The sequence below is a fragment of the Balaenoptera acutorostrata genome, chromosome 3, assembly GCF_949987535.1.
Source record: "Balaenoptera acutorostrata chromosome 3, mBalAcu1.1, whole genome shotgun sequence".
In the NCBI taxonomy this organism is placed as follows: Eukaryota; Metazoa; Chordata; class Mammalia; order Artiodactyla; family Balaenopteridae; genus Balaenoptera; species Balaenoptera acutorostrata.
The window spans coordinates 174,024,897-174,146,792 of NC_080066.1; the positions used below are offsets into that span (position 1 = coordinate 174,024,897).

The 121,896-nt window shown below is 43.1% G+C and overlaps 1 protein-coding gene across 7 annotated transcripts; it reads right to left on the reverse strand.

Annotated features, from left to right (window-relative positions):
• Nucleotides 1-53,043: 53,043 nt before the first annotated feature.
• DICER1 (dicer 1, ribonuclease III) lies at nt 53,044-121,335 on the reverse strand. Of its 7 annotated transcripts, none has more exons than XM_057542594.1 (29): nt 120,753-121,335; nt 102,383-102,446; nt 101,302-101,402; nt 97,213-97,401; nt 96,406-96,568; nt 95,290-95,420; nt 94,218-94,352; nt 93,577-93,737; nt 91,544-91,712; nt 89,775-90,247; nt 83,922-84,054; nt 82,444-82,686; nt 81,712-81,866; nt 78,970-79,102; nt 77,917-77,992; nt 76,790-76,929; nt 74,898-75,077; nt 74,457-74,670; nt 74,103-74,256; nt 72,936-73,118; nt 72,552-72,657; nt 71,939-72,114; nt 70,165-70,945; nt 67,203-67,358; nt 62,970-63,861; nt 60,754-61,022; nt 58,103-58,265; nt 57,936-58,011; nt 53,044-57,579 (listed from the first exon to the last, which is right to left on the reverse strand). In XM_057542594.1, the coding sequence occupies exons 4-29, from the start codon at nt 97,354-97,356 to the stop codon at nt 57,414-57,416; spliced, it is 5,772 nt and encodes a 1,923-aa protein (XP_057398577.1). In that variant the 5' UTR covers nt 97,357-97,401; nt 101,302-101,402; nt 102,383-102,446; nt 120,753-121,335; the 3' UTR covers nt 53,044-57,413. The 7 variants fall into 7 exon arrangements, with proteins under 7 accessions (XP_057398577.1, XP_057398575.1, XP_057398579.1 ...); XM_057542592.1 differs by having other exon boundaries at nt 120,592-121,335; XM_057542596.1 differs by lacking the exon at nt 97,213-97,401 and having other exon boundaries at nt 120,592-121,335.
• Nucleotides 121,336-121,896: the final 561 nt, after the last annotated feature.

Sequence of the window (121,896 nt, forward strand, 5' to 3'; positions counted from 1 at the left end):
CCAAATTCAGCACTGGATTTTATACTCCTTTTAGGTAGTTTGATAGGTGTGACAGTTAATTTTACACATCAGCTTGTCTAAGCTATGGTGCCCAACTGTTTATTCAAACATCAGTTTTGATGTTGTTGTGAAGGTACTTTTTAGATGTGATTAATCCTTAAACAAGTAGACTTTGGGTAAAGATTAACTTTTAAATCAGTAGACTTTGAGTATAGCAGATTACCCTCCATAATATTGGTGGGCATCATCCAATCAGTTGAAGACATTAAGTACAAAGACAGGTTTCCTGAGGAGGAGGAATTCTGCCTCTAGACTGCCTTTGGACTTGAGAATGGTAATATTAACTCCTGCTGAAATTTCCAGCTTGCTGGCCTGACTTGCAGATTTCAGACTATCAATCCCCACAATCACATGAGCCAATTTCTTAAAATAAATCTCTCAATAGAGAGATAGAAATACACACACATATATACATATATACACACATACATCTTATTGGTCTGTTTCTCTGGAGAACTCAGACTAATATGATAAGAGTCGGTCCTACTTTAGGAGAAGGACTGAGATTCCTCAAAGGCAGGAACAATAACATACCACACTTTCCATTTCTCCATGTCTCCCCAGCACCCAGAGTGACACCAAGCATACAAGAGCTCCTCCATGAGGCCTTGATGACTTGACTAATAAATCAACAAATATCTCTGGGTCTTCTTGCATATGGACCCTTCACAGCTGTGCAAGAAAGGGAAAAAGAAAACCTATCTGTGCCCCAGGTTTCCAATCTGTTTCCTTTAAAACCAATGAAGTTTATATTATACGGGAGCCTCTTAAAGACAGCAGGCTTTAGCCCATTGAAATTGAGTCTGTAAATGCAAAACATTAAAAAAATAACGAATTGGTATTTGATATTCCTATATTTCAATATTCCTTTGATATTCCAATATGAAATTGAAACTGCTGGGGTTTTATGCATTCTTTGTCTTTCCTTTGATTTGGCAAACTCATTGCTTTGAATATGTTTGCTTTAATCACTGGACCATGGAGAAGGAGGGATGTGCATCTTGTTTGGGTAGGGGCTGGACCGGGGGGTGGTGCAGCCATCTGGGCCCAGAAAATGACTGCCTTCTGCGATTCACTGCATCTTCCTGCTGGAACGCGGCTGGTGGGGATTGCCAGGCCCATGGGGAGGGGCGGACTTCCCTGGCCTTGCTCCAAGGGGGACACTTGAACCTCTACCTTACAGTTCAAAGGCAGAAAAGCAGAAAGAGCAGCTGCGGCAGGGTCCCTGGCAGGTGTCAGGACTGGGGACAAGCTCCTGGGACATCTGATTGGCCACGAGTGTGCCAAGTGCACGCTGCCAAGGTTCTGTGCAGGGGAGTCGGGGGTGGGGGGGGTGTGGAAATATGGGGGAATCTCTCCTCATTAATCAGGCAGGCTTCTCCTAAAGAGAAGACCTGACTTTGATGATCACGGGGTGGTGATGGTAACAGTGTTGATGATGTAACAGGGGAATGATATAGCTACAACGGCTCACGCTTATTAAGCCTTAACTACATGCCAGGGATGGTGCTAAGCTCTTGAGAGGGACTGCCTCATTTTACCCTCAAAATAACGGTTTCCATTTGCATTCCCTAAAAGCAGACCCTGAGACCAGGACTTGGGTGCGGTTGTTTATTTGGAGGCTGTCCCAGGAAGAGTAAGTAAGGGATGCAGGAGCCCAGCAGGGCAGGAAGTGTGTGCTAATGCATTGGTCGCCTCTAAAGGCACTGGGGCTCCACCTGGATGGGGACCCTCTTGGGAATTATGGAATGCACCTCAGAATTGTCCCATTGGAGGACGTGGAGGCTGGTGCATTTATCCACGGACCCCCCCCCCGCCCCCCAACTCCCATTGGTGGAGGGTTTTTCCGAGGGCAAGAACTTCCCTGCAATTCTGGAGTTGCAGTAGCCAGCTGGGGACAACCCTCATGATGACCTGGAGCCAGACAACGCCCGCAGGCAGGGCAGCAGAGCGACCCAGCCTCTTGAGAAGGCTGGACCCAATCCTCCGCCAGAAACAGTCCACCACAACTAAGCTGAACTTGGAGACAGGCCGAGGAGATACAGGACCTGGCATCAACAGAATCTGCTATAGCACTTTCTGCATAAGTATTTTTATTAACCCCATTTGCCACAGATGAAACTGAGGTTTAGAGAGGAGACCAGCCCTTGCCCAGGTTTGTCTGGCTACAAAAAGTACATAAACCTCAGCAAATATTTACTCACCACCTACTGTGTGTCTGACAGGGTCTGAAGGCTGGGAAACAGATATGAAGACAGTCCATGTCCCCAAGGATGTCGTGCAGGACATAAGCAAGCAAACCCCCAGTCCTGAGTGACACATGCCACCTGAAGTTAAGTACAGAAGTAACATGGGGGAAGGGGGGCTCCTACTCGGCAGGTGGGAGCTGGAAAAGCCCCCTGGAAGAGGTGACAGCTGTTATGGGGGTGGATTTTGCTGTATATAGTTTATTTATATGTCAAACCATCCCGTTTGTTAAAGAACAATTGAGAAATATCTATAAGCAAAACAAAGCTGGGAGACTGGTGCCTGGGCCTGGCTGAGGTCCCAGCACCCTCCCAGCCCTGGGCCTTGGTAACCCTACCCGCCTTCTGCCAAGAGGAGCCGAGGATGGCCGGGGCCCTCACCCCCCTGACAGCCAGGCTGCCCCCTTTCTAAGCACTGGTTACTCTTCAGAGGGACCCCAAGCAGCCTGACGGGCTGGCATGGAGTTGCCCTGAAGGGGGACAAACGAAGGAAGAGTAAGGACTCCGAGAGCAGAGCCCTGATTTCCAGGGCTGGTTCCACCATGTGCCAGCCACGTGACCCAACTTTCTTCGCACCGAGCCTGACCGCCCAGAGGATCCACTCTGCAAGAAAGAGCCCCAAGGCCGGGTGCCGTCTAAGTCCCCATCGTACACTTGGGATGCCCTTGGGTGCAAACGATAGAACCCAACCCAAACTGATCTGGGCCAAAAGAGGGTTGATGGGTACCTGTAGGGGAGTTCAAGGGTGGCTCCGGTACCGGGCACAGGCTCCCTGGGAGCCCCAGGGTGTCAGAGGAACACGGCCCTCGGGCTGGACCCTGCATCCCCCGTGTGGGTTCACCCCACGCAGCTCTGGATCCTCAGCCCACCAGCGCAGCCAAGGGGACGTCCTCCTTCCAGAAGGTTCCAGCCAAGGGCTCCCATTGGCCGAGCTGGGTCATGTGCCAGAAGGAGGCTGGCCTCTGCTTTGCCTGACCTGGCTCACTGTCTGGGGTCCACGGTGGGCCCAGCCCCAGCTGAACCCTGTGTACTGAGACCGGAGAGAGGCAGGTCCCCAAAGAAACAGGCTGCTGATGCCAGGAGGACCGACATGTGCGGGGTAGAGGAGGGAAGTGGGCTCACAGGCAAAATGATGATGCTTCCGGAAGGGGACACCCACCCTCACTCTCCCGTGGGGAGGAAAAGAGTGAGAGGTGTCCTTGTGGAGGGGTGTGTGTGTGTGTGTGTGTGTGTGTGTGTGTGTGTGTGTGTGTGAAAGGACATGTGTGGGCATAGTATGGGATGGGGGTGAGCACCGGGGCGTGGGGGCGGGGGACGGGGGAGGGGGAGGGGTCTGAGGGTGGCTGCAGGTGCCCATGGTGGGAGGAGTCTGGCCAGCCAGGAGGCCACGCAGCGGGGTCCTGCCACTCCCCCGCCTTTCCCTGAGGCTTCCAGATGGCCCCGAGGATGCAGAGCCGCAAGTGGACACAACAGGACACCTACGTGCCTCCCCGCTAGCCAGACAAGATGGGCCACGCTGGCCAAGGCTACATCTACGAAAGGTCGGCACCATGGCCGGGCAAGGGGTTTGAAGACAGAGTTGCAGTCCTGTTCGGCCCTGGGCCACCCTGTGGCCCTGTGTCCTCACGCCCGGGAGGGGACTGGGCCATCACACATCCCGTCCCAGAAGAGGGGCCCCGAGAGCAGGCGGCCCAGTGCTAGATCTCAGGCTCCCAGCCCAGGTCCAGCCCAGGACCCCTGGTCAGTCAGCTCCGCCACTTTCCTATGCCCAGACCCCTCACTTTTTCCACTGAGGGTTTCAGCCTCTGCTGGAAAGACCAGCTCCAGCCTAAATCCACCCCTGAGCTGGAGACTTACCCTTTGCTTCTCTTTAAACAGTACCAATCATGCCCTCGGGCTCTCCAGGTGTTTACAGGACAGAAGAAAAACCAAACAAACATTCTAGAAAAGGAATGTGGCCCAGGCTTGAGCAGGGGTCCCCAAGCCTTTGGTCTCCCAGATAGTTTGGGCAAGGGTAGGTGGAGCGTTTGTGCTCCCGGGAGGGGTGCTGTGTGCCTGTGTGCATGTCAGGATATGTGGCAGTACGTGGAGGGGTGGGGAATGCCGGGTCGGTGGTCCCGGGACCATCCCACACCCTCTCGCCTCCTGACTTACCACTCATAGCCCTGGACCTTGACCCTAAGGATGAGAGTGACACAGAGAGCATAGAAGCAAACACTGTTAGTCAATTTATCGTACCTGGCTCAACACCAAACAGGATTTGGAGCAGCATGAAAAGATGCATAACGTGTAATATAAAAATGCTGTGAAGAAATCAGCCAAAGGGAACCAGAACAGGAGGAACAAGACGAAGCCCAGAGTCAGATCAGGAAATAAAGATGAAACTGAGGTCCCGAGCACTTGGGCCGTGGTGGCCTGCAGGTTGGACTTGCACCTGCCAAAGAGCAAAGTTCTCTACAAGTCCTGTCTCTGGGAGCCACAGTATTTAAAACAGATGGAAGTGGGTCTGCTCTGAGTGGGGGAGGGGAGCACTCAGGAGCCCAAGCTCCACCCCTTCCACTCCCACTGCCCTCACAGCTGCCCTGAGCCACCCCTCAGACCCCCAGGCTCCAGGTCCCACCATCTGGAAACCTCTACACTGGTTGGCTCTGTCTCCTGTGCGCTCACAGCAAACCCCTGGGGCTGGAGCAACCCAAGCTCTGCCTGGGACTAAAGGAAGAGAGAAATGTCCCCCTTGGGTCCTCATGGGACATGCTGCCATGAGCCGATCATAACATCCTGACAAGGTAGAAGTGGGTTCTAGGTCTACTTCCCTGTCCTGTGAGGCCCTTGCCATGCCAGGCACCTCCCCATCCCTTGAGATGGGCCCTGTCCTCCCCCCATCAGAGAGGAGCACATGAAGAGTGACAGCCCGGGACTCAGACCCATGCCTGGCACTGCCCCCTCTCTGAGGGTTGTCCTTGGGAAAAAAGAGAGGCTGGTCCAGTGGGTCCTCAAACCCCAGAACTGAGACCAGGAGGGCCAGCCTCACGGCCAGCCATGTTCACAGTCAGGACCACCCACAGCCGGGTGTCCAACACCACTGACCTAGAGCAGCACAGGGGACCAGAGGCCACAGGGTCAGGGGCTCCCACTCACCCCAAAGCCCTGTGCACCCAGAGCCCAGAGGTTTTCTCCCTCCATCATCCCTTCACCTCCCCTTCTACCCCACACATCTCGACACCCAAACAGGAGCTTGTGCCCTTGTTGACCTGGATGCTGACCTCTCTCGGAGGTCATCTGGACCCCGCCCTGTTCATTAAAGCACAGCCATGACTCTCCACCACCAGGGGACAGGGTGCAAGGGAGTTAGTTTCCTCTGACTGGTCGCCTGGCAACGGGCATCTCTTTTATGCCCTCTCTGCGGTGCACATGTCATTGACGGGAATTCCTCTCCTTTAACAGTTTGCGTTGTCAGAGGGCAAAATCTGATGAGTAGCAAATGTCTCTGAGTTCATCAGTAATAACCCCCAGGAGATCACGCTGAGGAAGTTATCTGCTACCAAATAATAAAATATCTCCATCTACTTTCAGAAGCTTTGGACGGCAAAGAGAGACCGCCAGGGGACTCCGAAAACCTTCAGACAGGATCTGTCTGGCTCGTCCAGCCTAATTCACAGTGACTTAATACATCATGGGGAAGCGGTGGCGGGGCCAGGAAGCCTAGCACAGCCAGATTTCCTCGATATAAAATACCATCAACTGAAAGATTTGACAACCGTTCAGCGAGGGGCTGGGGGGGTGAGTAGCCACACAGATGCAAGATGTACCCTGACTTCAAAAACGCTGCAAAGTAGGAGGAAAGAGAAAGATCATCCATTTCAAATGAAGGAAATATGGTAGATTGCTGCCCCTTTAGACCTGCAAAGTCTTTGTTTCCGGCCCCTTTCCCTGGGTCATGCTTTTTAGAGGTCCCGTAGCCAACGAGTAGTATGAATCACACACTCTAAAAATTAAAGAGAGAATGTTCCAGGCCCAACACATCAAAGGGTCCCAGGCAGTCCAATCCATCCCCTCAGCCCCCTGTACTGCCACCCCCATGCCTCACAGCCACCCAGCACTGTCCATGTGTCCCCGGACAAGGAGAATCTCAAGGAAATTTAAGGAAAGGGAAGAAATTAACAAGCCTTTATGGAGCACCTGCCCCGGGTCAGGCACTTGCTGGATGCTGGCGTGACCAGGCTAAATGAGACCCAATTCCTGCCCTCAAAGAGAGGAGATGAGAAGATGATGAGAACCCACTGAGTGCCTGCTGCGTCAGCCACTGTGCTTGGTACCACGCACAGCATCCCATTTGGTCCTTGCAACAGCTCCTGTAGGTAATGATTATACCCATTTTACTGCTGAGAAAATAAAGGCTGGGTGAAGCTAAGTCACTTCAAGCACAGGTCGCCAATAGAAGGTGTAGCCAGAATCTGGACTGAGCCACTGTCTCCAGAGCTTGTCTGCGTTCTTTCTACCACCCCAAGTAGCCTTTTCTCCATAGCCTCAAGCCCAGAGCGGTATCGCTTAGCCCAAGATAGTGTCAGGCCCTGAGGTACCTCCACACACGGATCACATCTCTTCCACCTCCTGACTATCAGCCTCTCCAAGCTGTCCACCTGTCTTAACTTCCACTGCCAAAGACTTAGACCAGACCCCCATGGTCATGGTCCCAGGAGGCCACCATTACCTCCCAAAGAGTCCCCTGGCTTCCCTTCTCACCGCTGTGGTCCAATATCCACACCCCAGCAAGCACGGTGTTTGTAAGACACAAACCATACAACATGTCTCCTCTGCTTAAATGCTCTGAAGCCTTCCCCTTGCCCTGGAGATAAAATGCTCCACCTACGAGGACTCACATGATCCAGCCCAACCTGACCTCCACCCCCTGGATCATGCTTCAGCACTTCTGTGTTCCTTCTACTCTTCCAAAATGTGCACTTCTTTCCAGCCTTTGAGCCTTCGCACATGCTGTTCCCGGGCCTGGAATGCCATTCCCCTCCATGAACCGACACCTCTTCATCTTGCTGGGAAAAGACTGAGGCATCCACGCTACCTGAAGTTATCTTCTCTCCCAGATCCTGGCTCTTTTCCTTAAAGGCCTTATCACAAGGTATAACTATCTATTTTCCTGTTTATTTATTAAGTATCGTCTCCTTCACTGAGCCATAAGTTCACTGGCCTCTGGAATTGGGTCCCTTCTTCACCGTTGAGTTGCTCACAATGCACAGAGTCGGTGCCAAATAAATGCGCTGATTGAATGTGCGAATTAGTGAATAGGAAGAGTGTTGCCAATCACCATGGTATGTCCTCTGCTGACCGGCACGCAGCTTGGCCATTCCTTGTCACCGTTTCTCAGGCAGCTACCACCAACTGGGCAGACTCGACAATTTTGATGGGATTCGGATGAAACAAACCATGGTACGTCCACCCCATGGACTATGCCTCGGTCATAAAAAAAGAACCAGCTTGAATGGATCTCAAGGGCATTGTGCTAAGTGAAAAAAGCCAGTCTCGAAAGGTTACATACCATATGGCTCCCTGATATGACATCCTCGAGGTGACCAAATCATAGAGATGCAGAAAAGATAAGAGGTACTGGGGGGTCCGGCATGGGGAAGGTGGGTGTCACTCTCCCAGGGAAGCAGGAGAGAGTTCCTTGAGGCACACGGTCTAGATCTTGATCTTGGTGGTGGTTACACGAATGTACAAATGGGATAAAATGCCATAGAATGATACACAAAGACACACAAAAAATAAAACCACGTGAACACATGTAAAAACCGGGGAAATCCAAGCAAAGCTTCGAGTCCTGGTCCCTGCAATGTGCCAAACGGTGTGCTGGGTTTGATAACGCACATGAGTTGTCACCACTGGCAGAAGCTGGGAGAAGGGTACACAGGACCTCTTGGGACTATTTTTGCAACTTCTTGTGGGTCTGTAATTATTTCAAATAGAGAGTAAAGAAAAATTAAAATTAAAAAAGATAGGGGCTTCCCTGGTGGCGCAGTGGTTGAGAATCTGCCTGCTGATGCAGGGGACACGGGTTCGAGCCCTGGTCTGGGAAGATCCCACATGCCACGGAGCAGCTGGGCCCATGAGCCACAACTGCTGAGCCTGCGCGTCTGGAGCCTGTGCTCCGCAACAGGAGAGGCCGCGACAGTGAGAGGCCCACGCACCACGATGAAGAGTGGCCCCCGCTCGCCGCAACTAGAGAAAGCCCTCGCACAGCAACGAAGACCCAACACAGCCAAAAATAAATAAATAAATAATAATAATTTTTTTTAAAAAGGAAGACTTTGAGCTGTCATTTAAAAAAAGAAAAAGATAGATTGACGTGTGACCCCAGACTCAGACTCTCCATACCCACGTTTCTCCCCCTTCCTTCCTTGGGACACCAGGTGACACCTGCCCCAGGTGGTTGCCTCCCAGCCAGGAACTTGCAGACAACCCAGGGCCGTGGACCAGGCTCCCACAGGAGGAAGGGACTGGACCCCTCAGGCCCACCCCCCAGTGTGGTTGGACAACATGTAAGTAAGTCGGGCACCCTACACAGTGTCTCATTTTTTTTTTAAGTATTTGTTTATTTATTTATTTATGGCTGTGTTGAGTCTTCGTTTCTGCGCGAGGGCTTCCTCTAGTTGTGGCAAGCAGGGACCACTCTTCATCGTGGTGTGCGGGCCTCTCACTATCACGGCCTCTCTTGTTGCAGAGCACAGGCTCCAGACGCACAGGCTCAGTAATTGTGGCTCACGGGCCTAGTTGCTCCGCGGCATGTGGGATCCTCCCAGACCAGGGCTCGAACCTGTGTCCCCTGCATCAACAGGCAGACTCTCAACCACTGCGCCACCAGGGAAGCCCCAGTGTCTCATTTTTGCACCAGATTCTGAGGGAGGATCCCATATGTTTCTGGTGTGATCTGAGGTCCAGTAAGAAAAAATGCTCCTCTGATTATTTGTTGCTCACACCCGAAGCCCTGCCTCTACGTCTCAGAAACAGCATTTGGGAAAATGGCCACATGCAAACCCCACACTGGAAACCTTCCCTGTAGACCCCTCCCCGACAATCTAGGAATGAGGAGTCTTTAACTGAACCGCTTTGTCCCAAAGAGGCCAAAGCTTTTATCTATCAACTGTGTCACAGGCCACAGGCAGAAAAGCTGCTGGTTTTTGTTGAGGGTGAACCCTTGCCTGTGCTGGCTGCGTTAGACCATAAGAGAGATGCACACGAAGGCCTGCTTGAGTTTGTGGCTCAGAGATGGTGGGTCTGGTTTGAGTTTGGTCCAGGTTCTAGTGGGGAAAACTGAAAAAGTAAAAGTAAGTTCCCGGCTTGTGGCCACACAGAGAGCAGGGGCTGCGTCTACACTGACACAGGGCTGTGAGCACAGTGTTGCCTTAACCCTTGGCTAGACTGAGCACTGATGTCTACACAGGCAAAGTGCGGGCAGAGACGGGGGTCTCCGGGGTGAAGCGAGTGACTGAGCTGGCCTGGAGTAGGAGAATGCGCACCGGATAAGGACTCCATGGGGTCCTAGCCCCGGCTCTGCCCCTGATTCACCATGTTACCCATCATAAGCCCCTTCCCCACCCTGGGCCTCAGTTTCCCCGTCTTCAAAGTGCCCTGACTTCTGAGGTCCTCTTCAGAGCTAAACATCTACCTGCCCAAGGGTTTCTCAATCTTCACACTAAGGACAGTTTGAGCCAGAACATTCTTTGTTGGGGGGTGGGGGGAGAAATAGTGAGCCCTGAAGGATGTTTAACAGCATCCCTGGCTTCTGCCCACTAGATGCCAGGAAATATGCCCCTCTCCCCCTACAGTGTGATGACCAAAAATGTCTCCAGACATTGTCAAATGTCCCCTGGGGGTAAAATCGTCCCTGGTAGAGAACCACTGCCCTAGACTCACGGACACTCAAATCAAGGAGGATTGGAGAGTCCAGACCTGCCTGAGGGTGGAGCCTGTATACCTCCTCCATCGGACCATCTTCCTTCCATCTCGGCTCCAACATCCTCTGCTCTGGGAATTCTGGAGCAAAGTCCTTCCCTCCAGGACAACATTCCCCAGTGAAAAGGGCTCTTTGAATTGAACTGTAGTGTCCATCACTGTTTAGGACCATCCAGAAGTGGTCTGTGCAATCCCTTGTGTTCCAGGCCACTGTCTATTTGAAGAGAACCATAATTTCCCTTCTCTTGTCCAATGCCACACTTGGGAGAGGGCAGGCACATGCTGGTGGGAGGACGGATGTAGAGGGGAAGAGGTGACCCCCACTGGGCTCCGGGAAGGTGAGCCCGCCCCACTGCTCCAGAGCCTGACAACCAGAAACGGCACCCGCCTAATGTGAAGGATCTGCTGCCTCACTGCTAGGTTAACAACCGACCTTGGAGGGTCACTAACAGCCTCCCTAGGTACAGTGTCCTTACCTGCCCTGCCCTCTACATGGGTCGATGTGAAGCCCTAGAAACGAGTATAAACCAAAAACACTGTAGGAATGGGTATGATTCTTTCAGGGCTTTCCTCTTTCCCCCACAGACTTTTTATTGCATCTAAAATGCCCTGATCTGGGACAAGAAATAGTCACAAACTACCCAGGACGGATGACCCAAGAAATCCTTTATGTCAGCAGGAACAAAGCCTTATTAGAGGGGCTCTGCTTGAACACTCCCAGCCTGAACTCTATCCTAAATTCTGTCCTCTCGCCCTGCTCCATCTTTCTCCTGGGCACTCACTGTCCCCTGGCAGGGAGTACACATCACATTTCTGTATCTCATTCCCCCTTCAATGTCAGCTCCATGAGGCGGGGTCTTTGTCTTGTTCACGGCCGTCTCCCCAGTACCTCAAGTAGATGTGCAATACACTCTTGTTTTTCGGTATTTATTTTCTTTATTCCCACCATGAGAATTAGTTTGTGTTTCCCTTGGTGAATTTTATTTTATTTTTTAAAAATTTTTATTGGATTATAGTTGATTTACAATGTTGTGTTAGTTTCTGCTGTACAGCAAAATGGATCAGTTATACATATACATGTACCCACTCTTTTTTAGATTCTTTTCCCATATAGGTCATTACAGAGTATTGAGTAGAATTCCCTGTGCTCTACAGTAGGTCCTTATTAGTTATCTATTTTATATATAGTAGTGTGTATATGTCAATCCCAGTCTCCCAATTTATCCCTCCTCCCACTTCCCCCCATAAGTTTGTTTTCTATGTCTGTGACTGTATTTTTGTTTTGTAAATAAGTTCATTTGTACTGGTTTTTTTAGAGTCCACATATAAGCGGTATCGTATGATATTTGTCTTTCTCTGACTTACTTCACTCAGTATGACAATCTCTAGGTCCATCCATGTTGCTGCAAATGTCATTATTTCATTCTTTTTTATGGCTGAGTAGTATTTCATTGTATATATGTACCATTCTTGTTACATGAATGCAGAGACACTGAGTGAGTTTTCACTGGGGAAATGGCCAGTGGAAGGTGGCCAAGTGAAGATGAAGGAACCAGCCTGAAGCTGCCAATGAGCTGGGGTGGTGAGGATTGGGGTGAATAGGGTGACATTTAGAACATTGGTGCTTGGGGCTTGAGACACACAGGGACAGAAGAAGAAAACATAGAATGCTAGGGTTGGCAGCAAACTTAGAGGCTCCAGCAGCCACCGTTATGCACACGGGATTATATATGTGTCAACTACTATGGCAACATACATTAGTACATGAATCAATATATAAATACAACTTTGAAAAGCATTTAATTTATTTTAATATATGTGTGTGTATGTACACAAACCAGATGATATTAATTATAGTAGAAATGGCTCAACAAATCATTCTAACAATTACTCAATGGACGGTTGATTCTTTTTAATTTTTTTAATTGAACTATAGTTGATTTACAATGTTAATTTCTGCTGCACAACGAAGTGACTCAGTTATACATATATATACATTCTTTTTTAAATATTCTTTTCCATTATGGTTTATTAGGAATGGACGGTTGATTTTTAACAATTATTGAGCGATCCTTTGACCTGGCTGTTACTAACTAAATGACAGCCCTGTCCAAGCCATGGTTTGACATGGGGAACCCCTGTCAAACTAAGGCCCTGACTAGGGCCTTAGTCAGCCCTGGCTGCAATCATGAAATACCAATACCCCTGACTGGGTGGCTTAAACGACAGATAATTATTTCACACAGCTCTGGAGGCTGCAAGTCCAAGGTGCTGGTAGATTTGGTTCCTGGTGAGGCCTCTCTTCCTGGCTTGGGTGTCCATGTACATTGTGCGCTCGCAGGACCTCTCTGTGTGTGAGCAGAGAGCGAGCTCTGGTGACTCTTCTTAAAAGGGCACTAATCCCATCATGCAGGCTCCACCCTCATGAGCACATCTAAACCTAATCACCCCACAAAGGCCCACCTCTTATCACCATCACATTGGGAATTAGGGCTTCAATATACCAATTTGGTGGGGGGGACACAAACAGTCAGTTTATAACACCCCCAAACTCTCCCAGGGGCCTGCCATCAAGAGACCTTAGGACCCTGGTGCCAAGCAGGTGGGCAGTAGCGCCATCTGTGTGACCGGACCACACACCCACCTGGACACCTGGCCCCACGTGACCCCACCATGTCCCTGACCTCGTGCCCATCATTGTCCCCTCACCCCACCCCTGCCTGCACTGTCCCTTGACCTTTGCCTCCGCTGCTTCCCCTGCCTGGGGTCCTCTTCTCCCAAGTACATACATGTACTCTTACGTGGAAAACTAGGTGGGTTTTCACTCCAAGGTTAACTTCCCAGTTAAACCTGCCTTGGCCACCCTTCCTGACGCTTTAGCATCCCCACTGCTGACAGCCCCTCTGCCTCGTTTTCTCCCTGCATGGGGCCCCAGCTGGCCTTGATTGCTTTGTGAGTTGGGAAGGAAGGAACAGAGGGTGAGGCCCTCCTTTGGGGAGCCAAGTGAACGCCATAAAGTGGCCTATGGCCGCCACAAGAAGACTGCTCCCCAAGGACTACCAGGTCCTCCGTAACGAAAATAGAACAGGATTTTAAAGGAAAGGGGAGGCCAAAGGAAAGGAACGCTCCCGAGGGCCCAGCGCCTTCTGTCTATTATCTCTTTCATTCCCCCCAAGAACCTATGGGACAGGTGTTTTCACTCCCACGTTCCAGAGGTGAAATCCCAGGCTCAGAGGGTTGAAGCTCAAGGTCACAGAGTCATTAAGCAGAGTCAGGACCAACCCCAGGTCAGCCCAGCTCTGAAGCCCGGGTCCCCTCTCTGCACAGCCTCTGCATCTGTGAAGCAACGAACACACAAGACAGAAACCAAACCCTTTCGGCAAGGAAGCTTTCCTCTATTCATGTCCAACCCGGGGATCCAAACGGCCTGGATCTCAGAGTCTTCAGAGGGATGTTGGCGGCAAAGACCTGACACATTGGAGCCACGAGCTTGCGTCCTCCCACCGAAAGGAACCCAGACCCTGTGCCCTGCTCTGTGTTCCTGCCCGTCAAAGCTGTCTGCTCCCATCAGGACAGGGCCCCTGACGTACAAAACCCAGGCCCTGTCTCGGGCTGGTTTCAGGTTTCTACAACACAGTAAATCGGCATGTTTTTATTTCTCCATCTGTAAACATCTCTCCATCTAATACAGTAACTGCTGTTTATACAGAGCTATAAAAACAGAGGTCAGAGCACAATAAGATTATAGTCTTACTTCAATACATCCAGCCCATAATAAAATAAAATCTTACAAACCATCCAGAGGACCCGTCGAGGCATTCTTTAAGAATTAATGTCTGTCGTATGTAAGGATTCTAGTTGGGCATAATATTTTCCACAGCTGTCAGGACCTATTTAAAAGGCAATATCCTTTTGCTGGCATTTGATTTAGACTCTGTTTATACCATGTGGAGGATTGTTAATTCTGCGACATCTGACTCGGGTGTTTGATTACACTGAGGCCACCGCCAAGGGGACGACGCATGATGTGGTGTGAGGTCGCGCCGCAGGACCGCGGCCCCGCTCTCGCCAGGCTCCCCCTTGCTGATGAGGTGCACCTGGGGGGATGGGACCCAGCAGCGGGGAAATGAGACAGTCTGCTTTCCAGGCAGCGTGGGCGGGTGGCTAGAGGAGATTTGGAGCGGGATGGGCAGGATGCAATCCAGTCACATGCCGGTGACAAGCCTTGGGCGAGGTCATTTGCCACTTGGAGAGTCAGTTTCCCAGTTAGTAAGTGGGGAACAAGCCTGTACCTTACAAAGGGTTATGGGCTGAATTGTGTCCACCCCAAATTCATATATGGAAGTCCCAACCCCCAGTGCTTCCAAATGTGACTGTGCTTAGAGATAGGGCCTTTAAAGAGGTGGTTGAGTTAAAATGAGGCCATATGGGTGGGCCCTAAGCCAGGCTGACAGGTGTCTTATAAGAAGAGGACATAGATACACATGGAGGAAAGACCAGGTGAGGACACAGGAAGAAGACAGCCATCTACAAGCCAACAAGAGAGGCCTCAGAGGAAACTAATTTATGCATGTGTTTCCTACTGCTGCTGTAATAACAAATGAGCACAAAAATAGTGATTTAAAACAATACACATTTATTCTCTTACAGTTCTGGAAGTCAGAAGTCCAAGATGGGTCTTACAGGGTTCAAAGCGAGGTGTAAGCAGGCCTGGTTCGTGCTGGAGACTGTAGAGAGAATCCATTGTCTTGCCTTTTCCAGCTTCTAGGGGCCACCCACATTCCTTGGCTTGTGTCCCCTTCCTCCATCTTCAAAGCCGAGAGTGGGGCAAGTTCTAATCTCGCCCTCCCTCTGACTCTGCTTCCTTAGGCCAGCGCCTGGCTTTCCACTGACTCTGCTTCCATTTTTGCCCCTCACAGTCTCTCCCACTAAGCAGCCCAATGACCCTTATAATATGCATTTGGATCCTGACACTCCACTCTCCAGGGGTTCAACTCCTGGGAACTGAGATGGTCTGGGGTGGCCTAACAGCCTCTCAGCCTCCAGCTCCCGATGCCTCTGGCCTCCTCTCCTGCCAGCCACCCCTTGCTAATGCTGTTCTCCTCACGCTGGCCTCCTGGTTCTTTCTGGATCATGCCAAGCAAGTTCCACCTCAGGGCCTGTGCCCTCTGCATATTTCACCCAGAGACCCTCACTGCCTGCGGGAGTTTGTGGAAATGCCCCTTTATCAGAGAGCTCCTCCCTGACCCTACTACCTAAATAACAACCCAATCCCCCCAGCTCCCATCCCCCCACAAATCTCTCCATCCTCCTCCCTGACTGCATGTTTCTGCATAGGATCTATCATTGTCTGTCGCACATGTATTTGCTGATTGTCTTCCCCACGAGGGTGTAAGCTCCGTGGGAACAGGATGTAGTCTGCCTGCATCCCCACAGCTGGCCAGCACAGGAGGCCAGGTACACACAGTCAGGGTTGAATAGACATCTTTGAGTGATCTGTGGTTGACGTTGAAACATGAGGAAAATCATTAAGTGGTTCTTGAACCAGCGAATGTCTGAGCTGGAACGCCGTTCAGGATCGCCCTGTCCTGCCTTGCCCCGCTTTGCCCACCCAGAAACCCCCTCAGCACTGTGTACAGCAGGTGGTCCACCTGGCCTCAGGTTGAAGAGCTGAATTTCCCCGGCTCTCCTAGGATTCCCTCAGTGACAAGGACAGCATGGTCATCTTTTGAATGTCAGGATTCCAATAAAGAGCTTGATATAGATTGGGCTCTCGTGTATGTTTGAAGGATAGATAGATGGATAGTTGGGTAGATGGAAGGGTAGATGAATGGAAGAAAGATAGTTTGGTGAATGGATAGATGGATGTGTTAGATGGTTGCATGGATAGATGGGTGAGATGGGTGTGATGCAGAAGATAGATGGGACCCAGGCTGAGCAGCAGAAATTTGTCCCCTGTGGACAGATCCTCCAAGATGAAGAGGAGGAGAAGCCGAGCCCTGCCTGGATAAAAGATAGAGACCACGTATTTCTCATTCTCGAGGTCAAGGAGACCTTCCTGACTATATGTGAACAGAAAGGCTCCTTGGACGTCAAAAACGGAGTGATGTCAACCTACCCGTAGACATCTTCGCTGGAATCCAGCTTGGCTAAGAGATGCGTGCGCACACATGGACAGACCCTGAGATAAACCAAATACAGACTCAGAACCAGGCAAAGCAAGATGATTGGCCAAAGGAAACCTGGAAGAAATGTCCCACATAAGTGATTCAAACTACCACGAGGGCGCGACTCTCTCTCTGAGCCCACCAGTGTGTCTATCCACACGTACTCTTTTTCACCCTAATAAGCACTTTATTTGTTTCACTACTTCCGTTTCTTTGTGGAAATTCATTTTCTACAAAGCTGACAGGCCAAGGGTCTTGTCACTGGCCACCGGTCTAGTGGCTAGGATTCAGCACTCTCCCTGCCGCAGCCTGACTTCAATCTCTGGCTGGAGAACCGAAATCCTGCTTCAAGCCGCTGCAGGCCAAGGCCACCTGGGATCAGGTGGATGGATAAATGGTTGGTTAGATGGATGAATGGATAGATGGATGGCTGGATGATTGGATGGATGGATGGATGGATGGATGGATGGAAGGATAGGTGGGTAGATACATGGATGCATGGACGGAAAGATGGATTGATGCATGGATAGGTAGGTGGGTAGATAGATGGAAGGATGAATGGATGGATGGATTGATGCATGGATACATGGAGGGATACGTGGGTTGATGGATGGATGGATGGATAGAAAGATGGATGCTTGGATAGATGGATGCGTGGATGGATAGGTGGGTGGATAGATGGAAGGATGGATGGATGGGTGGTTGGATGGATGGATAGATGGGTAGAATGATGGCTGCTTGGATGGACTGATGAATGCATGGATGGAGAGGTGGGTGGATGGATGGCAGGTTAGAGGGTAACAGGCATGGTTGGATAAATGAATGAAAATCAGGGACATAGAGCTCATCATCTCCGAGGCAGCCCTTGTCCATTGGAGAGAAGTGATGGACACAAAGCCCTTCCCTGAGTTGCACTGGAGCCCATTTCCCTGTGTTGCACTGGAGCCCATTTCCCTGTGTGCCACACTGCTGTTGTTCCAAGAGCTGTCTTCTTTTCATTTTCAATGGATTCTGGGGCAGAAAAAGAGAGTGGCAAGGTTTGTTATCCCTCCTCTGCTCCCAGCTAACACCTCTGGCAGAGGACCACCTACTGGGCCGTGGCCCGTTAGGTGCATTTCCTCCATGCACCATGGGCTCTCAAGGTCCAGCACAAAACTCAGGACATCATGCTGCAGTCACGTAGGACAGCAAGATCCCACCCCATACCTGCCCTGCTCGTTCACCCTGTGGTGACTCCATTCTGAAGGAAGTGTCCCCGCAGGGCCATAGGGAGCCAAGGGAAGATGGAGCTTGTGAGCCTATAAAAGGAAGGCAAGATCAGATACTTCACGTCTGCCCATTCCAGGAGATCAGCAAGAATCACTGGTGTGTTTTTTTTACAAATGCATAGTAAATACCAGGCCCACGTTCTCACCCACTTAACCTTCAGAACAAACTAGTGAGGCGGCGTCACTGCCCCATCCTGTAGACTGGGGAAATGGATGCTGAGTTTAAACTGCTCTGCCCAAGGCCACACAGCTAGTACAAGGTGGAGCAGGACCTGAACCCGGCTCTCCTGGCAACCCTGTCTCCACAGCTCCGCACCATGGGGAGGGAGGGGCGGGCCACTAGCCGGGGCCTGTAGAAGGAACTGCAGGCAGGACAATGTGGGCCTTCGTGGGGTCCTGATTTCTGCTCTGTTCCTTTGGAGATCTTTGAATATTCCAGACAGGGAGATTCCCAAAGGCCACCTGGTACACAGGGAGACCAGCACAGATGGGGAAACTGAGGCATATAGCAGGAAAATGCCTTGGCCGTGGTCACAGAGCAAGAACGTGGCAGAGGTGGGCCTAATCTCGGGCGTTTTGCCCTCTCCCTGCCCAGACACCACCCGTTTTCCTGCTCTGTTCCTACTTGCTCTGGAACCTATTTCACCCCTCACAGCTCCCTGGCTTGACCCCCTTCCTGGGCCATGCAGGATGCCAAGAAGCCTCCATTTGAGTCCATTTCAGGGTGCCCAATCCTAGGCTCTTACTCCTATTGTGACTTCCACTCCCGAGAAGATGTCTTAGTCAGGGTTTTTCAGATAAACAGAACCAATAAGATATCGATATATACATATGTATATATATGTGAATTAACTTGCACAGTTATGGAGACTGGCAAGTCCAACGTCTGCAGGGTGGGCTGGCAGGATGGAGAATGCCGATGTGCAGCGCAAGTTCAATGGCAGTCTGCTGCAGAATTCCCTCTTGCTGGGGGAGGTCAGTCTTTTGTTCTAGGCAGGCCTTCAACTGATTGGATGAGGTCAGTCTTTTGCTCTAGGCAGGCCTCCACATTAGGGAGGGCAATCTGCTTTACTCAAAGTTCACCAATTCAAACGTTAATCTCATCCCAAAACACCCTCACAGAAACATCTAGAATAACGTTTGGTCACATATCTGGACACCGTGGCCCAGCCCAGCTGACACACAGATTAACCATCACAGAAGGTGCAATCATCCCTGCAACAAGCAGCTGACCCTCACACAACAAGCAGCTCGAGCTAAGAGTCCACCGGCAGCGCCACTCCTTGCCAGATGTGGGACCTTGAAGAAGTCATCTTGTGTGTCCACTGAAGATGGGCATAAGAGTCCTGTACCTTGAGGCCGGGGCGGATTGAATGTGACGTTGTTGGTAAGAGCTCGGCGGGTGGCCAGCACACAGGGACGTCCAGGAGGCACTGTTTCTCTGCAGCAGCCACATGGCCCCCTTGGCTACTGTGCCGAGGGCCTGTCCTCCACCCTCCACGCCCCTACTCCTCGTCTGCTGGCCCTCTTTGCGTCTCACACCTGACCTTTGCTGAGCCTTTAGCGTGACCCCCTGCCCTCCTCCTTGGGGGCTGATCCGTCACTGCTGACCTTCTCCACTCAGTTCTGGGTGCTTCAGCCACTAGCTTCTGATTCAGCCAAGCCCTTTGGACCCCTCCCTGGCATCTGTCCATGTGGCCACGAACACAGCCCACCCTGGAGCTGATCCCCATTCCCCCATCACACACGTACACAGCCAACACATACACACATAGGACACGTACATAGAGGCACCTAAACACACACATGGGCACATGACCCAACACACACACACACACACACACACACACACACACACATAAGCACACACAGTCCAGAACTGGGCAGCTCTCCTCTCCTGATTTCTAAAAGAAAGCGTTTGGTGTGTGAAATCCCCTTTTATCTCCAGGTTGACATGCGAGCCAGTCACATCCAGCCCTCTTAGAGGGCTGTCATCCTGGACTAAATGGTTCTAAATATTATACAGTTTCGTTCAAAAGTTGTTTACAGAGGCCTCCTGTGTGCCCGGGCCAGCGCGGCATTCTGGGTGTATAGACCCAAAAGTGAGAATGCGGGACATAATCTTCTCAGCGTCATGATGTTACTTTCAGGGATGATGTGCGAGGAGCAGACGGACGCTTAGCAGAGAAAAGGGGCCAATGGCCAAGGCACTTTCCTTCATCCCGCGGTGACTGAGCCCCTACCCACGTCCTGGGGGCTTGACTGACCCCTCTGAAATTTCCCACCTGAGGATGTCATGGTCCCAGCCATGAGCTGCCCCCTGGACAGGGCCCATGGGCTGTCCTGCCCCCAGCGTTGCAGGAGCCCCAGCTCCAGGCATGGTGCGTGACAGCCTCCCTCCTCTGCCCTGGGAATGCTTCTCTGCAGAGCCATCGCTCAGAGACCAGCAGGACCCTAACCCCACGTCATCTATGACCAAGCATCATGAGTGGCAAATCTGTACCAGGCCCAGGGACACTGAGATGCATCACCGTGGCCCTGTCCCCAGGGAGGAGGATGGTAAAGAAATCCCCTTGGATTATAGGAGGTGATCTTCAAGGCCACTCTGGCTCTATTAGTCCTATACACAGGGAATGTTCTACATTCCTTCTAGACTGGCAGCAAGCTGTAGCTTATGAAACTTTTACAGGTAACTTCATCCTAGAAAACTGCTAGAAACCATAGTGACACAAAAAATGTTGACAGAAGAACCCAGGGTTTGTCCCAGGCATGAATTAGGGCCTCAGATGGGCACCACAGTGTGTAAGAACCCAGCCTCTGAAGTCAGACAGACCTGGCTTCTAATCCTGGCTCTGTTCCTAGCAGGCTGTGTGACCTTAGGGAAGTCACTTGACCTCTCTGGGCCTCATTTCCTTCATCTGCAAAATGAAACTGATGACAATCACACTGACCACAGAAAGAGAGGTGAGGGCGAAAACATCACACAAGGACTTACTGGCAAACTGCCAGACAAATAATAAGTGCTTCCTACATGTTTGTTGTTGTTATTATTATTGAAATGTGTTCCTGGACATATTTCACATACGAAACCCCATCCACTGCAGCCAGCCAGCCACAGGGCCAAGCAGCACACGGCAGCATTTTGCCTATAAAAACATTTTGGTGCAATTTTCTGACCCGCAAAAATATTTTTACAGTGAAAACGCACGTCTGGCTTGGACTGCTTAGTCTCACTGGCTTGCGTAGCTTCTCAGGAAAATAAACAAAAGTGAATTTGCGGACACCAGGGGATGGACTCAAGTCAAACAAACGTGGCCCTGGACAGCCCCCAGCGTGGCCCCTGCCTGACCCGGCTGAGCAGAGGAATCTCAGAGCAGGTCGCCCGACCCAGTCTCCTGAGAGGCCACGGGACGCAGAACCTCACAGCCTGATGGCGGCTGGGACCCCAGGGCAGAGCCCACCTCTGGCTTCTCAGAGGAGGTGACAAAGCCCAGAGCAGGAAGGGGACCTGCCCAAGATCACACAACAAGATTGAGTCTGCTCTTTTCTTCATTTGTTTGGAGATTTGATATTACTTATTGAAGACACAATGATTTTTTAAATTAATTAATCAATTAATTTTAATTGAAGTATAGTTGATTTATAATGCTTCAAGTGTACAGCAAAGTGATTCAGTTATACATATATATATATTCTTTTTCAGATTTTTTTCCATTAAAGGTTATTACAAGATATCGAATATAGTTCCCTGCGCTATACAGTAGGTCCTTTTTGTTTATCTATTTTATATATAATCATGTGTATCTGTTAATCCCCTACTCCCAATTTATCGCTCCCCGCCCTTTTCCCCTTTGGTAACCATAAGTTTGTTTTCTATGTCTGTGAGTCTGTTTCTGTTTTGTAAATAAGTTCATTTGTGTCATATTTTAGATTCCACATATAAGTGGTATCATATGGTATTTGTCTTTCTCTGTCTGACTTACTTCACTTAGTATGATCATCTCGACGTCCATCCATGTTGCTGCAAATGGCATTATTTCATTCTCTTTTTATGGCTGAGTAATATTCCATTGTATATATGTACCACATCTTCTTTATCCATTCATCTGTTGATGGACATTTAGGTTGCTTCCATGCCTTGGCTATTGTGAATAATGCCGCTATGAACACAGAGGTGCATGTATCTTTTCGAATAAGGTTTTCCGCACACCAATTTTTTAAGGAGGCCGTTCAGATCACTGTAGGGAAGGAAATGCATTTTGGGGAGATGGCCTGATGTCCCCAAGGTCATCATGTCCAGGGTCCAAGCTTCCTTCCTTCTCTCTGCATTTGGGAAGCCTCTGCTTTGCCCTGGATGACTGTTTCCCAATCAACCTACTTTGTCCAGAAAGACAGTGGGAAGGTGAGGAATAAGCACAAGTTAGGACAGAAAACAGTTTCCAGCAACACAGTTTATTAAATGTGTGGCCACAGACGTGCTAGTAAATGCCTCTGCGTTCCACCTTTGTCCTTTGTAAGATGCCAGGGACAGACAAACAAGCAGTGACAGCTCTGTACAGTGGAATACTACACAGCAACGAAAAAGAACAAACAGCCCCCCCACAACACACACACACCCCCGACGTGCTGAACCTCCCAGACGTGGGTGGAGTGAAGGAGGCCAGGCAGAGAAGCCTGCTCTGTTTTGTGAAACTCAAGAACAGACAGAACTCTGGGGGTGATAGGGGCCAGAACAGTGGTTGCCTCTGGGTTGGGGTAGGGGCTGAGAGGACGCCCACAGGGGGTGGGCCTGAAATACCCCACATCTGGGTCTGGGTGCTGGTTCCCTGGCTGTTACATGTGTAACAATGCGCCCAGCTCTGCCCTGAAGTTTCCTGCACTTTAGTATTTGTAAACCGGGCCTCGACACAAACAATTAAAACAAAATGACAACGACAGAAGCGGCTGCTGTGGAGAGGTCACTGGCACTGCTGACACGCTGTGGGGTATTTCATTTATTGTCTTGATCACTACCTCGAAATCACACATTTTTCTCCTGCGTAGATTCCTTCGTGACTCAATTGCTCATTCAGCCACTCAGTGGCCCTTGGGCTCCGCGAGGGAATTTGGTGCAAGGCACAGCGCGATGGGGCTGGACCTCAGCCAGACCACTCTGGCGCCAGTGGAGAGGGGTTGCTGGAGGGGCCAGAGGGGAGGCTGTATTGCCGACGGTGCCGGGCAGGGGATGCAGGAGACAGGCACACCTGGCCTCTGCCCTCCTGGCATACGCCAGTCCCCAGCAGGTGCACACGGCACTGCAATCAGCACCGTGACAAGCGCTGCCGGGGAAAAGCAGGGACGCAGGACGCGAAGGTCAGGAAGGCCTGGTCTTGTCTGGGGTGCAGGAAGGCCTCCCGGAGGAGGTGGCATCTCAAGGATGAGATAGCAATTGACCAGAGGAAAAGGGGGATGGGGGAAGGTGCGCCAGGTGGAGGAAACTGCATGGACAAAGGGCCTGCACGGGGAAGGGGTGCGCAGGGAGCACTGACGGATGAGAGGGGTGTGGTGCCTGCCAGCGGGGAGTGTGGGCAGAGCAGCACGAGATGAGGCAGGGCCAGCTCAGGCCTGGCCTCCAGGCCCCGGCAAGGATTTGGGTCCTTCTTTGAAGATGGGCCAAGGGGCTGGGGCTCTGAGAATTAAGCAGGAGCCTGACTCGGTGGGAACTAGAGTTTTTAGCATCATTCTGCCCACCAGGTGGAGAGTGGCTTAGAGGAGGTAGGTCTACACAGGACAGGAGAACTTTAGGGCCTATAAGAGTCGTCCAGGCAAGAAGGAGAGGCTGACCATGGAGATGGAGAGAGAACAGACCTCCTTTACAATCCCCAGGGCTTGGTGACCAGGCTGGGTGGAGGGTCAAGAGAAGGAAGGATTCCGGGTGACGCCCAGGTTTCTGCTTGGAGCACCTGGGTGGAAGCAGCGGAGGAAGACAAGTTTGGGGCCCATGAAGACCAGAATATTCTCCTCCCGACATCAGCCCTTGCAGACCCCGGTTTGGATTGGTCACCCCAATTCCTGTGGAAAACCCAACTGAGCTAGAGGCACTGGAGAAGCAAGTCCATCCATCCTGCTACCCTCCCCGTCCCAGGCCCGGAGCTTCTGCAACACCACATGCCTGCAAGTCACCGGACATCTTGGTAAAATGCAGGTTCTTGTTAGGTAGGTCTGGGCTGAGCCCGAGAACCTGAGGTCAAACAGCCGCTGCTCTCGGTCGGCGACCTCACCCAGTAGCGAGGTGTTTGCAAACTCCGCCTGGGCTGAGCGGCAGGCTGGCCGGCCCCCGCCAGGAGCACAGTTACCACCAAACAGTTTTCCTCTTGCCTGTCCCCACCCTCAGAGACAGGCCTTCCTCTTCTCTCTCCCACCGCCCTCCTTGGCTGTCCCCGGGAGTCCCAGTAGGTTGGCAGTGACATGCTCAGGACCACGCCCTCTTGGCCACTGGGTGTCTGCTAATGTCCTGCTCACCTGCTCCAGGAGCCCGGGGCCACCACAGGAGCACGACCGGGTCCTGCTGCAGGGAAGCTGAGCTGCGGGGCCCGGGGATCACCCAGGTAGACACGGCCAAGTGGTACTAAGGTAGGTGTGCGTGGCGGGTGTGAGCCGTGAAGGGACCCTAGTGCAGGCCTGGAGGTGGATGTGTGCGTCAGTGTCCTAGGGCGGCCGTAACAAAGAACCCACACGCTGGGAGGCTTAAAACAGCAGAAGCGTATTCTCTCTCAGTTCTGGAGGCAGGAAGTTCAACATCAGTGTCATGCTTTCTCTGAGGGCTCTTGGGAAGAATCCTTCCTCGCTTCCTCCATCTTCTGGCGGCTCCTGGCAATCCGCGGTAGTTCTCGGCTTGTGACAGCCCAACTCTAATCCTCGTCCCTGTCTTCACATGGTCTTCTCCTCTCTGTGTCTCTGTGTCTTGGCCTGGCCTTCTCATCAGAACACCAGTCATGGGACTTAGGGCCCATCCTACTCCGGCGTGACCTTGTTCTAACTCAGTTACATTTGCATAGATCCTACTTCCAAATAGGGTCACATTATCGCGTATCTGATGTTAGGACTTCAACACATTTTTGAAGGGACACATTCAGCCCACATCAGTGGGAGGACCCCAGAGAGTGTGTCAAGCCGGGCAGGAGCCAGGGGCCTCCCGGAGATGCCCAGCCAGGCGGCCCCAGCGGCAAGCGCGTCCCTAAAGTGTGCGGGCCGGCTAGAAATCTGCTCTCTCCGCAGCCCCTCAGGGCCACCGGGCAGTGAAGTCCTGGCCTGTCAACTCTGCTCCGTTGGCTGTAAACTGTTTGTAAGGTTTTAAATAAACAGCCACAGTCCCGACGCCACTCATCAGGGCTCTGGCAGTTGTCAGCAAACTCCACAGTCCCAGAGCCTGAAAACTAACCAACGGGCAGAGCCACCCACAGAGGCCAGTGAGGGGTGCCCGCGGCGGCCGCCCAAACCGGGCACCTCCCACGGCCCTGCCGGGGCCAAACCAGCAGTGGGGATGCCACCAAGGAGACCGGGGACGGAGGGTTCCTCTCTGGTTCAGACGCTGCCTGCAAGGTGGCAACTCGGCACCTCCTTGCCCCGCCGGCCTCAGTTTCCCGGGCTGCACAGGGAGGTCCTGTTCAGCCCACATGGGGGTACCAACAAAAGGCTCCATCCCTCGGGCGGCTGGTCCAGGAACGGGTCCCTCCCTTCTCCGTGACGGAAGTCGGGGGGCCTCGGAAACAGAGATGCCCGTTTACCCTTGTAGCCCTGGGGCTGGTGGCATGTCTCAGCCAGGGTCACCCACTGGTGGGCCCTGGGCAAAATTCAGCCCCCAGATGGGGTTATTTGGGCTACTAAATGGTGGATTGTAAGCATTTTTAGATAGTGGCCAATATTTTAAAGTGAGGAAATTTCATATGGAAATCTGGATTTCAAGCTTTTCATAAAATATCCCATCTGGCCGAGTGGAGCCAGCATCACCTCCCAAAAGGCCACAAGCATCCGCCCTTGTGCTGGGGTTTCCTTCCAGCAAGCTGAGAAGACGGTGGGATGGTTCTTGTGCCCTGTGCCTGTATCAAGTGGGAAAGGAAGACATCAGTTAGAAAGGCAATGTTTCCTCCTGGGTGTATATCCGGAAAAGAGGAAAGCTCTAATTAGAAAAGATACATGCACGCCAATGTTCATAGCAGCACTATTTACAATAGCCAAGACATGGAAGCAGCCTAAGTGTCCATCAACAGACGAATGGATAAAGAAGATGTGGTACATATATGCAATGGAATATTACTCAGCCATACAAAAATGAATGAAATAATGCCATGTGCAGCAACATGGATGGACCTGGAGATCATCATATGTGAAATAAGTCAGACAAAGAAAGACAAATATCATATGATATCGCTTATATGTGGAATCGAAAAAAAATGATACAAATGAACGTATTTACAAAACAGAAACAGACTCACAGACATCGAAAACAAACTTATAGTTACCAAAGGGGAAAGGGTGGGGGGGTAGGGATAAATTGGGAGTATGGGATTAACAGATACGCACTACTATATATAAAGTAAACAACAAGGACCTACTGTATAGTACAGGGAACTATATTCAATATCGTGTAATAACATATAACAGAAAAGAATCAAAAAAAAGGATATAGGTATATACATATATATGTATAACCGAATCACTTTGCTGTACACCTGAAACTAACACAATATTGTAAATCAACTATACTTCAATTAAAAAAAAAAAAGAAAGGCAGTGTTTCAAAAAGAGTAGTGGGATGGGAGGGACGGCCTACAGATTTTCTGGGCTCGTAGGACTCCTTTTCAACAGCCGCAGGTGTGCCCCGCATCCACGTGGAGACTTCCTGGATTACAGCCCACCAGCGCTTGCCCCGGCAATGCGCTTTCCAGACGGTTCCACCAAGGGCACCAGTCAAAGTGGCTGTTTGCCTAGAGGTTGCAACGTGGGCTCTGACTCTGTAGGAGCTGGAATACCAGCTCCACTCTCACGGGCTGTGAGGCCTCGGGCAAGCGTGTGACCTAAACCTCCCTCAGCATCTTCATCTGTAAATAGCACCTACTGCAGGCAAACGAGAGTAAGTGAAGACGATGCATGGAAAACGGGGAGCGGGCTAATTGGCAGCTATTTTTATTGTTGTTACGGTGTTTTTCTTGCTGTTGCTGTTGGTAGGCATCCCAGGTCTCAGTTTCATTCTCCCAGAAGCAGACTCTGAGATCAGGAGGCAGATGGTTGGTGGGAAGGAAGGATCCCAAGACACACCATGAAGGGGTGGTAAGAGGAGACAGGGAGGCCAAGGCAGCCAAGAAGGGGTGCATGATTAAGCCCTGTATCATTGTGGGCAACTGCCCCCCAATCTTGCTGGGGGCTCCGGGACCAATGCAGCCCACAGAGCTCACAGTGTCCACCCTTCTCCCCACCACCCACGTGAGCCTGGGAGCTGTGGTATTGACACACCCATGCCTGTTGCTCATAGGTTGAGCCTACCCCCAGAGATTGCTCATCTCCTGGCCTGCATGGGGGTGGGTGGGGTGGGCTTCTGCAGCCAGAGAAATGCAGGTGTCAACATTTGGGAGTTGAGTGGTCAGACCCAAAGGACTAAAGGTGAGGAGATCTGGGCAGGACACCAACCGCATCTGCTAGAGCTCGTGTTACTCTTTTACGTGGATGCAAGATTTGTATTCAATTCCGTAATAGGTCCGTGTTTATTTTAATATAAAAATGTTTGGAAAAATGTATATATTGGGCCCCAAGAATTGAGCAAAACTGGCATTATTAAAGAGTGCTTCATTTTACCCTGCAACTCTTTGGACTCCCTGGCACACAGATAAACACACACCCCCCCCCCAAGATATCCATGACCCAGTTTGTGAAAATAGGACCAACCTCATCTCGTGTGAACCTCACACCAATCTTGTGCATTAGGCATATTTTATCCCCACAGATGAAGAAATGGAGACCGAGGGTTTGGGGTGACTGACTTGCTTAGACCTCAGCTAGAAAGTAGGTGAAATCCTCTGGAAGGTGGCCCTGCAGCTGCAAGACTGTCTGTCACACAGGCTACAGAGGGGGGCTGCCAAGACAGGTGACCCAGCTAGGCTCAGATAGAGGACCAACACCAAGAGCTCTAACAAAGAATTGGCAGGACCGGGGCTCACCGGGTGGAGGGGAGGGGAGGAGGAGGGAGGGAAGGAGAGGAGGAGGGGGGAGGGGGGAGGAGGGAGGGAAGGGGAGGAGGGGGGAGGAGGAGGGAGGGAAAGAGAGGAGGCGGGGGGAGGGGGGAGGAGAGAGGGAAGGAGCATGCCTCCCAGGTTTCCAATTTGGAGTACCGGCTGGACAGAGGTGCCCTTAGTTACGACAGGAAGCCCAGGAGGAGCGGCTTTGGAGGGCCTGAGAAGACGATGGTGCTTCATGAGCTGACGCTGAGGGCCATCCGAGGGGAGAGTTCAGGAGATGGACGGATAGATGGGTCTGGAAGTGGGAAGACTGGTGGGACTGGGGACTCAGACCTGGGAAGCCCTTGCCACTGAGAGTAATTATGACCGTGAGGGTAGAAGACATCACCCAGGGAGAAGGAGGAGAGGGCAGGGGAGACCAGACCCCGGGGCAGAGGAGCTCCCACATTCAAGGCCAGGCAGAGGATGAGCCAGTATGATGACTAAGGGTGGTCACAGTGGCCAAGGGACAACCTGGATCAAAAAGGACAAGGTGGCCGAGGGCAGAATGTTAGGGTCCCCAGAGCCTCCCAGGGCTGTCACACAGTCTTGCTCTAAGATGACTTTTTTTTTTATTGAATGAAAAATTCTTTAAATTCTGTAGTGCTTCACAATTTTCAAGAGTTTCGCACACATGGTTTCATATAATCCCATAATTACCCTTTTCTCCCCCTACCCCTGTCTTGCCCCTCCCCTTTCCCTCTCCCCACTGACAACCACTAGTTTGTTCTCTGTATCTGCGAGTCTGCTTCTTTTTTGTTTTATTCACTAGTTTGTTGTATTTTTTAGATTCCCCATATAAGTGATATCATACAGTATTTGTCTTTCTCTGTAAGACGACTTTTTTGATTGAAAATGTGCGCGAATGAATTGCATTTCCTTAGTGCTTTGCAGCTTACAAAGTTCCGCGGTAGCTCTGGGCCCATTTGACCCTTGGAGGGGGCAAGCAAGACTGACCCCAGGGCTCCAAAAACTTTCTGTTGGTGGCGAACTGAACTTATAGGTGTTTCATGGGGTAATTTCTCCTGCCTTCAGCCGGGCCAGACACTTGGGCCCTTCCCTGGCTCCCCAAGGCTCTGTCTGGCCCTGAGGGCAACTAATCGGTGCCCTGGGCTTAAGCGCTTTCCCAGAGCCCCCGTCTGCCCCCCTCTCACGCCCCTAAACCCCAGGCTGGTTACTTGCATGGAGCGGAGCAGAGCGGGGCTATTTGGTGTGTGAGAGCTGATTGGTTTTTGACAAATCCAGCCTGGCCTCTTTTTAGCACCTACTCATCCCCCAGGGGCGGGAAACCTGATATTTTAATGATTTACTCCAGACCCTTTGGGGCGTGGGGCGGTGATTGTGTGAAGCCAAATTCCCTGCGGAGGCAGGCCTGGGAGATGTAATTAGCAGGTGAGGACTCTCTGGGTTGGAAAATCAGGTGCTGTCAGCGCACAGTGGGCTGTGCCGTTGTTAACCCACTTCCATTCCAGCCTGAGCAACTCTTCATCTCCCAGAAGCACAGGGACAGCCTTCCCAGTCCCGGAAGGAGAGAGGCTTTCAGGAGAGGGGGCTCTTTTGTGTCATGACTGCACAAACGTTTCCTCTCTGTTTCTGTTTGTTTGGCCCCCACTTGCCTGTTTTCCCCCAACCCTTTTTCTTTCTTCCCTAAAAGATTTTCCTACATTTTGCTGATCCTTTCTTTGGATAACAGAATCTCAGAGGAAAAAAGAGGCAGAAGTTCAACCTCTCTGTTTTTTTTTTGTTTTTTTTTTTTTTAAACATCTTTATTGAAGTATAATTGCCTTACAATAGTGTGTTAGCTTCTGCTTTATAACAAAGTGAATCAGTTATACATATACAATATGTTCCCATTTCTCTTCCCTCTTGCATCTCCCTCCCTCCCACCCTCCCCATCCCACCCCTCTAGGTGGTCACAAAGCACCGAGCTGATCTCCCTGTGCTGTGCGGCTGCTTCCCACTAGTTATCTATTTTACATTTGGTAGTGTATATATGTCCATGACACTCTCTTACCCTGTCACATCTCACCCCACCCCCTCCCCATATCCTCAAGTCCATTCTCTAGTAGGTCTGTGTCTTTATTCCCGTCTTGCCACTAGGTTCTTCATGGCCTTTTTTTTTTTTTTTTTCCCTTAGATTCCGTATATATGTGTTAGCATACTGTATTTGTTTTTCTCTTTCTGACTTACTTCACTCTGTATGACAGACTCTAACTCCATCCACCTCATTACAAATACCTCCATTTCATTTCTTTTCATGGCTGAGTAATATTCCATTGTATATATGTGCCACATCTTCTTTATCCATTCATCTGTCGATGGACACTTAGGTTGCTTCCATGTCCTGGCTATTGTAAATAGAGCTGCAATGAACATTTTGGTACATGACTCTTTTTGAATTATGGTTTTCTCAGGGTATATGCCCAGTAGTGGGATTGCTGGGTCGTATGGTAGTTCTTTTTTTTTTTTTTTTTTTTTTTTTTTTTTTTTTATAGCTACTTTATTTATTTATTTATTTTTGGCTGTGTTGGGTCTTTGGTTCGTGCGAGGGCTTTCTCTAGTTGCGGCAAGCGGGGGCCACTCTTCATCGCGGTGCGGGGACCGCTCTTCATCGCGGTGCGCGGGCCCCTCACTATCGCGGCCCCTCCCGTTGCGGGGCACAGGCTCCAGACGCGCAGGCTCAGTAGTTGTGGCTCACGGGCCCAGCTGCTCCGCGGCATGTGGGATCTTCCCAGACCAGGGCTCGAACCCGTGTCCCCTGCACCAGCAGGCAGATTCTCAACCACTGCGCCACCAGGGAAGCCCGTATGGTAGTTCTATTTGTAGTTTTTTAAGGAACCTCCATACTGTTCTCCATAGTGGCTGTATCAATTTACATTCCCACCAACAGTGCAAGAGTGTTCCCTTTCCTCCACACCCTCTCCAGCATTTATTGTTTCTAGATTTTTTGATGATGGCCATTCTGACCGGTGTGAGATGATATCTCATTGTAGTTTTGATTTGCATTTCTCTAATGATTAATGATGTTGAGCATTCTTTCATGTGTCTGTAGGCCATCTGTATATCTTCTTTGGAGAAATGTCTATTTAGATCTTCTGCCCATTTTTGGATTGGGTTGTTCGTTTTTTTGTCATTGAGCTGCATGAGCTGCTTGTAAATCTTGGAGATTAATCCTTTGTCAGTTGCTTCATTTGCAAATATTTTCTCCCATTCTGAGGGTTGTCTTTTGGTCTTGTTTATGGTTTCCTTTGCTGTGCAAAAGCTTTTAAGTTTCATTAGGTCCCATTTGTTTATTTGTGTTCTTATTTCCATTTCTCTGGGAGCTGGGTCAAAAACAATCTTGCTGTGATGTATGTCATAGAGTGTTCTGCCTATGTTTTCCTCTAAGAGTTTGATAGTGTCTGCCCTTACACTTAGGTCTTTAATCCATTTTGAGTTTATTTTTGAGCATGGTGTCAGGGAGTGTTCTAATTTCATACTTTTACATGTACCTGTCCAATTTTCCCAGCACCACTTATTGAAGAGGCTGTCTTTTCTCCACTGTATGTGCTTGCCTCCTTTATCAAAGATAAGTTGACCATATGTGTGTGGGTTTATCTCTGGGCTTTCTATCCTGTTCCATTGATCTATATTTCTGTTTTTCTGCCAGTACCAAACTGTCTTGATTACTGAAGCTTTGTAATATAGTCTGAAGTCAGGGAGCCTGATTCCCCCAGCTCCATTTTTCGTTCTCAAGATGGCTTTGGCTATTCGGGGTCTTTTGTGTTTCCATACAAATTGTGAAATTTTTTGTTTTAGTTCTGTGAAAAATGCCAGTGGTAGTTTGATAGGGATTGCATTGAATCTGTAGATTGCTTTGGGAAGTAGAGTCATTTTCACAATGTTGATTCTTCCAATCCAGGAACATGGTATATCTCTCCATCTATTTGTATCATCTTTAATTTCTTTCATCAGTGTCTTATAATTTTCTGCATACAGTTCTTTTGTCTCCTTAGGTAGGTTTATTCCTAGATATTTTATTCTTTTTGTTGCAATGGTAAATGGGAGTGTTTTCTTAATTTCACTTTCAGATTTTTCGTCATTAGTGTATAGAAATGCAAGAGATTTCTGTGCATTAATTTTGTATCCTGCTACTTTACCAAATTCATTGATTAGCTCTAGGAGTTTTCTGGTAGCATCTTTAGGATTCTCTATGTATAGTATCATGTCATCTGCAAATAGTGACAGCTTTACTTCTTCTTTTCCGATTTGGATTCCTTTTATTTCTTTGTCTTCTCTGATTGCTGTGGCTAGGACTTCCAGAACTATGTTGAATAATAGTGGTGAGAGTGGGCAACCTTGTCTTGTTCCTGATCTTAGTGGAAATGGTTTCAGTTTTTCACCATTGAGGACAATGTTGGCTGTGGGTTTGTCATATATGGCCTTTATTATGTTGAGGAAAGTTCCCTCTATGCCTACTTTCTGCAGGGCTTTTATCATAAATGGGTGTTGAATTTTGTCAAAAGCTTTCTCTGCATCTATTGAGATGATCATATGGTTTTTCTCCTTCAATTTGTTAATATGGTGTATCACATTGATTGATTTGCGTATATTGAAGAATCCTTGCATTCCTGGGATAAACCCCACTTGATCATGGTGTATGATCCTTTTAATGTGCTGTTGGATTCTGTTTGCTAGTATTTTGTTGAGGATTTTTGCATCTATGTTCATCAGTGATATTGGCCTGTAGTTTTCTTTCTTTGTGACATCTTTGTCTGGTTTTGGTATCAGGGTGATGGTGGCCTCGTAGAATGAGTTTGGGAGTGTTCCTCCCTCTGCAATATTTTGGAAGAGTTTGAGAAGGATAGGTGTTAGCTCTTCTCTAAATGTTTGATAGAATTCACCTGTGAAGCCATCTGGTCCTGGGCTTTTGTTTGTTGGAAGGTTTTTAATCACAGTTTCAATTTCAGTGCTTGTGATTGGTCTGTTCATATTTTCTATTTCTTCCTGCTTCAGTCTTGGCAGTTTGTGCATTTCTAAGAATCTGTCCATTTCTTCCAGGTTGTCCATTTTATTGGCATAGAGTTGCTTGTAGTAATCTCTCATGATCTTTTGTATTTCTGCAGTGTCAGTGGTTACTTCTCCTTTTTCATTTCTAATTCTATTGATCTGGGTCTTCTCCCTTTTTTTCTTGATGAGTCTGGCTAATGGTTTATCAATTTTGTTTATCTTTTCAAAGAACCAGCTTTTAGTTTCATTGATTTTTGCTATTGTTTCCTTCATTTCTTTTTCATTTATTTCTGACCTGATCTTTATAATTTCTTTCCTTCTGCTGGCTTTGGGGTTTTTTTGTTCTTCTTTCTCTAATTGCTTTAGGTGCAAGGTTAGGTTGTTTATTCGAGATGTTTCCTGTTTCTTGAGGTAGGCTTGTATTGCTATAAACTTCCCTCTTAGCACTGCTTTTGCTGCGTCCCATAGGTTTTGGGTCGTCGTGTCTCTGTTGTCATTTGTTTCTAGGTATTTTTTGATTTCCCCTTTGATTTCTTCAGTAATCACTTCGTTATTAAGTAATGTATTGTGTAGCCTCCATGTGTTTGTATTTTTTACAGATCTTTTCCTGTAATTGATATCTAGTCTCATAGCGTTGTGGTCGGAAAAGATACTTGATACGATTTCAATTTTCTTAAATTTACCAAGGCTTGATTTGTGACCCAAGATATGATCTATCCTGGAGAATGTTCCATGAGCACTTGAGAAAAATGTGTATTCTGTTGTTTTTGGGTGGAATGTCCTATAAATATCAATTAAGTCCATCTTGTTTAATGTATCATTTAAAGCTTGTGTTTCCTTATTTATTTTCATTTTGGATGATCTGTCCATTGGTGAAAGTGGGGTGTTAAAGTCCCCTACTATGATTGTGTTGCTGTCAATTTCCCCTTTTATGGCTGTTAGTATTTGCCTTATGTATTGAGGTGCTCCTATGTTGGGTGCATAAATATTTACAATTGTTATACCTTCCTCTTGGATCGATCCCTTGATCATTATATAGTGTCCTTCTTTGTCTCTTGTAATAGTCTTTATTTTAAAGTCTATTTTGTCTGATATGAGAATTGCTACTCCAGCTTTCTTTTGATTTCCATTTGCATGGAATATCTTTTTCCATCCCCTCACTTTCAATCTGTATGTGTCTCTAGGTCTGAAGTGGGTCTCTTGTAGACAGCATATATATGGGTCTTGTTTTTGTATCCATTCAGCCAGCCTGTGTCTTTTGGTGGGAGCATTTAATCCATTTACATTCAAGGTAATTATCGATATGTATGTTCCTATTCCCATTTTCTTAAATGTATTGGGTTTGTTATTGTAGGTGTTTTCCTTCTCTTGTGTTTCTTGCCTAGAGAAGTTCCTTTAGCATTTGTTGTAAAGCTGGTTTGGTGGTGCTGAACTCTCTCAGCTTTTGCTTGTCTGTAAAGGTTTTAATTTCTCCATCAAATCTGAATGAGATCCTTGCTGGGTAGAGTAATCTTGGTTGTAGGTTTTTCTCCTTCATCACTTTAAGTATATCCTGCCACTCCCTTCTGGCTTGCAGAGTTTCTGCTGATAGATCAGATGTTAACCTTATGGGGATTCCCTTGTGTGTTATTTGTTTTTTTTCCCTTGCTGCCTTTAATATGTTTTCCTTATATTTAATTTTTGACAGTTTGATTAATATGTGTCTTGGCGTGTTCCTCCTTGGGTTTATCCTGTATGGGACTCTCTGTGCTTCCAGGACTTGATTAACTATTTCCTTTCCCATATTAGGGAAGTTTTCAACTATAATCTCTTCAAAAATTTTCTCAGTCCCTTTCATTTTCTCTTCTTCTTCTGGTACCCCTATAATTCAAATGTTGGAGCGTTTAATGTTGTCCCAGAGGTCCCTGAGACTGTCCTCAGTTCTTTTCATTCTTTTTTCTTTATCCTGCTCTGTAGTAGTTATTTCCACCATTTTATCTTCCAGGTCACTTATCCTTTCTTCTGCCTCAGTTATTCTACTATTGATCCCATCTAGAGTATTTTTAATTTCATTTATTGTGTTCTTCATCATTGCTTGGTTCCTCTTTAGTTCTTCTACATCCTTGTTAAATGTTTCTTGCATTTTGTCTATTCTATTTCCAAGATTTTGGATCATCCTTACTATCATTATTCTGAATTCTTTTTCAGGTAGACTACCTATTTCCTCTTCATTTGTTAAGTCCAGTGTGTTTTGAGCCTGCTCCTTCATCTGCTGTGTGTTTTTCTGTCGTCTCATTTTGCCTATCTTACTGTGTTTGGGGTCTCCTTTTCACAGGCTGCAGGTTCGTAGTTCCCGTTGTTTTTGGTATCTGTCCCCAGTGGCTAAGGTTGGTTCAGTGGGTTGTGTAGGCTTCCTGGTGGAGGGAACTAGTGCCTGAGTTCTGGTGGATGAGGCTAGATCTTGTCTTTCTGGTGGGCACGTCCACGTCTGGTGGTGTATTTTGGTGTGTCTGTGGCCTTATTATGATTTTAGGCAGCCTCTCTGCTAATGGATGGGGTTGTGTTCCTGTCTAGCTAGTTGTTTGGCATAGGGTGTCCAGCACTGTAGCTTGCTGGTCGTTGGGTGAAGCTGGGTCTTGATGTTGAGATGGAGATCTCTGGGAGATTTTTGCCGTTTGGTATTACGTGGAGCTGGGAGGTCTCTTGTGGACCAGTGTTCTGAAGTTGGCTCTCCCACCTCAGAGGCACGGCCCTGATGCCTGGCTGGAGCACCAAGAGCCTTTCGTCCACACAGCAGTAATGAGTCTAGTTTGTGTCCTTCAAGAGAAGATACATCCTCTTTTCAAATACCTTCCAGGCTCCAGCCAAGCTGAATTGCTTTTAGCTCCTCGGATCCAACTTCCAGGCCATCACCCATGCTGCTTCCACTACCTCACCTCAAGTTTTAATTGAATCTCTTCTATAGAAAGTCCTCTGCAAGATTCTGTGATGTGAAAGGATTAAAAAGTCAGTCACTTGCCTCAGGACGTTATCTAGAGAAGACAAAAGGAACAAATCTGATAGGAATTCTGAAGCTCAGATGCTCTCCTCAGAAAGTTCAAGATCCAGATTCCAACTACGTCACGGACAGCAGCCAACGGCAAGATCAACCTCTTTGTTTTATACATGGAGAAACTGAGGCCCAGTGAGGATAAAAAACTTACCCAAGGTCCTACAGTGAGTTAATACGATCATTATCATCGCCACCACCATCATCACCATCATCCATACCATCGGCCTCACCATCATCATCATCAACATCACCACCATCATCACCACCACCAACAACAACACCATCATCATCACCATCATCAACAAGATCACCACCACCACCATCATCATCACCTCTACCACCACCACCACCATCATTATCACCATCATCAACAAGATCACCACCACCACCATCATCATCATCACCACCATCATCATCACCTCTACCACCACCACCACCACCACCACCACCACCATCATCATCATCATCACTACCATCATCATCATCACCACCGCCACCACCACCACCACCACCATCATCATCACCATCATCATCAGAATCACTACCATCATTATCACTACCTCCACCACTGCCACAGTCATCATCAGCATCAACACCACCATCATCACCACCACCACCACCACCACCACCATCAGCAGCAGCATCATCACCATCATCAACAAGATCACCACCACCATCATTATCATCATCACCACCATCATCATCACCTCTACCACCACCACCACCACCATCATCATCACCATCATCATCATCAAAATCACTGTCATCATTATCACTACCTCCACCACTGCCATGGTCATCATCATCATCACCACCACCATCATCAACATCACCACCACCATCATCACCACCACCACCACCAACACCATCATCATCATCATCACCACCACTATCAGCAGCAGCATCATCACCATCATCAACAAGATCACCACCACCATCATCATCATCATCACCATCATCATCATCAAAATCACTGCCATCATTATCACTACCTCCACCACTGCCATGGTCATCATCACCATCATCACTACCATCATCATCATCACCACCACCACCAACACCACCACCATCATCATCACCATCACTATCACTATCACCATCACCATCATTTATTTGTTTATACCCAACATTATTTCAAAAAGGATTTAGGGCACCTTAGCCACCATGATCTTGGGTCTACAGACTCCTTCCTTGGGGGTCCTCCTTCCCCCATCTTATCCCCCTCTCTCTTTCTGCAGGTCTTACACTGCCTCTTCCTCCCCATCCTCCCTTCCCCACACCAGGAGATGACTTCTGTCTGTCATCTAGGAACTTCCCTCCAGTTCTCCTACCCCCTTTCCAGTTATTTCACATGTATGACCCTCTTTTCAAATCCCCTCTGTCTCTACTTCTTCCTTTTGCTTCGGGGATGCCGAAATAGAAGGATCCTGGAGAAGAAACATATAAAACACAGAGGATGGGGGCTGGAGTGGAAATGAAGAAAGTAGCACGTGGTGTAAAGTGAAAGGGTCCCAGGCAAGCTGCTTCTTCAGCTCCACAGCCAGGTAGGTGGGGACGCGGACGAGCCACTTCCCATCTCTGCGCCTCAGTCTCCTCGTTCAGAAAATGGTCGGAGGAGAAGGAAGGAAGGACTTTGCTGGAAGATCTGCAAGCCCCATGCAGTTTTCACATTGCACGACTCCAACAGCATGAGAAGGAGGGAGGAGAGAGGGGGCCCCTAGTCTGGGCGTTCCTTGAAGAGGGCAGGGGAAACTGTCATCACAGCCCCCAGCCTCTAAAATCTGGGCTGCATCTCCACACCCCACTGGGGGATTAGGGTTTCAGCTCCCAGCTCTCCTGACAGGCCATTCCTTTCTCTGGACGCCTCTCACTGGAGCCTCCTTATGCGGGGCCCCGCGGGCCCACTTGTGAAGGCATCAGTGCCCTGATCTGTGCAGGAACAGCCACCCTGGCAGGGTCACCCTCTAGGCTGTGCCCTTCTGGGCCAGCTCCTGAGTGCAGAAATCTCCAGCCTGTATTCTTCCTGCCTCCACCCTCTCCACGTCCTCTTCCCTACACTCCACCCTCCCAGCCTTGCTCTTTGCAGCCTGACACTTCAAAATGCAGGGTCCAACTTCAGCTGGATTTGGCCAGAAAATATGCATCCATCACAGCTGCGTCTTTGGAAGGAGAATGAAATTCACAAACTGTCCTCCAGGAGCCTCCCAGCCGGGAGGAAGGCAGCTCCACTCTCCTCCCCAGAGTGATGAGCGAAGGGACAGATGACTTCAATCTGCCTGGGGGGCCCCCTTGAGCCCAGGGCAAGGGGCCCAGCCAAGGCCTGAGTTATGCCGGGCAGAGCAAGTCTGACAGGCCGGCCAGGCCGCCTTTCCCGAGGCGGCCTAATGAGGCGCTTCCAGTGAACGGCTGCAAGGAGAGGAGGCCAAAGCGCTGAGGATACCGGGGGACCAACTCAGTCCTGGAACAACTGACCTGGCCATGCCTCGTTCCAGCAATCCATCCCCAGCTCAGCCTGGCAGCTCCAGTCTGCTTGGACGTTCATGGCTCCCAAGGGCTGCGCCCTTTCGGAAAGAAGAATGCAAGGTGGCCCCAAAATAAATGGAGGTGCAGGCAAGAGCAGAGCCCTTCCTCTCACTTGGGGATGATGGAAAGGGATGCATAGTCGTCTTCCAGACACAGATGAGACTTCAGTAAGGATAGGCACATTTACTGCACACGCACTGTACCAGGCCCTGTGCTGGGCACTAGAACTCCTGCTATGGTGCGGTCATGGTCACTTTCGTGTGGTGAGGTCAGACAGCTGCTAAGCAGAACAATCTGGGTTCGAACCCAGCCCCGCCTGAGTCCAAAGCTATGCTTCTCCCTGTTATGTCATGTCGACTCCATCTCCGACCATTCGCTCCAAACAACCCACTCATCACAGTGATGCAAAAACCGAAGTCGGGGGTAAGTGGCTTCCACAGATCACACAGCAAATGGATGGGGCCTAGTCCCGTGTGGCCCACGTGAAGGCGGGTGGATGGAGAGGAGGTGAAGGAGGAAGGCTGCAGCCAGGCAACGGCGGTGATGGGCCAGCTGAGGAGTGAGCCAGGAGGCCAGGGGGCCGGGTAGGTGGGGTCGGCGCAGGAAGAAGAGAGAGCAGGCGGAAGACGTTTGAGGAGGGCTGGACGTGATCTGAGCTGTTTCTGTCCAGAAATTTTGCCAGCTGCACGGGACAGGGATGGCCGCAGAGGAAGACTGAAGATGGGGCTGCGGCTTAGGAGCCATGAGGAGGGCCCAGGTGGGCCCGAGGGGAGGGCAGAGCCCGGAATGGTCATGGAGGGAGGGCGAGGATAGGCATTTCGAGGGAGAGGTGAGGACAGGAGCAGGGCAAGGTGGCCTGATGTTTCTGGAGATGGAGAAAAGCAGGTCCATCAACCCAGCAAAGAAAAGCAGAGGAAAAATGGGTCACCCGGGCACAGGCTGGGTTTGGGGAAAGCTGGGGAGGCGTTGCGAAAATCAACCTGGGGCTTAAAGTCAGGGTGGGAATGTGGATTTAGGAGCCACTCTGCACATTCAACATTCACTCCTTCATTCATTAAATATGCATTGAAAAACCTCCTGTTTCAGGCTCTGGACTAGACAGTGAGGGAGACAAAGATGACTTTGTAATGGTCCTTGCACTGCAGGAGCTCAGGAGTCCCCATCCCCGCAGCAGGGATGACAGCTCAGAGTCCTCACCTTCTCCTTCCTCTGAGACAAGACCCAGGACGTCCTCATCTCAACACCCCCCAGCTCGGTCCATCCCCCTCTCCATCACCCCATAGCCATAACCCCCATATCCATTATCCCATCTCCATCATTGCCTTCTCCATCACTCCCATCTCCACCTATCCCCGTCTCTATTCACCCTCCATCTCCATCACCCTCACCTTCACCTACCCCCCAACCTCCATCACCCCTTCTCCATCCATCCCCATCTCCATCACCCCCATCTCTCACCACCCTCATCTCCATCCATCTCCCATCTAGACTCCCCCATCTCCATCTACCCCTTTCCCCATCCATCCTCTTCTCCATTCACCTCCATCTCTCTCATCCTCATCTCCCTCATCCCCATCTCCATCCATCCTCCATCTCTACCCATTCCCATCTCCATCCACCTCCATCTGCCCCCATCACCCTGTCTCCACCTATCTCCCATCTCCACCACCCCTGTCTCTATTCCTCCCCCATCTCCATCCACTTCCATCTCCATCACCTTCATCTCCCTGGTCCGGGTATGGGTTTCGTTTCACTGCATCACCCTCTGGTTGCCTCTGTGCATCACCTCCCCAACTGGACTGGCGTCATCTCTGTGGCAGAAGCCACACCCCCCCCCACACACACACAGGGCCCATCGCACAGTAGAAGTGCAGCAACCAAATAAGATAACCTTGATTACTATGCTTCTTCGTTCCCTAATAAAGATCCCCACTGACAAATAATCATTGAACTGTTCCAAGTTTTGTTTTTTTTTAAAGCAATGTAACTTCCCAAATTTGTGGCTGAAGATAGCTCTTTGGGATCAGCTCCCCCATTTTGTTTTCACATTCATTCAGCAACAGACGTGGCCACCCTGAGTACAGATACAGAAATGAATCTGCCCCCAAGTGGCTGCCAGGGGGATCCAGGAATGCAAAGAGTAAGACTGATAACATGTGATAGGTGTGTGTGGCAGGCATACACAAGGAATGGTTCTGCCAAGAGGAGGAATCCAGGAAGGCTTCCTGGTGGTGGTGGTGTGTGTGTTGGGGGGGGGGGTTCCTTGAGAGCTGGGTAGGGCCAGCCAGGTGGAGAGAGAAAGTTGTTCTGCAGAGCAGAAGCCAGGAAGTTGAGGCTGTGACTGTGGCATGTGTGGGGAGGCTGAAGAGTATGGATTTGCTTGTTTGGGGGGTGGGTTGGGGCATCTGCCAATCTGTTCATAACATATGGACCAAGCTAGGCTATTAGCCTTATTGGATTCTGGAGTTTCCTAATCACATGGTCATTCCAAATCAGTTCTTCTGGGCAACATTCCCAGCCCTTAAACCGTCTGGCACGGATGCCCAATTGACTTCCGGAGTCTGAGCTTCCTGGAAAGCCCGCTCCTACCACTGCCCCAAGGTCCTGCCAGCATCCACCTCCCTTCCCAGGTGCCCCCGATTCTGCCTCCACCTACCTTCCCCACAATCCATCACTCCCTTCTAACTCTGGGACTCCTTTGGTACCTCCCTTGGGGTGCAAACTGTGTTCTGGTTGGTTAGTCGGATGTTCAAATATTTCCTTACCCCTTTGTAGGAGGCAGCACAGCATAGTGGACGAGAGTGCAGGCTCTGGAGTCAGAACGCTCCAGTGGGAGGGCAAGGGAGGAGTTGGAAAGCTTCCTGGAGGAGGTGACCAAACTATGTCTTGAAGGGTGAATAGGAGTTTGCAAGATGAAGAAGGAGGGAGGAGGGAAGAAAATTCAGGCAGAGAAAGTTCCAAAAGCAAAGGGTAGAGGTATGAGACTATTTGGCATATTCAGATCCTGGTAAGAAGTTGGGTGAGGCGAAGTATAAGATGTTTGGCTGACTAGGACACGGAGTTCCTAGGGGCTGGATCAGATGAACTGCCCATAGAGTATCTAAGAAGGCAACCACATCCGAGGCCCCCAGCAGATGCTGGCCGTGCAGCCACCTGGATGACACGATACCTTTAAATGTCTCGACCCTCCAAAAAACCAAGGCATCTCCTAAAGAGTTTTCTAACTGACCCTACCAGTGAGGAGCGTTCTGGATGGACCCCGCCTAGCCCTCCTTCTCCCCTCCTTTCCCAGCGCTCCAAGTCTGCAATCCTATCTGTCATCTTTTTTTTTTTTCATTCATTCACTCAGTGATCATTATCCTCCACCCTTCCGACACTTCAGACAGGCCGTCCATTTAATTTTGTAAAACTAAACAGCATGCTGAGTTCTTTCAGGACGCATTCGGAGTGTGATATGTTCTGGGGAATGTTTTTCCGAGCAGTGAAAAATTTAATTTTTTCCCCCAGCATCAAGATGTGTCAAACATAATTTATGCCTGGACATAATTCATCCCTAAAGATAAATATTGAAACCCAAGAGAGGAGAGACGGCTGCAGAATTTCCAGGGGCAGGGGGTAGGAAAGGGGGTCTCCCTTCCTGATCCCACCACTGAAGGGGTGAAAAAGTGTAAACTAAACGCAAGCAAGTAGCTAACTCCAGGTCTGGTCCCAGTCTCCTTCTACAACTGCTGCAGACTTTTTTTTTTTTTTTTTTTTTTACAAGCCTCTTTTGTGTCTGTTGAACTGTTGCTCTGTCTTGCATAAAATCTCTTGCCATAGAAGTCTTCAATTAAAGTCACCTGCTGGTCTTTGTCAGCTGAGCTTGATGCTGTCAAATCAGGCAGAGCTCCTTAAGCCAATACAAGTCATTAAGGAGGAGGTGAATTAGAGATCCGACATGGCGGACAGGAGCCATCCATAATCAATTGATATCTTCCTCTGCTGGAGGCGGGGTCTCGGCGAGCCCCCTCCCCATTCGCCTCATCCACCGGGGCCTCTACCCCTGGATCTAATTAGGCTGAGGCTCAGCAGGTCCGAGGCTGTGCTGAAAGGCCATCAGTAGGCGAGCCCATTAATAACTCGCCGGTGCCCTGCGTATTGTAATTGTCAGGCTGCAATTTACAGTAATCCTCCGATGCAAAAGCCTACATCGCCGCAGCTGATTGGAAATTCATACACCCATTTGAAAGAGAAAAACGCAAGATGCATGGGTTAAAAGGCCAAAGCATGCAAGTGTGTGTGTTGAGTGACAGACATTTTAGTACTAGCCTGGGACCATATTTTAAAAGGTCACTGAAAACTCTTGGCTTGGGCCCTCTGACAAACAATGAACGTTCCATATATTTATTTGCCATCTCTTTGTTTTTACAGCAAGCAGAATAAATGAGTTAAATGACGTTGTGCGGGCCTGCATATTGTCAGCACAGGTTATAAGTCATTATTAAACTCCATCAAATCAAACCAAACCCGGTCAAGGCAATGAGACTAAAAGTTATTTGCATTCCTTCTGTCATAAAAAATCATATCCCCTTACTCAAGACTTTCGTTTCTTTATTAAATGCAGCCACAAGAGTATTTCAGGTCTGGCAATATAAGCTCAGGGAAACCTTCTCGGTATAACTCAGTGTAACTGCTTAGACCCGATTCCACTAAAAAGTCCCAGTTGAGTGTATCTGGGCACTCAATCAAGACATACATATTACTTTTAAATAAGATTAGCCTTTATATTTTGCTGCTTAAGTTAAAACTTTTCATGTCATTCTCTACTTTTATGTAAACTCCAACATAATTCTGTTTTAGCAAAATACTTCAAACAAATTAAAAACCTCAAGTCGAGCGTGTCCTTAACAAAAACTTTCTTAATGGCATCACAGTGTGTTTGCTGACACTAAAACACTTTTAAATAAGATGGATTTTCCCTCCATTTCCCTGCATTTGTAATTACTGCCGTGCAGAGCCAGGTTGCAATGGCAAAAGCAGTTATCTGTACTGCAAGTATTATTTGACCAATAACTTAACCAGTGACCTGCAGCAACTGTGTAAAAATTCGTCTGTCCCTTTCTGTCTCCAATTGGGTTCTACATTAGCTGTGAAATGGAAAGTGATGGACAGGGACCATTTTGGGGAGGGGTACCAGGAAGCCAGAGGGTAGGTAGGTGGGGAGGAGGGGAAAATGCGTCCCACTGAATGGCCCTCATGTGGCAAATCTCAGGGTTGTTGATCATGGTGTCTTTCTGAACCTGGTGAATGGCTGGGAGGAGATTAGGGGGTCAAAGTAAACGACTGGACACTGCAACCATTCCCAATCCAGAAAAGATGTCAGTGGTCATTATTAAGACTGTGAGGATTTGGAAAAGCAACTCTTTTGAAAAGTGAACTATAAGCAACTTCAGTGCCCATTCAGGTCACTGATCAAATGAAAGGGAACTGAAGATGTGTCCATGGTGTCTTCATTTTTACATCCACTCAGTGTATTCAGTGGTACCTGCAGCCCAAAGCAGGTAATACTCCGCACATCTTATACTTCCACTCAGGCACCTCTGCCTGCCCGTGGCATGCAGCACACTGCCTGGGCACCGCACCAGGGGCTGCCCAGTTTACCCCCTGATTTCCTACACATTATCTCATTGAGACTGCCAACGTCCCTCCAAGACAGGTAGGAGTTACCATCCCCATTTGACAGTACATCAAAAGGAAAGCTAAAGAGGCGAGGAGACTTGTGTAGGGTCACATCTGTGGTGTGGCAGGCAGAATTCTAAGGTGCCCCCGGGATTCCCACCCCTTGGTATACACACCTTCTGTAATGCCCTCGTCTTGAGCGTGGGCGAGACCTGGGAATACGATGGGACGTCGCTGTCATGGTCAGGTTATGTCACATGGCAAAGGTGCAAGGATTTTGCAGATGTAATTGAGGTCCTTAATCAGTTGACTCTGAGTCAGTTGATGTTATCCTAGGTGGGTCCAAGCCTTCCCCGAAAAGAAGGACTGACGTGGGAGAGAAGTTCTCCTGCTGGCCTTGAAGCTGCAAGCTGCCAGGAGCTCTGCATCTGCAAGAAAATGAATTGTGCCAACAACCATGTGAGCCTGGAAGCACCCCGAGCCCAGATAAGACCTTAGCCCAACCAGCACCTTGATTGCAGCCTCACGAGACCTGAGCGGAGGACCCAGCTAAGCTGGTGCCCAGACTCCTGACCCACAGAACCTGATAATGAATGCATGTTTTTTAAAAACAATTAATTAATTAATTAGGTTGTGCTGGGTCTTGGTTGCTGCGGGCAGGCTCCTTAGTTGTGGCTCGTGGGCTCCTCAGTTGAGGCATGTGTGTGGGATCTAGTTCCCTGACCAGAGATCAAACCTGGGCCCCCTGCATGGGGAGCGTGGAGTCTTAGCCACTGCGCCACCAGGGAAGTCCCGAATGCATGTTGTTTTGACCCATCAAATGCATAATTATTTGTAGCAGTAGAAAACAAACATGCATGACTAGTAATGAACTCAGGGCCTCCCGCCCACCAACCTGGTAGACTTGCCCCAACATCTAGGCTGTGGCCATATTTCCACCCCAGATGTGTACTCCTTCCTCATATTTACAGTCTACACATCAAATATAAACTTACTTTTAAGTTGCTCTTATTCAGCCATTTTCTTATCCTAAAATATACTCTGAAGTACACTAAAATCCACTTCTTGATTTGGCTATTACTGTGAATATTACTGAAGAGCTTTCTTATAATTCAAAAAAAAAAAAAAACTACAATACCTTGTCTTTTTTCATTTCAAAGACCCGCAAACAGCAGCCTTCTTGACACCAATATGAAATTTGCTTGTTAAGCCCATAAAAATTAGTACCTTATGAGTAAAATCATACCTTTAAAAACACCTGACTAAATATTTCATAAATGCAACACACACCAAATTCCTACAGTAGATTCACTGGATTTACAACCATCAAACTATATGAAACTTACAATATCAAGATTTATCACCTATTAAATGGGGCCTCATTTTAGTAATATCTCACATTTGATCCCAAAGGATTTCAAATACCTTTGACCCTTCACCAGGGCTCTGTGCTGTAATTCACAACGAGGTAATCAAAACTCTCATTGTAATGCAGCCGCTGCCACATTTGGGAATTAGCTCACCTATCAAGGCAAGGTAGCCAGATCTGGGAGAGAAGGCAGCTGCTCTACAGAGCGCAGAAATGGTACCAAGATCCAGCCCTCGGGGGAAAATCCCCCAGAGAACCACAGATGTAGAGTCAGAGGGTCCGAGCAGGCTTCTGGGCCAATGGTGTTCAAACATGAGTTTTGGCAGTAGGGCCCTTTCTTTCCACACAATGTTCTAAGAAAGCTCAGTGAATAGAGCAGAGCCAACTGGAATGGCTCTGGCCGAGGAAAGAAGCAGGGTCCTCACCAGCGTTCCGCAGCACACCGGGGAGACCCTGCTTCCGCTTCCGTGGCCCCTCACCTTGGCTACACATTAAGATCATCTGGGCAACTTTCTTTTAAATGCAGATGCCCGGGCCTCACCCCAGACATTCTGATTTCGGTGTGATACTCAGAATCACTGGTTTGGCTGAACGCCTCACCACCCCACCCCACCCCCCGCCCTTACCTCTGAGGAACCTGAGACCGTGAGATTTGCTGAAAGAAGTACAGGTTTAAAGCTCCCACCCAGAAAAATATAGCCTGCTCTCAGAACGTCTGCAGGGATGTCATTAGCCACATCGACATTATAAATCTGGGTTAAAATATGTGAGTTAATTTTGAAGACTTACAGTGATCACTCCCTTTAAATAATTCCTCAGAAACATTCAGGGCTTTATGAAATGGCCATATAACGTGACCCACGTCTCAGGAGCCCCCCTGGATCCATCATGCCAAAGAATTACGTGGCCTATTAAAGAGCCTGCAAATATCCACGGTGCCACGGACCAACAGCTCCCACAGGGAGACATTCTGTGAGAACTTCTACTCATCCCTCAAAACCCAGCTCAAGTATCGCCCCTTCCTTCCGTAAAGGTTCCATTCATCCTCCAGCTTTTTTCAACTTTGCCCTGGTCAGTGCTTCATCGGAGAGGACACGGGATTGAAGTTATTTGGTTACACACAATTGTCCCCACCATAAGCCGAGCCCTGAATGCAGCGTCTTGTGGTTTACTCATTTTCAAGGACGTCAGCAGCATCTCTGCATATCTTTACTCATCTGTAAACTGGTGGTCGAACCTCCTCTTGTATGAACCACAGGGACAGTGCTTAGACCAGTAAGCACTCAATAAATGTTATCTATCTTGTAACCTAACCTTGGCCACACCACTCCACATGCCACTCGCTTCCACTACCTCGTTTCACTGTCTTCCAGGCAATTATTCTCCAAAACTATCAGATTTCTTTCACATCTGTCTTTCCTCCCACCCCCACCCGACTGGAATATGAGAGACCTAACTGACTGAATCCCATTGACTTCGGGCACCCGGACAGGGCTTGACCGTAGTGGATGGTGAAGCGACATTCGCGGATGATTGCACAGCTGATGAGTCGAGCGAAAGAACAAGAACATGGCCTGGGCTTCTAGGAATTCATGATCTTGACCAGCCATGACTCAGATATCTATTACTTCTGCATTTACAAGTTCAAGTTTTGTGGCTTTATCAGCTGTTGGATCCTTTACCGTATAGAGAGGAGCCAGAGGCCTTGGGAGGCCAATGACTTGCCCACAGTGCAGGCTTCCGAGCACCAGCTGACTGGCTCCTTTCAGCATCCTCGGTACAGGAGGGTTAAAGCTGGATCACCCTGGGGGCGTGTCTGGGACTCAGGAATCCCCGATGCCTAGAAATGCTCAGACCACTAGCTGACAATACCTCCCCTTTGTCAACAGAATTGGTTTTAGTGAGCTTTAGTTCTGGAAAGCCTCGATTTTCTATGTATAAACACAGCCTCAAGCTGGAATTCTGGCTTGTTAAGAGGACTGATTCAGCCCTTTATTCCAAAATAGGTAAATGTAAGTAAAAATAACTAACCACCAAACAAAACCCAAAGTGGCCTTACGGCTCTTAAGAGAACTTAAAGCTCAAACACACTTTCCCATAAAATCAACTTGTGTCCCACTGTGTCTGCCCACATTTGAGCCTGGGCTCGGGAGCCGGGGGAACACCGAGAGCACGACGCCCCCTGTCGTGGGAGAACACGGCTGGCCGTCGCCTTGCTTGTCTTCACAAAACAGCGTGTGGGCTGCGGCTGTACCCATTTAACAGGCCGGCCCACTGGGACGTCACAGCAAAACCAGAACAAAGTTCAAAGCTGTGACTCTACTGGGCTACCAGCCTTCTCAAGAACTACCTTAACTCATTTAGGTCAGCTTCATGCCAAATACTTAGTAGCTGCTTAATGCATATCCTGGACCAAGGTGTATCGATATGCTTGTTACAGCCCATCTTATCCCCAAGATCTGTGGCAACGACTGAAGAGATGCTGTAACAGGATAGGATGGAGACTTAGGGGGATGAGGGCAAAGGGAAATGAGAAACTAATACAAACACAGGGTTTTATTCCCAGAAAGCAACTACCCGTTGGTTTGGCCATGGAATGTGACAGCCTGTGATGAGGACGAGGCCTTCGTGCCCCTCACAGCTCTGTCCTCAGTACCTGGAAGAGTGCTGCACACAGACCGTGCCCACAAATGTTTCAGTGAACGGGTGACCCATAGGCCTGCTGCAAATCTGGCTCTGAGTTGCCGAGTAGTCAAAGCAAAAAGAGAAAAAAGATCAGTTACAAGATCAGTGTCCATTCAAACCAGATCTTCAGGAAAAGCACAGGTTCTTCCAGACATTTCTCAACTGGGTTTTCAGCTCTGCATGAACCAACTGTGTCCGATGGACCAGAAGGCCCACTCTTCACCCCAGACTAAGACACAATAGTCAGGAGGACCCAGGTCCCATTCCCCTCGGTGAAGACATTGTGCAAAGCAGGGATTCTCCCCACTCTCTTCTCTGCTGCCTCCACCCTCACCCCTCTCCTGACCCTGCCCTTCCTCCGTCTCTTGAAGAATCATTAACACCTGCAGATAGAAGGCACACAGCACTGGGCTGAGATCAGCACATACTGAGGTTCTCCTGTGGTCCAGTGGCATCTGGGACCCAGAACACATGGTGGTGGTGGTTAGGACACGGTCCTTTCATTCCAGAGGCTCGCAGGCGTGTGGAGAGGGGGGGCAGTGGTGTGAGATGTGCTGTGAGAAGGGTAGGGGGCTGTGGTGGGGACCTGGGCTGAGGGTGGGCTGGGTATGGGAAGATGTCCCAGGGGGCCAGGGGACCGGCTCTGTCTGCAAGGAAGGGTCGCACTGGATGAATAAAAAAGGTGGGGAGAGGGCCAGGAGAGCTTTAGGCAGAGTCAACAGCACATAGAAAGGCCTCCCTGAAAGCTGCAGACTTGGGACGATAGGGAAGACAACATCCATCATCCTGAGATGGCCAAGGTGCAGCCCTCAGCAGGAGGCAAATGTCCTGAAGTGTGTCCTGCTCTAGGACTGTCAGGGACCAACCCCTGCACGAGCAAAACTCCCTTTAACAGAAAACACATCCAACAGGAGCGTGACTTCGTGACCGCCACCTGCAAGTCACGTGTAGCCAGGACAACAGGACTTGGACTCACCTATGCCTGGGGAGCCAAAGTGACGCAGTGAATAAACCCTTAGGGTCCCGCACGGGCTGCCTGTCACCTTCATGTGACGCTGGCTGACCGACCACAGGCTGCTGGGTTCCTGGGCACTGTCAGAGACACGGTTCACCAAACGCCCACATGCTTGGCAGGGCAAGTCTTCAAGTGTGTTGCTCAGGATGCTGGTACCTAAGATCTACTGTGAAGGTGTCTGTGGTCTAATTAAGTTTGGGAAATGCAGCCCTCTCTCAGGCCCAAGGCACTTCAGCATAATAAAGGACCTGAGAAGCCCTGCAAAGAATCCTGTTCAACTATGTTGAACCCATAAATGCCCAAGCTTAGCGAACCATGGAACTTTTTTTTGCCATATCACATCTACGAACATCCCTGGGATCTACTCAAGTCTCCATTGCAAAGGCAGATTCAGGCACTGATAGGAAAGTGGGGGTGGGTAGGGAGTGTTACGAATGAAAGGCAATGTTCAGAACAAAAAACCCAGCAACACTCAGCACTAGTAAGCGGCTCATCAAAAATTATTCCCTAAAAAAGTTAGAAAAAAATTTCAAGACACAAATAGCACTCTAATACTGCTTCATCACCTGATCACTTCCTAGTTATAGATTCGAGGTTGTGCACACATCAGCCACCACACTCGGCCCCCCAACCACAGAAAACTGGGAGGAGGTCACCAAGATCAGGGAACACCCCCTTCACTTTGCACGGCATAAACGCCGTCATGGGCCACACTTCTGTTGCAAGGGTGTGTGTGTGTGTGTGTGTGTGTGTGTGTGCGTGCGCGCGCGCACGCAAAGAACACACCCTTTGGACTGCAGTTCAACTTCACTCACTCATTCTGGTCCTGTTTTAATGGCACCTTACAGCATAACGGGAGTGGCTTTTACTGAGGTAAAAGGGCTTTCCTTTCTTTTCAAAATACAGCGAATGCAAAAAGCAGGAGGGAAAAAAGCAAAGAGGTTAAAATAAACGCTCATTTCTTGTTGGACCAGGAAGAGTGTTATTTAAAACGGGGAACCAATGGCTTCTCTTACCAAGACTACTGGCCTCATGCACAGCCCTTCAACAGCCACTGGGCACATTGCTAGTTTTTCAGACTAATGTGAGTTGGGTAACAGAGTAATGGTAGGGTTTAACTCGGGCTCTCTAACAAAGACCATGAATTTCTCCTCAGGAGCTACTAGGGTTACATACAAAACAAAGAAAGAAATCCCACAACTGCCGCCCATGTTCATTATGAGTCACCGTCTGGTTTTCTTCTCAACGTGAAAAATCCATGACACACATACACACACATTCACGTATTTTAATTTCACCTTTATCTTAAAGGAGACACATAAATTAGGGAATTGTTGAATGATGGTTAAACACGCCTTTTGATTTAGGTAGATGGGTGGTGTTCAAGGGCCAGCCCTGACTTGCTGTGACCTCAGGCAAGTTACTTCCCTTCTCTATGCCTCGTTTTTCCCATCTGTAAAATGGGGATTATAGTAACAAGGAGCGTTCATTACGGGCTTAGGATGTGTGGGGCCCTGAGCCCAGCGTTTTACACCAACCCTCACTGAAGCCAAATGACTCTCCCTCATTGTAAAGGCAAGGACGTGGGGCTAAGGGTGGCTTAACAACTTGCCTGAAGTTGCACAGTGCCGGAAGCCAGACACCGTGACCCCAGTTCTCAGTGCGATGCACTATGCTCTACTTCCCTCCAAAGGCTGCCATTTCTGTAATCGTGGTGAGGAGTAAATGGCATAAAATGTGTAAAACATTTAGGACAGATCAGGCACCTCGTACGTGTTCAATAAATCTTAGTTATTATAGGTCCGAGAGCCCTTATAACCCTTGAGGCCAACGTATCTTGCAATTCAGAATTTTTCAAGACAGAATTTTCAAGGGAGTAAAAAGGCAACCCACAGAATGGAAAAATGTATTTGATAAAGGTTTAATACCCAAAATATATAAAGAACTCCTTACAACTCAACAACAAAAAACAACCCAATTCAAAAATGGGCAAAGGACTTGAAGAGATATTTCTACAAAGATATACACATGGCCAATAAGCACAAAACTACAATAAGATACCACCTCACATCCACTGGGATAGCTATGATCAAAAATAAAAATAAAGAGTTGGTGAGGATGTGAAGAAATTGGGATCCTTGCGCACTGGTGGCGAGAATGTAAAATGGTGCAACGCTGTGAAAACAGTATGGAAGCTTCTCAAAAAATCAAACAGAGAACTTACCGTGTGATCTAGCAATTCCATTCCTGGATACATACGCTGAAGAACTGAAAGCAGGGATTCAAACAGGTAAATGTACACCAATGTTCACGGCAGCAATATTCACAACAGCCAAAAAGTGGACGCGTGAAAGCAACCCAATGCCCATCGGCAAATGAATGGATAAACAAAATGTGGTCTATATATTACACATACAACAAAATGTTACTCAGTCCTAAAGAGGAAGGTAATTCTGACACATGCTACAACATGGCTGGACCCTAACAAACAAGCCAGACGCCAAAGGACAAATCCTGTCTGATTCCACTTATCTGTAAGTACCTAAAACAGTCAAATTCAGAGACAGAAAGCAGAATGGTGGACACCAGGACTGGGGGACGGAGCAGATGGGAGTTGGTGTTTAACGGGGACAGCGTTTCAGTTTGGGATGAAGAAAAGTCCTGGAACTCGATGGTGGTGATGGTTGCAGAACAATGTGAATGTACTTAATGCCATTAAATGCTATAATTAAAAATGGCTCTGTGGTGAGTTTTCTGTATAATTTACCACAAAAAGAAAAAAGAGAAATAAAAAAGATCTACGAGCTGTCCCCACATTGCCTCGCACACGGGTCGGGAACGCCCCTGGCCGCGCGTCTACCGCGAGGGCACTCCCTTGCCCCTGGTGTCTCCGCGGGGACCACCGCTCAGACCACGGCAAAGCGGGCTGCTACCAGCACCCACCGTTCCATCCAGTACCTACATGATACACTTACGGATCCGCAAAAAGAAAAAAGTTCACTTCCGTCTGGATCCTTTTCACGCACATCACAACCTGCAAGCTGATCCGCCTGGCCTTGCCTGCCTGTGTTCCCTGTTCCAGCCACAGGAAAGGGAGGGTGAGGCGGCGGGAAAGGGCTGTGGCTCTCAGGCTTGGCCTGAACCACGCAGTGAATTCTGGGCAGTAACACCAACGAACGCAAGCACGTAGAACTCAACCAGATTCCTCGGGATTAAAATACGTATACTTTTTCCTCCTTCAGTTTAGAGAAGTCAGAGTGAGGGGAAAGGAAGAGATTAATTTAAACTCTTATAAAGGAAAACTGAATTTTTTTTCTCATTCTAAGAAACTTATACTCACCATCTTGTTCCTACAGCAAAGGCATTCCTTTCGGTGCTTGGTTTACTGAGTTACAAAAAGATTAGGTCAAAGGTTGAAATAATGGAATTCTTTCTTAACCAATACTATATTGGAAGTGTGTCCTAAAAACCTGGAAGCCGAACATTCTGTCCACTTGACTTCAGAATAACCAAATTCACTTAAGGAATGTGTCAAATGTGTCATAGATAATCCAGGACCTGGAAAACATCAGTCAATGTGGCAGAATTTCAGGCAAACACACTGGTATTATTTAAATCAGAAAAGAACAAGGCAATTGTTAGTAGATAACTCCACCAGTAGATGCGAAGCATAACTTGGTAAACAACATTTTATCATATTAAAGTATGCATTTTCAGACGACCATGGAATTAAACCATTTTAAAGACATTTCTGCTACAACTATTTAAACTTGACCTGAATCAAAACAAGAAACGAAAAAGACAAAAGGACACAAAGTGAACTGACCATAACTTTATTGGAGATTTACTTGGCTACAATTATTACAAAAAAAAAACGACTAAAGGTAACTGTGACCCATAAGGTGCAGACTGCAAATTTCTGCAGCATGATTACTGCATGAATGAATTACATCATGTTCCTTAAAAACAGCTGCAGCATGTGATGGTAAATATTTTTTTGTCAATCAAATTATATATGTGTTAGTTTTACTTGCTTTTAGTCATTCTCCTTCACTCTATTTACAGCAGAAAAGCCAGAAATTTCACTTCCTGTTCACCTTTGCATTTTTGCTATGTAACCTGCTGCTGCAGTGAATTCTGAGTGCATCTATAAAATTTAAATTGTGGGTGATGTCCAAATAAAAATGGACTAGAGAAAAAAAAACAATTAACGATTAAAATATATTTACAAGTTAGCTTCAAAAGATCATTTTCACTGCTAGTGGAAAATACAATAGTCTCAATGCAAATTCCCTAGATATTGCTACTGGCGAATCCAACAACTTTTAAAATCATTTCAATATTCTTGGTCTTAAACATATCTTAAAAACTTCTCATGTACAATATAAAATAAAGAAATTTATTTGGAAATAATTAGGTTCCTGAAAAGTAATCAGTGGTTGAAAAAATATACCTATTTAAATGTAATTAAAATAACCATATAGGTAATAAACAAGACATGAGTTTCAGTTCCGCAGCTAACACAAACTGGTTCGGGGCACTAAAAGAACTTCAGATGCAGTTGAAACGAAGACATCAAGGTCTCCGTTTGGTGGCTTAAATTTTGTGTAAAAGGATTAGACACCCTAACAGAGGAAGACAGAAAGTTTTAAATCAACTGGGCCTTAAGACTGAACTGTGGTAGGTCTGGGTCTCGATTAGTCTCTGCACTCTGCAGTTACACAGGCTGATGTCAGGTAATGACTAAAAGAGCCGACTGCTGGGTGAATAATTGTATTTATGAACTGAACCAACAGAACCAAAGTAGCCTTCAGTCTCTTGCTATTTAGGCAGGGCAATTTGAATCTTTCTGAGGGCAAGCTATTATTAAGAGAGGAAAAATATTAGTATTTTAAAAGATAATTACAGGAGTGTTAGAGGTCATTCTAAATTTAATCACTTCACATAATGTAAAAGAGAAAAGAAAAAAAAAGTAACAAACATCTTTAAAACATAATTAAGAGTTCAGTTAACAAATCTTCGTCATACTTTCACAAACAGTAAAAATGCCACAGACAAAAATGACCTATTTAAGTTGTGCAAGTATATGACACATTGCAGGCATTATAATTATCTTTTTCAAATTCGGTAAATCAAAACAGCAGCGAGGCCAAACCACATTTTTTTCCTCTCAGTTAAGCATATTTTCCTTGAAATGAGGTAAAGCATGGTACCAAGTGCAATGCTTATCTGTGCTACATGAACAGAACAGAGGGGAAAAAAGCTATTACAAAACGCAGCATAGTCAGGACTGCTGAAAGTGTATTATAAAAAAAAAAAAAATCAAAAAACATTTACAATGAAGGTTCATGCCAACTAACCTCCACACAATCATCGTAAGGAATTTCTGCAGTTGCTTTTCAAAACGCGCCTGCCCAGTCCTTCCCGCATGTGCTGGCCGCACAACCACACCAGGGGGGTTTCCAAATCACACTCAGTCTCACATGGCAATCACAGGAACAGAAGGATGACAGACAAGGTGGTAAAGTGGAGCGACAAGAGTGATTTTTTTCCTTAATTAATGCATGGGAAACATTGCAATAAACGAAACTAGGGGAAAGTTTACAGCATTAAAAATCAGCAGCACAAAAGCGTTCATAACCATTTCATATGTCTAACTCATAGTTTTTATTTTTTAACTTAGTAACCAGGGGATCACAGATTGCTTCAAAGCGTGAGTCACAAATTAAAATCAGCTATTGTCCTCCAACCAAAAAATATTTAAAAAGCAATAGCTAAAGTCTGCCGTTGATAAAACATTTTGAATGGTAGCAGGAAATCTGAACCCCTGAGACTGTGTGACCTAATCTCATCCAAGTCTGAACTTTTTAGTATTAACAAAAAATACTCGTCTTAAGGTTACAAAATATATTGAGGCATTTTTCTCCCCACGGGAATTGTAACTGTGAAACAATCTGATTTTGGTGCCAGGAGGCCAGTGAATCCCTTTAACACTGGGATTAGTGCATTAGACACAATGCAAGGCCCTAAGCTCCTGGCATCAGGTAGTTTATAAATTATCAAGAGATTTGTGATACAACTTTATCACAAATCACCCTCACAAGTGAAATTCACATCCAGCCTTACTTGTTAATTGTATACATTTACAGTTACATAATCCAACAATTGCTTGGTTTTAAATTGCCAGGAGATCTTACATGGAGGTTTCTTAAAAAAACCAAATAGAAATCTAAGGTTCCAAATCAGAATTAAATATTTTAAAAACATGTCCACCCAAACTGATTTGCTCTCAAGCGCATTTAATAATTTCGATCTCAACTGAAGTTTAAGATTGGAGACAACAAATCACGCTGGAGAAGCTTAATGCCCCCTTCACTCAGGTCTCCTTGGAAAGCAGAGCTGACGGTTTTCTGCGTGCACTCGCGCAGAGGTGCTTCTCTGGGGGTGGGTGGTGCAGATAAAGCAAGAAGTACAGTATTCAACTGCAATTTCAAACATAAATGCAGCATTACATGAGGCATCACGTTCAGAATGATGTGCTGGAAATTACTCAGACACCTCTGCTCAGCTTCTTGAATTTCAAGCATAATTAATGGGGCAAACTGCAGCAAAACTCTACTGGTATGTTGGTGGGAGTGCAAGACTGACCCACAGCTTTTAAAAAGGTAAATTAAGAGGTATTATAGTTACAGTGCAAAAAAAAAAAAAAAAAAAAAATTAAAATTTCAAGCATAATACATAAACATAGCACCAAACAGGGGAAAAAATGCATGCAAAAGAAAAGAACTGAGGTATTTAAATGAAGAGTGCCTACAAGTCTAATTAAAGAAACTTAGGCAAATGCCTAAAAATGCCTTTTTTTCTTCCTCTTCCAAAGATGGAAACAATGAGCTAGTTTATCTAAATTAATGGCCTAAATCACAGATGTATCAAAATTACGGCAGTTTATCGCAAACGTTAAACTTTCATGGCACTGACAGCACAGCTTTGGTAGGTGAAATACGCATGCAACACTCTGAAAAGTACAGTAAGAAATGTATGTGAGAAGACTAAGGGTAAGGTGCTCTGTTTTGCTTCTTTAAATAAGTAACCAATCCATTATAAAATCTGCAGCATATTTTAGGTGTGATATGTCTAAAGTTTATTTTGTTAGAGCAACAGCCTACAGGGCAAAATTATTTGCCACAAACAATTTCCATCAGCGGAACTACCTAGCAGGAGGTTTTCAGTAAAATTGGGTATTTAGCCAACGACTATTTTTATGATGGTATTTTAAAAACTCCATAGACGACCTATTCCGGTTTTGAAAACGTCTTCAGTACACATATGACAGAAATTCTCATCTAATCCCGTCTTAAGTTAGGTTCCAACTATACTAGCGGGTTTTAAGTATCACGCTCTCTCAAGGTCTAATGCATAATAACACCATGAAGGGAATGTAAAACAGTTTGTTCCAAAAAGATCAGAAATGAAAGAATATCCATGAGGGTTTTACTCTTAAGGCAAGAACCTCTTTTATGCAAGACAACATGGCATGAGAAAACTAAAATGTGATTTGCCAACATGCCAGCCAATGTTAATTAAAAATCTGTCCCTTACTGTTAAGGGCAACAGCGACCAGGAAACAGCGTCTCACGCGCTACAATGTGGAAAGACAACACTGGCACACTTCTCTCGCACACTGCATCGCTCTACTCAGCTCGTCAACTATGCAGGACTGGCACTTCCACACACACCGTCGGGTGTCAAGAGCTCTCAACAGAATAGCCTGGGGGCTATTCCAGGTTTAAGCTCCTTGGCCTCCGAACACTAAGCAAAGCTGACAGAATTAAACTAAAACAAAACAAGACACAAAACAAAAACTCTCAATAATTTCTTTGAACACTTGCTAAATGTCATCAGTAAAGCACTCTTGTGATTTAAACAAAGCAGAAGTGAGGAAAGAAGACAAGATTGTGTTTGCGCAAAAAACTAAAACTACAGTTAGTTCCAAAACTTTTATACATATGTTAAATGTTTTATTCTGTAACCTATCTTGTTATCAAACTTTAAATTCTGCCTTCAATTCATTCCACTCACTATCAGTTTTAAATCATCCTTTCCAACTTAAATATTTTCCACCTTAATTCTGCTTTTTTTTGTTGTTGTTTTTTTTTTTTTTTTTTTTTTTGATTTTAAAAAGGGGTTTCAGCTGTTGGGAACCTGAGGTTGATTAGCTTTGAGGCTTCGTAGGGCTCTTCTTGCTGCTGCAGATTTGGCAATCCTGTAACTTCGGCCAACACCTTTGAATTTCCCCTTTCCTACTACTTCCACGGTGACTCTGACCTTGCCATCGTAGGTTCTCTCAGCCGGGCTGTAACAAAGCCAAACAGCTTGAGTTAGAAGTCAGAAGTATTTATTATTATAGTCAGTCAGCACCAAGTATGTACTCTCAGGCTGAGAGTCCCCGATACAAGCTGACACGGCACGAAGGAAACACGCGTTATGACTGCTGCACGCTACCAACAGGCACGGTCTGCCGCTCCTTCTCTGACTCAGCGTTACTTTAACAAAACAAAAAGAGAAGTCAAGCAGGCTACAAACAGCAACTGCGTAAGAGCATGTCCCAGGGTAAGTATTTTTCAAAATCATTAGTTGACGGCATCTTTGAGAACTCTTCCCCCTTGTTTTTCAGTAAGTTAACTGCTTTCCCTGCGTATTTTTGCTTACCTAAATTTGGCGGTTTCTGGTTCCATTTCAAGCAATTCTCGCACAGGGGAACGGGGCACATTTGCAGAAAATTTTTCTGTAATCAAAATGAACGAACGACGTGATTAATACCCCGGCGGTTGTTTCTCATCGTGACTCTGCCTCTTCCGAAGGGGCGCCAACTGTACCTATCAGCGGCCGCATCATAGGATCGTACACCTGCCACACCGTCTCCAGCGACATCCCGCTATCCATGTAAATGGCACCAGCAAGCGACTCAAAAATATCCCCCATGGCCTTCGGAACTTCAATATCCTCTTCCTTCTCTTCATCCTCCTCAGATCTCCTAAGCTATTACAGGGAGAAAAGTGACTGGTAAGCAAAAAGGCCACTTTGAAAGGCAGTCTACAGAGACATGTTGCTCTTCTTGGATACGACTCTTACTGTATCTTTAACAAGGGTAACAACATCAAACATTGATGACATGCCAATTATACTGTAATAGGTTCTTCACAAACATTATCTTACCTTAAAAAAAAAAAAGAAAAAGAAAAAAAGCCCTTCCCTATTTCGTATTCTATATTCAACAAAGGAAAAAAGATTACTTCCAAATAAAAACAAAAACAACCCTAACACAAACTGGAAATAGTCAATAAATTGATGAAAAAATTTTCAAATTTCACTCATAATCATAGAACTGCACACTGAAACAGGTCTACCCCCTGGAGGCTTGGCAAGGAGCAGGCAGAATACTCAGTGCAGTGCAAGCAAGGGTGTACACTGCTTTGGGGAGTGTAAACTGCCACTTTTTTCACAGGGAAATTCTATTTGGAAGATATTTTCCTCCAAGCTCCCCTTTTACTAAACCACTTACTAAACCATGTTCACTATGACAGAGATCCTGACACAGAGTAGGTATTCAAATTAATAGAATAAAAACTCACATATGTATCAAACGCCTTTTAAAAGTTCATAATTCTTTGATGTGGCAACTCCACCTCTAGGAATTCATCTTAAGGAGGTAACTGGATATTTAAGTATATTTACCGCATCCATGTTTATTACAAACCCTAACAAAAAATACCTTAACCGTCCAGTTGCAAAGGATTGTTTAAACACATTACATTATAGCCATGTACTCACTAGCGTGCAGCTACTGAAAGCTGTAATCCCAATTATTAATGATCGGGAAAAGTCATCCACAATATATTAAGTGAAAAGAATAGGGTATGGTACACTATGCATGCTATAATTTCATTTTATATTGTACATAACTTTATGTCTATGTACATTTGCAATAAAACATCACAAAATGTTAATTTCGGTTATTTGTATTTTCTAAAATACACACACATTTCTTGTGAAAGAGAAATAAAAAGGAGGGGGGATAGTAATTTCTAAATGGATGGTTTAGCCACACAAAGTTCTATATAATAGATGCTGACTACTGGAAAAAATCAGATACTTACTGTTGTAGATGGGAATTTTTAAACTTATCAAGTTTAATTCTCTCCTTTTACAAATGAGGAAACCGGGACCCAGAGAGGTGGAGAGACTTTCTTAAAATCAAACAGTAAGTTAGAGAAGCCAGACCATGACATTCCCAATCAGTTTTTATAACTTCTATACATATGCTTATATAAACAAAGGGAAGGAAAAGAATGAACAAGAACTAACAAAGCCAGTATGTCCAACTGTCATCAAAAGAGAACTTCAGGTTTAGCTAATTCCTCAACTTCTAAGCTTAAATATTTCTACAGAATGAGACTGGAAATAACACTGACTATATCTGAGACGGTTCTGATTCCTGGTCTCACTGCTCGCTGTGCTCCAACTCAGACCACTAATCTTGGGAGAGTGTGCAAGGGTGAAAGGGGAGAGGAAGGGCACTGCCTACTGATTCCCCTTCAGCACATCCTCCATCCCGTGCAACGTGTTCGACCCTTCTGCCCTGTGGCTACACCTCAAAACCCAGGCTCTTCATTTCTCTCACAGGAAGCCAAGGAAATGCACTACTCTCTAACGACGGTGTGTGCGATTAAAAAACAGGAAGGTACAAATTAAAGAAAGAATAATTAAAATGGCTACCAGAGTTATGAATGAATTCCATGACTTATAAGAAATCTACAGAAAGAAGAACAAAGGAATCAGAATGAGGAGAAGAAGAAATGAAAGTGCTCTCCTGGGTACCCAGGTATGTGGATGGATGTTAGTGAAGGATTAGAGGAGATTAGAAAGATCTCAGCAAAATCCTTTCCTACAAAATTTCAAAATAGTTCACAAACACATTAGAATTAGCTCCATCACCAAAGAACCTTTGGCTGAACTTACAGTAGAAACCTCTCAAATTCCAGTCCTTAAAAATCTAGAAGTTTTGTTTTTAAATGAGATTTTCCCATTTCAAGTAGAAGCAGAATATACATTTGCGATGCTTATCTGAGATATTAGCAAATACTTCTGACCTATTTTAGACAGAAAGGAAGACAGAACCAACCAGGCCGAGCTTGCACTGAGGTTAAAGCTTCTCTGGGGGCGGGGGGAGGGCTGCACCTCTCCGGCGCGCCTAAATGCCAGGGGCCCGAATCAAGGACCGGGGGTGGTGAAGCAGCTGAAAGCCCTTGGCTCCCTGCCCCCGCCAGAACGACCACAGCGCGAGCGCTCAAGTTGAAAAGGCCCCCCTGAAGACTGCGACCCGTTCAGTTTTCCCTGGAAAATGCAGAGCGTGCTGGGGACCACGACCCTGGCCTTCGGCTGGCTCTCTAGACAGCTATGTCGAGAACCCTAGTCGGAAAGGCTTATTTTAAACACTGAATTCAACATAGCTAAAAATGGCGCTAACCTCAGAATCCATCCCTTGCATTTCATTCTTCTCGAGCTGAAACTGCACAAAATCATCGATGACGTGGAAGAGCTCAGGAGAAACTGCTTTAAAGTACTTGTGGTAGTCATACTTCACAGCCAACGATGCAAAGATGGTGTTGTTGACCAGAGCCGAGCGCAGGTCAGTCAGGACCCCTGGGGAGTGCTGCCGTGGGTCTTCATAAAGGTGCTTGGTTATGAGGTAGTCCAAAATTGCATCTCCCAGGAATTCTAAGCGCTGGTAACAATCTGAGGGAAGATCCAAAGTGAAGCCCTGAGCTCCGGCAAAAACATTTACACAATTTTCAAATAATAACTCAGATAAATAACTGATTCCCCCAGACCCACTGAAAAGATTTTTATTGGGATTCACTTTCATATATATTCTTCAGTGACAAAATTATTTGACATCATATGGAAGCCTCTGGAAATTAAATTCTAATGACAAATTAAGCATATTTCTTACATAGAAATTGGGGTCATAAAATCTTTAAGTGGCCAAAAGACTAATGCTCGTTAAGAAAAAAGCATTTCCCAAGTGACATCATCACTGAACCCTCTTCCTTCGGCACTGTGCTGGCCAGGCAGGTGCTGGGGCACCATTCTAAAGGCTCCATCACACATCGTCACCTAGCAACGAACGCCACACCCTGCACACAGCCCTTCCCCACGCTCTGCTGTCACCCCTGCACACTGTCCACTCACACTCTGGAAAGTGTGGGAGTGATGCCATGCCTCGCCACTCCTGGGTTACATTTGCTACACGAGATGACAGTTAGTACAAGACAGTTTTCTTCTCAACTTGAATGAAAAATGTTGAATTTGACACAAACCAAGAGGCTGAAAAAGGAGAGTCATGGAGGCGAGCAAAGACCTTTAGCAAAAATGATCGATGTCAAAATGTGAGAAGTTATCGACGCTGATCAACACCTCTATCTTCTCACAGTGATTAAAAAGAAGCTGTTCAGGTGGGATGAACTGGGAGATTGGGACTGACACATATACACTATTGATACTGCTATAAATATAGATAACTAGTGAGAACACACTGCATAGCACAGGGAACTCTACTTAATGCACTGTGGTGACCTAAATGGGAAGGAAATCCAAAAAAGAGGGGAGATACATACATATATATATGTGTGTGTGTATGTATAGCTGATTCATTTTGCTGTACAGTAGAAAGTAATACAGCATCGTAAAGCAATAAAAATTAAAAAAAGAAGCCGTTCAACTGTGGAAACTGAGGCGGGAACAGAGATAGTGAACTGCCCCCGCACAGCCGATGAGCTCAGAAGCAGGGGCCAAGGCAGACTAGAACCCAGGGCCCCTGCCAGCAGAGCGTGGTAGAAAAGGAGGCCTCATTTCTTCTCCACAAAGAAAAACAGGTTTTAGTTTCACCAGTCTTTCTAGTCCAGAGTCAGATAGTTTTTCACTTCTGGTTTTACATTTTTCTGATCATCTTAACCTACACTGTTTTTCTTATACAAACTTTATACTCGGCTTTGGTTTTCTGAATTCAAGCGCTTATTACTCTGACACAGAAAAAAAATACAGACTTTAGCTGTTTCGAAACCTGAAGCCGATTTTGGTTTTAGGCGCCTATTCTCCCTTCTAATCGAATGGATTGGGAGCCTATTAAATAAAGGAGGGAAAAAACACGGAGCACGGCACAAAGCAGGAGGTGACAGCAGAGTCAGAGCGATGAAACCTTCCTGTGAAAGAGTTTCTTTTAATCGGTTCATCTTTAGATTTTAAAAGACCTTAAAGGGAGGGGCCTTTTTGTTCAGGAAGAACAATAAAAAGATGTGGAAAGACATCCAGAATATACGAATAAATTATTCAAGAACCAAAAGCAGCAGTGACCGGGTATCAGAAGGACAAGGGGGTAGCAAAAAATGGCAAAAACACAGCAAAATACTAAGGCCCGAATCTGCCTCATTGTGCTGCATGTAAAATGCCAGAGACACGAGTAGCGAAGATAGCTCTGCTCCCAACTGTCAAAGTTAAGGAACAGTGCCTGCTCCCAAAAAGAAAGGCTTCTTTCACTTTCTTGTGCTTCCTCCCCGCACCATGCGTACTAAGCTCTAAGGCTGTACATGCATAGATTATTCTTTTTACATCATTCTACAGAACAATCCAATTAACACAAGGTCTCATTTTCAGAGCAGTGAGCTTCGGTCTGGGGCTCCTTACCAGTGATAGTGTTGTAGTGGTAGGAGGCGTGTGTAAAAGCCTGTAGTAGGTAAGCCTTATTCTTGAATCTGTAGTTGATTTTCTTTTCGAAATTTTCAAAACCCGAGATAAGGTGACTCAGTGTCCTATCTGCATCTGGGTGATCAAACATACATCTCGGTGGGATCTCCAAACAGCCATACTCCAAGTCTTTCAACACAGAGGAGCGGGAGCCAGCTCCAGAGGCGGCAGCGCGGCTCCCTGAAAGGCTCTTTTGTTGGCTGGTGAAATTCTCCCTGGTCGGGCACATGGCCTTTTCCCGATCAGTCCTCTTAATTACCGGGAGCACCTTCAGCCCCAGCGAACAGAGGAAAAGCTGAGCAGCCCTCTCGCCACAGCTGGTTAAATAGCAGCCCAGCAGGGCTTCCACACAGTCGGCTATGCTTTTGTCAGCAATGCACTGCTCGGTGTGCAGGTCGTAAGAAATGGACTGTTTCCCTGTGTCAACACCACAGTTTTCTTCTGATGGATTCCAGAACCCCACCACAAAGTCATCCTCTTCAACAGCTTTGCTAGGATCCAGATAGCACATTGCATCCCAAGAGCTATAGTCAAAATCCTCAAAATCTGATGAAAATGGTATACTACCTAAGGAGGACTTTTTGGGCATTTTCCATTCATAGGCAGAATCAGTGGCTGAGAAAGCAGAAAGCGAGATCTTCTTTACAAAGGCTCCTGACCCCATCAGCATGTTGTCTATGAACTGGATGTGCTCCTGATCGTACTCCAGGAAGTCATCTTCGTCATCCGCGTCCTCCTTTGGAGCCCTCCACATCAGGTCCTCCTCCTCCTCCTCCTCCTCCTCCTCCAAGTCCGCGTCCAGTTTACCATTAGCCAACATGCAGTCTTTTGTCTGAAAGAGGGAGAATGGGGAAGGAGGGGAGACATAGCTGCTGTTTTTAAAAGGGCTTGAGACTCAATAAAAGCAAGGGTTATGGATAATTTCAAATGACAACCACAAATACTAAAAGGCAACTTTCAAATCATGGCCATTTGTTTTCAATTAACATAAAATAAGTTATTTAATCATATAAACAAAGTAAAACACGTTCTCTGAATGTTCATTTTCTAAGTTATAAAATGACCTTTATCCAGTATGAAGCTTTAAGTCAAGGATTTTATACATGGATATAAAGTTTAAAATTAACCTCCACAAGGCAAAACTTCAGCTAAGAATTCTAACTGTAGCAGGAGACACAAGGAAAGCTCTCATATGCTGATCACAGAGAGCTTCAAGTTGGCTGACAAAGTTCTAAAATGTTTTTTAAAAGGTTTTCAAATTAATAAAATTAAATTCCAGATGTAGAAAAAGCATTATCTTTGCAATTAAATAAGAGAATAATATGTAAACAGATAAAATTATTTTCTTTATAACATTAAAAATGGACAGTGGGGTTTCATAATAAAGTTTTGGTCCCTATTTCCACTTCAAAGCTCATTCGCTACAATGTAAAACTAAACTACTTTGCTTGGAAACTAAAAGTGATCACTATGAACTAAGCTATGAATTTGAGAAATTATGCTTTTCCCTTCCGGTGAGCTAGAGTAATCAGGGGAACAGATTATAGCATAACTGACAAAAACAGAAGACAATTTAGACTAACATGAAACACAACAATCCAATTTCTGTCAGAAGATCTTTGCTAATCCCAATTTCTTTGGCAAAAGCTTATTTGTGAATGACAACCTTAATAATGGGCCAGGATTCAGTAATGATGTAACTTTTTTGCAATGCTAGAAAGATACCAAATTTCTGTTGTGCAATAAAAAAATAAATAAACAAGACTTTACTTGGGGGGGAAAGGCGGGAGGGAGTGCTTCAATGAGGGTGTGGTTCAATTTCGATAGTGACAACTTTGCAGAGTATTCTGATAAAAAGGTTTTCAAACTTTGTCAACCATTTTTTTAAATACTGCAAATATTCTCATTTTAAGCCAGACTCAAAAGAGATACAAACAGTGCATTTGTCTGAAAAGAAATAAGTGGAATGAGCCAAGCCATCCATATATCTACAACTATCTGTCTGTATATTTTAATTAAAAAGTTTACAGGGGCTTCCCTGGTGGCGCAGTGGTTGAGAATCTGTCTGCCAATGCAGGGGACACGGGTTCGAGCCCTGGTCTGGGAGGATCCCACATGCCTTGGAGCAACTGGGCCCGTGAGCCACAACTACTGAGCCTGCGCATCTGGAGCCTGTGCTCTGCAGCAAGAGAGGCCGCGACAGTGAGAGGCCCGCGCACCGCGATGAAGAGTGGCCCCCGCTCGCCGCAACTAGAGAAAGCCCTCGCACAGAAACGAAGACCCAACACAGCCAAAAATTAATTAATTAATTTAAAAAAAAAAATTTCTGGGGTGAACTTTAAAAAAAAAAAAAAAAAAGTTTACAAATTTTTTTCAAGAATAAGGAAGAAAACCAAAAGAAAAATCTAAAATGGTGGACACCTCTAGGAACTATTACGTAATAAAAATTACATTTTCCCAAGGTAACGTGAGATGTTTTTGACTATCTGGTCCTTAAGAAAAAAAGGCCAGATTTCAATTAAAAAAAAAAAAAAAAGACTAAATAATCTTTTTAATTTTAAAAAATCCTTATCTATCTTTAGTAAGATGCTACCATAACCAGACACTGGCAAAACACACAGCAAGGGCTGGGTTTTATCAACAAATAAGCTGTGTGATTTTGGGCAAAGTTCATTAATGCCTTTGGGTTTCGGGGTTTTTTTATCTGCAAAATAGTGGGATTCTACCTCACTAAATGGTTTCCAAGAGCACTTCAACCTCTCCAAAAAACAAACAAACAAAAAAAAAACCCAAGAAAAACAAACACAAACAAACAAAAAAACAAAACCACCAGCATGAAACTCCTTTTACAGTTCAAGTTCACTTTCCACCTGAGTTATTCCCACCTTCAGCGTTTGTATGCAAAGTTTTCACTTAAACCTATTTGCTGAGGAGCGAGGCAGGTAGAATAGGAATGGATCCAGCACATGCTTTCCAATATCATATAATGGTCCATTTCAAGAAGTAGAAATTATTAAATGAAAATATAAACAGTATTTAATGTATTCTAAGAACCAAAGTGCCAGGTCATTTGAAATGTTAAGGAAAATAAGAACTTTGTATCTTAAAATTAAAAAAATTTTTTAAATTAAAAGGACACGCTAACATCACCTTTATGCTAAATTTTTTTTTTAAAGCAGCAATGATATAATATTATGAAACAGGACTTATAAGGCAGGATATGTGTTACTGGAATTTTTTCATAGAAATGCAGTATTTTCTCTAAAGTCCTCAAAATCTTACACATCTTCCTCTAAGGTTCTATCTACTTCTAAATTAATAACATAATTTTTCTAACCCAACTTGCATTAAAATATTCTAATGATTTTCCAGATAAGTTCAATTTCTGTAGTAAGTCGAATACTGCATGAGTTAAAAATATACTCAATGAATAAGTAAAAATCAAAATAGAGTCACAGAGCATGCTACCTGGAAATGAAGTAACAACAAGCCAGTTTATCATTAATGCAAAATAAATGTCTGAAAAATGAAACTGCCTGCGAGATGGCCTCCCAGCCAACCACACTGGACAGACTGCTTCCACAGCTCTCCGGCTCGCAAGGCCCTCCAAGGTGCCCTCTGGTGGCCTCTGAGACAGGACAAAATGAAGCAGCTGCAGCTAACGTTTGGAGACTTAAAGTCATGGGCAAGATTTAAACTATTTCCAGAAAACTACAACTTTTATGTTTTTTTTTTTTTTAAGGTCACAAGAGGAGAAATAGTCCTGAGAAAGCCCTGAGCTGCAAAAGCAAGATTTTACTGAAATTATTTCACATACAGATTGGAGATCATAGATCACTGAAAAGTCATTTCACTGAACAGAGCTAAGGATCTACAATAAATCGTAATATGTAATATTAAAGTGAAATGTTACAGAGCTTTGCTTTTTTTTTTTTTTGAGTCACAGCATCAGATACCCTTTTGCCTTTGGAAAAGGAAGATCACAGAAATTGTTCTCTATCAAAATTACAACACTTCTAAATTCAATGAAAAGACGTCTGTTTAAAGGAATTAATTCAATATATTGAATTTCTACTCTATTATAAACACACCAGGGAAAAGAAACAAAAAATTAATAGAACAAGACTCTGCCCTTCACCAAAAAATGAATCCATCCAGTTACCAAAAACTTACTATTTCATCTTTTTCCCATTTCTCTGTGTGACTTTTGTCTTGATTTACTACATAACCAGGAGGAAGCCAATTCACAGGGGGATCAAATATTGACACCACCATGCGGCTGGGCAGCCCCTTCTTTTTTCCAAGCCGATACAGATTACAGTTGCTGACCTTTAGCAGAAAAAATTTATAAGACACTTATCCATCAACAGTCACTGCTGAAATTCACGTAAGGCATTAACATAATTTTTAGCTAAATAGTCTTCATATTCCATAACTGGTCATCAATTATTCAGACTGTATAGTTTCTCTACCTCTTCATGATAGGAAATGTTAAATTCTCATGTAATCTGATGATATAAAATTCAAATTGTTAATTGGGACTATCAAAATAGAAAAGAATACAAATTCACATAAGTCCAAGATGTCAAAATATTTTCAATGAAATAAAAGGAGGACATACCATAAACTCTAGCTATAAAGTGAAAACTGGCACTGAACTGAGCTAAAATAATTTTATGTTCCTAGGGCCTAAGCTATAAATATGATTTCGACTGCAATGCTTTCTCAAATATTATTCCTTAGTTTTGGATGGCATTTCAAGATATTTTGTTCAACCATTTTAAAATAGAGCAAAAGGCAATAAAGAAAAACTCCGTGTTTACTATCATCAATAAAACAGCTTTACTGTCTACCCTCTAGTCTGTTTTTCCTAAGGCCTCCATCTCCTCCTTAATTTACTCAAATCCATATTTCTATCTCATTTTTACTTGGAAACCAAGGTCTAGAACAGTCAATCTCATTTTCATTTTCTAAAAACTGGGTTCCTTTTTATTTAAGTACTTCATGAGCCTTTTTTCCACGTAACTCAATACCCCTGAACAAGCACCCATGTCGGAGAGGCGCTGCTGGGCAGCGAGACAGAGGAGCGGTCCCTGGAGCCCGCAGGCTGGGCCGGGAGCCCCCCATGACGCTCACTCTGGGCCGAAGCCCTTTCCCACGCCGCCTGCACGGCTTAAGTACACGCTGGCTTCCCTTTCCACACCACGGGAACACAGCATCACAGATGCCAACCAGAGGGTAAAGTGCGACAGGGACGTGAAAGGGACAGAAATCACATTCGAAGTCGGCAGAAATGGTCCGCCGGATGGAAAAGGAAGAAAGAGCTCAGCAAGGGCCCATGTGAGGCACAGGGGTGGGGCAGGCCGAGCTCAGCCCGCAGAAACGGGGCGAGCAGCGGGGAAGGGGTAACAGCAGGTGTGTGCGCGGGTCCCGGGAAGGACAGCCAGGGGCGCCAGCCCCGCCGGGACACTTGGGGGCGGGGGGCACCCTGAAAGGGCCTTCACCACCGTGCTGCGGGAATGACAGCGATTTCTGCAGCACGTAAGGAGTCAGAGCTTTCTGAGCAGACAATGGATGAGCTTTCAAAAAGGAAAAATAATTTCTTTCTCACCTAAGAGTATGCTGTTACTTTATGCTCATTCTCAGGCTCTGATACTTTCTTCCTGCAACCACCCCTGGGAAATCTCATTCGTTCTCAATTATCACTCTTACGAAGACCGTTTGCCCAGACTGCATCTAAGTCCTAAATTCTTAATTACCTGAACATTCCACTTCCTAGTCCATGAGGTCTAAAAACGCTAACCCCAACTCTCACTCCTGTACTTCTGTCTTCCTCAGCACCAGCCCCATCATCGCCCCAGCTGCTATGGCCGTTAGTACTGCATCACCCTCTCTACCAGGAGGCAGCAGAGAAGAGTGGGCAAGGCTATGCGCTCCGGCCTCAGCCATGCTCCTGACCATCCCAGACCAGCTGGATGACCTGCACGAGCCAATGAAACTCCCTAGGCAAGAGTTTTCTCAACTGCAAAATGGGGACATGTCATCTACCGCTAAGGGGCACGTAGAGAAGACTGGAGAGAGCAGGTGTGTAGAACACTCAGTGCAGTGCCTAGTGTCACAGAGAACTTCAGAGGGAGGTCAGTGTAATGGTCAAGAGTGAGGTCTCTAAAGCCAGACTGTCTAGGCCGTGCCACGTACTTGCCATGTTAACCTGAACCAGGTAATCTCTCCTGCCTCAGTATCCTCAGCTATAAAATGGGGATGATTAAAGTATACACAATTACAAAAAAAATAAAATAAATAGAAGTATACAGAATTAAATTAGGTAATTAATATATGTAAGGTGACAAGGGTAGTGTCTGGCTAGAGTAAGCACTTGTAAGCGTCGGCTAAAATGCTTATTGCCTCTGAATCTCACTCCCCTCAGTGCTCTCCTTGCTGCCAGACTCTACATCTGTCTCATTTTCTGCTTAAGCTTAGACTTCTTCAAAGGCCCAAATGATCACTCAGCTTGGTTTGGTTTTGCTTTTCAACTCATGCCGCATTCTGCTTCCAGCCTGACCATTTAAAACTACCGCTTTATTAATATTAATAGTCCCTTACACAAGAAGTACCCTCAACATGCACCTCGTTCAAAACAGTGCCGACTCTTTAGCCTGGCACTGAAGATCCTCCATAATACAGCTTCAGCCCACCCGCCTCTTTAAGTCTTTTCTCGGATCTTTCCACAGTTTATTCACCGAGTCCTGACATGCTCTGCCATATGTTCCCTGTTTACACACTACAAACGCACCTCTTCTGTTCATGCCTCCTCTGATCACAAGTGATATTCCTTCCTTCTGAGCGCTTAGCAGTTTTGTGTGTTACCTGTCAAGCAGGTGCATGGCGCCTTGTGACACCTCTTTTATCATCATTTAAATATTTATCTTCGTTACCTTTCTTCCCTCAATCTTACTTCCACACTAAATTTACTGTCACTCCCACGCGGGTACACAGGAGGCTCCAGCTGCCCTGTCGGGTGTGGCAATCCCTGCGGCAACACTTTCCTCCGCCTCTGAAATTTATCCGATGCTTGAAACCACTTTTATGCACGCTGAATAATATAACTGCTCAAAATCAAAGGACGCTTTCTTACCTTTTTGCTTCTCATATAGGAAAGGCGGCCCTCGTGAGCATCGGGATAAGTGCAAAAGAGATACGTGGTGATGGCATGCTTTAGAAAGGAGTCGCCAAGCATTTCGAGCCGCTCCAGGTTAAATCCATCACTAGCATTTGAAAGGGTCAAAGCCTGAAGAATAAGTCCAGGGTTTGGGCCAAGCGTTCTCGAGGAGTACCCGGGAGAAGGGCTCTGCTCAGAAGCCGTCCTGTCCGTGAGCGCCGTACCAGTCTCCGTAGTACCAGGCACGGCGGCCGTCGCGGGACTTCCATCTGAGGTAGATTTGTTAGCATTTCCATCAAGGTATTTATTACTCAGTAGAGTACATTCATCGCTGGGCTTGGGCTGGTTCTCATAATTGTATAAATTCTGAATGGGATATGAGGTAGTTGGTTGTACAGGTATTTCCTGCTTGTAGTAATTCAGATGGTTTCCTTGGCAAAAGTCTCTGTTAGCTAAATCGTAACTGCCATTGGCAAGATTTTTATTGTAAGAAAGACCATTAATTGCTGTAAGATCTGCTGAAACTTCAATTTGGAGCTTACCAGGTGACTCGAACAACGTTCTGCAGTTCACAGACATTTGGTCATGATTTTCTAGACAGGAGGTTCTGTTAGCACCTTGATGTGCAGCATTTTCAGGGACGACAATTGTGCTGTGCTTACAGTAATTCTCATTTTCAGCTGAAGAGGAGTTAGCAACTGAGATGAAAGATTTGCTATCAATAGATTTTTTCCACCCGAAGTCTAAGTTGGGGTATCTGAAAGACATTTTGATAACTTTTCATCAGATCCTTCAAAAAGGCTAGGCTTAGAGCAAGAGCAATTTGAGTAAAAGTTAAATAAATGAAGATCCCTATAAATATATTCCTACCTTAGAAGATAAATAAGTTTCCAAGGCAGAAATCAACACAATTGGAACTCTGCACAGTGTAACCATCAAGTGGGACATGGGTCTCTGCACAGCGTGGGGCTTAGCTCATGAAGCCTGGGGCCAGCCTACGGGACCTAGAGCCACCGACTGCGAGGGCTGGGACCCCAGGCCAGCCAGGTAACTAGCTGGGTAACCTGGGACAACTTACTTCACGTCTCTGTACCTCAGCTTCCACACCTGGAAGAGGAACTAACACCTCTTACGCCACAGGATCCTAACAATGAAATCATCTGACGTGAGCTACAGCATTTAAGCCAGTGTCTGACGCTGTAGTACGTACTCAATAAATGTAGGTGTGATCATTGCTATTATTAAGTTCCTCATTTCCTGAACCATCTTGGTCTTGCCAACTGGATAACCAAAATAAATTTGAGTGATTAAACCAATAATTTCTTTAGAATGCAGAGACCTGACAGGTGAGAAGAAAATAATGAAGACAAAGACCACACAGAGGCAACTGCTCTTTCACGTACATTTGATTTCATAAAAAAGGAAGCGTCTTAAAATGTCAGCAGTGGCCAACAACTGTTCTCATTTTCACTTTAACTGCCATCTCTGAAGGGGGAATGACTGTTTTTGACCTCAGGCTCTCCTCTCCAGCTGTAACTTCCCAAGAACGTTAGACTCATTGACCCAATGTATAGATTTTCACTTATGAGTCAAACGATGCATTTATTTTACATATTAGATAGGCATCCACGTTTTCTTTCTAATCTTTTAAAAATTATTCTACATACAATTAAAATGTGACCTTAATTCCACTCCTCTGCCAGCAGGACCTCAGGAGCCGAGCTCTTCCTGGCCCACAGCACAGGCGTACCTAAAATCCGCGGGCAGTGACCTCACTCCCACACCAGCGTCGCCGGCTGTCTGCGCTCTTAGCTCCTCTGCGGTCAAAAGGCAGTGAAGGCGATAAAGTATGCTGGGGAGACAAACCGCTTTTCTCCACAGTGATGCTGGAATTGGATGTATAGCACAAAGTTCTGGAACCAGTATCTTTGAGTAAGCAAAAATGTGGATAAATATAAATTGTGGATAGACAAATAGAAAGCAAACACACAAGAGAAGAAAAAATAAAACTTAAGACCAATTTCACTAATGAAGAAAGACAAAAATCATAAACAGTAGCAAAAAATCTAAAAAATATTTTTTAAAATAATCCTTTAAGGAAAATGGGATTTATCCTAGGATTTACATGGATAATTTCATGATGTAATTGCTATCAGTGGATCAAGTATAAAAGCCAAACCTCTCACACTTACCAAAAAGACATTCAAATGGAAGTCAGTACATCACGTTAATTAAAGCCAAACAAAATGTAAGGGCTGGGCAACTTCCAAAAACCTCACGAATCACTCAATTCACTTGATAAAATAAAATTCAAACTTATCTTTCAAAACATTAAGTTATGCTAGTAGCGATTAACTCACTACCTGTTTATTCTGCAGACTTTCCCACTTGGCTTTCCTCTTTTCAGCACTGCTCAGAGGAAGAGCTTTCCCCTTCTGATTCAAATGGCGAGGTGTCAAAAGATTCAGTCTATAAAAATTTCAAAATAATTTTATCAAACAGACAAAAACAAGTACACTCTCACAGTGGTTCTAAAACTTCAGTGTGCCTACAAGTCACCTGAAGAGCTCATTTCAACTGCAGACCGCTGGGCCACACTCTGGGCAACTCTGTGTGCAAAGGACCTCCTGAGTTCACAGCCCACATACAGGTGGGCTGCGCGGACTGTGAACCTCCACACCTGCCTACTGACCTCTGGAAATAATGCCACAAGCAAAATCAAAATGTCATTTCTACAGCTCCTTTACCTTGAAGATGTGTGGTCCACATCCAGCAGCGGCTGGTTGAGATTGGTCAGGTCAAGGTTATACTTTGTTTTATAATATTCTGCAAAAGTTTCATATTCAGGGGAAGGAAATTTACTCAGGGGGGTAAGATCAGTGTACACATCAGCTACATAAAATCGATGAGGCTGATCAAAATTGCGATATCTAAAAAAGAAAAACAATCAGTGACTTTCTGGCTTAAATCAACTATTCTCAAAACACAACTGCTTTTAATATGGAAATGCAAATTATTTGATTTTAAAGAGTTCAAAAAGGTTAAAAATAGGTAACATTAATGAAACTTCAATTCTAAATAATACATTTCAAGTGGATTTAAGACGAGAAGAACTATATTTATATCAAGTAAAAACTGACTCCCCATTTTCCCCTATTTTACTACTGCCCTTGTGCTAAATATCTATACTTTGATAACACATGAAAGCTAAATGGCACCTTTAAATATCTCTTAATTTCATCAGTATAAATAGTATAGAAAACTTTCAATATCCCAACAACCAAGTAAATACTTTGTATATTACTAACGCGAAACATGAAAGACACTTGCCACATAAACTGTATTACTGCGCCGTTTATGACATTGATAGGTTGGTGTTAGCTAACATTTAAAACATGGCTTTGAAGTACACAAAGAAAAAAGAAAACAAAAACAAAAACCAAAGACTGAATTGCAGCCAGTACTTTAATTCTTTAAAAAGTGCAATGTTTAATTTTATTGCTCAAAAACTCCATCCCCTAAATTTTTACAAAATAAGAAACAAAGCATAGTAATTTACTGTTTTCACTGCACTTAATAACGCTTGCCTTTTAACAATTCTAATAAACTATTATTTACACCCAAATTCTTTAAGACTTTGGGGATTAAAAGGATGGAGGTTTTAAGAAGAAAGCCTATCAACATCATTCAGATGATCTGACCTTCACGAAGTAAAAACCCTTCATCAACAGTGTTTTAGGTTTTGTTTTTTAAGTAAGTAAACTGGAGAGAACAGGTCCACCATGAAGAGATACCTATATTTTCTATTACTAACATCAGTGCCAAGTCACAGGTCACTTACGTTCCCCATATGAACAAGGGAATCTTCTGAAACGAAGTATCACCACCACTTAGCCTTCCACTTAAAATCTTACCTTGGAATGATAACTGCATCTTGGTAATCTTCTAATTTAAAAACAAAGGGAGTTTCTTTTGAATACTTTGTACTGGGAATGCCTATGCGAGCTTCAGATTTCTCGATATCTTCCATGAATTTAAAGTCAATGTCCAAAGTGCTGGAGTCATTAACTTAGGGAAGAAAAAGACCCTTTAGCTTGTTAAAATACAACAATACAGGTAAGATCTTTACTCAAGCTATATATTCATTATATGTGTCTAATTCAGAGTTATCAAAGATATTTCTGTAGTATATACAATAAGCTCATTGTTAAGCAACAGTTTCATTTTTTAGCTAGTATACAGAAACACTTTAGAGTCTGGGTCCTTACCAACATTAAGAGGTAGAACACAGTATGCTGAGTCAGCGTCTGTGGGTTTAAATTCTAGTGCAGGTTTTTCAAGCCGAAGAATATGTGAGAATATATACTGGTGAAGTCTTGTAATCAACTCAAGCATTTGTAGAGATAACGTGAAACCAGACTTCTTCAACTCAATAGATATGGTAACCTCTCCAGAGCGTGTGTACACAGGAAAGTGCGGAATCTTAACAAAAGAAAAATAATGCACCCCCAAGGTTAGCAAATGTTTCAGTCCATTACAAACATTTAACTTCAGAAAAGGAATAGTGCTTTGTATCAGGGGAACAGAAGAGATACCTTAATTTTAAAATATTAAACATTCTGAGGTAACAAAAGATAGTTAAAGTAGCTTTTCCTTTTTTAAAAAAGAACAAGACAGTTCAACATAAACAGTCATTATGAAATGTCTACCTGAGGTATGGGTTTGGCTGTCAGTATTCCAAAGCATCTTGTAGTATCCTCAGGGGGATAAAGCTTCCGCCTTCTAAAGTTGAGTTCATCAGGTAAAGGTGTCGTTAGAACCATTCCTATCACATACAGGTAACAAGGCTGATCGGGCTTGGGGTAGCTATCCCTCAAACATTCTGGAATCTGGGATTGGAAAGAAAAATTAAGCATCAAGTTCAAGTGTATTAACCTCTTTTCCAGATGTTGGCAAGATAACAAATTTATTCCTGGCTTTACTAAAAGCTGATGAGAGAAAACTGAGAAAATATCCAAGGCAGGAGACCTCCTAATTTCTTAACCTCACTGGAAAGTCAGCACTTCTGGGTCTGCAAAAGTATATAAAACCATCAAACACTGTAGGGCCTTTCAACACAATACTGTGCATTTGATCTGTTTCTTTTGACTAGAGAACAAACTCTTTTCTTTCTTGGGTTTCTTAGTCTTTACTAGCTTGTAGAATACCAGAAAATAAAGGTAGCCAAATTTTTTAAATCCCATGTAATCCTGAAACTCAAAAATAACCTTTATTAACACCGTGATATACTGTATCATCTTCCAGACTTTTTCTGGAATAAATGTATACATTCCAGAATAAATGTATATAAACATATACACATATGTATTTTTCATTACAAATGGAATCACAAAACAGACTGTATCATAACCGGATTTTTATCTCCCGTTACTACAATAAGAACATCTTTCAGGGTCAATACAAATCAGTATCATTTTTAATGGCCATCTCATTGAAGGAGTAAACCATGACTTAAACTAAGATTGCTTCTAAACTTTCAATATTCATACAACCTCACCCAATAGTCTTGCAGTTTCTGAGGCTCAATAACATAAATAATTATGTCCACAGTTAAAAGGTACAGAAATGCTGGCTATGGGATAGTTATAGTTAATAGAATATCAGATAATACAGAATGCACCTATTAATTAAACAGGATACAAAGCAGTACTATGCTTCTCAAAACACTTATCAGTGATAACATTTGTCATATGAAACTTGTCCAGTAATCTCTAGAATAAATGTTAGAGCAGGAAAATTGGATATGAGGAAATAAGCATTTCAGAAAATCGGATAACTTAATTCATGATTTTTGAAAAACTGACATGATTTTGAATCTTGAAAACGCTTAGCTGGGTGCAAACTTTTTAAAAAAGTAATAACTCAATAAAACTGCAAAAATAAAACAAAAAAATCGTACATTTAGGCCAAGATGAAAGTACACAGCAAATTTTTGCTTCTGTTTGGGGTTTTTATAAGGTAAAAATATTGACAAATAGTTTTTAAGTAAGTACTTCAGCCCAGCATGGTTACAGCTAGAACTACGCCACAACAGATCCCGCTAGACACGATACGTTGAAAAAACTAATTTTAACTTCAGTCAAGCCACATCCTAACTCCCGACAAGTAACTGTGCTTGCACCTGCTGGTGTGCCCCTCATCTGGATGGGCACTTGCCTGTTTTATCATACACACCCTCTATGTTTTAGCTCCAAACATAAGGTAAAGCAAGAACCTTGACACGAAAGTGAATGAAACAAAGAACGTCTCTTTAAATGAAATTAATGCACTCTGGATAGAATCTGATAGATGAGTCCAGGAATCCTTTTGAGAAGAAAAACAAAAGCAATGTCTGAAATGAGAAAGAGTACACAGTGTACACATCACAGCGAAGGGGCTGATCTGAGAGAAGCTGTGAACGAGGGAGGGAAACAAGCTGAGATCCACAGAGTGGGCTAAATTCCAAGGGTTTTGGGAAGCCAAGCAAAGGAATCTGGACTTGATATAGCAAGAAATAAAGTCAGAAAGGCTAGATTTTTACTCGGTTCTAACCAATACTAACTGCTTTTGGGTAGCACTGTCTTCGTTTTGTGGAGCCTGGTCTTCCTGGAACACTTGTCTCTTCTTCATCATGTAAATCAAGCTCTTCTTCATATTTAACAGTCTCTTTCCCAACTGGCATCAAATGGTCATCCAGTTCGCCTAAGAAATTTAAAGAGAATTAACAAACAATCCTGATTTTGCCTCTCTAACTCATCAGTCAGAATAATCCAGAACAGCACTATGTTAGGAAGCAACTGGAAAAGTCATGAAAACTAAAGCATCTGTGCTTTTAAAAATACAAGGGCTTCCCTGGTGGCGCAGTGGCTGAGAGTCTGCCTGCCAATGCAGGGGACACGGGTTCGAGCCCTGGTCTGGGAAGATCCCACATGCCGCGGAGCAACTAGGCCCGTGAGCCACAACTACTGAGCCTGCGCGTCTGGAGCCTGTGCTCCGCAACAAGAGAGGCCGCGATAGTGAGAGGTCCGTGCACGGCGATGAAGAGTGGCCCCCACTTGCCGCAACTAGAGAAAGCCCTCGCGCAGAAACGAAGACCCAACACAGCCAGAAATAAATAAATAAATAAATAATTTTAAAATGTTCAAAAAAAAATACAAAAGTAATCAGATGTGATACTTAAAGCCAAGTCTATTTTGACATTTGTATATTCAATATGATCAGGATTATAAATTCTGTTCTAAGATTAAAAAATAAAAACATGAACAGGAAAATAGCACATGTCATCCCTTTACAAACGCCACTGGAAAACAAGTCTTCCCATTAAAAAAAAAGTTTTAATTTGTACACTAACATAGACTAATTTGAGAGACCGATACATTAAAACACAAAACACAAATGTTCATGATTCAACAGTTACTAGAAGACCTTTATGTATTTACATATTTAAAAGAGGTCAGGAAATGGGAGCAAATAAATTGTAGCTGTTAAGCTGTGGGAAACAGAGCTCCTCCATCTTACACAAGATCTTCAGTTACATCATACTTACATCTATCTTCACCAAAGCACACCAAGAGCAACAAGTTCACAGCCCGCAAAATCCTTAGGCACCTATAAAGCCCTTGATGTGCTTTTGTTTTACAGTGTTTTTAACTTTATTTTTATTTACATGTGCTTTTCAAACACTCTTACCAATTTTGTGCAGTTTTTCACAGCAAATGAGAGCTACGACTCTTTCAGCCAATCGTATACAGCTCATTGGGGGACCCTGAAAGTAACAAAAAATGTGCCCATTATATATGCATGAAGCTGTATTATCATTAGTGCGTAAAACATATATGAAACCTCTACCGCCAAATCTTTAAAGTTGAAATTTACCAGAACAAAGTTTCATTTTGAAAAACGTCAGCAAGTTTTAAAAAATCCTAATCTCCATATTTGAAGAGCCATCTTTAAAAATCCAGCCCAGGGCTTCCCAGTGGCGCAGTGGTTAAGAATCCGCCTGCCAATGCAGGGGCCACGGGTTTGAGCCCTGGGCCAGGAAGATCCCACATGCCACGGAGCAACTAAGCCCGTGCACCACAACTATTGAGCCTGTGCTCTACAGCCTGCGAGCCACAACTTCTGAGCCTGTGTGCCACAACTACTGAAGCCCATGCGCCTAGAGCCCGTGCCCCGCAACAAGAGAAGCCCCCGCTTGCCGCAACTAGAGAAAGCCCGTGCGCAGCAACGAAGACCCAACACAGCCAAAAATAAATAGTTAAAAAAAAAAAAAAGCCTGCCCAGTAAAACCTACATACTTACAACTAAGATTTTACAATTTTGATGAATTTAAATTTTAGTAAGAATTTCATATATCCGTATTGAGACTAAGGATAGCAGTTACACAAAGGCTGATTTTCAAGTCAACAACGAAATAACTAGAGCAACCCAACTCCATTTAATGAATTATGTGTCACTGTAAGTATCTAAGCCACAGCTGAATGATTCTGCCAAAAATGTTTACAGTAGTAAGATCTTACAGGAAACTTCAGAGGTCATCTACTCTAATTCTGGGAGTCTACGAATTATACAGTCTATTGAAGATTTGAACATATAGTTGACTACAAAAGAGATTTACAAATTTACTTTTTAAAGTAGATTTAAAGCCAAATTTACCTGTAACTTGCATAGCCTTAGAGAAGCTGAAAACAAATCCATTAATGACATATTTTAAGGCACAATCATTTCTTTTTCTAAACTTACAACAATGGAGGCTCGAAGAGGTGAGTTAATTGGCAGATAAAGAGTTGAATAAAATGTACCATCAGGCAACTCTCGGGTTCTACATTTAGGAGCCAGGTGAGTAAACGGATCACTTGGTAATCTAGCACAGTATCTGTGAAGAAAAAGAAATTCTGATGCTGAGTCTACAACTGAGAAACAGAGGAAAGAATTTTTACTGATATTCACATTCTAAAGTTTTGATTTTTTTATGCCCCTCTTTCCCTCTACTGGATTGGTATTTATATGTGGAGTCTGAGCTTCACTGCTTCAAACTTTCAATAAGATGGAACAGTACATTTACATACATAATGGAACGTTCCTGCAATGATGTTCTTTCTGTATCTGTGCTGTCTGACAGGGAGGCCACTGAGCACGTGCAATGTGGCAAGGGCAGCTAAGGAACTAAATCTTTTACTTTATTTAATTTTCATTAAAATTGAAATTTGAATATAAATAGCCATATACGTCTAGTGCTATGACTGGACTGTGCAGAAAGTATTGTTCAGAATCCGTGTTCTGAACACGGGGAATAAATTGCCAGTGTTTGTTCCTTAATGATCTTACATTTGCCAACAACTACTGGGCTCTATGCAAGGAAGGCATCAGAAGCGGGCCCAGTGTTCACACAAAGGAGGGCAGCAGAACAAGACGACCACCCAGCAGCAGCACAAGGAGAGCACTGCAAGCAGGGCAAGAAGCCAGCCTCGAGGGAGCCGGGGCCCAAGTCAGGAGGGCACTGGGACAGGAAGCCAACCCAGCAGGGGCCAGGACGCATGCAAGGAGGGCAGTGGAATGGGCAGCAACCCTGCAAGGTCAGGACCTGTGCAATGAGGGCACCTAAACATGCTGGCAGCCCTGCAGACTGCCACATACAGGGAGACTGAACAGTCAAGTAATTATTTTGAGGACGATGGGAATTAGATTCCTCACTATTAAAAAAGCCAGGAACAAAGATGGAAAAAAGGGAAGCTGGAATAAACCCTCTGGTGTCCTACTAAAAAATGGAGTTAACAACAGACACGTAGTCAGATACAGAAATAACTACAAACGTGTATTTATATAAATGTTTATATAAATATAAACGTGTATGTGAATAGGTATAAACATTTTCTAGCTCCATCTACTAAACAGCCTGGTAGCAGTAATACTCCAGAGGCAATGAACACACCTAGTGTACAGATCTTGGTTTCTAAACACAACTCATTCTCCACCAAAAGGAACCAGGACCTTTTGGAGAAATAGCCAATATCTAGGCTGGGGCAGGGAAATTATGAGTCTAGAACATCTTAGTTGCCATAAAATACAGAAATGGTCCAAGAATAATGGTGACATGTTAAAAAGACATAGAAGCTAGAATGAAGGGGCCTCCATCAGCCAAATTTTACACAATTTTAACAACAAAATAAATGATAGTAAAAGACTACAAATGACTGAATAAAACAGGATCCCATTAGTTCACATTGGATAAAAAAAATAAAAGGAACAAATAAACGGAGAGAAGAGAAAGCTCTTCCTCACAGTAAAATGACAACTAATAAATACAGAAAGAATAATGCAATCGGAAAATCACCAATTTGCAGACATCACAGAAATAATCAATTCAGGCAAGAAATATCAATTGAGTACTTACACTGATGGGTGAAACTGGGAAGAGGAATAAATTTCATATAATCTCAAAATATCTCCCCATGAAATAGTCACTAATTATAAAGGGGAAAAAGGCAACTTTACAGTAGAGAAAGCTGGCAGACCTCACGTAAGTGATCAAACTCACCACCATAATAAGAGGACAAATAAACACTGAGTGACCCCATTAGAGAGAATGAAAGGAACGCAGCATCACTTCCATGATATGCTGGCCAAAAACACATAACCTGGGTCTAATCATGAGAAAATATCAAATAAATCCAAATTGAGAAATGACTGGCCTGTCATCTTCCAAAGTTGCAAGGTCATTAAAGTCAAGGAAAGACTGAAGAATGGTTCCAGGTTGAAGGAGACCAGAGAGATGAGGAAAATGGGTACAACCCACGATCCTGGACTGGACCCTTTCACTCCAAGAACATTCTCGTGAAACTTGAATGGGTCTCTCTGGGTGAAGGGTATATGTGAGTTCTTTGCAGTACTCTTGCAATATTTTAAAGTCTAAAATTGTTTCAAAATAAAAAGTTAAAAAGAAAATCTTATGTTTTCTGCTCCTTTATTTTGCCTCTGCACAAAATTTATCCTGATACATAATCTAGCTATGTATCTGCTTTTCTTAGTTCTTAGAAATGTTACCACCAACTCAGGACAAAGTAAAACAGAACATACTCCAATAAAAAAAAAAAAAAAAAGGTTAATTTATCATAATCTTCCATTACTGCTAATGGAAAATTCAACATCCACCAACATTCATGACACAAAACAAGTTTCAAGATTTATAAAAGAGTGTTGCAAAATTAATTTCAATCTAATTAAAATATGCATGCCTTCATCATGTCAGCCTTGCCAATGAGAACTAAACATTTATTACTACGCAACACTGGTTTTGCCTTCTGACAAAAAAGAACAATGAACAAAAAAAAGCAACTTCTTTTCCTTCTCTCATCAAAGTATCACAAGCCATAAGTAGAAAGACTGGTGATTGTTTGCAAAAGGTAAAAAACACAATACTCATAGGTTTAGACTTAAATCTCGCAATTCTCACAGGCTTTCCATGCAAATGATTTGATGCCATACCTATTGATGTGTCCAATGGCCGTGTTGATTGTGACTCGTGGACCACCATCATCGGGCCTCAACACGTATGGTGGGAAAACATCATCATCATCCACAACAGGCTCAATGTCAGTCTCACCGCTATCAACTGACTTGGAACATTTGTTTCTCAAGATCTGAACATTTTAAAAACAGAATTTATGAGAACAAATGCTTTTCCTGCCATTAGCTGTCTGCCTCTGTACCTACAGAAAAAGCTCTCTTGACATGAAACATCTCTCCTAAATACACTTCAATACTCCATAGTTGCCTGCTGCTGAAAATTTCTCCTAATTAATCCTTTCCAGCTCCAATCATGTGGAGAAGTTCCCCATACAGGTAACAAGGCTTAAAAGGCACTGTACCTACCTACCTACCTACACACACACACACACACACACACACACACACACACAAGTGATCCCCAGTCTTTCATGAGTATAGGGGCTATGTCATCACTCTCAAATCACTCTGCATCTCAAACAATCAACTGTGACTACACTGTCCACACAGGACACTTTCCAGGTCTTCTTCCCCAATAATCCATATGACCATTTTCACTGCTATTTTATTGTAAAATACTGCTGGCTCTGTGTAATTACTCTCAACTTTCTAATAGTGTACACACTGCACACCTCTGTTGAGACTATTCTATGAAGATAAAACTATTTCTATACACATAAACACAACTTAAAGATAACACATGAATCTTACCTTTTCAATAGCTTTGTATGTTTTAAGGTCTTCTTCAAAACTTTTTATTTTGTCTGTATCTGCTAACATTACATAATTAGAGATCGGTGCCCTGGCTCTTCCCTTAGATTGAACATAGGATCGATACTCTGTGGGCAGATCAAAACGAACCACCAAGTTGCATTTCGGTATGTCAACACCCTCCTCCACGATACTTGTTGCAATAAGCAGGTTGGTTTCATGTGCTCGAAATTTCCTAAGTACCTGAAAAAAATCCACCAAGGATAGCAATTCTAAGAAATTTTCCAAAGAAAACAATGTAGTAAAATTAAGGGACAACTGTCATTTCTGACAATACTCTGAGCACGCTTAAACCAGGCCAGGCTAAAGATGATGACAACAATCACACAAAACTCGAGACGCATGAACACGTGACATTTTCAACTGAATATGACTTGAAAAATCAAAGTGCCTTTCTATTTTACAGAAGCATCCACGGACAAATCACAGCCCTCAAGATGAAGGCGCTGGCTTCTTGAATAACCAAAGTGACCAAACGAATCCGCTTCTGGAGTCCCGTTGCTATTCTGAGCCTCCGTAATGGGATCTTATGGCTGTGAGTTTGTGCCAACATCCCTCCAAAGATGTCAAAACTCTTTCACTAAAATCCCTAAATCACTTGGAATTAAAAATTACAAGCAAAGCATTACTTATTTTCTGGCATCTTGGGACACATTTAAGGGATCAGAAATGATTTTTTTTTAAAGTGAAAAATTTTTTCATACTAGATTTAAGGTAACATCATTTCCCAATCCAGAATAAGTTAAATATGAAAGTAAGTTGGGTTTTAGACTGATCTGTCAGACTCTGGCTATTAGACTCCCCAAACTTGGAATATTATCAAAGAGCTATCACATAGAAATGACTTCAACGTGAATTATTCCGCTACTTTTAAGTTAAATAACAAATTTTAAATAAAAAGTTTTTATTTGCAAGCTGGAACACTATATTAAGTTTTAGCATCTTTACAATGCTATTTCCTATATCAAAATCTTAAAAAGCATGAAAAAAATTAGGCCAAAATCTTTAAAATATATTGTTATTTTTAAAGGACTCAACCAAGGCAGGACTTTAAGTAGAAAACAAAACACTCTCTAGGAAAAAATTTCAGTTTGTTGCTTCAGAGTCGTACGGAGTCAAAAGGAGTTAAGTTTACGCAAGCTTTCTTTTTCTATAAAATGTAGTTGTGCGCCATCAGCCCAATGAAGGAAAACAAAATGGGTGATGGCAATTAAGACACAGAACTGATTTTCCAGATAGATTCTCAACGTATGAATCGCTATACAGCTACCTCAAAGGAGACGGCTAGTTTCTATATGAACAAGTACTCTGTATTACCAAAAAAATGCAGAGGAACTACAAAGAAAGGAAGTTCCTATGGGCAGAGTTTGTATATGTTCTGAAAATTGTTATTGTACAATTATTTGAACTTAGGTTACCTCTTCCTGTTTTCGGAATTCTGCTTCCATCTGTTTGTTACGAGGCTGATTCTTTCCAATGCCGTGTCCAGTTATAAAATTGCTGCTGATGTAAGCCAGCTCTGGATCTTGTTTGCCAGCTTCCTTTATCAATCTAAGAAAATTATATACATTTGGAAGTTAAGCACTGCTGAGGGAAAAAAATTTAAACTTTTGTTTGTAAGGTCTCCCTTAAAATGGAAATACATATCCTTTTGCCAACATACCTAACAAAATAGTCTTGGTATTTTTTTTTTCAACTAGCTTAAAAAGAAATCCCCGTCGCTCTTCTCTGCGTCGATCTGTGGACCAAATACTTCTAACACCAAGTACAGGGCTGATTTACACTGATGAATGAAATGGTCACAGTACCTCAAACTTTCTAATTTGGCAGTGACGACCTTCATAGAAATGTGGCCCAGGAGGGGACAGCGCTAGGCAAAGAGAAACATGGATTCCTCATGTATTCTGGCTTTAGTCCAAGTCTTATAATGAAAAAACCACACACACTCTTTCTCAACGCACTTCCCTAAGCACACACAGAACTTGCAGCAGTGGTCATGCCCTTGTCTCCACGGCCAAACTTAGGCAAAGTACCAAATACCCCAAAGGAATACTTCATTCTCCTCTGCATGTAGTAAGAGAGTTCCAGCTGTGCATGAAGAGAAGTGCGTTATTTCTTGTAGTTTTACCCCAGCACCCGGTACCACTGGAAGCACGGCTCTCGGGAAAGGGATCCCTCCATCCGCTGCTAAGCACCTCCATTCCCAACACTCACGTCCCTGGGCAGGCCGCTGACCACAGTTCTGCACAAAAGGCCACTGAGCTTCGGCGCTGCAAGGCCAAGAGAGCTCCCACCCCAGCCTGTCAGGAAAGAGGACATACTCCCGAGCTCATCCCCCTTTCTGCCTGCACCTCTGTTATTAGCCCAGAAAGCCTGTCCCCTCCGACGGGCCCTCCACTAAGAAACGGAAAAGAGCTACGGGACGGGCTCACGTTACATGGGTGCAGAAGGTTAACAGTTAGTGTTGCCATTACAGCTATTTTGGAAATACCCACATTCAAAAACTCAGCACACAGGATAAATGGTTCCACACCTGACCTAAGTGATTCCATATGGTTCTTCTGAAGTCATACAACATAGTATAAATTCCTAATAGAAAATTGCATTTTTAAGTCAAACCATTCTTTTTTTTTTTTCCACAATAAGTACATGAAACAGGCTAATATCAAAGCCCTGGAAGAAACCTTGAAGGGCCATCTAGCATATCTTCCTGCCTCCAAATCAGTAAAACACTTGTGTGTCTAGGTTAGTTTGAGAGTCTGCTCTATAGTTTAAGTACTTAAAAAGTTCAAAATCAGAAACGTCTTTAATATGTTCCAAGATTCGTTTAGTTATTATAAACTTATGATGTCAGTAACAGGAAACAGTGCTACATGCCAACAGCATGCCCCAAAATCTAAAATATGAAATTAATTATCTTAGAAATAATATGTACTTCCAAATTTTAGTTTATGTAAATTAGCATCAATTTGAACATAACAGAGGTTTAAAAAAATGCATTTCAAGTTACTCCTAATTAGGTAAAGTGTATTTTAATTTGCCTAAAAAAATAAATCTGGTAGACTTCAACTGGCTGAGAAGCAGAAGCACTACAAGTGAATTTACTTCTCCTTAACGAGACTCTCATCAGTGCTGCTGGGAAGAGCAGAAACAATGTGCACATTAATAAAAAAAAAAAAAAATCTCTTGTAAGCAATAATTGAATTCTATATACCTATGCTGATAACGTTTAAAGAGAAAAATTTCTCTATCAGATAAATTTAAGGAATCCCTGCAAAGTTATGGGCTTCCAGAGAAACAAAACAAGGTCTACTGTTGTCAGGGAGCTTGTTACTGAGTAACACACACTGCCTAGATTTCACAGTACCACAGAATTGCTGGGACAGAGTCTGATTTGTTTCTTCTAATTTTATACTGAGTTTATGTGAGTTGTTCCACAAGCAAGCTGTTTGATAAAGAATGCTGTTCTCTAGTGCACAGAGCTTCTCAAACAATGTATAGCAAAGAACTGGTTATTTTTTTCCTAATTTCAAACTCACCTGAAACCAAAATTTTTGTAAAATTCCACGAAAATTAACTACTAAGAAAATGTAACTTTAAAAGCATTAAAATTCAACGGCCAATTGTATAACATTCAGCAGACATAAAAAACTAAGAGTTTATGAATATAACTGTATTACATTCAGCAGACATAACTTACTCTTAAAACTAAGAGTTTATGCTTACCCTCAATCTCTGTATCTTACTCAACGCCGCTGGCACAGACCCAAAGGTCACAGTGCATGTGTGTGCATACAGCCTCCCCAAGCACAATGTCAGGTGGTAAGACTGTCATTTTTATATACAGTGTCTCTTATCAACAACCCAGTAAGAGAGGGAGGTATTATTACTCTTTTACAGATGAAGATGCTGAGGCTTTAAAAAGTTAAATAACTTGCACAAAACATACACCTAAAAAGTGAGTAGAAATAAAAGGAACCAGGGCTCCTTGGAGAAATGGCTGATCCTATGCAAGAAAAATACAAGATGAGCCTGGAACATCTTGTAGTGCCAGAAAGTAAGGAAGTGTTCAAAAAACAAAAGGATGAGGGCATGTCAAAGGGACCCAGGGGCTAACCTCAAACAGCCCCCAATGGCCCAGGGTGGAACAACTTGTACAAAAAACAAAAAACAAAAAACTAGTATCAGATTATAACCGAAGTATAAAATAAACAAACACGAGTTCATAATGATAAAAGAACATGATTCAACAAATATAAACAGATAAATCAGATAAAAGAGACACACTTTCCTTACAGAAGAATTTCTGTAACATACATATATATAAGCCCCTCTCCAGGAATGAAGTTGAATCCCTCCTTCCCCAGGATAAACTAGATTTGGTGACTTGCTTCCAAAGAATTAAGTAAGAAAAGAGAAAAACAATAACTTTACAGTGGAGAAAACTGGCAAACGCAATCATGATCACATGATGAAGTTTAACATCACCAGTGATGTTCCGTGTTAATACCATGAATCCCTCTGAGACGAAGTGACCAGAAGGGCACACTTCACATCTGCAGTATTCTTCCAAATCCTAAAACTCAGTCTAATCCTGAGAAAAACATCAGACAAATTCAAACTGAGAGGCATTCTACAAAATATCTGACCAGTACTCCTCAAGAGTGTCAAAGTCATCAAAAACAAGGAAAGAAGAAGCTGTAACAGACCAAAGGAAATTAGGGAAATATAACAACTAAATGAACTCTGGTACACCTTGAATTAAAAAGAGGACATTAATAGGGATTTCCCTGGTGGTCCAGTGGGTAAGACTCTGTGCTCCCAATGCAGGGGCCTGGGTTCAATCCCTGGTCAGGGAACTAGATCCCACATGCATGCCGCAACTAAAGATCCTGCATGCCGCAACAAAGATCCCGTGTGCCGCAGCTAAGACCCAGTGCAGCCAAAATAAGTAAATAAATAAATACATAATTTTTTTTTTTAAAAAGAGGACATTAATGGAAAAACTGGTGAAAGTCACACAATACTAGTAAATTACACAGTGAAAAGAGCTCTAGACTTGGAGAGTGGAAACCACTTTCTGCCACTTGATACTTGCATTATTTTAGGAGGTCACAAACTGAGTGTTATTTTCCTCATCTATGATATAGTAAAAACATCTACCTTCTTCCCTCATGGAGTGTTCTGAAATTTTAAAAAATATATAAAGGTAAATTATAAATGATAAAGCCCTAAACACAAAAGGCAAAAGAAAAACTATAAACAGAGACTGTACACATACTACATTATATATAGAAGTAGCTGTGATTTATTTTTTTAATTAGGAGAGTAGAAAACTGCCTGTGTATTACAATAGCTTGTACTCCCATGAAACTGTTCACTGAAGAAGGGAACTGATGGAAGGAAAGAACCTGGATTTCAGGAAGTTTTTCTAAGCTTATTAAAAAGCTTACTGGAACAAGACCTCTATTGTATATTTAATTAGCTGTCCATAAAGCCAACCCTCAAACCGCTCCTGATTCATCATCCAACACTAAATTCCAGCCACACTTTATGAAAGTTGATCACAACTAATCTGATCCTCAAAGTCAATAGGAAGTAACATTGACTTCTGATAAACCTTTTCAGGCTAATATTCCTGCAGTGAAAGCGGATACATCTCTACACTTAAAAACGCATGCAGAAAAGAGAGGAAAGGAAGAAAATGAACCCCGACTTCTCTCCAAGCCCCAGAAAATTTATTTAATTCTTAAACCATCCTGTATGGGGGCAGGGAGTACGTCTATTACTCGGCTTACAACTGTGCCAACACTAAACTTTTCTGACCCCCAAAATGCCTTTCCCCCATTCTAAGAAATAACCCAAACAGATATGCACTCCCTGGACTGCCTCCTGGCAGTCTTCCCACTGGAAAGCACTGGTTTTTAGTGTTCTGCCATACCCAAGGGCATTATGATTATACAAAGAACTGGAAACTAGGAGGTAGAATATCAGGATTCTAGAGTTGTCTCTGCCACTGACTGGCAATTTAACTCAGAGCAAATCACTTTTCCTCCTGAGGCCTTTCTCTTTTTTATAAAAGTAAGTGGGTTGGATTAGATAGTCAGTGAAGTCCCTTTCCAACCTTAAACTTCTGATTCCAATGTAATTCACTACCTAAAGTTATTTTACTTCATATTCATCATAAGGATCAGGCCCAATGACTATGAAAATTACCAGACTGAAAACCGCCAGATGACTACCCCAGAGTCCAATTTCTCGTTACTCAAGTAAGTTCTCAAGGCCCCCAAACAGTCAGAAGCAGTTTGAAAAAAAAAAATCCCAAATTACCTCAGGAAACAAAGCTTAATTTCTCCTCAGAGATCAATACTTGCAGAAAAGGCTCTTAGGGATCAACTTTGGCCAATTAATGGATCTTGTAGAAAAGTAGATTGAAATGCAAAATAAGGACCCTTTTTGGCCCTTATAAATAGTAGAGCATCCATCCACAAGTCAAAAGAACCATACATTAAGTGACCACTTGACACAAATCTGAAGTGTAGCTCCTTGGCTGGCTGGGTCTATATTCAGGAAAAATACACTTCTATTGAAGAAGGGATTAGGGTGGGAATTCACAACTTAATTGGCATTCGCTGTCACCTTTGCTAATATCCTCTGAATTCCTCCCTAACATTTTTATTTTCTTCTGATTCAGAAAATTTTAATATGTAGTCTATGAACCAATCCAAATTTCAAATCCAGTTGTTAAAAACTTTTCACTGCAAACGTGCCAACCTGAATCGACATCTGGTAAGGAAAAAAGCTAACACAGAAAAATTAGCCACAGTAATAACCTGATAAAATTTATCTTTAAGATTACCTGAAGGAGAGAGCTTGGTGTGAAAAGCTCAACACAATGCCTAACACATCACAGTCACAGGTTAATAAATATCTAACTGAATCTAACAACTAATATAAAACAAGGAATGCTTTACTTTAATGTAACAATTTTCCTACACTTGCACTCTATTTTAATGGATTAGAAAAGATTAGCATCCTTTAGGGGAAAAGACCTCAGTCATGTCAAATCTAGCCTTTGGGGAAAGCTATTGTATATATAAACATCCTGTCAATCCCAGTATAGCATAACACATGAGTTATGATAATGGTGCCAAGTACAGGACACTTACATAAGCCTCCTGGTAGCTCTTAAAGCTATTACAACATATCACTTCACAAAACAAAAAGCTGCCTGTTCTACTATGGAAAAAATGTTAATCTTAGAGATTTACCTGTTTAAGACAACTGCTGTATATCTTCTTTCCACAAAAATAATTCCACACAAAATATTGGTAAATGGAGAAGGAAAATTTGTCTCTGGCTTTTCTTTTTCTTCAATTTCTTCGTCCTCCTCATCATCCTCAGAATCACTCCAAGACACGTAATTATCCTGATTCCTATTATTATACCACTCAACGCTTTCAAACTGCTGTCGCTCATACGGTTTATATTTGCGTAAGATTTCAAGCAGTTTTATTACTTTAGGAGTTACAAATTTCAGGTCAAGTGAGGCAGGTGAGAAGTGCTCTTCACATAGTGCATGGATTTTCCTTAGGAAAGTGTCTGTAAACAATAGAAATTTCCTGTGCAGCTCCTCTTGCTCATGTTTGATGTATTTCTGTAGTTCTCTTACCATCATTCCAGCGACTTTATCCGCACACCAGGGTCCCAGAACTACCAGTACCGCACGACAGTCTGAGAGTATCTACAAAACAATGTAAAGGCCCAAATGCTAAACAATAATCATGTAGTTATTTTCATATGTAGTTTAACTGGGATTTAAGTTGTCTTTAGTCTGCCCCTTCAAAATAAATTTACCCCTCTAATATAAACACTGAGGTTAATTCCCCAAGGTTAGGGGGAAGGGCCAATGGTCTCTTCAAGCTCTACTTTTTCATATATATGCCCAGAACCATCCTTTTGTTTTCCCCAGTGAAAATAATCAAATAAGAGAAATTAAAAGATGCAATTGTATACAATTAATAAAGCAATTTTAGAACTGTGATTAGTTAGAAGTACAACTGAGTCATTTACTTCTAGGTAAATATGCAAAGAACTATGTAGCAGAATATACATATATATGTATATGCATATGCAACAGAGTATGTAATTTTATTTTAGGTATCAAAGAAAAGCAAAACAATTTTCCTTGAACTTTATCTATGCCCAGAGTGCCACATCTTACAACCCTAGCTCAGAGCAGAATATAAATCCATAGTAAGGCTATAAACTAAGGAACTGCCAGTTCTGCAGGCAAGTAAAAGACACACTGGGTTGAACATGGACTTAATGAGAAGACAAGTGCTGAGCAGAGCCTGGGCACTGCTGCTCCAGAAAAAAATCAGCAGGAGAGAATTAAGACTTAGATTCAATACAGTGTTAACATTCACAACTGGCTGCAAAGTCCTGGGACAATGGTTCTCAAGTTTTAATGGCATCGGGATAACTGAAGGGCTTGTCAAATCTCAGAGAGCTGGACCCCACCCACAGAGCTTCAGATTCAGCAGGTCAAGGGTGGGGCCTGTCATCTGCATGTCTAAAAAGTTCTAGAGGGAAGCTGCTCATCTAGGGCCCACACTTCGAAGACCACTGTCCTAAGGAATTGCTTCTCAAAGCTGCACTATTCAGGGATGACGAGCTCATATCCAGTTACATACAAAGAAAGAGCAGAAGAATTCATTCAGCCCAGGGGTTTGATCAGGAACTAATTCATCTGACCAAGAAAAAAAAAAAAAAAAACTGGACTCACTTCTTATACTTAAATAATCATGACATCTCCTTAAACCATGGAGGTCTATATTTAATAATATAAATGTCTGTCGGGTAATAGTAAACTCAACCCAATGCGATACATTCAATGAAAAATGTCCAGAGATAAGAAGGTAAGGCCTTAAACTAAAATGTATATAAAACAGCCTCATTAGAAGAATATTCATTTCAACATTAAAAATAAATAGAAGCCTTTTATTATACTCCCCATACTTACTTTGTATATGCTTACCTGTTTAGAAATTAAAGTAGAATCTCTTTCTTTTGAATGTACAGATATGTTACAGTCATTGATAAAATTAAGTGCTTCTTCTAATTCCATCAGCAGTCTTTCATAAAGCCCACTTCTGTCAGTAAATGGTCCACAGTCTACCACAATCTCACATGGCTGAGAAGTGTATCTTTAATATCCGAAACAAAAGTTGTCAATACACAACACACAATAAATTCACTATAGCATTACGAGCCATTATATATCTAAACCAAAAAAGAAACTTCCTATTTTCATTTGGAATAACAAGCAGGCTCACAACAAGCATTCCTAAAGTGGTACTCCTTCTATCCGCACTATGTTTGCCTGTTAGGTCTCAATATGAATTTTGTTACTGCATTATTATCCCAGGCTTTTCATTTTGTTTTTTAGTTTTAGCCTTTCATCTTTTGCCCCCTTAGGCATCATCCAGAATGAGAAACAATGTTAGTCAAAATACTCAAGAAACTCAATAATGATTATTTCTCAGAAGCAGAAATAGGGAAGGGGGAGGGGAGAAGATCATAGGGAGGAAGTGTTATCATTAAATTTATCCATTTCCATACTATCTGAAAACTTTTAGCATTTGCAAATGTCAATTTTATATTTAAGGTGTTTTTAACATATCTTCATAAGGAAAGCTCCCCCAAATTTCCGTCAATTACAGTATCATTCCTTGGATCTTTCATGACTTTCATAATACGACAACCAGAACAACACATAAAATCCTAAAAGCATATAATAATTAATTAAGGAAAAGAAATACAATAAAGATATTTAAATACTACAGTTTTCATTATTCCCAAAGAGAATTTTTAAGAGTCACATTTTGAGAATTAGGGAATGCCAGACTCAATAGATTACTTACCAGTTTTACCCAAACACTCTAATACCACTGCTTCTCCTAAAGACTTCACATAGTACAGGCCTACCAATCTAATTCAGGTCAGGTAAAAGCAAAAGTATAGCCTTTAACTTCTACATCACAGACTGTCTTAGCTCAGGAAAATCAGAAACAGCATGTCCTTAAGGCCATGAGATTTGTATTTCACCTTACATTTGGATTCATAAGTTTCATGAATCTACAAGTTACCTTTTCACCTCACTCCACAGAGAACTCTTTCCAAAATCCTACTAAATGACAGGTATACCGCAAGGTGTTTTCCATGTCAAGGTAACTGACCATCAAAGAATCCCTTGAAACCACTAATGCCATTTTACAGGCTCAGGAACAATAAATGACTCACTTGAAGTCACATGGCTTACAATTAGTGGCGCCAGTACTCAAAACCCATGTGTGATTTAATTTCATAACCTGAGAAATAAGTCATCTCTACTATAACTGTTCTAAGAACCACCGCTTGGTAATCTTTAACCTTGTTAAAGGCTATATCTAATAAGGGTATTTTAATATGAACTGAATTAGTTATACTTATTTAAAAACCTCACTTACATAGGCTCACTTCCACCAACTTAGATCAAAAAGGCTGTTTGTGTCTGCACGTTTTAATGAAACTCGAAATAGCAACCCCTTCGAAAAGAGACAAACCTCAAAGTCATAAACATCTTTTTAGAAATTCACACCCACTTTCAAAACTAGAGGGTGTTTCCTATTATTTTAAAGCAGGTTGTAAAATATTGAATCCTGTAAATAAATAAATGCCCTTTCAAAGCATCATGTGGGACACGTGGGTCAGAACAACGAAGTGTACACACTGAGAGAAAAAGACACCGATTTCCTGAGTTCCCAGTCCTCGTCAACATCAGCAAATAGGATGGGCCCATGCTTATGCAACATTTCCTCTTAAGGCAGAAACACCTCCGTTACTCTCTGTGGAAATAACGTTCGATTATTGCATTCGAAGATGACTGTCCTGATTAAGGAATTCTTAGTTTTGCTCTTTCCTTTTAACAGCCATTTGTTCTCTTAGAGACTATCTGCAAGGCACTGAGACTGAAGGCCTAAAACTGTCATAGCAGGTCTCATTAAAGCCAAGTCAATACTAAGTGCATACCTGTCTAAGACCACCAAGTCAGTTGCAGTTTCAGCATTACTCTTAAGAATTTTCTCCAGTTTCTGAATCTTTTCTTCCAATTCCTCTGGATCACATTTCCCATTTAAAATGGAAGCAGTTAGTCCCAAAATACGAGGACATGATGGACAATTTTCACAGAGCTAACATAACAAAAGATAATGACAGTAAGGAATTCATTTTGCAAGGCCCTAACCAAAGAGACAGCATCCTAATAAAACATGTCAAGAAGACCTAACAAATACTAAAATTATCACTTATAGAATTACTGTAGCTTGTTTAAAAGCTCAGTTTATCAAAAAGGAACATTTAAATATGCTATGATGGATTATGTAATTCACTTATGATAGATCATATAATTTACTGATTTATATTATGTTTAAATTTTTATTATAGATTTAGAACTTGTTATAAATTTATTACAGTTTAATGTTATAGGTTATAGATTTAAATGAACATTAATTTAATATTCATTCATTCATTCCTACACTGGAACCAAGTTCCCAAAACTGGTAACTAATACTGCTTTTGATCTATAAAAACATTGCTTAAAAAAAAAAAAAATTGCTTATACTCAGTAATTTGACCTGCATTATTAAGACTGATAAAATCTAAAAACTTACCTTCATAATTTCTCGGTAGGGGTGGTCTAGGATTGCAAGATGACACTCATCAAACACCAAAAGGTTAATGTCTGATAGTGATAAGTAACCATTTTTCAAAACATTCAAGGCGACATAGCAAGTCATAACGAGAACCTAAAATAAAACTGCTATCAGTATACAACACATGCCATTCACCTGCCTGGACACACTTCTATGAAATCAGATTATGGAACAACTGTATTTTAGGTGAAGATTAAGAAACTCATCAGTAAAAATTAAAACCCAAATCCTCAATGTATGGAAGCTCGTACTTGAGAACCAAGATGTAAAATTAGGAAAACATGGAAAGAGACAAGAAAAAAAATTTTGATAATGGAGACCATGTTTTTATGATAAATCTACTAAATCTACTTCAGGTTTTTAGGTTCCTACAGCCATAATTTTGACTGATAAGACCTATCAGTTTTATCAGGTCACAAAACAATTCGCACAGTTTTTCCCCATCAAACTGACAAGGTTTTCTGGAAGAAGATAGGGACTTATCATTCTGTGGATTTTACGTGCTTTATTAATGAGGGCTTAACCCAATATGTAAGACATTCTAGCAAACTGGGGACTGCTTGAGGTTAGTTAGGAAGCATCTCTTAACCACTTCAGATCCAACACACGAAAGGCCCTCAACACAAGCTGGCTACATGGAAACGTCTATGAGGAAGTCTTCCATCAAAGACGCTAAGATCTCAACCAAGAAATGTCTTCAGTTTCAAGACATTTAACTCAAGAGTAAACTTTCTGAAAGCAAGTTATCTGCAAGATGGAAACAGGTCATAGGAATTTGTGTTTTTCAAGCAAGTAAATCATACTGTAAAAGCTGTTTCTTTTCTATCGAATAAGAGCAATACATGTTAGCAATTTATTTGGCTTTAGGATGAGATTATAGTAAGAAAATGCATGAGGGCTAGCTTCTAGGCTGACAAAGTACAGAAAAGTAGAGTTTTCAAACCTAATTCAGACAACCAAGGCTACAGATCATCTTACAAACCAAGGACTTGTACAGATTTATTAAGTGAAAATTCTCTACAAGTCTTACCTGGTGCTTAGTAAACTCTTGGTTCCATTTCTCTTTTGTCCAAGATGCACTTACTTCCAGGTTTGAGTATTCCCCAACCTTGAGATCTGAGTGAGTTCTGACAGCTGACACTTGTTGAGCAACCTGGTTGGCTGATTACAAATATAATATCCCATGTAAATATGAGAACTCTTCCCTAAATGGCTCTCTGGACTACTAACAATTAAACAGTTAAGGAAATCCTTATTATTATATATTACACCTAACCACCAATTTTTTAGATAGCCAACTTAAAATCATATTTTCACAGTTATCTCCAAAACACACTTATTAGACTCACCACCCCACCCTTTGTCATTCACTTCAGAGAGCCTTATACCACCTTTCTTCTTTAAAGGTGATTTTCCCCAATCTAAGAATATAATTTCTAGGTTGGAATGGCAACTACTCCAGATCCACCCTTCCTGTTTTCTTCAATAAAATCAGATTGTATCACCAAGAAATAAGACAGACTAATATGTATTTAAAGCACATGAGAACATCACATGCTGAGACAATCTAAAAAAAAAAAAAAAAGAAGAGGAGTGGCATGGTTATATTAGTACCTGAGCAGTTTATGTTCACATTTTATACTTTTTATTTTAATACCTCATCCCAAACACATAAAAACCAGTACTTTAAACTCTTACTGAATATCTAACTTTTAAGTTAAGCATCTAACTTTCTTTCTACAACTGGTATAGCAAGACCATAAATCAAAGTTACCTATTTCATAATCAAGCACCTTTTGATACACTTTGTGAAGCTAAAACATCAAAAACAGAAATAACCACTTAGATCAGATTATATTCCGAAAGTAATCCTTCAAAAGAAATGCAGAATCAGAATTAAACGCAATTACGTTTTAGAAAAAAGCTGAAGTTTAACACCTATGAAGTAAGATGACTAACATTTAAGAGAAATACTATAAAGTTAAGAAATAAGGCAGAATGATATTTCTGCTTCAACAAACACATTATTCATCAACCTCTCTATACTTTCAAGAGTTTAACTTAATACCCACAGAAAAAATCTGCTTAACCATAAAATGTCATCCAATTTGCCTCCACACAATTTGATAAAATAATTTTTTATTACCAGAGTTGACCAAGAACACCGTCCTTTTGCCATTTCTGTTGAAGTCTCCCCTGATCTGATAGGACAGCTCTTTAGTGAGTAGTACTGCAATAAACGTCTTCCCTGAGCCAGTGTTTAAACAGACTATGGTATTATGATCCAGAGCTGCTTCAAGCAGTTCAACCTAGAAATACAGTGGGAAAAAAAGATTATATACACTTCTTACCTAAGTACAGAATTTAGAAAATTGGATTTGTTTTAATTCAGAAAATTTCAGTTTTCTAAAATCTTCCTCCAACAAATCTGCCCCTTCAAAAAGCATACGTTCTACATCTTTATATAAGAATAATAATCAGAGGCATTAAAATACCGGTTACACATAGCTGTGCTGCGTAAATGTGCCTAAATGGCATTTACAATTTCTTTCAGAATTATTTTCACAGGGACAGAAAACTTCTCTAGAACAATATGAACTGAAATGACTATAACCATGGTTCTTCTTCCAGTCCAAGGTTGTTCAAACCAATCTCAACTCCTACCCAGATCATGGGGACAGACACACCCAAATAGATACTAAGGAACAGTGAGGTTTTCACAGGGAAAAAAAAAAAAAGAAAAAGAAATTTCACCAATGAAACTATCAAATAAATCAATTACCCAGCAGATGTTAGAAAAGGACTATTAAGAAAAAAAGTATCTGGAATGAGAAAATTAATCAGAAGAGGAAAGCTTGAAAAGGTAAAGGAGTTTTATATAAGTTGTGTCAACTATATGCTAATTTATTCCATTTTAGTGAAAATGCTCCAGTATTAGTGTTCTCATTAGTACCTGATATTTTCTTGGCGTATAAATGTTATCATGAATTGCTTCTTGTTGCCATGGCAGTCCAAAGAAAGGACCCATTGGTGAGGAAGCAGGGGTCATGAGCTGCAGGCCTGCCATGCTGAGGGGTTGCAAAGCAGGGCTTTTCATTCATCCAGTGTTTCTTTCATTGCATTTTTGTTCTAGCACAGCTTACTACAAAAGGGAAAAAGAATACCATTACACAACCATGCAGGGTTAAAAACAAAAGAAAGCACGGAAACAAGAGAAACATCAGAATATCATTCCTATGGGCCTTTTCAAACTCTTCATAATTGTTTTAGCTTTTTCGTGATCTAAGAGGATCGTTTTAAAAGTCAAGCATTCTGTACTCGCCAACCCAGCAATTCTACACCTAGAAACCTGTCTAAAAGAATTAGGCAGCTGCACAAAGAGGTAAACACATGAATATTTACTGCTGCAATATTACTTAAGAACAAGAAATAACCTTAAAATGAATTAATCAAAAATTAGCTAAGTAAATTATGGTCTAGTCTTAAAATAGAATACTATAAATCCATAAGATAATACAGATCTGTATTTACTGACATAGAACTGTGTCCATAATATATCTTTAAGAGAAAATATGTACAGTATTGATGTCCTTTAAAATACATGTGTATATATACAAAACATGTAAATACATACGTAAACGTATTTCAAACATTCTTTGTAAATTCTAAGATGTTACTATTGATAAAATAATGAGAAAACTGTATGGAAGGCACTTCACACTGCGCCTGCACACAGGAAGGATTCAAACGCCTGCCAACATTTGGTCATTTTATCAAAGGACCATAAACACAGAAGGTCATTCTTCTCAACTGACAACCTATCACAACTGCACAGCTGATCAACTATTTACATATGTATCTTTAAAATTATTCATATCCTAGATAAATTAAAACAAGGCAACACCATTCTGTGAAATAAAAGTTATTTCATGGTATCTAAGCACTCTTCTATATTGCATATATTCTTCCCCAAAGATAAAAATGATTATGTAAAATGAGAAAATAATAATTCAGTCTTTTTAAAATTCCTAACCTGCAGATAGAGGGTTAGGGTTTCAAATCTCTACGTGAAAGTCCATCACCAGCAGAATTTACTTGCCTTGTAGAAGGGAATTTTCTCCCTTGTACTGCTTTGCAGTGTTCATTGTTATTACTCTATGACACTGGAAAGAAAGAATCCCCACTCTTTGTTCCTTGACAACAAAAACTCTGAATCTCTTGACATGTTAAATTTATAACCATTGTACAACACAGTGACTTAAATTGTTGCAGCTAATCCAACAAGAAGTCTCAAGAGTAGTCTCTTTTATGCATAGGTATAATACCAAATTCTGATTTCAGAGCTCAATTCAGTTGACGAGAATTCAACATCCAGCTAATACAAGTAGGATCTCAAGTAAATGGTACAGGGGCAAATGGCTGCAGGGCCAAGGACCTCAGCAAGGCAGGCGTGTCCGTGGACCAGACAGCAAAACCATTCTCATTATCCCTCTCAGAGGAAGATGGCAAGCACAGCATTCCAGAGTACATTATGAACAACTATCAAGTCATTATTTTGCCTGGGTCAAGCAGAACTATATCTTTCATGAGAAATAATGTGCTCACTCTCTACTGAATCAAAGTCCCAACAGCCTTTCCTTTTACCCCTTTTACACTCAGCATCCACTTCTCTCAATTCTACAGGCCCACAGGATAAACACCCTCAGGTTGATCATTCAAGCTTCTTAACACCGCTGCAGAGAACCTGAAGCGGAAGGCTGTTTCACCTAACTTCCTAAGATCCAGAAGGTCACGCTGAAGGCCCAAGAGATTTGCAGGCACTTCCCACCTGCCTACCGTTCTTGGGATAGCTCTACGGCCTCCTTATCCGCGGGCTCCACACCCACAGGTCGAATCTATCGTTGGCTGGATGAATCCAAAGATACGGAGGGCCAACTGTACTATGCAAGGGACGTAAGCATCCATGGATTTTGGCATCTGCAGGGGACCTGGAACCGATTCCCGTGGGTACTGAAGGACAACTGTACTTCTCCTTCATTACTCCAGGCTGCTTACTGGTAGGATGACTTATCACTGTTAAGCCTGACACCTCACTTTTCACCCAACCCAAATGTTAATCCAAGACCAAACAAAGACATGGTGGAAGGGATCAGGAAAGGAGCCTAAATCCTGGTGGTGGATGGAAATTTTAAAAGGAGAAAAGAGGGCAGCAATGTAAATCCCCAAACACACTTCTTCCACCTCCAGGAACCACGTACAGCGGGAACCCTCCTTCTTACCACTGTCATCATTTCTTTTCACGTAGACAACATTCATAATAATGACAGAGCCAGAAAATAGTCTAAAAAGTAAATGAATGTTCTATTTTTAGAACAGTCTAAAAAATAAAGTCTAAAAAAATACTCTATAAATATTTAAATACTTAGTTAAAACTTCATTATAGACTATATAAAGTAGTTTAAAAATAAAGTCTATTTTTAGAATAGTCTAAAAAAACAGAAGAATGTTCCTTTTTTTGTTGTTGTTGTTCCGTTTTCTTAAGGGGGAACTATATTCTTCAAAATTATCAGTATCAGTACAAAGAAAAACTATGAAAGTATTCCCGATTAAAGAAGACTCTAGAGACATGACAACTAAACGCAGTAACTGACCTCAGACTGGATCCTTTCCTGAGAGCAATGCCATAAAGACCATTACAGAGTCCACTGATAAGGCTGTAGATACAGCAACGTTACGTTCACTGAGTTGATAACCGCACCATGACTATGTAGGGGAGCTTCCTTCTTCTTGACAAATAGACAGTGAAATATTCAGGAGTAAAAGGGTCATGACGTATGCAACTTATTCTCAAGTGGTTCAGAAGAAGAAACTACACGCAGATATACAGAGAGAGAATGGCTGCAACTGATAAAGCAAATGGGGCAAAATAGGTAAAGCACATATTCTTCGTCCTAACCTTATCTTCCGTCACGTTGAAATTACTTCCAAATAAAGAGTTTTAAAAAGTAAATAAATAAATACGACCCATTAGACTAGGATCTCCTTGAGTACAAGAGCTGTATGTCTCACACATATTTCTACCACCTACCGAACCAAATCACACCCCAGACATGGCAAACAAAAAATACAGGTTTGTAAAATGCAAATATTGTCCACGTGCGTGACATAAAAACCTTCAGTTTCTATTTGCCTTTCATAACTTATATCACATTGCATATATTCACAGAGACACATACATACACGACTTATTCTTTTACTGGCACACTGGCAAACACGCTCCACGAGAACAAGATGTGTGTCTCATTCTTTGCAGCTCTTAAATTTCCTGGTATAATGTACCATATGTACATTTAAATAAATATCTGATGAACTGAATCAGAGATTCATGAATGTCCACACAATACCATACAGAACAGAATCATAGTTCAAAAGATATTTCTACAGTATTTGGTTTGGAAATCCACACCTGCCCCACTCCTACTCACCCTGAAGGGTGGATACAAGAGAGAAAATTTGCAGGGAAATGGAGGACGGCAATTGAACCCTCCCCATTACATTTCCAGAAGGTCACAATATTTAAATTAATTTTCATTCACTTTGTACACAGTGACTGGCCCCAGCGATACGCTATCTATTTGAAGAAAGCAAATCCAACATTAAAAAACTCAACAAGTAATCCAATAATGTGAAAACTGAAAAACCTATAATTTTGCCAATTTTTACTTTCTTTGGCATGTTTAAATAGATTTTTTTTTTTCTTAACTTGGTCTTAATGAAAAGCTCTGAATCCCTGCTGGTAAGTGAAAGTTCTATAGTTTCACAGATTAACTGACTAAGGTTAACTGCTTCAGCAGAGCCAACAGAGTAATCCACATGACTATTTTCCAATCACAGATTTCAAATTTCTGGTCAAACAATTAACACTCATGAAAGCGGTGAGGTTGTTTCATAGCTTTCGTATGATTCATTTAGAAATAACTTAGCAAAACACATGAATAAAAACTCTCTTCCTCTTTCCACATACGATAAAGCCCAGATTTACCGTCTTAATGTTTGAGATCTCTGTGTTGCTGTTGTCTGAACTGCATTTTGACATTGTGATAGCAGTTTATTGGAAAATCACAGCATACCCAAGCTTCTGCTCTAAAAATAAATGCAAAAATAGCCAAGTTTAAGACTCCTGTACTTAAACTAAATATAAACGCATCTACAAGAGAGCCTTATGGATATGAAAAGCTGAATAAAAGGCCATTACTTTGTATTAAAATTTAAACAAAAGACATTTGGGTTATTTTAGGATACTAAGTCTTATTCTAAAACAAAGAACAAGAGAATGAGCTATAACAATAGCATGCCTAATTCCCAGAGACTGGGGTGGGCGTGGGCTGCCTTGAGAAAAGTTAGAGGAAAGATTTAAAAATGAATACAAGGAAATCAAACAAAGTACATAAATTCTAAAGATAGTGATTAGGGAAATGGAAAAAATAAATAAATAAAAGGATAGAGATGTGTTATTTCCTAAATTCATATATACAAAAGAAGTAAAGAAGATGACCAGAAGAGGTACTTGGCTGAGTAATCCAAATCACCTGGCAGTAAGTTTTCACTACAAGTATGAAATCTATCAGCAATTTCAATTTCTCAAAGGAAATTAAAAATACAAACTCAAAGAACAATTTAACGATAAACTCTTTTATAAAATTCATTTATGAATAAAAATTTAAGAAAACAGTTCAACAATGTCAATACTGTGGAGAAATTTAAATTTAGGGGAGGTCCTAAATAATCCTAAGAGATTATAAATCAAAATCAAAATTATAAGTCAAAAAGTAAGGAAGCGTAAAGTACTGAGATGAAAAGCTTGATTTAATCAACAAATGTTGTTTTAGATTTGATACCAGATTTCATTTATGCTCCTTAACTGCAATGCCTCTACTACCACAAGCTCAGGAAAAACAAATTGGCAGTGGTTTCTTTTCACTTATTTGTGTCTAGTCTAGTCTAGTCTATAGTGCGTGCATGGAGGTTAAACTTTCTCATTTCATACACAAATTGGTTTTGCTAATAAGTTAACAAAGCAGAATGGGGAAACCTTAACACTACTTTAGTATGTACATATTTACCTCAAAATGCTGATTCTAAGTTCTTTCAGTTTCCAAGTCTGTATTAATTCATACCCTAGGTAACCTAAAAGCAATCAGAGAGAATATTTTAGAACATACAACTCATTTTTAAAAAACAGCTTTAAGAAATTTCCTACTTGACAAAATTTTCTGATATTTATCTTATCAGAATAAGATCTCTGATAAAAACAATTTTTGTATTTATCTATTGGGAATCAAGAAAACAGTATATGTATGAAAGGGCTGCCCTTTAAAAATTAGTATTTATTATGTTCTATTACAATTGGGAATTTTTAAAAGTTGTTAGTACAATCCAATTAGATATAAGGAGAATTCCTGGAAGTAAATTACATTTTCCCCCCAGTAAAATCTGGCTTTAAAAATACTAAAAGACTACAGTAAGTCAGTATCATGCTTTACATGAACTTATAACCCTTTACTCTCCTAATGAGTAAGTTCGTGTTTTCAAAAACTACCTCATGCTTTGACTTTTAATTCCATTCTGTACTGCCACCTAGTATGATGCAAATGCAATACACCAACTTGGCCTGATGTGTCACACTCAACATCTGTCCAATTCATATTCCCCTCTTTTCTAGAAACACCGTAGCCAAAATAATAAGCTGATAATCCTTTAAAATTTAATGCAACTCCACTATTACAAAATTATTGTTGAGTTATCCAAGTTACTTCCCTAGACAATTCTGTATAGAGATAAATTAGAAAGTTAACATGCCAAGTACAATGACAACTTATGTTCATACTACGGAGCCAATAGGTCAAGTTTTCTAATTTTAATTGATGACTACGATTTAAATTACATACATGAAAACTCATGTTTGATAGGTCCCTTTAAGATAACTCTGAAAAAGACATGCCACATACCAGATGCTCAGTCAAGTTCTAGTATAAACCAACAAACTTAACCTAATTAGCATCTAAATCCCGTATGTGGCTGTACTCTTTCAAAGGCTTGTAACAACAGACAGCTAACCCTCCTAGTCTGAAGTCTAAAGGCATCTAGAGCTTCCTCGTGCATATTTTCAAAATTGGTAACAGAAAACTTCCAACTCATTCATTGTATTATGTGTCACAGATTCTGATACTACTAACTTTACAAATATTACTGTCCAGATTTCATTCCTACTCTCATGAAGCCCAACATGCGCAACTACCATGAAGTTCCATAGTGAACGAAAGAACACACCCACACAACATCAATATTGTGACATTAAAACACTTTCAAAAATACTCCTGGAAGCTAACAGATAAAACTAAAAAACGTCTGAAGAACTTTTAGTCTCTAATACAGTAACAAATACGCTATGGAGATCCAAGACATTAATTTTAACTCCAACCAAAGCCTAAATGCTAAGAGCATCCTTGGCTATGGATATAAAATAACAGGTTTATAATACAGGTTGCTGACGTGAGGGCAAATTAAAAATAAGCGGTTCAATTCTCCCGCTTGAAAATAAAGGAAAGAGACTCCTTCCCCTCCTTTTTTTTTTTTCAGAACTTCTTTTTCAGTCCTTTTCTGCTGTACTCGAATCTTTATAAAAGCCAAATAAGCCTCTAGCCAGTCTCACTTCTCAGGAATGTTTCCTTAAGATATGTCATCACCAAGAAAGATAATGCCCAATCTCCCAGTTTCCTAGGATGGCCTAATTTGGCAACTGCCTCCAAATTGCAAAACCTACCACCAGTCATAAAGATACGAGAAAATTAGCAATTTTATCTTGAAAACATGGGTGTAAAGTGTTGTAACCACTTCGCTATACAAAAGAATAAGACTTCTGTCTTTGCAATCTCTTTAGTGGATAGCCTGAGATACACATCACATTCTGGTTTAATGCTGACTCAATAAAATTCTTCCTTCCCTTCTACTTTTTTTGGAGAGATTTTCTGGGTTGGAAGGAGATTTTGTTTTTAATTATATTTCCCCAACATTAGCTTTAAAAAAAAAAATAGTCCAATTCTCAAAAAGTATTCACGCCAAATAACAAAATCCACTTCTTGAAACTTAAAACAGTAGAGAAATCCTAAAATATACTGCTTAACTGCACTGGAGAGAGCAGTTTTAAAAATGAAGACAGAGCTTAAGTGCGCAAACACCCCCTCCTGTTCCTAAAAAGGAACCTGCACACAAGAAGGATCCAAGGTATTTACAAATAACTCCCACCAACCTCCCTTTTCTAAATTAAAGTTAGAGGAGAAAGAGAGGCGGCTGTTCTAAGTTAATTCCTAAGTCAAGCCGCTGCTCTCACCTCTTAATACTTTGGAATATAGTCATTCCCTCCTCACCGAGGCCCTCTGACGTGGGAGGGACACTGGGTAAGGCCACTGGGGATGGAGAAAGCAGTCTTTTCTTTCTCTTTCTTTCCTTTTAAGTATCTTTCATTTAAAATAATCTGAATGCTAGCAGAGTCCAGTGTCAGGAAGACCAAGGTTTATCAGACTCCACTACCTCTCTCTAAGGTTGTTTCCTTGCCTATAAAATAGAGCACCTATTACGAGGATTAAGTAATTTAACGCATATTAACCTTGGTAGAGCAAAAGTGCTTGCACAGAAAATGTTCAATATACGGTAGTTTTAAAGAAACCACACTACCATCTCTATCTACAACCACTGTTGTCATACAATTCTTAAGACTTTAAGGAACTCCTTAAAGAACCTAAAATGTTGTATCAATCCTAAGATTCAATATAAAAAAAGTATTCTCATACAAAGTTAAAGTACTATACAAGATTTTATACAGTATTTTTAATCAGATGAACCTGAAAAACCACAAACTCCAAACTACCTAGTCATTATGAATTTACAGTACAATGAAAATCATACAAATTTAAATCACAAAACATGGTATATAATGTAAAATAAAATTAAACACCTTTGTGTCCACTAGTTCTCTTTAAAAGCAAAAACCAAAAAATACTACGTGCTACTTCTGTTTGGCTCCCCAGACATCACTGCAAACATGACTGAACTGTTTCTTAGGCAATGAAATGGTACACAGCTGGGCAAGTAACCGTCGTCATCATCATCATCATCAGACAAGTTTTGAAAATATAAAATGCAAGAAAAGAGAAAACAAAAAGATAAGAAATATCCAAAATACCCATTGTACATAAAATAAATATTTCAAGGATTTATCAACTATTATTTGGTGAATATAGATTATGAAAAGACTAAGGTCAAACCAAAGAGTGACAGACCAAAGAGAAAAGGAATAATAATTTCAAGAATTTAAACACTGGAATTTTTAGTCTTAGGTAGTTAAATACACAGCACAAGAGAAATATTTCCATTTTCACTTTTGTCATATCTGTCATTATTAATTAGAAATCCTTGCATATAAATCTAGCTTACATTAACACAAACTACATTCAGATATGCACCCTTCAGCATTACCATTTATAATAGCAAAACATGTCCCTCCCACCTCCCCAAAAAACTCTAAATGTCTAACAATGAATGAGGGAATGGTTTGGTAAAACATGGATGGCTCACTTTATATGAACTACAGTTCAACTGAGCTATTAAAATGATGACAGTTTATAATAAACAAAAATGCTTATGTTATGGGATTCAATGAAAAATCTTTTATTTACAGCAAGATCTGATTGTGTCCTCAAGTTAAAAACTAAAGAAAAGAAGAAAGGGAGGAAGGGAGGAATGGAGGGAAAGAAAATTCCACCCAAAATTGAGGCTGGGATTACTACCATAAGTAATTTCTTTCTCCTTAAAACTTTTCTGCATTTTAAAATCCCCTAGAATTTGAACACTTTATTACTTTCAGAATTAAACACACTCTTAAACTGAGGATGAAGACAATAAAGATATATGACTCTGTCTTAAGTATTGGGGGAAAAAACTCCCTTAAGCCACTGAATGTGGTAAAATTTACCCCAGTTTCTATAACTTAAACCACAAATTCACCAGCCTTCTTTTCCTGCACTACTCTATGAACCAAACAAATTTCTGCATTTCTCTAAAATCTGTAACATAAACATATTATATTTACATTTCAATGTAATTATGCCTAAAATGAGATTTGTCCAAAATTGAAGTTGAATACAGGTCAAATACCATTTTAACAAATTCCATCCACCCAAATCTCCATATAGAAAGTAACTCTAGGCTGCCAGCCAATGGCCCACTTACTTGGAATGCTTCTTAAAAAGACAACATTCCAACACATCAAAATGGCATAGATACCCGCCCCTGCCCTTCAAGTTACCTATAATGACCCTCACTTTGCAATTTTGTTTTCAGAAAGGTAAATATTTAATACATCACTAGCTTTCAAGGTGAGTTTTAAGGTTAATGTTTGATTCCAAGTTTCTGTACTTCACTCAAAAATATTGTTCAACAAGTGCTAGAATGTTACCCAATTCTACCTTTTACAACACATAAGAAACATCCATGAGGGAAAAGGGCCCACAATTCTCTATGTCAAGCTGCTTTAAGATGCTACAATGTGAACATTTCACTACTAAAGAGAGGTCAGTTCTGAGACAAAATGAGCCTAAGAAACGTATGATGATTATGGATGGACGCTCAGTCAATGTTGAGTCAGGAAGCAAACATATCAAAGTTCCGGGTGAGAGGCAGAGCGTACACCACAGACACGTGCAACCACTCATGCTCTCTGCTTTCCCTGTAACTCCACGACGAGTGTACCACAGTTTCCACAGATGAGTAGTACAAAAAGTGATATTTAAAGTGATTTTCCCCACTTAAAAAACTCTCATTGCACCTCCTGCCCCTTAAATTATTTGTTCCTTCATTCAACATGTATCTATTAAGCAAGACATCCCTAATGCAAACTTGTATTCTGGAGAATGTGAGAACTTGAGCTCAGTTTTGAAGAATGTGTAGTAATAGCACTGGTTAGGGAGAAGATAACAAAGGACCTCATGGGGATGAGGAGACAGCATGTGAAGCAGCATTTAAACAGAAACCAGGCAAGTCGAGTTGAGGGGGTTACAAGCTGTGTGCTGCAGCACCGTGTCCCACAGGAGAACAGCAAGACCATGAAAGTGGTAGGATAAGCAGGGGCGAGACCATCAAGGGCCTTATACACAGCTCTAAAGGGATTAGAATCTCATCCTGTGGGCCTTTTTAGTCTCAGCATACACCAAGGGTTGTCACCTACTTAATCTCAGCCTAAGAATGACTCTCTATCAAGGCCCATAGACAAGAACATCTGAACACAACAAAGTAAGAGACTCCTGAACTTTACTCTTTCCTTCACAGGGGACATTCCTTTTCCTGGTTACGATCGTTGCCTCTATGAATACAGGTTTGGCTGGAGCTGTCCCTGTTGCTGCACTGAAATCCCTTGTCCCAGGAACCACCCACCCACCTAGTCCAACCACGGAAGAACCAAGATGGCTGGTCACCCCATCTCTAGCTCCAATGCACTATCCCCGACTGCCTACAGCACATTTCCACTTGGAGATCCGCACTTGCCTCTCAAAGGAACTTCTCCAAAAATTCCAAAAATTCAATTAATCTAAAAAGAAAGATGAAGATCTGCTACTGCTAAATACAATTTAAAAAACACCCCCTCACACAACCATTCTTACAGGAATTCCAGAGATGCTTCAAGAAAGAGAAGCAGCATCAACATAAACGCAGTCTCCTAAGGTAACAACTCTTATTTCACTCAATTATGTTACAATTAAACCCAATATACATATATTATAGAAAGAATCCAGATAAGAGAGGAAAGGAAGTAGGCTCCAAAGTCAGAGTGGTGAATGAACCGTTAGCTCTAAGACTGCGGGCAAATGACCTCACCTCTCACTCGCAGCCTCATTTCTATAATGGGACCTACACAGATGGCAGCCCCTTGGCTCCTCTTTCTCCCCTACATAATCCACAACACATACATTTAACTCATTAGCTTAAGTCAACTATGCAAATCACTAAAAAAAAATAGGTAAGATGTTTGTTGTGGAAAAAGGAATTGCACATATTGGGGAGAAGAGGTGAGAGACTGCGGGAACCATGCTCAAAAAGACTCTCAGAGCCTCTCCTTGAGGGTCAGTTAAGAGTATGCTACATGGTTCACAAATTTTGGGACTACTGAGAATGGGAAGTAGAGCAAGAACCAAAAACTGTAACTGGTCCCACCTTCCAGAATTTTTAGAGTCCTCTTTAAAAAAACAGGCAAGTACCCACATTGGACCAAAGGACAAAACTGGCGGCTACCGTATCCTGCAAGCTAGTGCTTTTAATCCTACATTGTTTGAACACGAGCAAAGCCACCAGGATACCCCATATATATCTGCTTACACATGATTGCAAAGATAAAGTCTGGAACCTCTAAGGGGCCTACTCAATAAGTAAACTGTCTGAATGGCAAATAGACAATGTGACTGAGACACAGTATCCAACACTAAGAGCAGAAGAAGTAGCTGTCATTTGCCAAACTCAACCTCTTGCCAAGGACTACCGACAAGCATCAGTCCCAGAAAAAAAACAAAGGGATTAAAATCAAAAGTAGAGTACTCATGGAGCGTAAAGCTCCAGGTGACTCAGGGTACGAGGAACGTGATGAATCAAACCAGGACAGCAAGACAGCTCAAAACCTTCAATGAGTTCCCCTTGCACTTAGGATAAAATCTAAAACCCTTACTACGTGTGACCCTGCCTCTCCCTCTCCCTGACTGCGGCTGGGTAACTCCCCCGTCTCCCACTAGTCACAGGGCCTTAGGCCCTCCCCCAAGCTCTTTCCTACCCCAGAGCCTTCGCACACACCATCCCCTGGCCATCTGCTCCTCGATCTTCAAGTCTCAGCTCCAGTGTCACATTTTCACAAAGTTAACAGTATCCGTTAAAAGACAGTAATGTAATATATATAATCCATATGTCCAGAACCAATCCGAGTACCAGGCACAAGCAGGATCTATCTGAATAAATGAAGAAAGGCTGACAATTCTCACCACTAATAGGCAACTCTTAGGTAGAGGCCATTTGAATATTGATTGCCCCCCACCTCCCGGAAAGTTTTTAAAATACTACTGTTTCATACCTTAACTACTTATTTTTGTTTACTATCACTTAGAAACAATCCTTCCAAGACCAACAAAGAATATGTTAAATTATAATTCATTAGTCAAATTTATCCAGAGTGAACTTTGGCCAAAGATTAAAAATTAAGCTTCCAATCTAATTACAGATGTCACATACCGACAGCTTTTGAATATCATTTTCATGAAACTAACTCTGTTAGTTTTCAGGGAACTAAATTTGTCCATATAAATCATACTTGTGCCTAAATTCTAAGGACATAAAAAACCTAATTTCAGTGACATTAAACACTTCTATTCTTCCATACACCACAACAAAGAGTATTTTTTTTAATATTAAATCATTAAATGACTCTCTTAAAAAGTTGCAATTTTTTCCACGTAGAGCAAAGTTTTATCTGGTTATGTTTTAATATCAATTATATCTTACTCTGGAGAATACTTTGGATGATACGGACAAATTCCTTGAAAAATACAATTTACCAAAATTAACATCTAAGAAAGAGAAAATGTGAAGAAGGCTATAGCTTTTAAAGAAATTGAATTGAAAACTGATTATGAAATACTCCAAGCCCAGATGTCTTCACTAGTAAATTCTTCAAAACATTTAAAGAATAACCCCAATCTCAAAGACACACTCTTCAGGAGGACAGAAATAAGAAGGAATACTTCCCAACTCTTTACATGAGACCAGCATGAACTTGACACCAAAACCTGAGTACATTACAGGAAAGTAAAATTATAGACCTGTCTCTCAAACAAAAAATGTAAAAACACTAAATAAAATATTAACAAATTGAATTCAGAAATATATACAAAGGATAATGCATCGTGAACAGCTATGGTTTATCAGAGGAATGCAAGGATGGCTTAATATTCAAAAATCAATCAGTTTGGGGCTTCCCTGGTGGCACAGTGGTTGAGAATCTGCCTGCTAATGCAGGGGACACGGGTTCGAGCCCTGGTCTGGGAAGATCCCACATGCCGCAGAGCAACTAGGCCTGTGAGCCACAACTACTGAGCCTGCGCGTCTGGAGCCTGTGCTCTGCAACAAGAGAGGCCACGATAGTGAGAGGCCCGTGCACCGCGATGAAGAGTGGACCCGCTTGCCACAACTAGAGAAAGCCCTCGCACAGAAACGAAGACCCAACACAGCCAATAAATAAATAAATAAATAAATAAATAAATAAATAAAAACCAATCAGTTTATTAAAACAGCACGGGTACTGGCACAAGAACAGACAATGCAACACAACAGAATGTAAAAACAGACCCACACCCATAAGGTTACTTAATTAATGGCAAAAACAATACTGTAGCACAGTAGGGAAAAAAGATGGTCTTTTCAAATAAAAGCTAGTTAATTATGTATCTAGGTGGAAAAAGTGTATCTTGACTCCTGCCTCACATCATACACAAAATCAATGCCAGCTGGATATCTAAATGTATAAAGTAAAATAAAGTTATTAGAAAAAAATAGAAGAATATTTTCCTGTTCTTGGGGTGAGCAAAAATTTATTATAAGGAAAGAAATTAACAAGCTGGACTACACTAAAATTAAGAACTTCTGTTTAGAAAGTGAACTGATTAAGAGAGTGAAAAGCCAAGCCAGAACAGGAGATATATAATCAACTGCTACAAAGCAATAAGAAAAAGGCAGACAAGCAAACACAGAGCAGGCAAAGGTCTTCAAAGCACAGGATACCAAAATGGTCAATAAACTTCATCAGCAGTTAGAGTAATACAAATTAAACCACCGAGAGCTACCACCACACACCCATCAGAAGAGCTAAAATGAAGACAGACAGCATCAAATGATGGGGAGAACGTGGAGCTTAGAGAACTTTCACACACTACTGGCAGCACTGTACACTGGAAGTGTCTGCTACGGCTGAATATACAGGTACCCCCCAGTAACTCCATTCCTAAGTGTATGCCCAACTGAAATATGCACAAATATTCTCCAAAAGACATGCACGAGAATGTTCAGAACTGCGCTATTCATGATAGCCAAAGCTGAAAACAAGCCAAATCTCCATCAACAATATAACAGATAAGTAAATGCTGACATATCACATAACTAAGTGCTATAACTCAATGATGCAACACAGAATGAATCTCACACACTTAAAATATTAAGTAAAAAAGCCAAACACAAAACCTTACCATATAATTTCACTACATAAAATTAAAAATAAGGAAAAGTAATTAAGTCAGAATGGTGTTTACTCTTTTTGGTGGGGGCTGGAGGGGAGAGAGGGAAGTGGCTGGGAGGGGGCATTGAGAAGACCTTATAAAACACAGGTCATACCTGTTCCTTGATCTGGGCACTGGTTACCGGTACGTTCACTTTGTGTGCCCCTGCGATATATGCACTTTCCTGTATATCAATTGAAACTGATTTCACTTAAAGTTTATTTTAAAAGAGAAGTAAACAATCCTTAATACAACGTGTAAAAATTCTTCATATACCATGGCAAGTATGAAATATCAAAAGCTCCCAGAGTAAAGAAGGAAAGGGAGAAAATTTACCTTTATTGAGCACTTATATTCTATTATCTGGTTTAATCCACAAAGCAACACTAAGACAAGTTGTCATCTCCATTTTAAAGGGATTTGAAATAACTTGCCCAAGGCCATTTGACTAATGAATGGGAGAGATAGAATTCTGCTTAAAATTTTGTCTGGTTCCTATTTTTATTTCCACAATATACAAAACACTATGGTCTCAAAGGAAGTGTCTATTTACACTCATCTGCCGGTCAAAATATGTATCTGGATATGTTCCTTTTGATCTCCTCAGGGGGTTGAAAAAGAATGGACCCATTTTAAGATTAACAGATGCCCACTGAATATTTTACTTTTAACTGAATCTGCATAAACACATATAAGTAAATATTGCTTTAATTATAAAGCCTTAGCAACTGAAATCAGCCCTGACTACGGATATTTCTCTTGGCCTTTCTAGTCTAGGTGCTCAATAAATACCATAACAGACTATATATCTCACCATTTTTTTCAGTACCTTTATTACATTTAGCTGAAGACTAAAAGTGATTTACTGCTTGACACAGAAACTACATAATGACTTCTTTCTCTAGTGAAATGAATTAAGTGCTACCTTAAGACAGATTATTATAAAGGAGGTTCAGGCATAGTGAAATAAACTAGATAAATGAATATTATAGAAACTACAATGTACCATGTAACTTTTTCTTCACTCAATATAGAAAACACAGGTAAGCATTTTGCCAGAGCATTTGCTGCTGAGGTAAGACACAGATTTCATACATGTATATATGTATGTATAAGTGTATGCTTTGCATGTGTACATGTATGTGTGGGTAGATGCGTGCATGTCCACATGTATAAGCGTGTGCATGCTAAAGAGGCCTTAGGAAAATTATTTATTTCCCTACTCCTGGCCAAAATATGGACCCAATTCATATGTAAAAAAACTTCCTGGAATTCTCCTAATGTTCAGCAACAGAAAAGCTAGAGATGTACAAAGATTGATTTTAAATAATAACAATAAATATTCTCCTTCAGAATTCTGTCATATGTCAACAAAACTTTTTTTTACAAATTATCCCCAAAAGAAAGCACCCTTTGACAATGCTTCATTTCACATATTTTATTGAAGAAGGGTTGGAAACTAAAGTCCATGTATTATATAAGCAATAAAGAATTACTTTTTTTTTTTTTTAATTTTATTTATTTATTTATTTGGCTGTGTTGGGTCTTCATTTCTGTGCGAGGGCTTTCTCTAGTTGTGGCAAGTGGGGGCCACTCTTCATCGCGGTGCGCAGGCCTCTCACCATCGCGGCCTCTCTTGTTGCGGAGCACAGGCTCCAGACGCGCAGGCTCAGTAATTGTGGCTCACAGGCCTATTTGCTCCGCGGCATGTGGGATCTTCCCAGACCAGGGCTCGAACCCGTGTCCCCTGCATTGGCAGGCAGACTCTCAACCACTGCGCCACCAAGGAAGCCCAGAATTACTCTTTTTAAGTACTAATAGCATTTGGAAATTATAGCTTTCCTTAACTCCAGTAGAATGTACACACTACATTTAAATGCCTAATATAGGTTGTTCTATTATTTATTCGTATGTTTTTAATCAACAAAATTCTGCATTTTCCTCTGAACACCAAAATTATGTTTGGTCTAAGATAAATAAATTACTTGAGTTTATTATATGTAACAGGTACATATAAAGATTTTAAAATTAGGGTTTTCTTTTTAATGTTTAGCTATACAATATACAAGACCCTTGGAAAAGGTAGGTAATCCCGGTAGTGTTATATACAAATATAATAAGCGCTTTTTTTTTTAAGATTTTTTTTTTTAATGTGGACCACTTTTAAAGTCTTTATTGAATTTGTTACAACATTGCTTCTGTTTTATGTTTTGGCCTTTGGGACGTGAGGCATGTGGGATCTTAGCTCCCCGACCAGGGATGGAACCCGCACCCCCTGCACTGGAACGCATAATCTTAACCACTGAAACGCCAGGGAAGTCCCGTACAAAATATAATAAGCTTTTAAAATTAAAATACGAAGGTGCCTATCAAACATTTTTTTCCTCTTTAATAGTACCAGAGGCCTCTCAGTGGGGTACTTGCTCTTCATCATATTGATCAGATCAAGAGTTTAAACAGTCCCTATCAGACTCTCATTCATTCACAATCATTCACTAAGCTGTACTAGATGCAGAGATAAAAGATGAAAACACTCAACTGTCTCTGAAAGATCTGGCCGTCCTTTCAAGGCACAATCCCACTTGACCTACTTTCCAAGCCTTACTTCCCATGGTTTTCACCTTACCTTTCCTGCTCAGAACAGCTCACAATTCCATCACCTACTTTCTTATAGTCACTACATACAAACCTCAGTGCTCAGTAAATGCAGCCTCTCTTTTCCAAGTCTCCCATGTAGTTTAGATTCAGCTTGAAATGGAGAAGTCCCTGAATTGTACAGGTGCTTCAAAGATTACCGACTATAAGATACCCTGGAGCCTTACAAATGTTCTCATTTTAAAAGTGAGAAAACCAAAACTAAGTCTAGAAAGGCCAGGGTGACCTGCCCTTAATGTATCTAGTTATTTAGAAGCAAAGCCAAACTAGAACACAGGTTTCCTAACCACTCGTTATTTTACATTGTTCATTCGTTCCACCAATCATGTCTGCTTCAATTATCTGAAATTTTTTTACCCTTGGTTAACCTATTACTTGTCTTTATTTGTGTTCACATAGCCTACATCAGCATGTAAGGATGGGGTTCAGCAGGGGTCCCTGCACCTCCTATAACTGTATATAAAATTCTGAATATGCACATGCACATTTTTCTGGGGATAAGATTCATATCTTTTGTCAAATCAGGAGTCTCCAAAGAATAAGAATCACTGGACTATATCAAATACATATGATATATATATATAAAAAGTTTATGCTGCTTCAAAATATAGATTCAAGGATGATGCATTTATTCATACATAATAGAAGAATGATAGTTATATAGGGAAATTTAGCAATACTTAAGGCACTATTATGCCTGGTCACTATTACAGAGACCCAACTAAGGTAGCTGAACCATTTGATCCAATACAGACAATCCTCATATAGAATACTTGTCTGTGAAATATTGCACTCAAGCCCTCTTTTCTTTTTCATCTTCCATTTTAAAGCTAAGCATAACATCTCAATATTCCTAATTCTGGGGGAAATCACAGTATCATCAAATCACATAAAGAATAGAGCAAAATTTCCCCTAATGTACATATCTGAAGCAAAATAATATCAGCTAAATTTTATGAAATGGTGATTATGTGATAGAACTGGGTTAAGAGTTTAAGAAACTCATTTTTTCCTCACAACCTCAAGAAGTAGGTACTATTATTATGACGGGATTTCAGATGAGGGAGCTGACTCAGAAAGGCTGTCAGACACCCTGTGCTCCTCAGCTATAAACTGGAGGAATCAGGATTTGAACCCTGGTCTCCCTGACACCAAAGACTTGCTCTTAAACATCCTTATAATGCTTTGATAAAATACTAATATTTAATTCTGCAAAACGGAAAAAGCTTAAAATACTGCTAATCAGAGCTACCCACGAGTGATGGCAGCGTAGCAGGATGGGCAAGAGGAGAGGCCACGCGAAGCTCTGGGCTCAGCATGTTAAAGTCGCCCTCTCAAAAAAAAATCTCAAAATATCTCAAAGTCTACTGCCTTTCTCTTTCCCTTCAAACAGGGTTACTGATCTAACTCCTTAATCAAAGAACCTTTCTACATCATGTCAAAGATCAGTTCTTAAACTGAGATCCTTCTCTCATTATCTGAGTTCTTTAAGCACATTATATTTAAAATTCTGAACTGGTTTGCTGACATATTCTAATCAAAAAAGAATTTCCAAATGTGTTTTCTAAATTCTTACTTTATTGCACACATTGAGCTGTCACCTGAAAAAGAACAACCACAACAGCTATCAGGGTTCACCAGCTTCAGCAATGAGAAAGCCTACAATACCAGGAAAACTCCCAATTTCATAGCCATTTTCTTCTATGAAATTCTTACTTCTCTCCATCCACAATGTCTCTATGTACCTAGTAAGTCCTCACTAATGAAGAATGAGGCAGCATGATTAGTCCAAAATCGGAATAGTAATGATCTTTTTAAAAGCCTTAATATACAAGCAATATTATTTTCCATAAAACTGTTAGCTTCTAAGTCCTTTAAAAACTAATATAAAAATAATTTATTCACTCAACAAATATGAGCACCCTCTTCATGCCAGCGCCGTTCTATTCTACCCTTACTATCCTTACCATTCCATGAACCTTAACACAGCACATTCAGTGTCACTATGAGCTTCAAAAATCAGAACAGTAAGGCCAAAATTCAAGTCTTTCGTGTCCTATTTCTAGTAAGTCTTACTGACAGCCTCAGACGATGTTTTCTTGTGGCATCTTCTTAGCCACCTACTTAAAATGTATAGCAAATTTGGATATTAAAGGAGAACCAACAGTTCACTGACAATTCTAGGAAAACAGGAAAGCCATTTTGTACTCAAAATTTATTTTAACAAAGGCCTTCTTACATGACCAAAAATTTCAATTTCATCAGCTGGACCTCAAAAATAAGGCTATACCACCATACAAGCAATCCTACTTTTTAGACCAACACACATTCCTAAAGACTGGCAGACAGAATCTGGAAAATCCTGACTGCCTATACTATCCAGAAAAGAGTACATTGTGAATGGATTATTACTCAGCATCTGTCAAAAGCCTGAATGAGACAACTGATATATGACGGACATCGTCTGAAAGAGAAATTAACTAAACTCTAATGAATCAAATCACCAGAACATGTATACCTACATTACTAAAGCTTTTCCATTATGCCTGAGGCCTTTATCCAGTTTCTCTAAAATGGCATGTGAAAAATATTTCTCCATCATTTATAAAATGTAAAACGTTTTCTCCATATATTGTTAATGTCATTTTACATAAGAATTCAAATGCTTATTCATCATACAAGAGAAAAGTCTGCTTTTCCTGATTAACTGCTATACTTCCTTTCATTAATCAATACCAACTATAATTAGTCCTGTTTCCTCTTTTGCTTTGACTAATAAAATATTAAAAAAAAAAAAAACTTTAGTGACATGCAGACGCTAATTATCCTTGCGCAGAGCTTCTCATCTAATTCCCTCCACACTCTACCCCTCAACCTTCACCACTATTTTCACTGTCCTCTCAAACATCTGTCTATCATAAGACCATCTCAAATCCTTTCTCAAAGGAGACAAATAATAAAACATATACATCCATCGGGCTTTGAGAATGAGCTGAACTCTTGAGTGTCCAAAATGCAGAGCACAAGGATAAATCACTTGACTCCAACTTACTATTTACACGAGTTAAACAGGGACCTGACCAGTACCTTCCTCTGGCATCCAACAGAGCAGAACATGGCTCCATGATGGATCAACTGAATGAATTCAGTTACTTGCCAAACGCTGGTAGGAACCGAGATCATAGAAACAAGTAAATCCTGGGCCTCAAAAAGATTAAAGTCTTCTATTAACAAAAAGTTCCTATTTGTAGGGAAGTATAACCACCTGGAAAAACCCTGAGAAAACTCATACTGCAATAAGTTCTGAGTCCAGTGTTCTGATGATCTAGAAACAATCCGACCACTTCCGGGTATACCCAAAAGCAGCGGAAGCTGGGGCTCAAACAAGTATTTGTATAACTATGTTCATAACAACATCACTCACAAGGCCAAAAAAGTACAAGCAACCCGAGCGTCCATCAAGGGATTAATGGATAAGCAAAATGTGGTGCATACATATAGAATGAAACAGTATTCAGCCTTAAAAAGGAAGGATATTGACACATGCTACAACATGAATGGATCTGGAAGATGCTATGCTAAGTGAAACAAGCCAGTCACAAAAGGACAAATGTTGTATGATTCCGCTTCAATTAGGTTCCAAGAGTAGCAGATTCATACAGACAGAAAACAGAATGGTGGTTGCCTGGGCCTGGGAGGAGGGTGGAATGGGGAGTTAGTGTTTAATGGGTACAGAGTTTCAGTTGAGAAAGATGAAAAAGTTCTGGAGATGTATGGTGGTGATGGTAGGCAAAAAATGTGAACGTAATTAATGCCACAGAACTGTACACTTAAAAATGGTTAAAGTGGTACATTTTGTTATATTTTACCACCACAAAGGTAAAAAAATCTTAATTATTCAGATAACCAAAGGTCACCTGAACATTTAAGACAGAGTTCCATTCATTTAACAAGTATTAACTAAAAACTTACCTGCAAGTTACACAGGTTTTTCCCCTAAAATCCACTTGGAACAGCAATGCAACGTAAGGAAGACAGCCCACATGCAAAGATTTTGAAATCAAACCATGATTCAATCCTGGCTCTGCCACTTCTAGATTCATAACTCTCTTGAGTCTTAGCTTCCTTGCACGTAAAATAAGACAATACTAAGTCTGTCTCAGGGTCACAGTGAGGATTAAGTAAGAACACATATAAAAGCACCTGAAACATCTTGGCACACAGTAAGGAGGAAGTTCTTATGAATAAATGTTTTCCCTTCTCTCCTTTGCCACAAGTAATGACCACAGGATGTTAGGGTCACAAGGGAGAGAATGTTGATGAAATACCTATTTTCTCAAACGAAACAAGCCATCTCACACATCAGACAGTGGCAGGGAATAAATCTCTCAATGCCATAAAAGTCATCCTTCTTTGAAGGCAGCACTACACTCAAAAGTACTACCCACTATATACTACCACAAAATCACTATCAAATAAGAATCATGAGCCACATCAAAATAAAATGTCTTCTAAATCAAGACAATAAAATTCAGCAATGGCAAAACCACCTCACTTTACAACACATACACAGTGCCACAGATATAACACAGTAGACAGAACTTAACCTTTAATCATGAGATGACAGCATAAAAAGTAAAACAAGCCCTTATTAAAATAACTACAGGAAAAGAAGGTCTCTTCTCCCCAAATTAAATGTGCACATCTTTTCTTAAAACAGCATTTTGATGCCTTGAGTAAATCCATTAACCAACACTGCCATTTAAATGTTCATAAAGATCATATTAAAAGCAATCTTTGTAGTGTTTCTAATCTTTAAAGTTTTATAAACTATGTCCTAAAATAAAATTTTGAAATAATTATATATGTAAGTATATACAGCATATATTACATATAATATACATATGCCACAGATAGCTACTAGCTAGCTTTAAAGACAACACTTTGCAAAATAAACTGATTACGGCAACCTAGTTCCCAAAGATATTAACACTAAAATTACTACTCACTAGCAGCCTCATTCAGCATCTTGTACCATCATCCACCCTCTAATAAATTATTGGAGCTCTGGGTTAAGATGCGTAGTTTTATTTCAAAAATTTAATGTTTACGCCACTATATTTGCAATGGAGTTAACCTTTTATTGAAGCACATTTTTTAAAAAGTATTTTCCGAGTGACTCCTAATTTGTACCCTTTTCCATTCACTGAGTGTGCTGCATTTGAAAAAGAAGCAACACGAAGACAACTGAAAATCAGGATTGTGAAGATTCAGAAAAGTCAAAGACCAAAGCACGTCAAGAAGCAAAGACTTCAAAGTAATATTCTTTTAATCAGATGAATATTTTTTAAACCGTGATAGTCACAACAATAGACTTATCATCTGGGTAAGTAACGTGTTCCCGTAAGCATGACTTTCTTCACAAAAGCACTGACTAAACACTCTACAGCAAGGAGCCCCACTCAGCTCTGTCTTTGCAAATCTTCAGGCCATTAAAGATACATTAAGTGGTCTGTTAGTTCTGTACTGCGGGCAAAGCCATGGGGCAGCTCAGCTTTTCTGGAAAATCTACAAAAAATCTGCCGTGCAAACTTAAAACATACACTGATTTCCCCAAAGATTGAAAACCCTGAAGAAAGCCTCCTTTGCAGAGTCCAGGCGTGCTGGCACAAAAACACCGGAGAGGAGGGGCTTAAAGATGGCCTCGGCCACCCGTCCCTGGGGACCCAGATCTGGTCACCTGCCAATAAACACGAACAATCCTCGCCGGGCGCGCCCCGAAGTCTCGCGCTTTCCTGCCAGCGCGGACGGCCCGGCTTCCTTTCCTCCCGCCCCCTCAAAGGTGTCCACCCAGGAGGCCCAGCGCGGCCACCGCCACCAAGCAGGCTCCCGAGGATGCTCCCGAGACGCGGCGGCTGACTCCGTACCACCGTCGTGTGCGTAACCGGACCTGTCAAACCCCCGCTCTCCGCGGGCCGGGAGCGAGCTGCGAGGACCCGCTCCACTCCGGGAGCGGAGGCGCCCGCGTCCCCGTCCGGTGCCAGGGCGACCACACAAAGTCCCTGGGAAGCACCGACTCAGGATGGGCGCTGGGGTCGGGGAGGCGCAAAGCCCGGCGGCGTGGACGCCCAGCCCGCAGGCCCGCAGGCCGCGCCGCCCGGGACCAGGCGAGGCCGCGCCATCTGCCCGCGCGAGTCTCGCCACCGCAGGCCCCGGGCCGGGCGCCCACGCGGGCCTCGGAGCCCAGGCAGGCGCGGGGCCAGGCGGGGCCGCTCCCCGCCCCGGACACAAAGCGGCTCCGCGGGAGCCCGCCTCACCTGCAGCACGGGGCGCCGCGGGCCTTCGAGAACCATCGGACCCCGCTCCGGCGCGCGCGTCACAGCCCAGGCCTCCCGGTGCCGCCCGGCGCCGCCACCGCCGCCGCCATTTCCTCCCGTTCGCCGTCGCCTCGTCCCCGCTGTCAGGTTACTCCATTCACCTGGGCCTGAAGCAGCCTGCGCCGCGCTGCGCCGCGCCTCCGCCGCGACCCCTCCCGCCGGCGCTTGCGGAGACTGCGCAGCGCCCTACTCGCCCGCAGCCCGCGCACGGCCTGCGGCAACGGCGCACAGCGGCTTGGAGAATACCACGGGCGCCCGCACCGCCCCCTCCGCGCCCCCACGCTCCACTCGCCCCGCGCCGGCATGAGAGCGAGCCTGTGATTGGACAGAGCGCGGCGGTGAAAGGTTAATCCCGGCCCCCCAGCCACTCAGGAGCCGGGAGACAGTGGACGCGGGCGGCGGAGGCCCAGGCGGTGTTTGCGGCCCGGAGCCGGGACGGGACCCGGACGTTCCACGGCCCGCCGCTCGGCACCTTCGCCACCATCCCGGGCCCGCGCGCGGGGGTTGCGGACGCTCGCTTGAGTCGGCAGAATCTGCTGGCTCTCGGAATTCGTCCGCCTCCATTGTTGCCCCTTCTGGCACCCACGGCCCCCTAAACGAGGCCCTTCCCCATGGTCGTAATTGTTGTGCGCAGGGCTCGGCTTTCCTTTCGCCGCCCCCGCACCTTTTTTAAAGGACCGTCCCCCTCGCCTGCTTTTCCCCTGCGTTAGTGGTCCAGGGCCCTCCGCATCTGGGGAGATAACTAATCCCACCCCCCAGCCCCACCCCGGAACGGGGATAACCAGAAAATGAGATGGGGGCAGCGGCCCCGTTTATGTAAATTGTGCATTTGCATAGGTCGGAGCCGTGTAGTTTATCTTGCAGCTGTGAATTAAAATACAGAGATCCAGTAAGTGACTGGCTAAAAGAAAGTTCTATTAATTTATCCCCAAATGTAGGCCTGTTTTCCGGATGACTCACCTGATCGATTGCTTTGCTCCAGACGAGGTGCGGTGGCAGCAGCCATGCTTCTGCTAAGAGTTAGCCCTTAGCACATGCTACGTGCGAGACATGTCTAGGGCGGCGCTGGTCCATACAGCAGCAGCCAGTTCCATGTGGCTACTGAGCCCTTCAAATATGGCTAGACCTAATCGAGATATGATAGCTGGAAATCAGATGTATGTGTTCTTTACCAAAAAAGAATGTAAACCATCTCAATATTTATTATATTGATTACGTGTTGAAGTCATAGTATTTTTGACCTAT

Coding starts and splice junctions, on each gene's coding strand:
- DICER1 (XM_057542595.1), bottom strand. CDS start 97,356: ATGAAAAGCCCTGCTTTGCAACCCCTCAGCATGGCAGGCCTGCAGCTC. Junction 94,353..95,289: donor AAGAGTTTACTAAGCACCAG/GTAAGACTTGTA, acceptor GTTTTATTTTAG/GTTCTCGTTATGACTTGCTA. Junction 72,115..72,551: donor AAAGTCTGCAGAATAAACAG/GTAGTGAGTTAA, acceptor GCTTACTCAAAG/ATACTGGTTCCAGAACTTTG.